Here is a 135,000-nt window from a genome sequence, read left to right as displayed (position 1 = left end):
GCGAAGTTTGTGTTGTCCTCCGTGAAATGTGCAGCGCGCGCGTCGTGCATCCACGCACCGGCAGTGTTTTTTTCACGCAGCTGACGTTGTGCAAATCTGGCATTGAAATCGCGAAGACGGTGGATGTTTTCCTCTGATGTGCTGCAGAGCCCTGCGCGCCTGATTCCCCGCTGACTCAAACACACGTGCATATAACATGCTGTATGTTAAACGCTCTGCAACGCACCCCCGTCCCAAGGAAGGCTGAACAGAGCAAGTACCCCAGACCTGCAATCCAGATGGAAATAACAGCGTTTCCTCGGCATCGCGGCAACAACACTCCAGCCTAACTAACCACAACAGCGCAGCGATACAAAATGGCCTCACCCCCCCTTATTTAATATTCTCGGAGGAGGGGTTTATGTAAATATTGGGCCTGGTGATGTCAGCAAAACCTGGAGGAATGTGTGTAGTCGCCTACTGGCCGTTTGCTGTAGTCCTTAGAAACTGATTTCTTTAAAAGCAAATATCTCCCTTTGCTTTAAACTTTGAACGTTGTAACTTTGCAGATGTTGTTTATGCTCAAGCAGCAACATTACACGCTAGCTAAAGTTATAATAGTGAAATCGTGGTTTACCACCCCGTTAAAATGCATTCTACTTGAATATCAAGTATATTTTTAATAATATTTAATATTACGTCTTTTTCACCTGTGAATTCTTTGAGGTCATCACACACTCTCACACTAAATAAAATAAAATGTTACAAAACATTTCCTATCTCTGGGTAAATATTTAAAGCGTTGAGTTGCAATAACAGTGTAATGATGCTTCCTCACAGCTCAACAACACAATCAACATCTTCTACACAACTGTGACATCACTACAATCATCTGAACTTTCACACCTGAAGTGTGTTGAGAGGTGTGTGTCTTTTGACTCGCTGGTGGCTCTCATGGACACACACACACACACACACCTCTACGATACTGACACATTGTAAATGTCACTTCAGCTCGGCATTACAGTTTTTCTCAGTCGATTTGACACATTTCTCCAAACAGTGAACTCAGTGATCTGAACACTTTGTAATGGTCCTCATGTCAGCGTTATGTCTGTTCTGTTTGTTCTTCTGTTTGATTTAGTTTCATTGTCATTTTCCAGTTTGTCACCTCCACTACATTTCCCATGATCCTCCTGGCTCCACCTGCACACACTCCTCAATCACACACACCTGCCATCCTTCACCTTCATCAGCTCCACTTCAGCTTTCAGTTCCTGTCAGTTCTCGGTCTGGTGTTGTGTGTGTATCGTTCACACTGTTGCGTTTAATCCTGTTTATACACGTCTTTCGTTTGTTTTACTCAAGTAAACGTCTTTATTTAAACCTCATCATCCTCGTCTTCATCCTTTGTGGGAAGTTCTGTGACGCCTGAAGAGATTGTAAGTTTTAATTCATTTCACACAAATTACAAATCATGTGAACCGTTTTCTCAAAACACTAAACACACAATTCTAAGATGTTTTCATAATCGTTCATACATCCAACCAAAACTTTAATATATCAGGACAAAACAATCACAGCTCTTTTTATTGTCTTTACACAAATCACAAACATTTAAGCACCATTTGTCCAAACACAACAAACAAAACTCTGGAATTTGTCATAATATCAAATGCACATGGTTTGTTTTCAATGAGCCCCAAACTGATATCTGCTTTATTAATAATACTCACAACACAAGAAATGCAGTTTTCACAAATGTTTATGCATTTATCACAATTGCATTATATAATAGGTCCGTTCAGAATCCATGTTTCATTCATTCAGTCGTTTTTTTTTTCATATTGAATGTAGACAAATGAGAAAACAGCGTTTTTTATTTTTTCAGAAAAACAAGATTTCGGTTTGATTTTTCGTAAAGAGGTAGAAAAATGAATAAACAGTTTGAATATTCGATTTCTACACGTGGGTGGGAATTATACGCCCCTTTCTGCTGATTGGTCAGCCGGTTCATCATCGGTTCTTCCTCAGTTCCGCACATAGAATGTAAAAACATATGGACGTAGTGTCCGTGACGTCACCCAAAGGATTCTGAAGAGCAGTTTTGAAGCCTAAAGTATGGACGAGCTGGCCGTCACCATCTTGGCAGCACGTCACTCCCGGATAACAGAAAATGGGCAAAGAGGCGGGACGTGGGTGGAGCTGAGGTGACGCGATGACTAACAGACATAAATAAATGGCTATCCACCTGTCACTCAAAGTGGCCATGCCCTTAATTATGCAGAACTTTAAGGCTTTATATAATGTAAACGAATGAGTTATAAATTAATTCACCTCCCTCACAGTCGTCATGAAGGGCAAAATTAGCCGTATAGACCAAAACCACAATTTGTACCAGACATGTAAACGGTTCTTCTGCTGTAAAGTTGGGCATTTTAACATGAGCTCAATGAGATTCTGCTCCTTCTGTCTCTAGTGGCCAGTCGATGAATTGCAGTTTAAGTCACTTCCGTATTGGCTTCAAGAGAAACTGCGGGAAGTCGCCGCTTGGTTCAGCACAGCAGAATAATAGTCCTGTGCTGCTACAGCTGTACGGATTCTTAGCGCTTTTATTGCAACTACATTTTCATATTTTTATCATCAAACAACAAGACTAACGAATGGCTCGACAAAACCCATACCGGGGCAGAATTCGTTTTCAGGCAGATGCAAAGATATTTAATAGTGACTAGAAATGAGCATGAAAAGTAAATGTATATTTTTTTTAAACCTGACCTCTGAGAATGTTTTCTCTATTAACGAAATGTTCTCACCTTTTTTACCACTCACCTGTTTGCATCCCTGCATTTATCAACTGACAGGTAATAACGTTAAGCCTGATACTGTAATGAGTACTGTAACATCCAGAGGACGCCAATAGATCATTATGGCTGAGTGAAAAGGTTTGTAGATCTCTCTCAAATACTGATAAAAACAGCTCAAGTTTGGGTATATATTTACAAATATTTGGTTGTAAAAAAAAAAAGATTTTACAGTTTTTCGCAATCGATTTGACACATTTCTCCAAATGAATGTAGTTGCTCTCAAACAATCAACACAGCAAACTAAACACACTCTTAAGTTAGCGGAACAGTTCAGTATTCACTGCATAATGAGGCACTGCAGTTTATTAATGCATTTATCAAAAATAAATACTGACGTCAAAACTACAAATGTGTTCTCTGTTGATTTAATAACACATTCAGCTGTAGATGCACAAATACATGTTTATTGTGTTATTCAAAGTTATTTAATGATGAGTTTAGTTGTATAACGGTGAATTTTCACCCAATAAATAAATGAATAATGTACTGAAATCATTGAATCAATGAACTTTATAGATCCTGCCTCTGATTTACATCTGGTCAAAGAATCATCAACATCACCGCATATATTGTCACGATCATGCATCCTGGGGGGAAAAGCCATGAATGCTGGATCCATCCGTGCCTCAACTTCTCCACAGGCCTCTTCCATCACTTGAGGAAGACTCAGTACAGCGTGCGTCTCCCTCAGACTACAAACGAAGCTCTGTCGCACCAGATAACACGTCACAGCGTCTTACGTCTGCAGCGTCACTGTGACCTCGTGAACGCGGATTCCAAGATAACCGGAAGAGAAGACAATGCTTCTTAAAGTCTTAGTTTTTGTTATTTTTGGACCAAAATGTATTGTCGACGCTTCAAAAGAGTCTAACTAACCAAATGATGTCACATATGGACTACTTTGATGATGTTTTCATTACCTTTCTAGACGTGGACAGCAAAGTGTGCACAGACTTACATTCAAAGGACTGAAAGCCCTCGGACTAAATCTAAAATATCTTAAACTGTGTTCCGAGGATCAACGGAGGTCTTACGGGTGTGGAACAACATTGGGGTGAGTCATTAATGGAAGAAATTTCATTTTTGGGTGAACTAACCCTTTAACAGACCAGCGAATGAAAGCAAGTTATAAGGTTGTTTGGCGAAGGCCCCGTCCGTATCTCACATCCAGAGGGGAACGGACTCTGCATTTCCTGCCCTAAGATGAAGGCAGGGGCACAGCTGACCCCTCTGGGAGGTGTGGGCAGGGACCATCCTGGTGGTGGTGGGGAGGATGGAGGTGAATGTCGATTCAGCGGTTTGGATCGCAAAAGCCACATGATTTCATCAGTTTGGCGGTTTGACATGCGATCCGAATCATGATTCGACTCATTGATTCGACTCACTGATTCATAACGCTTCGAAGCTTCATGATGCAGTGTTTTGAAATCGGTGATGACTATAAAAGTCGTTATTTAGGGTTTTTTTGCGCACAAAAACTATTCTCGTCGCTTTATAAAGTTATTGTAGAACCTGCACTGTAGTGAGATGGACTTTGTAACGACGTCTTTAGTACCTTTTATGGGTCTTGAGAGTGTACAGTGCATTGTGCCAAGTAAGTCATTATTAACAGAATTTTCAGTTTTTGGGTGAACTAAAACCCTCAGTCAGAAACAGACTTCATGAGGGTGGCCTGAGGACCCATCGTCCTCTAGTAGGCCCTGTGCGCATTGCCCAGCACCGTTGAGCTTGATTGGCATTTGCCATTGCCATTGAGCACAGGGCCTACTAGAGGACGTTGGGCCCTCAGGCCACCCTCATGAAGTCTGTTTCTGATTGTTTGGTCAGAGACATTCACACCAGTGGCCTGCTGGAGGTCATTTTGTAGGGCTCTGGCAGTGCTCATCCTGTTCCCCCTTGCACAAAGGAGCAGATACTGGTCCTGCTGATGGGTTAAGGACCTTCTACGGCCCTGTCCAGCTCTCCTAGAGTACCTGCCTGTCTCCTGGAATCTCCTCCATGCTCATGAGACTGTGCTGGGAGACACAGCAAACCTTCTGGCAATGGCACACATTGATGTGCCATCCTGGAGGAGTTGGACGGCCTGTGCAACCTCTGTAGAGTCCAGGTATCGCCTCATGCTACCAGTAGTGACACTGACCCTAGCCAAATGCAAAACTGGTGAAAAACAGTCAGAAAAGATGAGTAGGGAAAAAAATGCCAGTGGCCTCTACCTGAAAAAACATTCCTGTTTTTGGGTCTTTTCATTGTTGCCCATCTAGTGAATCTGTATGTAATTTCATTAACACCAAAGTAGCTGAAACTGTAGCTGATTAACAACCCCCTCTGCTACTTAACTGACCAGATGAATATCCCACAAGTTTAACTGACTTGATTCTATTCTCTGATTAAAAAGTGTTCCTTTTAATTTTTTTGAGCAGTGTATAATGGAAACTTTTTATGTAAAATCCACTTTTTAAAAAGATCTACATTTCTCATTTTTATTCATGATGATAATGTGAACATGTGCTTTGGTTTAGTGGAGGATTGCTGCCATCTACAGGAAAACAAACACTTTTAAAATTAAAATAATACTATTTTTACCTACAGCCAGCCCACTATGACTTGATTTGACATGTCTAAAAATCATTATTATAACAATAAAAACGACTTCTGATAGGAAAGCTTGAAACATCACTGAATTCAACCTGAGACCCAAGTAGACTTAGTAAGACCCAAGTAAGATTAGACAACTTTGTCTGATAAATGTTGAAACCAAATCTCTCCAGATGTGTCAGTGTGTTCGCATCGCTCTCTTCTTGCTGCGGACATGGCGCACAGACAAGAATATCGTACAGATCTGACACCTGCATTCCTTAACGGTGTCAGAGCCCCTTCCAATGGGTATGTTTAGGGAAGGGATTGGGTTACGTGTTCAAAACGTGTCTAAATACTGTAAATAAAAAAATTATAATTGTAAATAAAATTATGTTGGCTGATTAAATCGAGAATCACACTCCATGTCATAATGGCAAAAATCATAGTTTCATGATGATAACCAACATGCCCAACGCGTCTGTATACTGTCGTTGACTTACATAGGCATCACTTCCGTGGACCCATCACAGAATTTTCGGCAATTCCGTGAAACTGCCACGGATTTTGAGTTAAGGGACCCGTGTTCATTTCACGGAATTCTGTGAGATCAGGTTGGCGAGTGGGTGAGTAATTTTTACACCCTTAGCTCTTGGTGAGTATCCCCCTCGGTTGAAATTGTGCACCTCAATATGACCGAAAGGGCACTTTACTATTATCAATTTAAAGGGGCAGAGGCTCAAGTACAGTGAGGAAAATAAGTATTTGAACACCCTGCTATTTTGCAAGTTCTCCCACTTAGAAATCATGGAGGGGTCTGAAATTGTCATCGTAGGTGCATGTCCACTGTGAGAGACATAATCAAAAAAAGAAAATCCAGAAATCACAATGTATGATTTTTTTTTTTACAATTTATTTGTATGATACAGCTGCAAATAAGTATTTGAACACCTGTCTATCAGCTAGAATTCTGACCCTCAAATAAATGTTAGTCTGCCTTTAAAATGTCCACCTCCACTCCATTTATTATCCTAAATTAGATGCACCTGTTTTAGGTCGTTAGCTGCATAAAGACACCTGTCCACACCATACAATCAGTAAGAATCCAACTACTAACATGGCCAAGACCAAAGAGCTGTCCAAAGACACTAGAGACAAAATTGTACACCTCCACAAGGCTGGAAAGGGCTACGGGGAAAGTGCCAAGCAGCTTGGTGAAAAAAGGTCCACTGTTGGAGCAATCATTAGAAAATGGAAGAAGCTAAACATGACTGTCAATCTCCCTCGGACTGGGGCTCCATGCAAGATCTCACCTCGTGGGGTCTCAATGATCCTAAGAAAGGTGAGAAATCAGCCCAGAACTACACGGGAGGAGCTGGTCAATGACCTGAAAAGAGCTGGGACCACCGTTTCCAAGGTTACTGTTGGTAATACACTAAGACGTCATGGTTTGAAATCATGCATGGCACGGAAGGTTCCCCTGCTTAAACCAGCACATGTCCAGACCCGTCTTAAGTTTGCCAATGACCATTTGGATGATCCAGAGGAGTCATGGGAGAAAGTCATGTGGTCAGATGAGACCAAAATAGAACTTTTTGGTCATAATTCCACTAAACGTGTTTGGAGGAAGAAGAATGATGAGTACCATCCCAAGAACACCATCCCTACTGTGAAGCTTTGGGGGTGTTTTTCTGCACATGGGACAGGGCGACTGCACTGTATTAAGGAGAGGATGACCGGGGCCATGTATTGCGAGATTTTGGGGAACAACCTCCTTCCCTCAGTTAGAGCATTGAAGATGGGTCGAGGCTGGGTCTTCCAACATGACAATGACCCGAAGCACACAGCCAGGATAACCCAGGAATGGCTTTGTAAGAAGAATATCAAGGTTCTGGCGTGGCCTAGCCAGTCTCCAGACCTGAACCCAATAGAGAATCTTTGGAGGGAGCTCAAACTCCGTGTTTCTCAGCGACAGGCCAGAAACCTGACTGATCTAGAGAAGGTCTGTGTGGAGGAGTGGGCCAAAATCCCTCCTGCAGTGCGTGCAAACCTGGTGAAAAACTACAGGAAACGTTTGACCTCTGTAATTGCAAACAAAGGCTACTGTACCAAATATTAACATTGATTTTCTCAGGTGTTCAAATACTTATTTTGCAGCTGTATCATACAAATAAATAGTTAAAAAATCATACATTGTGATTTCTGGATTTTTTTTTTTAGATTATGTATCTAAACATGATTTCTAAGTGGGAGAACTTGCAAAATAGCAGGGTGTTCAAATACTTATTTTCCTCTATGTATGTGGCCAGGGGAAGGCTAAGCCCTTACCAGACTTACAACAAATGCTCCGCCTATATTTGCTCATTCCAAGACATCTGTTTCATCTAAACATTTGTCTTTGACTCCAGAAAAGATTGAAGTTGTCAACAAAGTTCAGTCCTCTCATGTTGCATGTTTTTTTTGTGCTTCTTTTAAAAATTCAAATAGAAATCTGTAGCATGGAAACGGTATTCTGTATACTGTGGCTCTTTCAGCAGATAATGCACCGCCACAAAGCACAAATGGTTCAGGAATGGTTTGAGGAGTTGATTTGGCTTCCAAATTCCCCAGATCTCAATCCAATCGAGCATCTGTGGGATGTGCTGAACAAACAAGTCTGATCCATGGCGGTCCCACAACGCAGCTTACAGGACTTAAAGGATCTGCTGCTAACATCTGGGTGCCACATACCACAGCACACCTTCAGGGGTCTAGTGGAGTCCATGCCTCGACGGGTCAGGGCTGTTTTGGCAGCAAAAGCGGAACCAACACAATATTAGGACATAATGTTAAAAAAAGACAGATTCAAAGCAATATTACAGTCTGTTGCTATAGAAATCTTTTCTATAACCTGCATTTTTTACAATAAAGTACAAAGGCAAATGCCAATAAAAGATTTTTTACATTGCATGCTGTCTTAAATGATTTATTGTAATAAATGTTTTCAATTTTGTGAATGATAATTTTGTTTTTTGTAAGTATATTCCAGCTATTAATGTTTAAGAATAAAGCTTCTGAGTTATTTTATTTATCATTAGTTATTACAAGGGATAAAGTGGCATCTTTTTATCTAAAACAATGAACACTTTAAGAAAAGAATGAGCAAAAATTTTAATTTTTATTACAGCAAAACCTTCAGAGCTCCATTAATGCACACACAGACATGTCTGTGTATGTCTCAGACACACACACACACACACACACACACACACACACACGTGTTACAGTCTGTCTACAAAGGACTCAAACGGCGTCAAAAGCAGAACGCACTGGATGCGCGCCAGTAAACGTTAAAAAGTCGCAGCCCCGTTCTAGTTCTGACACACTACAGATAACCGGACAAATGGATGTGAAACTTCTCAACATGTAAATCTTTAACGTAACTTCTTCCTCAAGAAGACCTCAACGCCCCCACCCCCGTTTCGAAAATAGGCAACTGCTTCCAGCGGCGGCGCTCCCAATGTAAACAGACGCCCCCGATGAGAAACGCTTTACCGGAGAGTCTCATTTTAGAGCAGGACTGGACTCGGAAGGACAGACTCACTTTGTTGAGAAGCACCCACGGAGTGATTTTTGACAGAAGCACGATCAAACATTCCCTGGTTATGATAAAGATGGAGCAGCATGAAAACAGCCAGTCTCCCGATGTCTGCCAGTCTTCACCAGAGCAAGATCTGACGGATATAAACCAGGGTGAGTTGATTATCTACACATACAAAGAATCAAATCTGTTCATTGTTGATCATGGCTAATGAAAAGCTACATGCGTGACATGATTTATTCATAAAACGCATTAATTTCTTCGTTCCATTGACTTCCATTCATACACATGGGAAAGCGGGATATTTCGCTGTATTATAATCAAAGTCACCAGAAGGCAAGCCTGCAACCTTTAGCCAAAAAAGTGTAACGACGGCTAATGCTAACGCTCGGCTGTGTTGATACACAGGGAAGGAGACCAGAGGCCGTTTTGGTTTACACCCAAACGTGAAGCGAATCTTTTCAAAGTTCGCAAAAAAAGAAACAAACAAATGCTAATTATGTGTGTTTCCATCGAGTTGTTTGAGCGGACGACGGTGGTATTGGTAACCTAGTAACCAACAGTAAACACAACTCCCTCAGCTTAATCTTAACGTGAAAAACGCTTAACGTTGCTTTAGAAAGTCTTATTAAAGACCAAATTCGCTAAACACCAAACTAATAAAGCATACTATGTACAGATAAGCAGATGAGTCCATAATATGAACGCAACGTGTTTAATTAACGTACACGTTAAGCGTTTTCCTCCCATAGAAAACCAAGAAAACTCTTATAATGGGGCTTAATGGACGTTATACATTATTAATAAAACACACATGCATGTTTAGTGATTTGCAAAAACCAAATATGTACACTTTGACAAATGCTTTTTTTTTTTTTTTTGAAAAACAATTTTTAAAGAAAAAAAAAATGTATAGTGTGAAGCCGGATAAGAAAATATAAGGGATCACTAACTTTATCAAATCTTTCACTGTTTTTTTGTTTTGTTTATTTTTACTGAACTGTACCGTACATGTGTATACAGTAGCAAAAAAATAAGAAAAAAACGAATATAATATACAATTAATATACAAATAGCATGAGAGAGATTTATCTTCATTGTTAGACACTTATTTTCATATTATTTAATATGAAATTATGAATAAAATATTTTTTTCCCATGACTTGTTGGACATTTTCAATAAATACGAGACAAACTATGCTCTCATTCATTTAAAGGTCCCATGACATGAAATTTTCATTTTATGAGGTATTTCAACATTAATATGAGTTCCCCTAGCCTGAATATTGTCCCCAAGTGGATAGAAATGTTGATCGGTGTAAACCGAGTTCTGGCTGTCTTTCTCTGCCTTTGAGAAAATGACAGCCCAGACGAGCTGATCTTGAAGTCTCCTGTGTTGACGTCCAAACAGGAACGGTTACCTCCCTTTCCTCCACCCAGAGAATCTGGCACGCCCAAGCAAACGCTCAAGGGGTCATGGCTTGTGAACCAGTGAACGCTGGCAGTTTCTCAGTGTTTGGATGTACAAATGAAAACAGAAGTCTTTTTTCAGTTCCTTCTGATCTGTGATCAGTGATTTCTTATGTGTAGCTAATTATTTATTATTCGTGCACACGCAGCGGCTTCTCTCTCTCCCGACAGAACGGTGTCTTCGTGTTTTACGTGTTTTCTATCTTGTGAGTCAGTGTTTTTGTACGTCCTCGTCGCATCTATCTGTTCTAAAATGTGCATACAGTCATGAGTTTCTGCTCAACATCAGCAGACTCACATCTCTTTAGAGATAAACCTCACACACGCCGAAGCTTGGGCTGCACTGACCGGTCGGCCTCCAACATCCCTGACCCCCAGTACTGCATCTGGCCCACAGCGGAGGCGCCAAACGCGGCGCGAGATTAAGCAGAAGGGGGGTAAGCGTGAGCATATCCGGGCTAGCCAGATATCCCCACAATAAACTGGATTACACTCGATTACTGCTGTTGTGTCTTTGTTTGCACTGTGTACTCAATGCGCGTCACTGACATTTTTCATAGTATAGGAACATATCTAAAAAATAATGCTATAATCAACACTTACTCGTAACTCGTTCATCTCGACAGCTGTAATGGTACATTGCATTTGTTACAAAGTTGGTAATAATGATGAAGACAGACTCGGTGTGACTGGGACTCGTGTTTATTCAGAACTCTCAAATACAAACACAATAAACTCGCACTGACAGCGCTCTCACAACTCAGTAGTTACTATAAATAACTTTGTTAGCAATCGCTCCGTCTCTGGTACATTAGTGATGTCCGGTTCGCGAACAGATCATTCTTTTGAACCGGTTCTTTTTAGTGAACCGAATCAGTTCACCAAATCGGACTGAATCGTTCTAAAGGGTTCGCGTCTCCAGTCAGCGCTGATCCATAATTTACTAAAGTTACTAACTTTCTGACATGAGTGACAGCCCCTCCGACTAGAAATAAACTAATAACCTGAAGTATATGCTGTAACTAGAACACTTCACTGAACTGAGACATGCTGAGAACTGATGAGAAGTGAACTCCGGTCCATCCGTCTCTCTGGCAGCAGCTCGTGCGTCGTAGACCTCGTTAAACCACGCCTCCTCCGCTCATTTCAAATGCAAAGATGTCAGCCAATCACAACAGTGGGCGTTTTTACTCACAGCAGACACGCCTCTTGAAACAGGGCAGTCAGCCACAGGGCAAACATCAGTTTAGAAAAAAAGCCTTTTATTTCTAAATTATGACATTTTATGATGTAAAAATCATACTAACAATATAAGTACACCTCAGGAAGCATTATAAAATAATATAAAAATGCCATGCCATGGGACCTTTAAAACTGCTGTAAATGATACCATTTTAAGATGAGTGATGATTATATCTCCCCTTCAGCAACACTCAACTGAGGTTCTTTTATGTGTCACACCAGATGACTTTGTCACACTAAAGGACAGAAATGGTAGTTATTGCATTAAAGAAAGTGAGGGGTATTACATTAAAGTATTTTTATTTAACTTTGAATGTGTCAAAGAAAAAATAATTTAATTTTGATACGAACAATATTTTTTTTTAATCAACAAAATGAACGGTGACTCCTTGACAGAGCAAATATCTTTGAAACTTTAATACCCCAAAATCTTTTTTTTTAAATGTAATTAATTTGTTGGTTGATGATTTAACAAAATGAAATGTTATTTCTTCTTTAACAATGTTTTTAAAAATCAAAATGTTTTAAGTATATGGCTGACATATGACATAGTTTCAATTCTATTTGCTTTGCGTCGTTCTCTTAGGATCTCCTCCCTTCTGCGTGTACCTCTGTTAATTTTTTCTGTCTCAAAAACAAAGACTATCACATTTTATACTTATTTTCATGACTCCTTAACAGTAAAACAAATTCACAGGTGTGTGTGACAGTACAGGTGTGTGACAGTTAGGGATGGGTCGCGATTTTCGAATATTCGATTAGTTATTTAATTATAGAATATCGAATAGTATGTGCGATTATCGTCCAAAAAAAATCCCTATGTTGTCGGTGCTGATGTGGTGCTGACGCATTCATGTAACCAGAGGCGCTGCCAGTAACGCTCCTAAAGCTGCCAGTCAGCTCTTAGGGTGTTTTATACTGGACACGATTGCTGCGGTCCGAGTCTGATTGTTCCCTCCGCCTCCGCACGCAGTGTTGGTCTGGTTTCACACTCAACTTGAACCCTGGTGCGTTTGCGTTCATCTTACGTCATCACAAACGTGCACGGGCGTGATAGAAAACAGAATGCGGGTCAATATATTGGGCTTTTTTCAATTAATTTGGTGCTATTATGTGCAGCTGAGTAAACGACACTTGGGTTTACCGTATGTGTGTCGCTTGAAAGCGGCTTTGCTGCTTGCAAACAGACTCTTTTGAGGAGACGGTGAATTGCCATTAACCCTCAGAGCCCGACGGCATCGCCCACGACGTCACACGGCACCTCCGATAAATATCTATATTATTTCATGAAACTTTTATCGATTTTCTTACCGTTTTTTCCAGCAGAAAGCTAACGAGCTAGCCATCACGGGGGTGTCTTTGGTGTCTTTGTAGCCTTTACAGAAGGTTTTCTATCCAGTCTGGAACATGTGCATCTTTTTGGAGTTGTTCAGCAATAAATCAAAATGCTTACATCCAAGATATATCCACTTGATGTCCATAATTTATAAATTTTCCGTCATTTTTGCCGCTAGCGCGATGCTAGCTGCCATTTTGGATGAGGGTTTGACCAATGACAGGCAGATCCGTCATCCACGTTGGTGTGCGTCATTACGCATCAACCACAGCTCTGTTATTGTGGAGAGAGAGAGACGCACGGCTAGTGTTGAGGAGATAGAGAGAGAGACGCGCTGCAGTTTTGTGGAGAAAGTTTGAGGAAAAAGTTTGAGAAGAAAGTTTGTGGAGAAGTTCCTGATAGGAACTGTTTTGAGGCTTGGCACCAGTAAATATCCAAAATCCAAAGAGACCAAAAGCGCCTGGACTTTTTTTGGAAAAATGTAAATAGTTTTGGTTCTGTATAAGTTATCATGTTTATTCCTGAGTTCCAGGACTCCAAAGACTTGAACAAACTGTTTTCCAGAGGAAATATGCTTAGCTTTTATTTATTTGTGTGTGTTTTCAATAAATATTTGAGTGATTCAATTTCCGTTTTATGTTTTCAATTGTCTTTATGGTCCCATAACTTATTTTACATTCAGGTAACATCAATGCAACACAAATATACTGACAGTGCAACTTGTCTTGAAAAAAAAAGAGGTGTGTCAATTGTCTGTGCACAACAGGGTTGATGTTTTACAAGCTTTTTTAGTAAATAACACCAGGCGGAAGATTAATTGTAAAAATACCCTTAGGTCTTAAAGGGTTAATTTGCTGCCCTGATTGCACTCTATGCGCTAATACACTGCAGGCTCGCTCTCGCGATCGTATCTCAGCTAAATCATCAACACTATCATCTCTTACGTGTATGTTATTGAACTAATGACATTGTAATCGGCTAAAACGCATGCGCTGGTTACTTTCTTCCACAACAAGTGCGCACCCGAGTGTTGTTTGCACATTCACGTGAATCACGGCTCAGCTCCGAGAGCAACCGAACTCCGGTTGTGTGTTCTCGGGTTCGGTACCTCAGTGCACACCAAGCTCTGTAGGTAAGCTTTCACATTAGCAATTTTTCATGCTAACCGTCCCCATTCCGAACTAAAATGCCAGAGTTAAAACGCCCTGAGACAACAGAAGAATAACGTCTCACGCGCACGCTGTAGACTTGTGGCATTTATCAGGTAACTTGGGGCGATGTCACATTACAGTCATATGTTTCAGCATGTTACAATAATATGGCTTGAGTTGATATAGCCTATTCCCTAATGAATTAAACAGTTTGTTATCATACAGATTGAGAGTGTGAATGGTCTCTCTCCCTCTCTCTCTGTTTATGTGTGTAACCTATACATGCGTACATGCGTGCATGCGGGGGAGGAGTTGCGATTTTCGAATAAAAATCGAATAATTCCCAGCGATCTTCGAATATCATTTTTGCTTGAAATGCCCATCCCTAGTGACAGTAGAGGTGAGTGACAGAAGAGGTGTGTGACAGTACAGGTGTGTGACAGTTCAGATGTGTGACAGTACAGGTGTGTGACAGTTCAGGTGTGTGACAGTACAGGTGAGTGACAGAAGAGGTGTGTGACAGTTCAGGTGGGTGACAGTACAGGTGTGTGACAGTACAGGTGTGTGACAGTACAGGTGTGTGACAGTACAGGTGAGTGACAGTTCAGGTGAGTGACAGTTCAGGTGTGTGACAGTACAGGTGAGTGACAGAAGAGGTGTGTGACAGTACAGGTGAGTGACAGTACAGGTGAGTGACAGAAGAGGTGTGTGACAGAAGAGGTGTGTGACAGAAGAGGTGTGTGACAGTACAGGTGTGTGACAGTTCAGGTGTGTGACAGTACAGGTGTGTGACAGTTCAGGTGTGTACAGTACAGGTGAGTGACAGAAGAGGTGTGTGACAGTTCAGGTGGGTGACAGTACAGGTGTGTGACAGTACAGGTGTGTGACAGTACAGGTGAGTGACAGTACAGGTGAGTGACAGTACAGGTGTGTGACAGTTCAGGTGAGTGACAGTACAGGTGTGTGACAGTACAGGTGTGTGACAGTAGAGGTGAGTGACAGTTCAGGTGTGTGACAGTACAGGTGTGTGACAGTTCAGGTGAGTGACAGTACAGGTGTGTGACAGTACAGGTGTGTGACAGTAGAGGTGAGTGACAGTTCAGGTGTGTGACAGTACAGGTGTGTGACAGTTCAGGTGTGTGACAGTTCAGGTGAGTGACAGTACAGGTGTGTGACAGTACAGGTGTGTGACAGTAGAGGTGAGTGACAGTTCAGGTGAGTGACAGTACAGGTGTGTGACAGTACAGGTGTGTGACAGTACAGGTGTGTGACAGTTCAGGTGTGTGACAGTACAGGTGAGTGACAGTTCAGGTGTGTGACAGTTCAGGTGAGTGACAGTACAGGTGTGTGACAGTACAGGTGTGTGACAGTAGAGGTGAGTGACAGTTCAGGTGTGTGACAGTACAGGTGTGTGACAGTTCAGGTGAGTGAAAGTACAGGTGTGTGACAGTTCAGGTGAGTGACAGTTCAGGTGAGTGACAGTACAGGTGAGTGACAGTACATGTGTGTTACAGTACAGGTGTGTGACAGTACAGGTGTGTGACAGTTCAGGTGAGTGAAAGTACAGGTGTGTGACAGTACAGGTGTGTGACAGTTCAGGTGAGTGACAGTTCAGGTGAGTGACAGTACATGTGTGTTACAGTACAGGTGTGTGACAGTACAGGTGTGTGACAGTTCAGGTGAGTGAAAGTACAGGTGTGTGACAGTTCAGGTGAGTGAAAGTACAGGTGAGTGACAGTTCAGGTGAGTGACAGTACAGGTGTGTGACAGTACAGGTGAGTGACAGTACATGTGTGTTACAGTACAGGTGTGTGACAGTACAGGTGTGTGACAGTTCAGGTGAGTGAAAGTACAGGTGTGTGACAGTTCAGGTGAGTGAAAGTACAGGTGTGTGACAGTACAGGTGAGTGAAAGTACAGGTGTGTGACAGTACAGGTGAGTGACAGTTCAGGTGAGTGACAGTACAGGTGTGTGACAGTACAGGTGAGTGACAGTCAGTGTTGGGCACGTTACTTAAAAAAAGTAATTAGTTATAGTTACTAGTTACTTCTTACAAATAGTAACTGAGTTAGTAACTGAGTTACATCATTATAAAAGTAACTAATTACCAGGGAAAGTAATTACTGCGTTACTTTTTTTTTTCTCTCCAAATGTTCAAATATGTCAAATAACTTGGATGCCCCCAATATTAGATATGTTAAATGAATTGGACACTAAATAGAATAAATTATTATTATAAAACATTGTACATTAATGTACACTATTGTAATGTTACTGTGGGACAATGTGAGAGACACCTATCAAATTCAATGCATTATTGTAAATATTATCAGTAGGCCTACTATAGTGTAAATATTGTGTAAATATTATCAGTACTATACTTTCCTTTGGTAGTGGAGCTCGTTATCACCTGGGTTTTTAGCCACTAATTTTGTGGCATATGATGATGTGAGGCGCTTCAGAATCACTTGCCACCGGCGTGGAGAGACTCTTTCTTCCTGGGCATAAGTTGCACGTTACTTAAATATTCTTACCTTTCACCTCAACGACGGAAAAGTAGCGCTTATACTTCCAATTTGCGAACGCTACCTTTGAAGTCGTTGGACCATCGCTGAATGTGCATATGCGTGTGCGTCATAGGTGTGTGTGTGTGTGTGTGTGTGTGTGTGTGTGTGTGTGTGTGAACCAAAGACCGTGAAAAAAAATAGGTGTGAACTCAACCTATCAACTTCAACCTTGTCTCCCACCCACCAATCATCATCAGTTATGTGTACCACCGCACCCACCCCCAACACGCATGGCTAGTGCACGCGCACACACACACAAGTTGCAGGTCCGACTGACAGAGAGCCTGTTCGGATGAAAAGCGCTTCAGTGAGCTCAATTATAGTAACGCGACTAACGCCGCATTTTTTTCCCTCAGTAACGCTAACGGCGTTGTAACGGGAGAAACAGTAATTCGTTTGATTACTCGTTACTGAAACAAATAATTCCGTTAGTAACGCCGTTTATCTGTAACGCCGTTATTCCCATCACTGGTGACAGTACAGGTGTGTGACAGTAGAGGTGATTGACAGAAGAGGTGTGTGACAGTACAGGTGTGTGACAGTACAGGTGAGTGACAGTACTGGTGTGTGACAGTTCAAGTGAGTGACAGTACAGGTGAGTGATAGTACTGGTGTTTGACAGTGTGTGACAGTTCAGGTGAGTGACAGTACAGGTGTGTGACAGTTCAGGTGAGTGACAGTTCAGGTGAGTGACAGTACAGGTGAGTGACAGTACAGGTGGGTGACAGTTCAGGTGAGTGACAGTACAGGTGTGTGACAGTTCAGGTGAGTGACAGTACAGGTGTGTGACAGTACAGGTGTGTGATTACAGGTGAGTGACAGTACAGGTGTGTGACAGTTCAGGTGAGTGACAGTACAGGTGTGTGACAGTTCAGGTGAGTGACAGTACAGGTGTGTGACAGTACAGGTGTGTGATTACAGGTGAGTGACAGTACAGGTGTGTGACAGTACAGGTGTGTGACAGTAAAAAGTGAAATATTTGAACAATTCTGAGACAAAAACTTACCATGTGCACATGTCATGGGCTTCTCAGGGGGCTTCAGTAAAATTACCTTGAAAGGGGTCTTTTAACTAATTAAACTTGTCAGTGGAATTGACCGTTCGCAAAGACCCGCCCCCTTTAGTTACTGTTGCTATGTCCGACAAGCCGTGTCGCTCTCACACCACACGTTCTCATGTAGAGAAAATACATGGCGGAGCAAAGAGGACACTGACAACACGCTGACAGACAGGACAGAGCAAGTTACTTTTGATATGAAACAAAGTCTAAACTTTGAAATTGTCATTTTTTTAAAGACATTTAAAGAATAAATAGCGTTTTGTGGCTCTTTAATGTGTGGTGATTGCTGTAGCGCCTCAGTTAAAGCTGCTCGTGAACCGATCATCTCTTCTTTCTAGTTCATTGATAAACATGAATGAACACTAAAAGAAATGTTGTTTCAACCGCGGAAAGACGTCAGTACACACCGTTTTTCCAAGTTCAAATCAACCAAAGTTAATCTACTAACTCTCCTGACTGCTTGTCGGACAAAACGGCAGATTCGGCGATGTGATTGGTCAGATCGCCTGTCAATCAAACTTGCAGCGAAGGGTAAATTGGCCGTTTTAAAATCAGGAGATGGTGTCACCGGAGGACACGTTTTCAGTGACAAAATGTACCAAGATCCTATGATTTTAGAAATGTATGGATGCAAAAAAATGATTGCCATTTACTAAAATAGACACTTGTAAAATCATGCATGAGCTGTTTATTAAAATGTTTAATTCATAAAAGTTTTTATAAAAATTTCTTAAACCATGCTTGAGACAGTCACACCATAGGACAATTTTGAGATTTGGCTCAAAAATGTAATGTATCTAATAACAAAGCCGTTTTTATAACAACAGGTCCATGTAAGACAAAGAAATGTTTAAAGGGTTAGTTCACCCAAAAATGAAATTTCTTCCATTAATGACTCACCTCAATGTTGTTCCACACCCGTAAGACCTCCGTTCATCCTCGGAACACAGTTTAAGATATTTAAGATTTAGTCCGAGGGCTTTCAGTCCTGTGAATGTAGGTGTATGCACACTTTGCTGTCCACGTCCAGAAAGGTAATGAAAACATCATCAAAGTAGTCCATATGTGACATCATTTGGTTAGTTAGACTCTTTTGAAGCGTCGACAATACATTTTGACCCAAAAATAACAAAAACGAAGACCTTATTGTCTTCTCTTCCGGTTTAGTTTGAATCCGCGTTCATGACGCCACAGTGATGCTGCTGACGTAAGACGCTGTGACGTGTTATCTGGTGCGATAGCAGATACCAGATAACACGTCACAGCGTCTTACGTCAGCAGCGTCACTGTGGCGTCGTGAACGCGGATTCAAACTAAATCTAAAATATCTTAAACTGTGTTCCGAGGATGAACGGAGGTCTTACGGGTGTGGAACAACATTGGGGTGAGTCATTAATGGAAGAAATTTCATTTTTGGGTGAACTAACCCTTTAAACATTTATTGCTTTTTAAATGATGACAATACTAATTATAGTACAATGATATAGCGACACGATGGCGTATGTATGGTGCATATTTACATTATAATTGTCTCAATGTCGTTAATGTACTGATTTCACCCTGTGCTGCAAAATGTCTACCTTTTCAATTATAGTTTAACTGCTTGAATAAAGCCTAAACATAGGCCTATAGGGGGAAAAACTCACTTCAGCTCGACACTATTGCTGAAAATAGCATAGAGTATAGCGTAACGACGAAAAACTCAATGAAATTGGGAAAAACCACTGATTCTGAGGGACAAAATACAGAATTAGCTGTGTGGATGAAGATGAGTGGATAGGGAGGGATAGGGCTGTGCGATATTGAAGAAAAATGCGATATGCGATATCCTTGTTAAATAATGCGATATTCGATTTGCAATATTGCGTTAAGTGTGTAAAATCTATTTAAATTATATTTTAAAAAATGTATTTAAAAACTGAGAACATTTATTTAACATTTGTGTTTTACATTCTTTCTGGGATAAAAAAGCATTGGCAGTTCGAGTGTGTAACAAAACACGGAAAAAAGAATGGTTTGTGCGCACATTTAATTGTGTGTGTCAGAGAGCAGACAGCGCGAGACTGCAAGGAGTTGTTTTTTGCAAGTTATTGTGTTTAATAACTCTTTTTAACGTCAAGCAAGTCACATAAGTAACAGTCGTGTGCCCAGTCTATTCTCTGTTATATGCATTGACCTAACATACAATTTTCACAATGTTGAAGTAGCCTATTAAAATCATTCAGATATTGCGTGTCCTTGCGATATGCATATTGCGATATGTACATTTGCGATATTTCGATAATTTCGATATATTGTGCAGCCCTAGGGAGGGACAACATCCCAGGTAGAAAGGTGAAGAGTTACAAGGTTAAATTACTTTAGTTATTCCAGGGAAAACCCTACCAACTTGTACCAAGGCTAATTTTTTACTTTGCTTGCATTTGACTCGTGCTGTGTGACTGTAATGCTGCTGCTGCCACCTTGTGACAGATTTACACTTTGAACGAGGTATTCTGTCATCTATGACAGTAGCTCATTGGAAAAGGATGGAAAATGCCCTTCATTTTGTTTGCTCTAATAAATGCTGCTGCCTGCCAGCTGCAATAATTACCAAATAAAATGTTAAATAATAATAATAAAACGTTCCATATATTTTTTTCTATATTGTCATAAATATCATTGCAAATATTCTAGAAATATTGTGATATAATTGAGGCTATACCGCCCACCCTTATTTCACACACATTTTCATTATTAACAATTCAATAATCCATATTCACCTTTCAAATTTCGGGAACGGCAGGAATATCAGTAGAGTGCCAATGAATGATCTCCATCTGCTGTTAGTCGGCTCACCAGCAGGTGGTGCAAGCGGCTGTTGACGAAGACTAGATCAACAGGCAGAGAGACTTGTTCATTTAATTCACAGAAATCGCAAGCGATCGGCATATGTGACTAATATCAGGGCCAGTAGAAGCACATTTGTGAGGTCAGGCACTGATGTTGGACGAGAAGGCCTGGCTCGGAGTCTCCGCTCTAATTCATCCCAAAGGTGTTCTATCGGGTTGAGGTCAGGACTCTGTGCAGGCCAGTGAAGTTCCTCCACACCAAACTCGCTCATCCATGTCTTTATGGATCAGTCATGTTGGAACAGGAAGGGGTCATCCCCAAACTGTTCCCACAAAGTTGGGAGCATGAAATTATCCAAAATGTCTTGGTATGCTGAAGCATTAAAAGTTCCTTTCACTGGAACTAAGGGGCCAAGCCCATCCCCTGAAAAACAACCCCACACCACAATCCCCCACCACCAAACTTTACACTTGGCACAATGCAGTCAGGCAAGTCCTGTTCTCCTGGCAACCGCCAAACCCAGACTCGTCCATGGGATTGCCAGACAGAGAAGTGTGATTGGTCACTCTGAGAACACGTCTCCACTGCTCTAGAGTCCAGTGGTGGCGTGCTTTACCCCACTGCATCCAACGCTTTGCATTGCACTTGGTGATGTAAGGCTTGGATGAGCTGCTCGGCCATGGAAACCCAGTCCATGAAGCTCTACACACTGTTCTTGAGCTCATCTGAAGGCCACAGGAAGGTTAGAGGTCTGTAGCTATTGACTCTGCAGAAAGTTGGTGACTTCTGCGCACTGTGACCCTCAGCATGCGCTGACCCCGCTCTGTGATTTTACGTGGTCTACCACTTCAGTGCTGTTGTTCCCAATTGCTTCCACTTTGTTATAACACCACTAACAGTTGAGTGTAGAATATTTAGTAGTGAGTAAATGTCATGAATGGACTTATTGCACAGGTGGCAACCGATCACAGTACCACGCTTGAGTTCTCTGAGATCCTGAGAGCGGCCCATTCTTTCACACATGTTTGTAGAAGCGTCTGCATGCCTAGTGCTTGATTTATACACCTGTGGCCATGAAGTTATTAAACACCTGAATTCAATGATTTTGAGGGGTCCTAATACTTTTGGCAATATAGTGTATATATTGGCCCTAAAAATCAGTCATCACATATACTTACCACTTGCTCCATTTCTGTAAATCTGTTTTTGTGAATGAAATGAACGAGTCTCTCTGCCTGTTGATCTGGTCTTCGTCAACAGCCGCTTGCACCACCTGCTGGTGAGCCAACTAACAGCAGATGGAGATCATTCATTGGCACTCTGCTGATATTCCTGCAGTTCCAATCTCTATGATAAGTGGTCTAAATATGTTTTTTTTTATAAATATAAACAAATCAGGCATAAACTTAGGCATAACAGGTGAAGTGAGTAACACTGATTATCTCTTCATCACGGCTCCTGTTAGTGGGTGGGATATATTAGGCAGCAAGTGAACATTTTGTCCTCAAAGTTGATGTGTTAGAAGCAGGAAAAATGGGCAAGCGTAAGGATTTGAGCGAGTTTGACAAGGGCCAGATTGTGATGGCTAGACGACTGGGTCAGAGCATCTCCAAAACTGCAGCTCTTGTGGGGTGTTCCCGGTCTGCAGTGGTGTCTCTATCAAAAGTGCTCCAAGGAAGGAACAGTGGAGAACCGGCGACAGGGTCATGACTCATTGATGCACGTGGGGAGCGAAGGCAGATGACCTATTTCACCTTTAATACAATGCAATCTTTTTTTGTTTAAAAAAAAATCATCATTCATTTTCTTTCATAGAAAACCTATGTTATCTTAAGAAACGAGACGAACGATTGACCAATCAAAATGAGTATTTTAGAGCAGTGGTTCTCAAACCTGTCCTGGGGACCCCTCACCACTGTACATTTTGTTTGTCTCCCTCATCAGACACACAGGGTGTGTCTCAATCAGCTCCCTAGTTCAGTAGTCAGGGCACTGATCAGGACATAAGTCAATGGGCTGACTCCCTCATCAGTGCCCTGACTAGTGAACTAGGGAGCTGATTGAGAAGCACCCACACAATTCAAGTCTTGCAGTCTCTACTAATGAGCTGATGATTTGAATCAGGTGTGTTAGATTAGGGAGACACGCAAAATGCAATGGTGAGGAGTCCCCAGGACAGGTTTGAGAACCACTGTTTTAGAGGGCTGCATAATTAAATTGAAACCACACGTTAGTTTATAGGTATTTGTGTACTTGTGACGATCCTTAGTTCTAGTCTGATTTGGTAAAAAGATCGGAATCATTCAAAATAATGATTTCTTCACAAACCATAGGAACTTTATTTACTTTACTTTAATTTTAAATACATCAGATGTGGAGGAAAAGAAGCCTATGCAACTTGGACATTGATATTTAAATGTTAATTTGTTTCTTTAACATATACACTCTAAAAAATGGTGTTATATAGCACCTAAAAGTGGTGCTTTGGCTCATAATCATAGGCGAACCACTTTAAGTGATGAATAGCACCAAATCTTGGTGCTTCAGTGGTTCTTCAGCGGTTCTTTGGGATGACTGAGGTGCTATATAGCACCACTAACATATACAGAACCTGTTAAGATATGGTGCTATATAACACCAAAAGTGGTTCCCCTATGATTACAAGCCAAGAACCACTTTTAGTGCCATATAGCACCTTTTCTTTTAGAGTGTACTGATTTGCTTCATCACTCGGTCTCCTCCACCAATTGGCTGGTGTGTGGTGGGCGTTCTGGCGCAATATGGCTGCCGTCGCATCATCCAGGTGGATGCTACACATTGGTGGTGGTTGATGAGATTCCCCCCTTCCATGTAAATCTCACCTGTATTGTCCTTCAATTGATTTTTGACATTGATCTTTTAATGTTCATTTTAGATTGGAAGGAACTAAAAGAAGATTCCGGCTCTTGCCACCTTAAGCCGCACATGACTGGAGAGAAGCCTTTCGCCTGCACTCAGTGTGAGAAGAGTTTCACAACGAAACAAAGCCTTGACATTCACATGAGAAATCACACCGGAGAGAAGCCTTTTATCTGCCCTGAGTGTGGAAAGTGTTTCGCAATCAAACAAAACCTTGTGAGTCACATAAGAACTCACACCGGAGAGAAGCCTTTCACCTGTCCTGAGTGTGGGAAGAGTTTCACAGGAAAACAAAGCCTTGAGGGTCACATAGGAATTCACACTGGACAGAAGCCTTTCGCCTGCTCTCAGTGTGGGAAGGGTTTCACAGCGAAACAAGGCCTTGAGAGACACATGATAATTCACACTGGAGAGAAGCCTTTCACCTGCCCTCAGTGTGAGAAGAGTTTCACAGGGAAACAAAGCCTTGAGAGACACATAAAAATTCACACCGGAGAGAAGCCTTTCACCTGCTCTCACTGTGGAAAGGGTTTCATAATCAAACAAAGCCTTGATAGTCACATGAGAATTCACACCGGAGAGAAACCTTTTGCCTGCTCTCACTGTGATAAGGTTTTCAGAAGCAGACCAAACCTTGAGAATCACTTGAGAACTCACACTGGAGAGAAGCCGTTTGCCTGCTCTCAGTGTGAAAAGAAATTTGTGCAACAAAGTCAACTTAAAATTCACATGAGAATTCACACCGGAGAGAAGCCTTTCACCTGTCCTGAGTGTGGAAAGGGTTTCACAGTGAAAAAAAGCCTCGAGAATCACATGACGAGTCACACCGGAGAGAAGCCTTTCACCTGCATTCATTGTGGAAAGAGTTTCGTAGAGAAAAAAAGCCTTGAGAATCACGTGAGAATTCACACCGGAGAGAGGCCTTTCAAGTGCTCTCAGTGTGAAAAGAGTTTCAGAAAACAAGATAATCTTAAAAATCACATGAGAATTCACACTGGAAAGAAGCCTTTCAAGTGCTCTCAGTGTGGAAAGGGTTTCGCCGTGAAAAAAAGCCTTGAGAATCACATGACAATTCACACGGAAAAGAAGCCTGTCGGATGAGTTTTTCAAAGCAATACTGTTTAAAAAGGCCCCAAAAACCATGTGCGAGACAAAAACGATTTATAAATATAACAAATACTTTAAGACTGTAATACTTTTACTTCTTTGAGAAATTGTTTTATTCTGTTGATACTACTTTTGACAAATGTCTTTAACCAATGTTGAGAAATAACATTTACGCTTCATTAATTTGTGCAAGCCAGAACTGTAACTGATTAAAAGAATAGCGATTTTCTCTGTGTTTTCTTTTTAAAGGACTGTTTCCTTCGTTTCTGTCTTCAGTTTACTTCCTATTTTTGAGTTCACGTCCATGGTTCATTATTTCCTTTTCCTGTTTCTAGTTTAATTGATTACCCTATGAATGTATAGTCATCTTTTTCAGTTGTTATAGGCCATTTCATTGGTATTTCCCCTCCAGTTTTGGATAATCTTCTTGTTTTGTATTAAAAGCTGTAAATAAATCAAAACTCTCCTTGCCCTCTCCTTCCACTCCACAACCAATCCGTTACAGAATGACTGACCTGAGATGGAAAATTTCCCATGGAAGATTTCAGAAGCTGTTCTCAGCAGATTTTGGGAATTATTGCTTAACAGTTTACAGATAGAACTGCAAGGTAACATTAGCCTGGTCTTACCAGACTCTCATACATTTCATTTGTACAGAGAGTCTGGGCACTTTCCATTGACAAGCGTTGACTTCCTTGAAGGCGGGAACTCTGTTGAAGTTTAAAACTATTGGATCTGCCATAACCAATCGCTAACGTTTGGTCGTGACGTATGTCATGCGCCGTTCGCCTCTGTTTCTCACATGGAAATCCGTAAAAATAACTGTGCAGATTGTGCACGCCACCTCGGTGATAAAACCTAAAACTTGTGCATTTGAATTGTGATTTATTCACAGTTTTGTGATCGGGAACGCGCTGCTCACGTGGTCCGTAATATGATGGTATGCTGTAAATAAAATGTCATATGCTTGGTATGATAAGAATAAATGCTGCCGTAAATAACAGCCCAATTCAAATGTTAATGTGCTTTTCTTCTTTTTATTTTTTGAGCCATGAAGAAATATATTGCTCTTGTAAATACTTGCCAGCATTTAAAGAAATACAAGTCTAGAAATGCATCCAAATTACAGCGCAACCGCACGGTGCTCTGCAGGGGTCAAAAAGGATATAAACAGTTAATTTTGAAGTTATATATCCTTGAAAACTCAGAGATGTGGATTCGGACGGCAATTAAATGACCACACGACCTTGGTGTTTGTCTAAAACAGTAGGTAATTCGGCCATGGATTTTTACGCGGGTGGTGGGAGACGGACGGCAATAAAATCACTGACTAGCCCCTGTAAATGATGACAATACCTTCCGACCCCACGAGAAACAATTACCGTTCGAATAGGGCTTCAGACAACTCCTTCACCACTAACGGAGCGAGCTGGAAAGGTTTTAACTTCTGGATATTCAGCAGCGGTGCCACAACGGAATGAATGGCTTCGCTCGCATCTTTCTCCGCCGCCATTACTGATATACAACTCAAACTAGCGCACAACATCAACGTCATCGTTCTCAGCCACTCCCTCTGTTCGCTGATTGGAGCGGTAAAAATTTGTTCGGAGAAAACCTAGGAATATACCGCAGTCCCAGACAGAGTACTGATGAAAATTGAGCGGAAGTATGTAGGAGGGCGGAGCCAAATGCAATATATTTCTTACGTTTGTCGAGTGACTGTCACTTGTGAGTATTTATCAGCTTTTTGAATGCTAATCATACACCAAAAAAAGGAAAACTGCAGCTAAACACCGGCTAGCCCCCTAGGGAAACAGGAAGAGGCGGTCAAGACATCAGTTTGGCATCTGGAGAGGTTTGGAGACAGCACTCAGGGTTTCTCTGTTCCATCCCTTCAGAGCGATTCCCCCCTCCCTGCTGTGTGGAAAAGAAGGAATTTAAATGTAACACGTGTTTGTGTGGACAGTTCAAAGTCCAATGTGTGTGGGAATATGGCCCATGTTCTTCAAGTGCCCCCCAAATAGTTGTCTCCACCTATGAGTTTTGTTCTGAGGGAGGAAAGACAAAAGTTCACAAGCATCCCATCAGAAATAAAGTGTTCACTTATCAGGGCACAGCATACGCATATATGAAAATTCCCATCGGCCTTTCTCTAGCTCTGAGGGTATTCAGCAAATGTGTGGAAGGGGCTCTGACACCATTAAGGACTGCAGGGGTCAGAGTTTTATGTTATCTGTACGATCTGCTCGACTGCGGGCCGTGTCCACAGCAAGCAGAGAGCGACTCAGACACACACATCCGGAGAGATTAGGTTTCAAAGTATATGTGAATATATTACATTTCTGTATTGGTTGAGTCTATAGCAGCCCATAGAACTGATTGCAGAAAGTTATGAAATTTGATACACTATTAGAGGACGGTCCCAACATTTACTACAGCAAATTTGGTGTCTCTTGATAAAACTTTCTAGCACCACCACTTGTCCAAAGGTTTCAATCATGTTTACGCTAACAATGTTTGAAATCATAAGGGTTAAAAACAACAATTTTTCCTCGGATTCCTCAGCTGAATATGATTCCAAATTCTCCAATTTTCATGATCATCATCTTTGTAACCGTTTCATGATCTACAGCCAAATAGAGATGGATTTGGTGAGAACTAAACAAATATTTAATTACTACATTAGTAATTTGACATCAGAAGTGGAAAATGTACATTTACACACTTACTGACCAGCAAATGCAACTTTCGGATGCAATCTTTTTTTTCCCAGCTCAACTGTCACAGAATGGAACGCACAGGATTGTGGGATATCAAAGGCAGCGAAGGATAAATCTATGCTGCCTTCAAAAATCCATCAGATGAAGGTATCACAGGAGACAGGAAGTGAAGCTAACACTAGATTCAGATGTGCCTTGGTGCCTTCCTGCCTTGAAATGTGTCCTCCGAAGGCAGCATTTTCCAGGTTTCGGACGCAGCCTATATCTCCGCAACGCTCATCACAAGCATGCTGCATAGCGGCATCTACTGCTCTGGATCCGAACAGTTTGGCCAAAATAATAAAACTCTTGTCTTGTTAGATTCAGGGCAGCATGGTGAGTTGATTGATATCCAATTTTACCATATCAAAAATTTGCCATTTTACATTTTGTAGCAAAATGCAGTATTTTTTTGGAAAGCATCATTACAAAACTCGGTATGGGTCATCAGCATGATGCCCTGAAGGAGCCTGAGGAGTTTAGAGACCGTTATAGACATGTATATGTATGAGTACATTAAAAATGACCCATGCATGGCTTTGATTGCATTTGTTTTTACCATCAAAGATTTGACATTTTGAACCACAAGGTGGCGAAATCAACTATTCACATGCTCATAACTTTTGATGCGGTCAACTAATTTTCATGCGAGTCATTCATCTCCTTAGATTCCTGAATCCTATAAAATTACGATTAATTACAATAAAGTATTTTACTTCTGGCTTCCTTCTTTGTGCTTGGCCCCTTAATGGCTGCTTGCAGCTATATTTTTTTATTATTTTTTAACTACGTTGATTTCGAGTTTACATTACTTTCACATCACTGACAATCAGCAGACACTGTGTTCCTTTCGACCCGCCATCTTGAGTTAGATTCCAATCCGAAGGGAGTGAACAAGTTCAGTTCAAAGGGCACTGCGAACGGCGTAGGGATATATAAATAAATACCGTTTTGACGCACTTAATGTGCTATAACAGTTAAAACCAGAGCCGTTGAAAAGTTTTGCTCTGCCGCTGGCTTATGCAGGATAGACAACAGCTTCACTATACTATTTGCTAGACTGAGTAAACCCAGCCTTATCTATTTGCAGCCATTTTTGGTAAACAGTACAGCAGTGTGCATCGATTATTACGTCAACCACATTTACAGTAGGCCTATCATTTTATTATGGAGAGTGATGGAGATGCAACATTGTTAACATTAATGTTTATGTTTTTCTTGTATATGTCGCACTCAGGTATTCCTTACTAATTGGTCAAACTCATACTCATTAGTGGTGAAATGTGACCATACACCTTAACTATTTTTCAGTTAAATTAATTTTCTATATTTTAGTTAAATAATATTTATTGAATTTGAGATATTTTTCAACTAAATACTATTATATATATTATATTATTATAAATACTATTTTTCAGGCGGTCGATCCTTTTCCTATTTAGCATCTAAACTCTGGAACAGTCTACCTAGCTTTGTTCGGGAAGCAGACACACACTGTCAGTTTAAACACATCTCTTTACTATGGCATACACATAAAACATTTTTAATTTATATTTTTCAAATCAATTAACTGATCGTGAGGCTGCATTAACTAGGTAAACTGGAACCGGGAACACTTCCCATAACACCTGATGTACTCGATGCAAAGAATGGCATCTATGCTAATGTTAGTCTCTCTGTTTATCCCGAGGTTTACTGCAGTCAGCCGTATCCGGACTATCCAGTTCATAGAGTGGACCAATGTATTCCTGAAGTGTCTGCAGAGACCATTTCAACTAGACTCCCCCCTGAAATTGCCTCATCGACACGGCATCCTCAATAAACCCGTCTCTGGCGTGATGACTCCGATCTTTTGAATATTCCTATTTAATAATTGTTCAATCGACACAACATCCTCAATAAACCCGTCTCTGGCGTGATGACTCCGATCTTTCGAATATTCCTATTTAATAATTGTTCAATCGACACAACATCCTCAATAAACCCGTCTCCGGCGTGATGACTCTGATCTTTCGAATATTCCTATTTAATAATTGTTCAATCGACACAACATCCTCAATAAACCCGTTTCAGGCGTGATGACTCTGATCTTTCGAATATTCCTATTTAATAATTGTTCAATCGACACAACATCCTCAATAAACCCGTCTCAGGCGTGATGACTCCGATCTTTCGAATATTCCTATTTAATAATTGTTCAATCGACACAACATCCTCAATAAACCCGTCTCCGGCGTGATGACTCTGATCTTTCGAATATTCCTATTTAATAATTGTTCAATCGACGCAACATCCTCAATAAACCCGTCTCCGGCGTGATGACTCTGATCTTTCGAATATTCCTATTTAATAATTGTTCAATTGACACGACATCCTCATTAAACCCGTCTCCGTCGTGATGACTCCGATCTTTCGAATATTCCTATTTAATAATTGTTCAATCGACACAACATCCTCAATAAACCCGTCTCTGGCGTGATGACTCTGATCTTTCGAATATTCCTATTTAATAATTGTTCAATCGACACAACATCCTCAATAAACCCGTCTCAGGCGTGATGACTCTGATCTTTCGAATATTCCTATTTAATAATTGTTCAATCGACACAACATCCTCAATAAACCCGTCTCAGGCGTGATGACTCTGATCTTTCGAATATTCCTATTTAATAATTGTTCAATCGACACAACATCCTCAATAAACCCGTCTCCGGCGTGATGACTCCGATCTTTCGAATATTCCTATTTAATAATTGTTCAATCGACACAACATCCTCAATAAACCCGTCTCCGGCGTGATGACTCTGATCTTTCGAATATTCCTATTTAATAATTGTTCAATCGACACAACATCCTCAATAAACCCGTCTCTGGCGTGATGACTCCGATCTTTCGAATATTCCTATTTAATAATTGTTCAATCGACACAACATCCTCAATAAACCCGTCTCTGGCGTGATGACTCCGATCTTTCGAATATTCCTATTTAATAATTGTTCAATCGACACAACATCCTCAATAAACCCGTCTCCGGCGTGATGACTCTGATCTTTCGAATATTCCTATTTAATAATTGTTCAATCGACACAACATCCTCAATAAACCCGTCTCCGGCGTGATGACTCTGATCTTTCGAATATTCCTATTTAATAATTGTTCAATCGACACAACATCCTCAATAAACCCGTCTCCGGCGTGATGACTCCGATCTTTCGAATATTCCTATTTAATAATTGTTCAATCGACACAACATCCTCAATAAACCCGTCTCCGGCGTGATGACTGATCTTTCGAATATTCCTATTTAATAATTGTTCAATCGACACAACATCCTCAATAAACCCGTTTCAGGCGTGATGACTCTGATCTTTCGAATATTCCTATTTAATAATTGTTCAATCGACACAACATCCTCAATAAACCCGTCTCCGGCGTGATGACTCCGATCTTTCGAATATTCCTATTTAATAATTGTTCAATCGACACAACATCCTCAATAAACCCGTCTCCGGCGTGATGACTCCGATCTTTCGAATATTCCTATTTAATAATTGTTCAATCGACACAACATCCTCAATAAACCCGTCTCCGGCGTGATGACTCTGATCTTTCGAATATTCCTATTTAATAATTGTTCAATCGACACAACATCCTCAATAAACCCGTCTCCGGCGTGATGACTCCGATCTTTCGAATATTCCTATTTAATAATTGTTTAATCGACACGACATCCTCATTAAACCCGTCTCCGTCGTGATGACTCCGATCTTTCGAATATTCCTATTTAATAATTGTTTAATCGACACGACATCCTCATTAAACCCGTCTCAGACGTGATGACTCTGATCTTTCGAATATTCATATTTAAAGGGTAACTTCAGTGATTTAGCATTTAGCTTTGTATTTAAACTGGGTCATTTATGCAGTAGAAATGTGAAATTATTTTTGAATTTGGTGCCTTCTAGACTGAGAAAAGACAGAAAATGTATTTTTGTCTCATGTGGATGAAAGACAACAACTCCCAGAATGCACTTGCTCGTCGTTTTGATCTTCATAGTAATACAATCATTTCGTTCAGTTAGAGATTAAACACTACAATTAAAAACTGAACGTGTCTTTTCAATAAAGTGTGAGTGAGCCGAATGAAAGTCACGGCACAGACGCAGCAGTGTCAGATTTAATTCGAGCTGAGCAGAGCGGAGGTAACGTTAAGCGCCAGTCTGGCACGTTTTCAGATCGCATACGGAAGCTAAACTATCACAGGAATTAAATGAAAAGTTTAAACACTCACTTTAATCTGCACCGCGCTCTGTTATTATGATTGTCCATGCGGCCGTCTGTGTCTTACGTCCTGTGAGTGAGATCTCTCCCCTGTGGGCGGGTTGATAACATGCAGAACAGCTCCTTCTAGTGGCTGTAGTCTTTAGCCTCTGGCCAAAAAATCCTCAGATGACGCAAAATTATGATATTTGCGTCATCTGAGGAATTTTTCCAGAATTAAAATGCGTAATTCTCTCGTCTCAGGGGGATATGAGGGGGGGAAAGTACCATAATTTGAATATACTACCAGGTTTCTACTGATGCAAAGCCTAATGCTAAATCACTGAAGTTACCCTTTAATAATTGTTCAATCAACACAACATTCTCAATAAACCCGTATTGGATGACTCCGATCTTTCAAATATTACTATTTAATAATTGTTTAATCGATACGACATCCTCAATAAACCCGTCTCCGGCATGATATCTCTGATCTTTCGAATATTCCTATTTAATAATTGTTTAATCGACACGACATCCTCAATAAACCCGTCTCCAGCGTGATTACTTGTATTGATCTAATATGATTTCTGGCCTGTTGTGTTTCCAGAATCATAATCATACACTGTTTGTTAATTGGCCAGAGGAGACCCCGACTGAGCCTGGTTTCTCCCAAGGTTTACTTTTCTCCATTATACCCCTGATGGAGTTTTGGTTCCTTGCCACTGTCGCCTTTGGCTTGGCTTGCTCAGTTGGTGAAACAAAATTTTCAACTAAATATCCAAATAAATGTAATTGCTAAACTAAATTAACTACATCAACTAAATTACTGATCTGCCCACATTGTCACTGTATGATAATTGAAATGAGCTGATGACATAACTTTTTTCTCCAGAGCGGCTGTGCAGCTGAATCAAATCCTTTTTTCCCCCCTCTAAACACTGTGAAGCTGCTTTGAAACAATCTGCATTGTAAAAAGTGCTATATAAATAAAGCTGACTTGACTTGAAAATGTGCTATTAACACCTAGTTGAAAACACACATCTTAAAATAAGCATCCTGAGGACGATTTCAAATTACTGTGTACAGGATTTTCCAAACTGAAAGGAACTTGTAGTTTTATAATTCAACATAAGTTAGTAAATACAGTATATAAAGCACTGTTGGGCTGTCAACACATTACATCAAATGTTTAACATCATTCAATTTAGTTAAGGCAGTCACCACGCACGCATTCATTCATCTATTTTAATACTGCCCTCACGAAAATGAATCATGGTTTTACTACAAAAAACATGGTTATTGTAGTTTAACTATGGCATTTGTAGTAAAACTGTAATACAAATGGTAATCAATCCACGAGTAAAACATGGTTAGTTGGTTACAAAATTTTTACTATAATAAAACCATGGTTAATTATCAAAAGGGTGTTTATTTTTAAACAGGTATGAAATATGATCATATGGGGGGCAATGAGCTCATATCTGGCACTAGATGTTGGTGTGTGAAGGGTGTTATTGCCGCCCCCACTAGTTCCCCCACGCTATTGGATCAGAGAACTGTCAATCTGACGATTCCTATATGCAATTGGATCAGAGTACTGTCAATTACTGTCAAAGAAGTTTGCATATACCGTTTGTGTTTGGAGCGCTCATCAACACCATTAAATCAAGAGCTCAGGCAAGGTAATGCTTTTTAAACCACACAATAAAGCTAAATTCAAACTAAAGGCCAATTTAAAAAAAACAGGTGCAGTAAAAAGTGCACAAATCTGTGTTTTGTTAGGGCAGTATTTGTGGCAGTTGAGAAATCAACACTGAAATGGGCAGATAGCATTGCTCTGTGTGTATGTTAGAGGCAAAATATAACGGCACACACACTTCAGCATTTCATGATGAAGTGTTGTATTTTGACTCTATAAAGCTTTCTTCTCTTATTTGCTCCTCCAAAGGTTTTTGCGTCAATGCATTGTTAAAAGAATTTGTGTGTTTTATAATTGTTTCATATAAAACTTTAAAGGCACATTTAAAAAGGGTATAATACAATGTGCTACATTAATACATCCTTTATTAAATCACTTTGTCGAATTTAACACATCTTTGCGGATGGTGTTGAATGCTGAATTGATTCATTCAGTTCTAATAGTAATGCAAGTCGCCATATTCAAAGGGGAAGTTCAAGCATCAATGAGTAACAAAAACTGCATCAGTATTTAATTGTATTACTTTAATGTGAAATGTAATATTACCTATATATATATATATATATATATATATACACACACACACAAAGGCATCTGGCTACACAATGGTAATACTGGTATTCATTTTAATCCTTATTAACAAATATATACAAATATAGTTTGGTATGTATGTATGTATTTATTAATTAATACCAAAACAACATCAACAAAAAATGTTGCAAATAGCAGGGCAGGAAATTGGTCAGAGCCAGCCCTGCATGAACTGGATCTCCATGTTTAATGTATCAATCAGCAGTGTGTTGTTCTAATAAATTTAGTGTTTTGAACCACTGATTCATGATTTTAATGTGTTCAAAAACAAGTGTCTTTATTATTATTATTTTTTCATTCTCGATGCTTCTTCTTGCAGATTTTATTTTGTTATTTACGAATCAGAAATTACGGGAAAGCTACATTCCAATGTTTAAATAAACATTGATAAAAAGTTATAAATGAGCTCTTCTCTTCAAATTTAGGGGTTAAGCATGTATGTACATTCACTTCAAATAATTTTAATTTATATTGTTTTGTATCATTGTGACAAGTTGACAAAGGGGACACAATAGCACATTTCTTTCTTGTTTTTCATTCTATGGATTTTTTTTTTTTATGCAAAGAAAGTCAGAATTGTGAGAGAAAAATTTGCAATTACCTTTTTTTTTTATTCTGTGGCGGAAACAAGCTTCCATGCAATCTTAAAGGGTTAGTTCACCCAAAAATGAAAATTCTGTCATTAATTACTCACCCTCATGTCGTTCGACACCCGTAGGACCTCCGTTCATCTTCAGAACACAAATGAAGATATTTTAGTTGAATCAGCAGTTTGGATCGCCAAATTTCAGCAGTTTGGCGGTTTGACACGCGATCCGAATCATGATTCGACTCACTGATTCATAACGCTTCGAAGCTTCATGATGCCTTGTTTTGAAATCGTCATCACTATATAAGTCGTTATTTAGGGGTTTTTTGCGCACAAAAACTATTCTCGCCGATTCATAAAGTTATTTTAGAACCACTGTAGTGAGATGGACTTTGTAACGACGTCTTTAGTACCTTTTAAGGGTCTTGAGAGTGAACCGTGCCATTGTGCCAATGGAGGCCTTTCAGAGCCATCAGATTTCAACTAAAATATCTTCATTTCTGTTCCGAAGATGAACGGAGGTCTGACGGGTGTCGAACGACATGAGGGTAAGTCATTAATGACAGAATTTTCATTTTTGGGTGAACTAACCCTTTAAAGAACATCTATTGCCATAACTTCATAGAGAAGCTCATACAAATTATTCAGAGGAACGAGACAACACAAAATCTTCTTAAAACACGAGTTTGAGTTTATTAAATTTTGACCAAATTGTTTGTCAAAACATAACCATACAATGTAAGAATTTATACAGTGCATCATGAAAGTATTCACAGCGCTTCACATTTTATGTTACAGCCTTATTCCAAAATTGATTAAATTCATTATTTTCCATTATATTCAAAATTCTACAAACTATTCCCCATAATGACAATGTGAAAGAAGTTTGTTTGAAATCTTTGCAAATGTATTAAAAAAATTCATTTAAAAAAAAAAGAGAAACCATGAGAAACAAAATTCTCTGCTCTGATGAAACAAAGATTGAACTCTTTGGTCTGAATGGCAAGCGTCATGTCTGGAGGAAACCAGGCACCGCTCATCACCTGGCCAATACCATCGCTACAGTGAAGCATGGTGGTGGCAGCATCATGCTGTGGGGATGTTTTTCAGCGGCAGGAACTGGGAGAATGGTCAGGATCGAGGGACAGATGAATGCAGCAATGTACAGAGACACCCTTGATGAAAACCTGCTCCAGAACGCTCTGGATCTCAGACTGGGGTGAAGGTTCATCTTCCAACAGGACAACAACCCTAAGCACACAGCCAAGATAACAAAGGAGTGGCTAGGGGACAACTCTGTGAATGTCCTTGAGTGGCCCAGCCAGAGCCCAGACTTAAACCTGATTGAACATCTCTGGAGAGATCTGAAAATGGCTGTGCACTGACGCTCACCATCCAACCTGATGGAGCTTGAGAGGTCCTGCAAAGAAGAATGGGAGACACTGCCCAAAAATAGGTGTGCCAAGCTTGTAGCATCATACTCAAAGACTTGAGGCTGTAATTGGTGCCAAATGTGCTTCAACAAAGTATTGAGAAAATGCTGTGAATACTTGTTTTTAAATAAATTTGCAAAGATTTCAAACAAACTTCTTTCACGATGTCATTATGGGGTATTGTTTGTAGAACTGAGGAAAATAATGATTTAATCCATTTTGGAATAAGGCTGTAACAACAAAATGTGGACAAAGTTAAGAGCTGTGAATACTTTCCGGATTTGCACTGTAGTCTTAACCCTAATATCAAAACTACTATAGCATCTGATAAACAAGTACACCGAATTGCCAGACACAGAACACTTTCACTTTTACTGAGCAATTCCATATTAGACCACATAGAGAAGCTACGGTGGCCTGCACCGGACAAATATGTTGTCGGCTGAGACAGCAGAGAGTAGCTAGAACTCTGTAGTGCAGTTTGTCCATTTAGGGCTACTGTAGAAACATGGCGCCACAAAATGCTGACTTCACTGTAATGCTGCGTTCACACCAAATGCGTATAGAGTGTCAAATTCGCATGTAGTTAGACGTTTGAACATTTTGAAGCTAATTGGACACGCGTATAAATCACTGTAGTCTTAACCCTAATTACAAAACTACTAAAGCATCTGATAAACACAGAACACATTCACTTTTGCTGAGCAATTCCATATTATGAGAGGAATTGCCTGTTAAATCATACATAGAAACATCTGGTGTAATTTTTCACATTGTTCAGTGATTTCAATACAAAAGTCCTCAGTTTCTCAATGCATTACGACTGAATAGCTAAAGCAAGTTGTTTGAATTATGACTATCATTGTTTCACAAATACCTCAAATGTGCACAATGAAAGTAGTTCACACAAAACGACAATGTAACCTCTACAAATGGTTTGTTTTTGATTCACCAAAATGAACAAACTCAGTCATTCATTTTGAGATTTTTCCTAATTGATCAAATTAATGCACTCAGTCAGATTTAGAGCTGCATATGAATGGCTGTGTTTTATGCCTCTAAACACAATAGATTTGGTTTGGAGAAAACTATGGACAATGCATTGCATTGATACACGAAGAGGGAATGTACATCCACCCCTTTCAATGGCCCTGTCCCAAATGGCACACTTCATGTGCACTTTCGGTCTTGTGGACTTACAATGACCGCTGCGTGTGTATGTCCGATAAGTCCACGAGACCGCAGGGTGTCCCATTTGTCATTTTAGGTCTCAGAAGGGTGCTCACGAGCGCCCCCTTTGAGGTCGATATGCGGCCTCGATGCGCACTTCTGCCGAGCCCGCATTGGTGCGGGTTACACAGCGGACTTCTTCCCGGCAGTCAAATCAGCATTACGTCATGAAAGTGCGGACTCAGAGGAAGACCGTGAGGGTTTAGGGTGCCATTTGGGACAGGACCAATTACTTTGGCGCTGCCAAAGTGTGCTTAGTCACATGATCAAACCTCACAACTAATTTCAGCAAATTTCCCACTTAGATGAAATCACTCTATGGAAACCAATTCCAGCTTTTGCTTAATCTGAATGTCCTGTGAATGTATTACTTGTGACTGATGCAGGCAGCTCTGGGCAACACTTTTTCTTGTGGCTCTTTAGATGAGACATTTGAATGAAACTCCTCCCACATGAAGCGCACTTATACGGCTTCTCCCTAGTATGAACTCTCTCGTGTGTTCTCAGGTTTCCTGACTGAGCAAAACACTTTCTACAGTGTGAGCACTTGTACGGTTTCTCTCCAGTATGGACTCTCTCATGTTCTGTCAAGGTTTTTGGGTAAACAAAATGCTTCCCACAGTGTGAGCACTCGTACAGTTTCTCTCTGGTATGAACTTTCTGGTGTGAATTTAAGGCACTGGTTGAAGTGTAGCTCTTCCCACAATAAGAGCATACATAAGGTCTCACACCAGTGTGTATGCGCTCATGCTTTTTTAATAAGTACGGTTCTAAAAAACTCATTTCACAAAAGAAACAAGCGTGAGGTTTCACACCAGCGTGAACTTTAAGGTGTGTTTTTAAATGTGCCGCCAAAACAAATGTTTTATCGCACTGTTCGCAGCTGAACGACTTGACTCCCGAGTGAGAGCGCAGGTGGTTGTGGAGAGTGCTTTTGAAACTGAAACTCTTTCCACACTGAGAGCACGTGAACGGCTTTTCTCCCGTGTGAATTCTCATGTGCGCACTCAGTTGGTTTTGATATATGAAACTCTTTCCGCACTCAGCGCAGGTGAACAGCTTTTCTCCAGTGTGAAATCTCATGTGCCTAACTAAGTTTTCTCTATGAACGAAAGTCTTTCCACACTGAGTGCACGTGAGCAGGTTTTCCACAGTGTGAACTCGCATGTGTCTCTTAAGGTCTGGTTTGTAAGCGAAACTCTTTCCGCACTGAGCGCATGCGAACGGTTTCACTCCAGTGTGAATCATCAGGTGTCTGTTTAGGGATGGTTTACATGCGTAACTCTTTCCACACTCGGTGCAGGTGAAAGATCCTTTGACTTGAGATTCTGCAGCTTGGTGTTGTGTGAAATCCTCTTCAGTCTTTAAAACGACTGTATTTCCATCTCCGTCATTGAATTGATGAGGTTTGTTTCCATACACGTCCATCAAGTCTGAAATCAACAAATTAAATGCACAAATGTGAGAGAAAAAATAGAGAAATATAGCTGAGCTGAAAGTATTTTAGATGTCAGTTTTCATCTTAAAAGGTGCACTGTGTACATTTTTGCGCTAAGGTTGAGAAATACAACTGTCCACTGCTCACCCCTCCCTTTCGAAGCACCCTTTTCCACCAGCATGAACCGGGTGCTAGTTCAGAGCTAGTGCCGGTTTGTAGTTGGTTCGACTGACGAGCCTTCTAAGAACTGGTTTGCCTTTCCACATGCTAGAGAGCCACAACAGAGCCAGGTCTTACATCACGGTATGCGTCTCATCTTTCTCAGCAACGCTAGCGAGTCAGCGGGAAACACAAACACACCATGCTTGTTCGAGATGCATCGGCGCTGCGCAGATCGATCCACGCATGATATCAAAATACCGCATGAGTGAATCAAAAGCATAAGGAGTCGTCTGCTCTCGCTGGACTTTGATGATCTCGAACAAGCCTTCCATTAACAACGGCGAACGCTGCGTTACCATTGATGCACATGGCTTTACGATCCTACATTGGCATCAAAACACAGTGAATCCAACGCATTCGTGCAGCTCGCCGTAATTTGTATAGACGGAGATTACAATAGAGCAGCTTCTATTAGCTCGATTATTAGCTGCTATTTCAAAAATGGTGGTCACAAGTTTGTGTTTGTCTTGTTAGTCACGGTAACCCCGCCCCTGACACAAGCGGTTCTTACTTCTAGAACCACTGCTACTTAAGAACCACTTTTCCTGGTTCAGAGCTGGTGCTTTGTTACCCCTTTTCCACCAAGGCAGTGCTGGTGCTGGTTCGGAGCCAGAGCATAGTTTCAAATCGGTTCTATGTCTTTCCACACCCAAAGCACCAGCTCTGAACCAGGAAAAGTGGTTCTTAAAGGGTTAGTTCACCCAAAAATGAAAATTCTGTCATTAATTACTTACCCTCATGTCGTTCGACACCCGTCAGACCTCCGTTCATCTTCGGAACACAAATTAAGATATTTTAGTTGAAATCTGATGGCTCTGAAAGGCCTCCATTGGCACAATGGCACGGTTCACTCTCAAGACCCTTAAAAGGTACTAAAGACGTCGTTACAAAGTCCATCTCACTACAGTGGTTCTACAATAACTTTATGGAGTGACGAGAATAGTTTTTGTGCTAAAAAAACCCCTAAATAACGACTTATATAGTGATGACGATTTCAAAACACTGCATCATGAAGCTTCGAAGCGTTATGAATCAGTGAGTCGATTCAGCAGTTTGGATCGCCAAATTTCAGCAGTTTGGCGGCTTGACACGCGATCCGAATCATGATTCGGCTCACTGATTCATAACGCTTCGAAGCTTCATGAGGCCGTGTTTTGAAATCGTCATCACTATATAAGTCGTTATTTAGGGTTTTTTTTGCGCACAAAAACTATTCTCGCCGATTCATAAAGTTATTGTAGAACCACTGTAGTGAGATGGACTTTGTAACGACGTCTTTAGTACCTTTTAAGGGTCTTGAGAGTGAACCGTGCATTGTGCCAATGGATTGTGCCGAAGATGAACGGAGGTCTTACGGATGTCGAACGACATGAGGGTAAGTAATTAATGACAGAATTGTCATTTTTGGGTGAACTAACCCTTTAAGTAGCACCAAAACATTGCTGGTCTAGAAGTAAGAACCGCTTGCATCAGGGGCTGGGGGCGGGGTTACCGTGACCAACAAGACGAACATAAACTTGAGATCCGCCATTTTTGTAACAGCAGCTAATCGAGCTAATAGCTGCTGCTCGTTTGTAATCTCCGTCTATGCAAATCACGGCGAACTGCAAGCCTGGTGTGTTTGTGATTCCCGCTGCCTCGCTAACATTGCTGAGAAAGATGAGACGTATACAGTGATGTAAGACTGGCTTTGTGGTGGCTCTCTAGCATGTGGAAGGGCAAACTGGTTCTTATAAGGCTCGTCAGTCGAACCAACTCCAAACTGGCACTAGCACTAGTTTTGAAGTAGCACCCGGTTCATTCTGGTGGAAAAGGGGTATGGGTGTCGAAAGACAAAGAACCGATTTGAAACTAGGCTCTGGCTCCGAACCAGCACTTCAATACCCCTTTTCCACCAGCATGAACCGGGTGCTAGTTCAGAGCTAGTGCCGGTTCGGAGTTGGTTCAACTGACAAGCCTTCTAAGAACCGGTTTGCTTTTCCACATGCTAGAGAGCCACAACAGAGCCATGTCTTACGTCACTGTATACGTCTCATCTTTCTCAGCAACGCTAGTGAGGCAGCGGGAAACACAAACACACCATGCTTGTTCGAGATGCATCATATGACATCAAAGTACTGCAAGAGCGATTCAAAAGCAGAGTCGCAGAGTCCTGCACGGTACCCGACAGGTGTCCCGCGAATATTGCTGAAACGGGTGAAAAACCATCCTAACTGTGTCGGATAAGGGTGTGGGTCGGACAAGGGAGAAACACGGGTCTAAACACGGGTTTAAAACAGTCACGTGCAAACAAAAATATATATAAAAATATATGCATGTATATTGTAGACTTGTTACTAAAAAATATATGCATATTTTTAGGAACACATCTACAAAAATATGCCTTGCCTGTATTTCAAGTTGATAAAATAATTTCAAATCCATATCAGTTTATTTGTGCCCACGCGCTCGCCCTCCCAGAAGAATCACAACCGCGCAATCTGCCTGCACTGCAGTCGTCAAGATGGATCATGAGGAGTTTAACAAAAGATAGCCGCAAATGTGGAACTTCATCGCTGAGGAAGCATGCAGATAACTGTGGTAACAAACCAAGCACAAGCAGTTCTATCGAACAGTATTAAAAAGGGGACAGAACTGAAGGTGCCTCATAGAGATGATAAGGATACATAACCATGTTCTTCATGATGTAAGTTAGCCTTTTGACAGCTTCGGCTGAAGTTATCCTTGTGTTAATGGTCGTGTAATAACTTCTGTATGCTGACAATAAAAAAAATTGTAAGTGTGTCTATAATGTGATATGCTAAACTGATTTTATTTCGGGTGCGGGTCGGGTGTCGGTTCTATTTTAAGCGGGTCGGGTCCGAAGAACTGATTTGATACAAGGCTCTGGCTCCGAACCAGCACTAGCACTACCTTTGTGGAAAAAGGGTAATAGAGAAGCTACGGTGGCCGACACAGGACAAATATGTTGTCTTCTGAGAAAGCAGAGAGTGACTAGCTTAGTTCAGGGCTACTATAGAAACATGACGGCACAAAATGGCGACTTCATTGTAAGGTTACCCGTGGTGTATGTAGATAAAAAATGGCTTATTATAAGGTAATAAAAACATAACAGTTCATTATGTAAGGTCTTTATACACCACCGAAAACATAGTTATGTATATAATATTGTATTTTTGTCACTAGATCCTCATAAATACTACACACTGCACCTTTAAAGTTCCTCAGCAGTCATTAAAAAAGGAAAACACTGACCTGTTTGTTCCTCTTCATCTTTTATTCTGCAGGGTTCTTCCTCAAACTCCATCTTTACAATAGTATGTCAGTAGTTTCTCCTGTGGGAAGATGGGAATATTCCACAGCATTTAAACTCATGATCATGATCATCACTCTTCCAATTATCCAGTTGCACATATTTTGCTCAAATAGTCGTTTAGAAACAATTTAACAGAGTTTTGACTAACTTCAACTGCTAATCTTCTAGGGATGTGACGATACATTGTATATCGAGATATCGCGATATAAAAATGTGACGATATATATATCATTGATGTAAACGAAATCATTTGCGAAATAGAGTTTTATCCAAGGCTCAGCTTACTGCATTTATAAGGTATAATTCACTTAAATTCTGTCATCATGTACTCACCCTCATGTCGTTTCAAACCTATACGATTTTCATTTAACTTTAAAACACAAATTAAGATATTTTTGTAGAAACCAGAGAAAGATTTCTGTTCCATCATTTAAAGTCCATTTCTCTCAAACTTAAAAGATCCAAAAAATGTCATAAAGGCATCGTAAAAATAATCAATCGAGTGGTCTAATTCAAGTCTTCTGAAGAGACACAATGGCTTTATATGGTGAACAGATTTACAGCGACGCACATACTGTAGTAAACACATACATTCAAATGTGACGTGAGGTGACGCGCGGAAACAACATGAGGGTGAGTAAATGCAGACCTAACCATTTACAGTTTGGGAATAGTCATTCTGACACACTTTCTTGCGATTAGAACTGTGATGGATTGCAGTGATCATCTGAAGCGCACACGCCGCCGGAATGACACTCCTCAAAAAGTGGAAACGCAAACCTTTAAATCACCATATCACATTTAGTTTTAGTAGTATGATTATTCAAAACGTTTAAGATGGTTTATGCTTATATGTATAGTGCATTAATAACGGGAGAGGCAGAACATAGCGAGAGTGTATGGAGTTTCAGTGCCATTACTACATTAAACTACTATATATAATGTTGTAGTAATGCAATGGGGAAATATTTGTGTGTCCTGATAATAATACAATAACAATATTATTGAAATAATAATAAAAAATAATAAAAATAAAAAATTCTTCATTTTAAAATATCGCCATAAATATCGTATCGTGAGTTTAGTATCGTGATAGTATCATATTGTGACAGGAGTGTATCGTTACACCCCTATTATCTTCACAAACTCAGGCTGAATTGCCCCCTAAACCCTCAATCAGTATTCCCTACTTTAGTCCACTAATCAGGGCTCCAGACTGCGACCAAATGGTCGCATTTTGCGACTAAAATTTGAGAGTGTGCGACTGAATTTTACATCCAGTCGCACATGTGCGACCAGTAAATTTGCCCGCTGTCGGTACTGGAGAAATTAAGAAAATACACTTACTATTTATAATTGATAGATGTTATATCTGGCAAATTCTATCTTTGCCAGCCGTTTCTATATGAGATCATATTGTTGGGGTAACAGCTAAGGACCCAGGACCAGTAGTGAAAAATGAAGACCAGGAGTCAGGAGTCAGATTAATTAAAGAAAATTTACTGAAGAATAGTTTGCAGTTTCATCAGCAGAAGCCAGCTTCAAGAGGAGTTCGTAGGCCGCGCTCCCTCTAACAGTCTCCCCGCCTCCGTCTAACGTACATACAATTTTCTGAACAGTTATACTGTTTTCAAGGTCTAGACACGTCATTATTGCCATGTGGAATGATTCTGATTGGTTCTAACAACATGCACTGTAAGCAACTTTCCACACATAGACAGATAGGAGCATATATCTCTAAAAATGCGTAGACTTGATGTCGCCCAGGCCCAGATTAGTCCCCAGTGACCTCGGAGGTCATAGAAAAGACGACTCCAAGTCTAGAATCGTCTGCCGAAAGGACCATCTCCAATACTGGATCAGCACAAATCATACAACGCACACACACAATACTCCAGAGAATACCAGTTTCCATCAAGGTCGGGACATCTTAACTAACTATCAACAAAGCTGAATCTGCAAAACATGCTGATACTACATTTAGTACAGAAGTGACTTTATTCTATTCTATAAAGAAAGAAAAGTATATCAGAGAGGTACATTTCTGTTACATTTTGAGTCCCCAAAAGAGTCACATAGCTGTAACATAGATGACCCCGGGGGTCGCTTTAGGAAGACATACAGTTAACACATGCTGAGCTCTTCTCACTTCAAACACCAAGGACATTTGCCTGTCAGCACATCTTGACACAGACATCAGAGCTGGATTCAAAAGCACAGAGCAACTAAAACACTACAATATTCAAAATCACTCCTTGAATATAGAGAACTGATTTATCAAATGTAGGACACTGTTATAACTTGATTATCATTCATTCTTATTTTAATATTGAACATAAAATCATTCTTGAAGGATATTTGTCTGATGAAGAGACAAGTGATGTTTGGCTTGACCCTTGACCCTTCAATATTAAACCATTTGTCCGCAATGCATTTTTGCTATTCGCAATCCAGAAGAGAGAGAGCGAGCGAGCGAGCACTCACGTGGAGCTACAGCGAACACAACACGTCAGTCAACTTAATGTGTGACGATGGCCAAGAGAACTACACAAAAGTTTAGTCTGCTTAAACTTTAGGGATGTGCTGTGATATTAATCTAATTTTATTTTCGATTTCGGGGGTAAAACTATGAGGTAAAACTATTCCTATAGCCGTGTCCCGTCGAGCGTGACATCCTTCCCTTTACAGCTGCGCTGTCATTTCTCCCTAAACCTAAACTTAACGTCAGAATCAGTGATTGTTGTAATGTAAACTGCAGTCTCCACTGTTGCTAAACTGTTGCAAAAGTGTTTGATAATTAAATAGAGCTATTAAATGCACAATAATCCGCGCAAGAGACGCTGTTTCCAACTTCAAGGCGGCTTATGTGTGTGTGCTGCGAAATGGACCGATTTGCACTTTATATTTTAGGCTTCGTGTGCGCGTTTAAACCATCAAATACACAACAAATAGCCTGTGTCAAAATGACCGGATTGGAGAGTAGTTACTTTAACAGTTTATATCTTAAATGGGCGTAAATAGTTTGGAGAAATAGGAGAATTTGATATTATTAGTTCGGTCTTAAAGGGGCAGCGTCTAATAAACCTGCTGACGATTGAGCCATTAATTCGAATCGAACAAAAGGCAAATATTCACATCTCTTGAATGAATAACTTTAGCTTTTATAAGCATTAATCTATCAATTTATACAGTGAAAACTATGCAGTGTTATTTTACATTTCATTACTTTATTAGATTTATTTGTAGGTTTGTTCTTTCTAAGTAATATTAATGTTAGCAGACCTTCTGAATGCCTGCACACTGGTCCATTTACAAATAGATGTTTTATATTTTTGTTCAAACATTGCTGTTTCTTTTGCTATAGATATTTTACTTTTCAGATTATAAAGCCATGTTAATTATGTTCTTAATTGTTTTTGTTTGTTTTTTTCATTAAAAAATATATCCAGTATAATAAAAAGAACCGATAAGAATACCCTTAAAGCAGATCGATAAGCAGTATCAGTAAGAGTAGTAATACCGTTAAAACCTTAACGATACCCATCCCTATTAGAAATACAGTGGAAATTAGTAGATTTGGTTAGCATGTTGATTTACGGTGTGCGCCCCTAAATTTTCTGGTTGTGCCCGTAAATTTTTTATTTGGGGGCCACTGTGCTCCTAATGAAAAAAGTTAGTCTGGAACCCTGCTAATACAGTTTACATTTACATTTATGCATTTGGCAGACACTTTTATCCAAAGCGACTTACATTGCATTCAAGGTACATATTTTTACATTTTGTAAATTCTTGCTTTCCCTGGGAATCGAACCCATGACCTTGGCGTTGCTAGCGCCATGCTCTACTGTTTGAGCTATAGTTCAGTTCAGTTCAGTTGAAGGAGTGAATGAAAACAAGTGAGCGAATGTGGGATTGAATGAGTGCGCTCAATAACATCCACTATGGTTTCGGACACCACTACAAATGGCTGTCCCCTCAAATAGTGCCCTATTAAAGAATATAGAGGGCCCAGTAATGAGCGTAATTCTTCTTCTTCTTGTGATGTTTATTGGCGGTTGGCAAACCAGCTTATGTTGCATTACTGCCACCTACTGAACTGTAGTGTGGAGCATCAATGATTAGGGGCCAAAAACAACAACAACAAAAAAACACTATAATTCTTATATAATTTCCGGTTTCTTTTAAATAATTTATCAGAGCTTTTTTATCAGAGATGTTTATTCCTTTGCTGTTTACGCAATAAATACTCTGAAGTCATGTTATTTGCCCTTCTTCATTTAATTTTGTTTCCAGTATCATTTGTTCATTATTATATGCTCTACTACAGTGTATAATAACATGCTCTACGGTTTCATACAATCTGCAGTGCCTACACAATCCATGCTTCTTAAAGGGTTAGTTCACCCAAATATGAAAATTCTGACATTAATTACTTACCCTCATGTCGTTCGACACCCGTCAGACCTCCGTTCATCTTCGGAACAGAAATGAAGATATTTTAGCTGAAATCGGATGGCTCGGAAAGGCCTCCATTGGCACAATGCACTTTACACTCTCAAGACCTATAAATGGTACTAAAGACGTCGTTACAATCCATCTCACTACAGTGCAGGTTCTACAATAACTTTATAAAGCGGCGAGAATAGTTTTTGTGCGAAAAAAAAACGAAATAACGACTTATATAGTGATGACCGATTTCAAAATAATGCATCATGAAGCTTCGAAGCGTTATGAATCAGTGAGTCGATTCAGCGGTTTGGATCGCCAAAGTCACGTATTTCAGCAGTTTGACACGCGATCCGAATCATGATTCGACTCACTGATTCATAACGCTTCGAAGCTTCATAATGCATTGTTTTGAAATCGGTCATCACTACATAAGTCGTTATTTAGGTTTTTATTGCGCACAAAAAATATTCTTGCTGCTTTATAAAGTTATTTTAGAACCACTGTAGTGAGATGGATTGTAACGTCTTTAGTACCTTTTATAGGTCTTGGGAGTGTAAAGTGCATTGTGCCAATGGAGGCCTTTCTGAGCGATCGGATTTCAGCTAAAATATCTTAATTTGTGTTCTGAAGATGAACGGAGGTCTTACGGGTGTCGAACGAGGGTAAGTAATATATGACAGAATTTTCATTTTTGGGTGAACTAACCCTTTAATTTTATATAGATTACCATTGAATGTCTAATTCTAATTATTGTTATTACTGAATCTTCTCGTGTTTAATCCAGTTTCATTCCCTTTGGATACAATATAGATGTCTGCCCATCTCTTTATCCCAAATGTTTTGCCATGATTTTATTAAAGCTTCCTTAATAATTGTTTCTGGTTCTGTTTTGCTGATGCTTATGTCCATTTCTATATTCTCCATGTTCAATGAGCTTATAGCAAACATATCAGAGAGAGAGAGAGAGAGAGAGAGAGAGAGAGAGAGAGAGAGAGAGAGAGAGAGAGAGAGAGAGAGAGAGAGAGAGAGAGAGAGAGAGAGAGAGAGAGAGAGAGAGAGAGAGAGAGAGAGAGAGAGAGAGAGAGAGAGAGAGAGAGAGAGGCCCAATTGGATCCCATTAAAATCCTGTAGAAATTATCCTGCAGGATATTTATGTATTGTCTTATTAAGACAATTCCCACAGAATCTTATAGGAATCAGATAAAAGAATCTTATAGGACAAGACATAAATATCATATAAGACAATTCCTAACGAAATCCTATAGGAACGGTTCCAAAATATGATGAATCCTGTAAATTACAGGTTATGTATGTACTGCATTATTTCAAGAATAAGATATTGTCTGCAAGATTGGCCAGCAACAATGACGAGCGTAATTCGATTAATTTCTAAGTGATTCACTAAACGAACTGACTCGTTTGGATTCAGATTTTCCCTAATAAATAATGAAGTGAACACTCACGTCTGAAAAACACCACAGATTTAGAGCAGATTATTCCTCTTCATGTTTATGCTCCATCCCCTCGCTCGCTTCTCTTCGTCTCCCCGGATGTACGTCATTGCTTACGGTGCACAAGCGCCCTCTGTCTTTACAAATCGGGTCCTCCGTGGAAATCGAGTCTCCATAAACTATCAGTTAAAGGGATAGTTCACCCAAAAATGAAAAATAGCCCATGATTTACTCCTAGGTGTAGATGACATTCTTCTTCCAGACGAATACAATTGGAGTTATATTAAAAATGTCCTGGCTCTTCCCAGCATTAATGAGAGTGAATGTAGGGTTAATTTTGAAGTCTATAAAAGTGCATCTATCCATAATATAACTGCTCCACACGGCTCTGGGGGGTTAATAAAGGCCTTCTGAAGCAAAGTGGCGCATTTGAAGATTATATTTAAAACTTTATAGACTAAAATAACTAACTTCCGGCGGTCAGCGGTACACAAGTCGACTTGCGCAATAAAAGAGTAATTTTCCACTTTTAGTCCATTTTTGATTGGACTAACCCTTTAACGATTGTCCTAAGTGCATACAAACGATATTAATTTAAAGTAGCTATTTGTAGCTTACTATTAGTGCATAATAGAACCAATTAGTGCTCGAAAAAATTTTAGTTAATAAATAATAATACCCATTAAGTAAAAAAGACATGAAATAGTTTTATTTATACGCTAACTAAAATATTTGACGCTTAATTTAACACGATTACATTGAAGATAATTGTGCACACATGTAGGGTAAGTGAAAATGGGTGTAAAAACTGAGCTATCGGGGTGTGTATGCTACATAAACGAACTAATCCCGACATTAATGATCATTATAACGTAGTTAAAACAGCATTTATCGTGATTTTGTAGGAAGAGAGTACTTATTAAAAGTAATTTGAGCCAATGGGATCACTTAGGGTCTTGATTTGTCACCACCATATTAAACTATCTAACCTAGATTAGGCCTAGTAGTTATTACCTTGGTTTATATTGGGGTAATCCAAGCTATTTTCCCCCAAATATTAGGGTACAACTATATAGCATCAGTATTTAAAATGGTTTGCAGCCATGTTAATTCAGTTGTGCTATACTTACATTGAGCACCTCAGTATCCCCTTAGACACGATAAAAATGACAGTTTACCAACATTTAATTGTAAATATTTTATAAACAGACATTGTGTATTCCAAAACATTACAATATTGTAGGTAGCTGTAAGCATAAACACAGGACTGATATTACCCTGAGCCATAAATTACATCTGAAATGCGGGTTAAAACCCTGTTTCTTCTGTTCAGCATTCTGCTTTAACGTTTATTGTTTTAATAAATCTCTCAGTGTCTTCGTTCATTCTACGTCACAAATGATTCTTGTTGGATCAGATCAGCCTAGCAGTTGTCTTTCACTGTTGTAAAATATAGCTTTTATTTTTTATTTTCCTTGACAACATTAGCTTTTTTTATGCAATAAAACCAAACCTAGATTAGGCATATTGTTGTTGATTCCTGCTGAGCGATGCACACGTCTGATTGTAAATACTGACAATATTTTAATGTACATTCCATTTTTTTTGTTATTGTAAATTCACTCCTCAGTGTGATTTTACATGATTAGTTTCCTCTTTTTTTGTATCACATTACTCAATTATATTATTGGGTAACTAGCTAGTTAAATAGTCCATCCTCAACCCAATCAAAAGCCACAATGTTATCCCAACATCATATTTTATCATCTTGTTCAAAACCACTTAATATAAAACTTAATTTCAGCATTTACGACATCAATCTAATGGAGGAAAATCACATTTTTAGTGTAGAAGATCAGCTTGTAACTTAATCTGAGTCTTCCCCATTCCTGTGTTCCAATAGCGCCCAGGTGGATTTGCCAGTCTGTGATTGGTTCCCGCAAAAGTGTAACAGAAGCAGTAGAAATGAATGTACAGGTTTCCAGACTGAGTTGCCGGGCGAAATCAAATCGCTGGCAGATCAGGCTGGGTTTAGAACATCAGATGAAGTGAGAAAAATCTTTAATGCTCAATATGCTCTCTCACACTTTTACGGATGATCTGTTAAAACACACACAAACAAACAAAAAGCATAGAAACAGCCTACATAAAAGATCGTTTTAGTATATTTATGTCAGGAAAATCCACAGTTTGAAGCCATTTGCGCAGGTGAAGGGAAGAGTTTCTCTTGCCCAATCAGCATTCAGTGTGCAGCTTACCTGAGCAGGTGCGTGATCACGTGTGTGAGGAGCAGCTGTTGAACATCTGTATATCCGCAGTCCATTCCGCGCGTCACACTCCAGTCCAGTTAGTGGCTGATGCATTATTAAGAGTCACAATTCCAAACGAAGAATGTTCTGGCTCTGCGTCACATGGCTCACATGAATGGAGTTCATTGATGATTCTGTTTGCGAGGCAGCGGCTCCGTTCACATGTGCTTTATGACACTGTAGAACATGATGTTACTTTTCCTGGGGATACATAATGGGATTAATACGACTTGTTTTCCTCTGTTACATTTCTTTGAGCATAACCAATGTTCAGTGCGGTAAGCAAAGCAAATATTTATTTTGAATATATTTATTTTTATTATATGGCTACAGGGGTGCTGGCGCTTGGATTTGAATAAAGTTAGTGTTAAACTAAGTTTACGCTGGTTAAAAGTGAACGCATGTGGTGTGACAGGGAGCGTCATTTTGACGGCAGATGTGAGAGAATAATTTCTTTTGCATATTAGTTTAGTTTTGTACATTTTAGTTCTTGCTTGTCAGTGATGCAATCTGGCATGCTGTAAAGTGTCGGTTCATTGTCTGTCCCGGGACTAATATGCATTATATGGGTGACATGGGAATTCCAAAAACTCGGTGACATTTGCAAGACATGTTTCCCCGTGAGTCATTTCAGCTTGTGGAAGTGATCGCCCACTATTCATTGATTAAAAATTGTGAATCTAAAGTTTCACAGAAATGCATTTGCATTGTCCCCGGTTTGTGCAGTTTTGTATTAAGAAAGCTGGAAGTATAAATGGACAGAGGCTAGAACCGCTTCTGGACACAAGAACCTTATTCAGAACCCTCACGTGTACTTGCATTTGTTCTATTTTTATTATTAATAACATTAGACAGAAGGTTATTTATTTATTTTATTTTATTTTACATTTGACAGGTTGACTAGGGGTTTTCAAACTGGGGGAAGTGTAAAAGCAATGAGAAAAACATAAAAAAGTAAAACTCAGATTTAACTAACCAAATAAATATGCCTATTAGATTAAATAAAAAAAAGATTTTAATAATTAACTAATTTGATTAAAATAAAACCATACAATTTGATATAAATAACTAATAAATACATCTGATTAAAATATAAATGAAAATAATAAAAAATAGAAGTTGATTTAAATGAATAAAATTGATTCAAATACATAAAATTTTATTTGTGTTATTTGATTTAAATAAAGAATAAATCTTACAGTACAGTAGTGAGAAGGGAAAAATGCAATGATAGTAGCAACTAAATATTTCCCAAACAACATTTTACACATTATAATAATAATTGTGTCTGAAAATATATGTAATATATATACATGAAAATATACAGTTGCATTGTCCATTTTAGGATGAGGGGGTCCATGGCGTCTAAAAGATTGCAAACCTCTGGACCAGATGTACATTTTCTGTTCACATTTGGTGTGTCAGTCTGTTTCCACACTATTCTTGTCTTGCACTTTCTTTCTTCAGAGAAACACCTTCTCCAGTATGTTTACACCGCTCTCACCAAACCTGCTGGATCCTCCGGTCCAGAGTTCAGTGCAGTGGGTCTGTATGATGACAGACGGATCTCTCACTACAGTAATGAAGAACGAACATGGAAAAGAGACGGTCTGAATGCAGAGATCTGTAGAGACACTGAAGAACCAGATGAATCTAAAGACTGGTTTATACATCTGCTTTATTCTCTGGCAAACTGCACAAGCTCTGAATGTAAAGGTGAGTCTGTTGGGTTTAGAATATTTGAAAATAGCATATTTTCTTAGCGATATATGCTGTTTACACTAAAAATTGAGTGAAAATAGCAATATATTCTTTTTTACCAGGCATGTAAAAGTAGTAGTTCTTTGCAATATGTGTAAATAGTAATTACATGCTATTTATACTTTTTTTTTTTTGGACAGATACATACAATGTGCAACAGGATGCATTAATACAGAGTGGCCCTCCCTATACCCATAATCCTACCTAATAAATACTTTTATTATATTTACTAAACAGTACTTTGGCACCTTATTTCCAATTTTAGAAAATTTTCTTCATTTGTGATGTGATGGGAAAAGGGAGAAGAGCAAACTTGGCAAAAGGTGGATTCGAACCCGGCAGAGGTGGACAGTAACGAAGTACATTTACTTGAGTACTGTACTTAAGTACACTTTTTGAGTATCTGTACTTTACTGAAGTATCATTTTTTAGGGAAACTTTTACTTTAACTTCACTACTTTTGAAAGACAAATATTGTACTTTTTACTCCACTACATTTCTATAAAGGTCCTCGAAGTCAAAAGTCGTTTCTCTAGCAGCTTTGCAAGTCAGTGGATGAATTTTTTTCTTCTTTAAAAGTTTTTTTTTTTTTTTGCAAAATGTAAATGTCTGGGAGAAAGAGAAGCATTGACATTTGGATGAATCTAAAAAAGCATGATGAAAGAGCTCAGTTCAGACTGTTTTTTGTGCCTCTGAGATGCACGAGTACTGAATACAGCTTTCTTTTGTCTTTTTTTCACACTTAAACAGACCAATACACACAAAATGTCAAAATTTTCATTTTTGAAAGTATTCACGTAAACAAAGTTTATTATGTCTTAAGTGAAGGTAAACAGAATATCGGATGTGTATCAGTGTGTAGGATTTGTGCATTCTGCCTTAAAGTGACAGCAGCTTTGTAAAAAGCTTTGTAACTTTTAAGTATTTAAATTAGTTCAAGGTGTCGTATGGAGCATCACTGACTGGCTTAACCCACCATGGCATAGCGTGCATTTATACAACAATGCAACAATAATAAAACAATGCATTGACATAAAAAAGGAAATTTACTTTTGATACTTAAGTACTTTTAAAAGCAAGTACTTCTGTACTTTTACTTAAGTAAAAATAGTTTTTAACAACTTTCACTTGTAACAGAGTAATATTTGACCAGTAGTACTTTTACTTTCACTCAAGTAATGGAGTTGAGTAATTTGTCCACCTCTGGAACCCGGGTCGATCGCGTCAAAACTAGGTTTCATGAATCTTACGCTCTACTGACTACATCACTGAAAACATTGAAACACGTCTTTTTTTAGCCTTGTGTGGCCCAACCAGACATTGCTGGACGGGGCTAGTGTAAATACACACATTCTTTTTATAGAATCAATTCTTATTCTATGAGTTATTTATTTAAGGGTACATAACACTGCCAATCTCATGTTAATCTTGAGAAAATATAGAGTAGTATTGATCCTTCATATCTCAGAAGAGTCTTTAGTTTTATCAGATTTATAAAAGACAGATACATGTGCCAATTCTCTCTGAAAACAGCCAAGCTTGTGAAGGTGTGCAGTGGGCGGAGCTAAAGAGTCTCGACGCACAGACACACACGCAATACATCATGGCATTATCCCTGGATAACTTTCGATTCACTATATGTTCATGTTGTTCACATTATATGCACTTTTTTGCCAACAAAACACACACATTTGATGCAGTTTGACTCACCGCCAGCGGTTTCCACTCATGAAAGGGAACAAACAAACACACTTGCAGAACTCCGTTGCTGCTCCGGAGAAACAAACTGCATCCACTGTTTCCTTAATGCTGGGTTATTTGGGAAGCTGAACAAGGTGATCTTTCCCTCACAACCAGAAACACAAAATGCCAGCACAGCCGGCGGCTCCCATAACCGAACGAAGCTCGTTGATGGGCGTGCTCTTGCTTTCTCTCTGGGGGGTGCGTTTACCAAAAGCATTGTTAGCCAACTATGGTCGCAAGTTCTGTCGTTATCAACATAGTTCAACCAGTCCGAGTCGGTTTGAAACCATCGTTCCAACGAACATTCGCAAACAGCAATGCAAACTTGCGTGGTTGGAACGACAACTCTCAATCTGTGGTTAGAAGCAGAGTTTCTTGTTTGCATAATATGTGGACTTAATAAATCCTTATCTTGAGCAAAATAAGCAAGCTGACATTCAGTACAATCTTTATCTTTTATTTAGAATACATACAAATGTCATTTACGTCTTTTAGTTTGTCAAGAGATTTAAAGCACTGGTTTTAAAGAGTGTGCATGTGCATACGTGCTCTAGTTCGTAAGGACGAGCCAATGATTGAATCTGGAAATAAAGCAAAATAACTGAGAAAAATAAGAATTAGTCCTCAGATGTCATGTTCATAGTTTATAGCAAAAAATTTGAGCATTAATTCAAACTTAAACCGATTCATTAAAAGCAGTTATTACTCCCCGACCTGCGTGACATTATTAACCAACGTGGTTGAACGACAGATTTGCGACAATACGGTTTCGGGAAACAGTCATCAGTAGCTAGTTGATTTTTTTCAACGATGCATCGTACTATGGTGGTTCAGCAGTGAGTTACGTCGTTGTACGGGAAACGCACTCCGGGTTGATGTGTGCACACCATAGGCCGTAAAAAAATATGGACGACGCAACTTTATTGGCTTCCGCTGACGAGAGTCGAAGCTTTCGGAGGCCCGCACACGGCGCTGACATCTTGCGCAGATTTGGGACCGAGTCTGCGCAGTAGCGATCTCGGGACCGGAGTCTGCGCGGTAGACAGCAGGAAGTAGAGGCGCGATTATCAAAAACCTGCCAACACTCTCACAGATGCAGAACAATTCATTATGTTGGGGTGAAATAAACAGTTATGGAATGTAGAAATTAAAACTAAAGCTCCAATCTCCTCCCAAAAAAAAAAAAAAAAGTCTGTTAGTGCCTTAGTGACGACTTCACTCAGAATCCCCCCCCCCCCCCCCCCCTAAAAATATTGGTTGTTTTGTTTGTCAAAATTGTTATATTATATTTTTAGGCCTCCATACGCTACAGAGGAGAATCGGCTGTGAGGTGGATGCTGCGATGAATGTGAATGTGTTTGATGAGTACAGATATGATGGAGAGGATTTTATTGCCTTTAATTCTGACACAATGCAGTGGATGGAGAGAAATCCAAAGGCAAAAGAAACAAAAATGAAGTGGGATACTGACAGATTTCGTAATCTGTATCTCCAGTCAAACCTCAAGACCTGCGTGAACTGCATCTCTACATGTAATGATTCAGTACAGAGTATGTGTTGTTCTTCAGTTTTTCATGTCTTTATTGTGTTCAGAATCCAGTGTCTTGAGTTGTGGCAATATTCTTTACTCTATGGTTCTTATTGCAGACGCACCAGATGTTTACATGTTTGCATCTGAAGCTCCTCATGACCGAAGCGAGCTGAATCTGACCTGTCTGGCCACTGGCTTCTACCCCAAACACATAGAGATGAAGATCACATTGAACGGCATTGAACTCAAACCCTTCAGCTCTACTGGAGTCAGACCGAATGACGACGAGACCTTTCAGATGAGGATCAGTGTGGAGATTCACAGAGATGAGAAAAAGGGTTATGAGTGTCACGTTCTACATAGCAGTCAGACACAGACACTTATAACATCATGGGGTAAATATGATAGAATTTATCATTTTTGGCCTGCTCACATGTATTTGTGATTGCAGCTCAGTCAGATGTTTTGTCATTGCATGTTGTCATGAATTTGTAAAAATGTTAATGATTTTTGTTGTTACGCAGATGAAAAACACACTAATGAAGAATCTAGAAGGCATGATTTGGCAGCAGCTGCGGCTGTGTTTGCACTGGTAGTTTTGAGGGTGTGTTTATGGTGTATCTGCACAGGAACGGCACAGTTAAATAGTAAGTTCAAAATGTTTAAAACTATTTAAAGTAATAGCTCACCTGCATGACTTTCTTTCTTCTCCAGGACTGAATTATATTTTTGTCTATGCAATTGCAGTCAATGGGGTGCAAAATAATAACATTGGACTCCATTGACATTCATTGTGTGGACTAAAGAAAAAAACATTCTTCAAGATATCCGAATGTCCCAACAAGTATTCCTTTGATACATGTTTAATGCTACATTTGCAATGCGGAGAAACTGCTCTTAAATTCAGTGCCATAAAAGCTTATGAATTGTGAAACATAAAACAATAATTATGAAATCAGCTTGAGCTCAGCTTAAAGGGTTAGTTCACCCAAAAATGAAAATAATGTCATTTATTCCTCACCCTCATGCCGTTCCACAACCGAAAGACCTCCATTCATCTTCAGAACACAAATGAAGATATTTGTGTTGAAATCTGAAGGCTCAGTGAGGCCTCCATAGGGAGCAAAGCAATTTAAACTCTCAAGATCCATTAATGTACTAAAAACATATTTAAATCAGTCCATGTGAGTACAGTGGTTCAATATCAGTGTTGGTAATGTATTACAATATTGCGTTACTCGCTTAAAAAGTAACTAATTGAGTTACTTAGTTACTTTTTAAGAAAAGTAATGTGTTACGTTACTTTTTCTCACCTGGACTGGGCTTGTTTTTGTTTTTTTATAACAAAAAAGTTATATTTTTGTAGACCTCTTCATACCAAAATTGAAATAATAAGCCCTAGGCTGAGGTAACTTTATGAATCGGCGACAATAGTTTTTGTGCGCAAAAAAACCCTAAATAACGACTTACATAGTGATGACGATTACAAAACAAGGCATCATGAAGCTTCGAAGCGTTATGAATCAGTGAGCCGAATGATGATTCGGATCGCGTGTCAAACCGCCAAACTGCTGAAATTTGGCGATTCAAACCGCTGATTCGGAAGGTAGATTATGCATAACATTTTTTGTTTTATTTAACATTTAATTATTGGAGGTTTGCATAGTATTCTGATTTTGCATTTGACTGATTTTATTCATTTTGAGGAGTACAGAATCTTTATTGTGCAAGTGAGATGAATAAATGCTCACATGTAGTCTAGAACTACAATAACCATCATGTTTACACACAATGCCTCTGCACTTATTTTCCTCAACATGGGGGCAGGAGAGCTGTCAGTCAAATTAATGTGAAAAAGTAACTCAGATATTTTGTTGTAAATTTGAAAAGTAATGCGTTACTTTACTAGTTACTTGGAAAAAGTAATATTATTACGTAACTCAAGTTACTTGTAATGCGTTACCCACAACACTGTTCAATATTAATATTATAAAGCGACGAGAATATTTTTAGTGCGCCAAAAAAACTAAATAACGACTTATATAGTGATAACCGATTTCAAAAAGCTTCGGAGTGCATCAAATCAACGAGTCGAATCATGATTCGGATCGCGTGTCAAACCGCCAAACTGCTGAAATCACGTGACCACTGAATCGACTCGCTGATTCGATACGCTCCGAAGCTTCATGCACCAGTGTTTTGAAATCGGTTATCACTATATAAGTCGCTATTTAGTTTTTTTTGGCGCGCCAAAAATATTCATGTTGTCACGTTGGTTATGTTGACGAAAGTTAGCCTATTATCAGGTGCTGTGTAATATCATTGTGCAGCTGCACTCATGGTACAGCACAAAGTTCCTTGATTATTACGCAGAAATGAGAGTATAGTTCCTAGCCACATCAGTCTAGAAAATCACAACTTTTCATTTCCCGTCGGTCTTAGTACACGATGTAACTACAGAAAAGTCAAGTTTTAAATAGGAAAAATATCGAAAGTCTTTGGTCATTTTTGAGCGAGATGCTAACGCTCTAATCAGATTCAATGATCTATGCTAAAAGTGCTACTGCCAGACCCGGAGATCGGCTGAATGGATTCGAAAACGGTAAAACTCAACTGTTTAACTCTAGGGGAGTGTTCCTTTAATGCTAAAGCTTTCTAATGTATTGTATTTTATAATCTCTAGGCCAGATGAACTATAATGGCTCTAGCAGACGAGAGAACGTCATCTCAGGGTCACCAGAACCGAAGCCCGTTGAACGAAGCTGGTTTCAGTGGCTACTCGGGTAAGTTTGGGCCTCGTTTCAGCAAACTCAGCTCAAAAAAGTGGGTCTCTTTTTAGTGGTGTTCATCAAAATTAGATACTTTAAATCCAAGAAGGTATTCATGTGTTTTGTTTTTTTTACAGGCTAAATAATTTCTGCACATGCAGTACTGTGAAGCCAAAAGAGGTCCTTCCTACATTCATGAGGTTCTTTCAGGAAAACTCGTCTCAGGGTTTCAAAATTACTATTTCATTTCACCACTCTGATCAGGGTAAATAATTTGTAAACTTTAGCGATCAATATAGATTAATTAATACATTTTTTTATATGGAGCCGGTTACACCAGCTGCTTATTGCACAAGTGCATTAAACTAAATACAAAAGCCTCTGACCAGGACCATATATGATGTGTCTGTTTGCATGCATTTACATTTTAAGAAAGAGTGTGTATAACTGAGGGGTCATAACACACCATTTCTGCCAATCTCATGTTAATCTTGAGTACCTATAGAGTAGTATCGTTTCCTTCATATGCTGTGATCAGGGGCGATTGTAGGATTTTCATTTTCAACTTTAGTTTAGGGTCCAATTCTCACTATTAACTAGTAGCTTATTAGTATGCATATTAGGATATTGGCTGTTTATTATTTGTTTATTAAGAAAAATTAGCATACTCTGATTGGTTTTCTCAAATATTTTGACACTGACGAGCGGTGACAGACCAATGAGGCTCAGATCAACGCACACATGCTTCTGACGTGCGCTCTGTTTGATGCCGCTGCGGATTGAAGAACACGCTGATTAACGCAGATTAAAAAACAGGACGAAGCCTCCCGCCAGTTTCATATGTTTGAAAGGTTAATCACACATTTTTTAGGGAGGCTGGACAGAATTTTGAACTGAAGGCCCCCTAAAAAGGGCCTAGTGACAGCCATGGCTGTGATTGGTCTACTCTGCTCTGATTGGTCAGATGGCCCAGTATGTTGTGATTGGTCTACTCTGCTCTGATTGGTCAGATGGCCCAGTATGTTGTGATTGGTCTACTCTGCTCTGATTGGTCAGATGGCCCAGTTTGTTATGATTGGTCTTACAATGCATGTAGGAAACCATGCGCCCATTACCATATCTGAATCTCAGCTGCTAATCTTCCTCAGCACTTGATTCACAGTAGCTATACTTCCATTCAAAGTTGCGAATGTAACTTTTGCGCAAAATTGCAATATCGCATAAAACATTTGCGAATAAAGCACCGTTTCCATCCAGTGAGTCGAAGAGAACATAATCGTCACTTCCTGATAAACTACCGCTGAAAAATAACTAAGAAACATAGGAGAAGCCATCATGTATAATCATTTTCGTATATATTAAATAATTTGCGTTTCAGAGAAACTCGTGCGTCTCAATAAACGTGTTGTCATGCTTTCAGAGGCAGATGCTGCTGTTTGGGAACACATGTAAGACAGTTCTAGGAGGGAAATATACCGAGCATCTTTGACAACAGACTTCTGAATGACCAAAACAGCATTTCAGATGCTTTGTGGACAAGATTTTTCTGCTGGTTAGTACAGTTATGCTGTTACATCGCGAAAGTCACTTTTTTTTAATGCGTATCAAGGAATTTATTCGGTAAATGCATTTACATCGTAGTTTATGCGCATGTTTTCGTATCACATAGAGAATGTATCCGACTCAAACGAGCGCATACGTATTTTATGCGCATTTTTAGAATTTATTCGCATCTTGGCGTTTCCATTCAGCATTTTTTGACACGATATCCTAAAATGCGCATAAAAATAGGTGGATGGAAACATAGGTAGTCATACGAACAGTAATGATGTCGTTAGTTTTTTCCGTATCAATTTAGCGCGACTCCTCATGCTTTGGAAGTGAAGCTAAATGGATTTGCTGAAAACAGCGTCTTTTTGATGTGCCAACAACACAAACCAAACTCTTCCAGTCTCATCTACAGTGTTTGTGTCTATCAAAGTAGACGTTGTTCTCTGGCAGCCAATGAAGACCATGAATTTTGTTACATAATTGTTACGTATTTTTGTAACAGGAATTGCTGACAACTTGTCTTTTAGGAGACAATAACTTTATTTATTGTGCACTTTGATCTTTGAAACTTTGCAGAGCTTCATTTCAGCTCTATTACACACAGCATTAAAAGTAATATCCCATAATAGGGGCATTTTAACATGCACCATTTTCATCTTTTCTGAGGAAAACTCATAGGTCACATGAATCACCAAACTATAATATATTTAAGATTAGGAACGTTGAACATGTCAATGAATAAGCTAACCAAGATATGTAATCATTTGTGTCATTGTGTGTACTGTACCGAAAGCACTGTATACGTTCATGGATACTTGTACTGTTGCAAATATATATGGACGTGTGTTTTGAGGTATTAACGTTAATGATTTGAATGAAAATCGGTTATTAATATTCTTGAGAAATCCTTACAATATTTAGGTAGCAAAGACTGAACTATATTTCATCTTTACAGTCATATTACATTTTGTTACATGCTGCTTTTTCATACAATAGCTTCAGGACTTCAGATTCACTGGACTGTACATTTTCATTACATATTGAATGCATTCATTTCATTTGCATTTATCTTTGCTGTTGGGTTTTTCATGACAGGTGCTCTCATTGATAATTGTTAAAGTGTTAAATGTTTTTGTCTTTTATATTGTCTTACGCTGTCTGTTTAGTGTTTATTTTTCATCTTTGTTTTGTACTATGGTCTTTATATGCCACGAAGCTGCAACTTGTTTGCAAAGTTATTTTTAATACCAATAAACCTCTTTAAATCTGAAACCTTTAAATCTGTCAGTGTGTTTTTACTGGTGAGGTTTGCTGTATTATTTGAGGAAACAGTCTTATAAAATAAGTTGTTCAATAAATGAATTCAGAGTTAGCACTACATTCATGCTAACCATGTGCTCGAGGGTTGATATTAGATGTAGGCCCTAATACAAGTTAGGCATTACATGGTTAAATAGCATTCTTCGCTGTTAACAAATTTTTGCACATTAAATAATTGTAAAGGAGCTTATTTATAAAGAATGAAGCACATCAGCCGTCACTCTCTCTCTCTCGTCAAAACTAATATTTTAATTATCAATGTAGATTTTTATTTGCATTTGCAGGTGTCAGTATTGGACCCTGTACTCCACTATCAAAGCTAAACCTGTCGGCTAGGCTGTGGTGTCTACAAGATAACAGAAGCGAGCACATTACAAATCTTTTTGTAAATCTTACCAATAAATCAGTTATTTGCATATTATCAACATGATAAACAAACAAGAAAAAAAACTTTCTTGTTATATAGTTACTAGTTCACACACACACACACACACACACACACACACACACACACACACACACACACACACATACACACACACACACACACACACATTAATATATATAGGCTATGCATACAAACACACACCCTCTCATACATGCATAAATATAATACAACTAAACTGACTTTTTATTTTATATAATGATATAGTAGGCTATTATTAAACGGTGGTCCAAACGCAGGAAAACAAATAAATGCAATAATGTATGAGGCTAAGTGGATTAAAAGATAAAATATTGCGAATACTTAAGAAATACAGTCCACTCTCTTCACAGAGGTGGAGACATACAGCTAGGAAGTTGGTTGTTCGCAACCCATCATTAAACCAAAAGAAGAAGAGGAACCACCATAGTTGCCAAGTCCGCGTATAACACGCGACTTTGGGCTTCTTTTTTTGGCAAGTCGCGTTAAGAAATCACGAGTCGCGGGTTGCGGTTTTTTGGGCTTATTTAAAAAATGTGGTTGCTTGTTAGGAAAATATAATAAGCAACTTCGTTTCTTTACATTTATGGTCGCTGTTTTGTCCAATACATTGACTGACACTGTCTTCTCACAGCTAATAGGCATTCAGTGCAACGATACAAGTGCTGTAATAATCCGTCCTCAAATATCCCGCTTCCTTCTCCCCTTCATTGAAGAAAAATTACATTCAACGTGCAGGTATGTGACGTTATAAATGCACGTAATGATAGTTAGTAGACTTAAATAGACGTATACATTTTTACAAACAATACCACCAGCAGTGTACAGAGATGGAGAGGAAACAGGGAGGAGAGGCACCTATAATTTAATTAAACAAATATTTTTGTAATGTATTTAAAATTACAGGCTATTATAAAAAAACAAGTCTACTAATAATAACAGTAGGTATGGTTCGAATTTATTTTATTTTAAATATGTGGCTATATTGCAGCGCTCCCTTAGTGCTTGTGTCCCAATGTACTATCCATCCTAAATAGTGTGACATTAGTAATTTTCAGTAGCCTACTATTTAGGGCAGATAGTGTGCACAATGAGACGCAGGGCTTGTCTTTTTCACGGTTTGCAGTGTGTGTGTTCACATTACTGCCCCTAATATGTGTGCACTAACTCCGACTATGGGTTACCATAATTGGCCTCCATGTCACTTTTTCTCTTTTTCCATCTCCAAACCTCTTCTGTTCACATCTGATCAGAGGATATTGTGTCCTTTATTGCAATTTGATGATTTTTGTAAAATCACATCTGTTTTTGCTTTTCACACTCTGAGAGGTTTCAGTTTCATATGTTGCTCATTTATTGATAAAAAAAATAATTAATTAAATAATATAATAATATTGGGCTTGTTTTGGGCTTGTTTTTGAAGCTGCGGTTGCTTATTTGTCTCGCGAGAGTTGGCAACACTGGGAACCACGTTGAAGCTCACCGCGTGCTCTAATGGCAACATGAGATCGCCTTCTCTTTCCTTTAAAAAAACGAAATGCTTTCGTTTGGCTTTCGTTCTTTACATTGCATTGCCACCTGTTCTGTGCGGTAAGTAACCAAAATACAGATGCGATTTTGCTTGTGAAATTTCATAAATTTGTGGTTTGTCTCGGAGAGTAATTTGTTCATTTTGTGTTGACCGCGCATGCGCATTAAGACAGAGCTAGAACATTTAATATGCAAATGCATTGTTGAAACCTTGCCCTCTTTGGCTTGCTGTTAATGCTATTAAACTGAATGTACGAGGCAAACCGTCTATGGCAAGCCGTTTCGACTTTTATTTATTCACAGGATATGAATTCTTGCAGCACCACGGTTTCAGAACCACATCCTCAGAACCGGCAGTGAGCGGCGCTACCCTCAGGCCTACACTTGCGGTCTTTGCACTTGTCTACTTGCATGATGCATTTCCTGTATTTGGCCTGGAGACCTGGGGCACGTTCAACGCTCAAACCGGTGCGCAACGTTTTGCTACGGTTTCCGGTTGAACGTCATGTTTATGGAGTGAATTTTGTGCCATAATTAAACAAACGAATCCAACATTTTGCAACCAAACACAATCTGCTTTGCAAAGGAAAACTCGACTCGCAAACAAACAGAAAGCGATTTGCAAATACAAAGGTCAGTTTGAGCGAAAACGCAGAGGAGTAACAAATATATGTACTGTGTTTTGCTAATAATAAATGAGTGAGTAAATGACATCATATTTCACAAATAAATACAAACGATCCTACAAATTGCATGTACCCTTTGAACAAATACCAAATCTAGGCCATACAAATACCTGTCAATTACAATCTCTCAGCTTAATTTTCTCACAAATGCAGTTTGCACAGATTTTCTCACAAATGCAGTTCGCACAGATTTTCTCACAAATGCAGTTCGCACAGATTTTCTCACAAATGCAGTTCGCACAGATTTTCTCACAAATGCAATTCGCACAGATTTTCTCACAAATGCAGTTCGCACAGATTTTCTCACAAATGCAGTTTGCGCAGATTTTCTCACAAATGCAGTTGAGCAACGTCCTCTTCCAAAACAGCAGATTTCAGGCATGTAATAATTAATTCATCTCAAAATTGAGTTTGATACACAATAGTGATCTCGCAATACAGTACACCCTCAATACTTGGAACAAATCCAAAATAGTTCAAATGGTAGGCTATCGTTTTTAATTATTACTTTTAACACAGTTCATTTAAGTGCTAAATTTGATATTGCATCAGATGTGAACTTATAGGCTGGGCTTCCCCTGGGAAATGGTGACAGCAGAAAATAAATATTCATAATTCTGATTATAATATAGCCTACTCTGCTTAAAATATATTTTATTTTTAATTTATTAAAAATATTTAATAAAAAATGAAAGCTCAAATGTGTGCCCTTCAGGATTTACCATATTTGATGTGACATTAAAATCTCTCATACAAAACTAATCTGTCTAAAATTTAATCCACAATACATTGTTGCATTTTAGTATTGCAATATATTGTGATACGATACACCCTTACATTATTTTGAATGTTTGAATCATATGTACAAATTACATAAATAATTTTCTTTTTTATATCCCGTTACGCTACAGTGGATAAATGGTATGGAGGATGGTGTCAGGGTTTCTGAAACTGAGGACCCAGATGCAGAGTGAACAACGAAGACTTTAATAACAAGACTCTAGACAGGGCACAACAAGGAAGTGACAAGGTGTGAGTTTAAACAGCAGGGCAGGGGACAGACACCACGATGACAGGCAGGGAGGATGACCACTGAGACCAGTCCAGGGAGACCATGAACTTGAGGATGGCTTGGGAAGTTGGGAGGCAACACCAGGCAGATGGTGGGAAAACCCATGCAGGAACACCAGGAACCTGAGACTTGATGTCCTCTCCCAGAATCAGCTCCAGTCTTGACTTCCAGGGATATAGAGATAGTGGCCAAGGGAGACTCAGGACACAGGGCAGGAACCAACACAAGACACACACGACAAGACAACAAGAGATAAACAAGAGCAAAAATAAAACCTAAGAATAGGGAAACTGCAACTAACTATCAGAAATCTAAAAAGAAAACAAAATATAAATAATTCAAAATAAACTATAACAAACAAGGGGAGCTAAATAAATACTAGAAATAAAAGACTGGAACTAGAAACAAAGAACAAAAACAAAATTGCAACCTTGCAGGAAACTAGAGAAAGAAAAATAAGACCACTAAACTAGAGAGAAACAAAATCAAAGCTAGAGAAAAGCAAAAAATAAAGCCAGGGAAAAACAAAGCAAAGAACTATAACTTGGCAAGATATCAACAGCAATAACAAGGACAAGTTAAGCCAGACAATGAATGCACACAAACGCAAAGAACCAGCAAGGACATGAGGGAAAGTAGCACAATATAAAGGGACCAGAGCACATGAGGATCAGGTGAGCACAATTAGTGAAATGAGGACTAGACAAGGGGGCGTGGTAAAGGGAAACAAGGAGGCAGGACAAGAGGAACACACAAACAAAGACACAGCCATGTGCTCAAGCACAAGACAAACAAAGAAACACTAAACAAGGACAAAACAGACAAGACTGTCAGGGCAGGATCCTGACAGATGGATGCATTTTAAATGAGAAAAAACTAGTCCTAGCTAATTTACTATGTAACTAATTTTGCACTGATACCATATTACATATAAACAATATTATCTTTAAATTATTATGATTTTTTTTTTTTTAAATTGAAATAGGGTTGGCATAGTGAAAATCTCAAAAAGATTAATAATAGATACAGTAAGACAGAAACTGAGCTGTTCACCGCTCATTTTCGTCAGCTGAAAACATGTTTCAGGGCTTATTGGGCTAGCGTAAATTGACCCAAAGTGCCATCTGCTGTTTTGCAAGAGGAAGTTACTCAACTGCATTTGTGAGAAAATCTGTGCGAACTGCATTTGTGAGAAAATCTGCGTGACCTGCATTTGTGAGAAAATCTGCGCGAACTGCATTTGTGAGAAAATCTGCGCGAACTGCATTTATGAGAAAATTAAGCTGAGAGATTGTAATAGACAGGTATTTGTATGGACTAGATTTGGTATTTGTTCAAAGGTTACATGGAACTTGGATGGTTTGTATTTATTTGTGAAATATTATGTACGTTCACTCATTTATTATTTGCAAAACACAGTACATATATTTGTTACACCTTTGCATTTTCGCTAAAACTGACCTTTGTATTTGCAAATCGCTTTCTGTTTGTTTGTCGAGTGAGTCGAGTTTTCCTTTGCAAAGCAGATCGTGTTTGTTTGCTAAATGCTGGATTTGTTTGTTTAATTATGGCACAGAATTCACTCCATACATGTTTCCTGGAAACGGTGCGCACCGGTGTGCAACGGGTTTGAGATGCGTTTTTTCTCGTTTGGTGGGTGTGTCAAATATGTCAGTCCAATCAGCAGCAACATGTATATAAACCACGCGGTATTAAAGAGATAGCTCACACAATGGGTCCAAGTGAAGATGTTTACAAATGTGTCCGCTGCAGCTCAGTATACACAACAATTGAAGATATTAGAAGACATGATTGTCGTAAGATATATATATATATATTCAACATGATGATGTATTTATTTATATATTTAGCTTCATTGCAAGGCAAGTTTATTTATATACCAAATTTCATATATGGTAATTGCTTGATATAAAGTGAGAAAGAAAATACAAGCTATTAAAAAAGTAAGAACTAGAAATAAAATGATTTAAATTAGAATTGATTACCAGGAGATTAAAAAGTTAAATAAATGTGATTGGGGTGTTGTCATTTATTCTGGATGGCAAGGGAAGTGATTGCATGTATTTTGCAGTATTAAACACGTTTATATCGATTTTATCAGGCTCCGAAAATTCCTCAAAAAGAACACAAAGAATGGCCTTCTCGGCTGCCATAGTTACAACTCTTGCGTCAACAGAACAGGGTGTTCAACGCAGCACCGTTTCCGTTTAAAAAACGTTTTGCAACGTTTTGTCGGGGCTGAACGCAGCCCTGTATAGAACTTTTCATTACCCAATGGGACACACTTATAAGTGTTGCAAAATGTTGCAAAAACATCTTATGATTTCAGGGCACGCGAGTTCCCGAACATAATGCATGATGGGCTTAGCCGAATCGGTATTCAAGACTGTGTGGGTTTAGTCAAAAGTTGCGTCCTAAATGACACACTATACACTATGTACTTATACACTATGTACTCAACCCTGTAGTGTATGAACTTTAGGTTATTTTGTCATTCAACATCAGAGTCTGTGAGCCAAGTATGTGTGTAAGGAAATATTGTTTCAAAATCATGATTAAAATCAAAATCGCAATATTGATCCAAAAAATTAATAGATGTTTTCTATTTGCTGTTTCTGTGTGGAGTCAAAAGGGTCTAACTCTGTGCCACCGCATAACTATAGATGTGTTAAAAAATAATGAGAATTTACGTATGTACATATATATCCGAGTCCTGATCGGGAGGTAACGTCCGATTCCGATCGAGTTTGAAACCACGTGATCGGATCTGGACATCCCTAGTTGTAACTCTTGATCACTTTGGTGTGTCAGTAACATCCTTCTTGTCTTGTGTTTATTTTCCTTCAGAGAAACACCTTCTCCAGTATGTTTACACCGCTCTCACCAAACCTGCTGGATTCTCCGGTCCAGAGTTCAGTGCAGTGGGTCTGTATGATGACAGACGGATCTCTCACTACAGTAATGAAGAACAAACCTGGAAAAGAGATGGTCTGAATGCAGAGATCTGTAGAGACATTGAAGAACCACATGTTTCTAAAGGCCCCATTATAAATCTGTTGTATACTCTGGCAAACTGCACAAGATCCAAATGTGACGGCGAGTCTGTTGGGTTTTTCAATGACATTCATATATTTTGAAGTGTTATAATAAGTTCATATATTTTGAAGTGTTATAATAAGTTCTTATGTTGTGATTTTTTTTTTTTTTTTAAATGTAGGCCTCCATACGCTACAGAGGAGAATCGGCTGTGAAGTGGATGCTGTGATGAATGTGAATGCGTTTGATGAGTACAGATATGATGGAGAGGATTTTATTGCCTTTAATTTTACAACCACACAGTGGATGGAGAGAAATCCAAAGGCAAAAGAAACAAAAATGAAGTGGAACAATGACAGATTTCGAAATCGGTATCTCCAGTCAAGCCTCAAGACCTGCGTGAACTGCATCTCCACATGTAATGATTCAGTACAGAGTATGTGTTGTTCTTCAGTTTTTCATGTCTTTATTGTGTTCAGAATTCAGTGTCAATATTGTGGCAATATTCTTTACTCTATGGTTCTTATTGCAGATGCACCAGATGTTCACATGTTTGCATCTGAAGCTCCTCATGACCGAAGCGAGCTGAATCTGACCTGTCTGGCCACTGGCTTCTACCCCAAACACATAGAGATGAAGATCACATTGAACGGCATTGAACTCAAACCCTTCAGCTCTACTGGAGTCAGACCGAATGACGACGAGACCTTTCAGATGAGGATCAGTGTGGAGATCCACAGAGATGAGAAAAAGGGTTATGAGTGTCACATCTCTCATAGCAGTCAGACACAGCCAAATATAACATCATGGGGTAAATGTTATCATCTGTAGTGAGTGTGCAAAATTGTTGTAGCTGTCTAGTTGGTCAGTTTTTGTTGTCTTTTTTTTTTTTAACCAATTTGTGGTGGCCACTCAAATTGGTTGAGACAGTTTTTAGTCAGTGCATGTTACTATGAATTCATAGTTTAGTTAAGATATTTGTAATATGTTTAGTTTTATTTCTTTTTTCCTGCAGATGGAACATGCAATCGTTGCAGTGAAGAATCTAGAGGGCACGTTTGTGCTCTAGTTGCAGTTGGTTTATTTTCCATTGCAGTTCTGTATGTCTTGTCAAAAATCTATGAAAGGAGAAGCATAAATGGTAAGTTCAATTTATTTAAAGGAATACTTTTCCCAAAATCGAAAATGGTCATAAGTTCATAAGTTAAAGGATTAGTTAACTTTTAAATAAACTTTTGCAGATAATTTACTCACCCCCATGTCATCCAAGATGTCCATGTCTTTCTTTCTGCAGTCGAAAAGAAATTAAGATTTTTGATGAAAACAGTCCAGGGTTTTTCTCCATATAATGGACTTCATTGGGCTCCAAACGGTTCAAGGTCCAAATGACAGTTTCAGTGCAGCTTCAAAGGGCTTCAAACGATACCAGACGATGAATAAGGGTCTTATCTAGCGAAACGATCAGTTTCTGCGAGAAACCGAGTAGTATTTATGCTATTATTTTACTTCTTATCAGACGAACGTGATCATCTCTGAGCTCCGCCATAACTTCCGCTAAGTGAGGTCAAAATACGATCGTGGTCATAGATGTATACGTAGATGCCTCATTAGCGCCTGCACGGATCAATAAAATGAGGCATCTACGATCGATATATATATGACCATGCTCGTATTTTGACCTCACTTAGCGGAAGTTATGGTGGAGCTCAGAGATGATCACGTTCATCTGATAAGAGGTAAAATAATAGCATAAATACTGCTCGGTTTCTCGCAGAAAAGTCTCGTCTCACTAGATAAGACCCTTATTCATCGTCTGGTATCGTTTAAAGCCCTTTGAAGCTGCACTGAAACTGTCATTTGGACCTTGAACCCTTTGGAGCCCATTGAAGTCCATTATATGGAGAAAAATCCTGGAATGTTTTCATCAAAAATCTTAATTTCTTTTCGACTGCAAAAAGAAAGATATGGACATCTTGGATGACATGGGGGTGAGTAAATTATCAGCAAAAGTTTATTTAAAAGTGAACTAATCCTTTAACACCCTTATGTTGTTCCAAACCTGTGCTGTTCAACCAGTGAACACAAAAATAGAATTTTTTGAACAATCTTCACATACTGTTAATTAATGGTAAAGTTTTCAGATAATGTATTGTATCATCTTTAGGCCAGAACTGTAATGGCTCTATACCAGAAGTGAGAGTCTACTTACCACAGCTCCAGAATGCAACTGATTCAACTGAGAATCATCAATCAGATTCACTGACCAGGTATCACCATTTCAGTTTGTTTTAATTGTTGTGTTTCTCAAGAGACTGCATGTACAAATTAGCTTTATAGCTAACTCTTGCACAGTTACTTTGCTGTGCACGATCCCTGTTAAATAAATAGGGGATTTTAACACTTGCATGTTTAGTTTTATTTCTGTTTTCCTGCAGATGGAACATGCAATCGTTGCAGTGAAGAATTAAAGCTACCTGATTGGATGACTTTTCTACATATACCAGATTTAAAGCTGTGGCTGGGTAAAATAAGTTTTGAGTTTGATATAGACTCTATAAATAAGAGGCTGATTGCTACAATGTCTGCAACTTAGCCTAATTGTGGTGTAAATGGCCACATTACAGTCTATTAGAGATGTGCGGATAAGACAAGCTGACGCGCAAACTGCCACAAATTAAACCTAAATGTTCAGCGTCTCAACCTGAAGCTTGTCTTCGTTAAAAAAATAGCAAGATTAATTACACCAGTGCTGATGCCGCTCTCTCTCGCATTGATCTTTGATCTAGAAATGAGCTGAAAATCCGCTCATCACTACAGTCTATGCAGTACTGTTGTCAAAAATATCGATATATTGATGAATATATGAAACGATACCAATACTCATTTCCTGAAGTATTAATACACAATACCAGCTGAGCATTGTCACTTTTACTCTCTCCCTTCTCTCTTGTCACACGGCACACCACAAATGACTGTTGGTGAATAGAAAGATAGCGTGTGCACTACCTCAAGACCTAATTTTTGTTCATGAAAAAAATATACCTCATTATACCTCAATATACCTCGCTATTTTAGAAATTCCAGTAGTGTGACAACACTACTATGCATTGCTGATATGATGATAATATTGACATTTACATGCATTTAGACAGACTTGTTAGCAGCTCTTCAGCACAAAATCTAAACGTTGCACTTTTTTTTGGTCAATCTGTGTCATTACATATACTACGGGTCTGTTGAATGCTTGAATCTGATTGGTTGACGAACGTTCTAAGGTGTGCCAAGTAGTTCAAGGCAGGTCTTGACCGCAGTACAGTTCCATATCACTTCGCCAAATGATTTCAGTTGTTTCAAAAGTCCTTACTGCCGACAACAGCAAAAGAACCAAAAGCCACAGCGATACTGACCAATACCTGCATTAGTCTGCTATCAGTGGCTCAAGCCTCCGTTACAAGCTCTAAAATGACGTTTTGGAATTGGCAACGGAGGCTTGGGTTTAGATGTGTTTTAAGGCAAAACCTGACAAATGTCTTGAAATAAATCATCTGAACAATGTTTTGAGGTGTGGTAACCGTAGTATTGCGGAATAATTGACTCTGGGCCATTAAATTATTGAAAAATAATGCACACCCAAGGTGTAACGGCCACTCCGCAAAATCATTCGATGGCCCTTCGTCAATTATTCCTTGCATGCCAAATTTCAAAAATGTTATTTTTTTATAGTTCGTTGTATCAGTATTTATTTATTGTTCCTTATTCCTTTTAGATAGAGTTGCTTCACATTTTTTTGTAGACGCATGTAAACATCAAAATCATCGTATCAAAGTCTGAGGTAAAACAAGAGATGTGTCTTATAGGGAGATGAGAGGGTCTGTATCTCATACCATTGGAGAAAGCGTGACGGCTAACTTAGATCACAGCCTATCGTGTAATGGCAGTGATGTCAGTTCTCACCTTACTAAGTTTTATGACAATCGGTATGTTAATGAGTTTCTTGTGGATTATGGCGCTGGTCTTGTAAATGTTGTATATTTGATGTTATATCTATAGTAAAGATATAGTAGAACTGACTTGTATGTGCTTTGCTGCTGAAAAAAACTGCATTAACTGTTAACCTTTTTTGGCCAATGGTTGCAGGCTTGTCGTTTAGTGGCTTTGTAAAAAAATATTTAGTTTGTATAGTGTTTAAATTAGCTTTAACCCTCTATGGTATGCAATATGATTTCAATGAGGACTTTTCTTTTTTTTTTTAAATAGGACACTATAAAATTTGCTTAAAATAGGACACTATAACAATAGCAATAAAATGTTTCATAATTGTTTTATTTTTTTATATTTTAAAAGTTTGTTGCCTCAAGGCAACATTGTACCACAACGGACAAATTTAAACATTTGACATTTTCATGTAGAAAAAAGAAATATATTAATGAAAACATCGATTTCTTTAACCAGACACCTGAACAAACACATTTATCCAGTTTATAATGTATTACAAATTTCATATTAATAAAAAGTAACATTTCAAATTCAGCTGTTGTTCTCACGCAACATTGTACAATCGTGGAACACAAGTATTGCCAAACCATAACATCAAGTTATCATGTCAAGTTATCATATCAAAATATTGTGTCAAGTTATCATATCCATCTTCATCCTCATCTCCATCTTCGATCTCTCCCTGTCTGATGGACACTATGACCTCATCCTCACCCTCAGCGGTTGTGTTTTATACCTTTTTTAAGTGCTATAGAAAACGTGCAGATCATAATATATGCAGTTATAGTATGTGAATTACTAATCTTATACGTGCATTACAAAATCATGCAAAAATGCAAATACATTTTGAGAATTTTAACTCTTTTCCCTACAAATATACTATATTTGTATCCAATCTAGTGTGTCTGGTATGGCCTTATGCGATTCCATTATGGTACTTTTTGTTATTAACTCTAAAATATTTGATGATATATAATGTAAAGTTCTTGAAAATACTTCTTTACTTACCAGTGAAGGTGACTCATATTTTTTGTGGATGATTAACTGGACGGAAACTAGTGAAAAATGCACTTTTCATTGGAGAAAATATGGAGCCATGTGACCTGTGCACGTGCTGAAACAGGACACAAAATGGACCCCTGTGGGTCATGTGACCAATTTTTTGCACTTTCATTGATTAGTATTTGAGTTCTTCTTCCCTAAAATAGGGTTGACCAATAAATTGGTGTTTCATTGCATTAAAAATAAACTAAAATAGACTATGTTGCCTGGAGGCAACACCGTACCATAGAGGGTTAATTACATTTAGCTTTAATTACTTTTGTTTAGTTACTCACTACTAGTTACTAAACACCTATTGTGTGGTTTGTGCCACATTTTAAGCACCATGGTTGGGGCAACCCTACCATGATGTGACCCTGGTCTTGGTCCTGGAGGATCCCATTGCACATTTTTATTTCTGGGTACTTCAGGACCAGGGTTGGGAAACACTGATTTAAACTACTATTGTACTTTAAGATTTATGTTTTTGCTTTTGTTATTAAGTGTAAAAAAATATATTTTTACTTTTTTTAAATGTTACTACGAGCAATGCAATTGTGCTGAAAAGCTTATGCATTGTCTTTTATATTGTTTTTATGCAGAAAGTGTGTGTTTTAGTGTACGTTCATCTTTCTTTTGTATGTTTTTTATGCTGTAAAGCTGCTACTACTTTAATAATGCAATTTGAGAATTGTGTATTTTAATAAAATTTATTTTTATGCCTATAAAGCATTAATCTGTCTGATTTTTGCGGTAACTCCTGCTTTACAGTTGTTCTATGTTTAGTAAATCCTGGGATGAACTGAATTGAATGTGTGCCCGACATCAAAAACCCTTCTACCTGAACACTATCTATAATATTACTGTATGTTTTGTCTGATGAGATCTGGTGAATGGGCTTGTCAGAAATAAAACAATGTGTAAATTAATTAACTTTTTAATCCAAAGTGTTTTAACTTTGTGATACTTCCACAGCCTGTAGGGGTCGACATTTAGCCTACATTACATGTTGAACAAAATCCTTTCGAAAGGAACATGTGGGTGAAATCAGCTAAATTGAGACATCAAATGAAGTGATAAAACCCATTTAATGCTCATTAATAATGACCACTCTATATCTTACATCTCTCTTCAGTGAACATTTAGAAAATCCACCTGCAAATGAAACAAACATGAGGTAACGTAGTAGCAAAGGTTGCTCCAAAAACCACATTAAGCATAACATGTTTTTTCTATCAGGGACAATATCTTATTTGATGTTAATTCTGAGTTTTTGGTGTTTAGGCCTATATTTGATTGTTTCTTAAAATAATTATACAGTGGTGATAATGTGTTCCACTTAAAATAAATAAAAACAAATGTAAAAATATTAAAATAGTAAGGTCTAAACACAAGCACACACAAAATCTGAGAGTATAACGCTTTTGCATATTAGTAGGCCTACCTATACACCTGACTTTTTTGGGGGGAAGAAAGTCGCTATCCGCGCAGGTGACGTGAAGACTTTCTCTTGACCAATCAGCGTTCAGTGTGGAGGACAACAGGAGCTTCTACCTGAGCAGGCACATGATCACCTGTGTGAGGAGCTCAGAAGCTCGAGTGTGTGTGCGTGTGTGTGTGTGTGTGTGTGTGTGTGTGTGTGTGAGAGGACAGTCGGTCACCACAGTAGGTTTCAGAGCAAAACACGGATTATGGAGGCTAGAGGTGTTTTGTTTCTCTGTGTCGCCTGCCTCAGTCTGTGTACAGGAGCGCGTGGCGATAAAAAGGACATTTTCGCGAGAGTGGTGGATCTGCTGTCTCCAGGTGAAGAGTCCCTCACAGAAGATGCGCTTTTGTCGGTGTTTGAGCGGCTGGAGGACCGCGTGCACTGCTCCGGTGTGCCCTGTGGAAAGGTAAGAGGGATTTGAGCAACTTTTTGGGACTGGGACATCGATGTCCAGCTGAGAGAATCGGGTAAATGGCGTTTAAAGGGATGTCAACATACACTACCGCTCACAAGTTTGAGAACAGTAATATTTAAATGTTTTGAAAGAACTCTGTTCTGCTCACCAAGACTGCATTTATTTGATCCAAAATACCGCAAAAACTGTAATATTGTGAAATATTTTTACAATTTAAAATAACTTTTTTCTATTTGAATATTTTTTTAAAATGTAATTTATTCCTGTGATCAAAGCTGAATTTTCAGCTTCTTTACTACAGTCTTCAGTGTCACATGATCCCTCAGAAATCATTCTGATATGATGATTTGCTGCTTAAGAAACATTTATTATTATTAGGGGTTCAAGCACGAAGTGCTGAAACCCTATTGTAATTGTATTGATTTTTATTATTATTATTATTATTATTATTATTCTCCGCTAAAACGCATCGTGCAGCCCAAACCGTAGAAGCTGGAGCTTTGAAACTTTGTCAGATGGTAGTACAAAAATCGAGGAGAGGTTATCAAATTATGAGCCAGATTGGCCTATAGGTGGCGCTATAGCAATCAATTGCGCAAAACTGCTCATAACTCCTAAAGCGTATGTCGTAGACTCAAGTGTCTTATATCATTGGAAAGCTGAATACCTGACGTAAAAAATGTATATCTCCGATTTCATTTCCGCCATTATAGATTTTCCGCCATTTTGAATTTTGTCAAAAAACTACTTTTGCGAACTAGTCCCTGGATTTTTGCCCGATCGGAACCAAACCAGTGCAGAAATGTTCTCTGGAGTATGAATATCAATAATTATCAAAAAAAAGTTGAAATTTCTATTCACGATCGCTAAGGGGCGGAAAACGAACGTTGTGGGAGGAGCCTATTTTACTAAAATGGCTATAACTCAAGAACAAAATGAGATATCTTTACCAAACTTTGTACAAATGTGTATGGACTGAGTCTTGGGTCACGGTAAAAGAATCGCGACGATTGAACTCTTGGTGGCGCTATAACACAAAAAAAACATGAAAATGGCTATAACGACCCGACCGCTAGTCCGATTGACTTGAAAATTGGTATGCAGTGTCTTGGTCCAAGGTACCATATATGTCTATGAGGACATTGGCGTATCTCAAAAAACATGGCTGCTATTGGCCAATGAAGTTTGAGCACCTCTAAGACAAGGTTAACGGAGGCTGATCGGAATGAAACTCGGTGGGCATGTTTGACTCATGGACTTAGAGGTCTGTAAGAATTTTGAAAGAAATCGGCCACTAGTTGGCGCTAACGAGTTTTTTGGCTCTGTAATCACGTGGTGTTGCACACATCAACCAAATATACACATCATATGATAGGGCTCCTCATACTGAACAACTTTTCCTCTAAAAGCATTGCTGTCAATCAAATCGTTCATTAAATATTTGCGATTATGTTTAAAACCTACTTTTGCGAACTAGTCTCTGCATTTTTGCCTGATCGGAAACAAACCAGTCTAGGACAATTCTCTGGACTCTCTAGATCAATAATTATCAAAAAAAAGTTGAACTTTTGCATTTGAATGCCTATAACAGGGTCATTTAGAAGAGGGGCGTAGCAAAATACACTCAAAAGCATATAAATCCTAAAGGAAAACTCAAAACTTCACGAAAATTATTATGTATATGTAACATAACATGCTGAAAAAGCATGCAAAGTTTCATGGAGATCGGACCATAGGTGGCGCTATAACTGTTAAAAAGCTTTGAAAACCATGTATTCCTATGGTGAAATGCCTGTATTGGCTGTAAATGGTATTCTCCATCTCTGTAATCAGGTGGGGTTAAAAACATCCACATAATATGCATAAATTATGATAGATCTCCTCATACTGAACAACTTTGCCTCAAGAACCAATACTGTCAATCAAATCGTTATTTAAACATTCACAATTATGTTAATAACCTACTTTTGCAAACTAGTCATAGATTTTTCAACCTGATCAGAACCAACCCAGGGCAGTACAATTCTCTGGACTCTTTAGAGCAATAATTATTTTTTAAAAAAGTTAAACTTTTGCATCTGAATGGCTATAACTGGGTTATTTCAAGATGTGGCCTTGACCAAGTGTCCCCAAATGCCTATATCTATTCAATGAATGCTCAGATATTCTTAAAAACAAGTCAGAACATGTGTACTATGCCTCTAAACAAGCATGAAAATTTTCAGACAGATAGGACCATATTTGCCTCTATAACAGTTAAAAAGCTGAAAATTATGAAAATCATGGTATATTAAGCCAATAAGTGGTCGTTTGCTGCCCCCCGCTGTTCATTTTATTGTACTACACTCTAATATTGATATACAAGTCATTTTCAGCTTTAAATAAATCACTATTTTAACATTTGCTATCACATTTAGTTAAAATGAATCTATTAAGTATTACTATTGACAATTGTCACATTGAGAAATGTGAATCTTGAAGGAGACTTGCAGGAAACATTTTGTTTACTGCAACATCATAAAGTTCAAATGTCTGTAACTACAACAAAATGTGTGTGTGTAGTCCTATGTTTCTGAATACATTTTTAAAAATCTGATTAATAGTTACAAAGAGCTATGTGAAATGATTATAGACCATAGCATTAAAAAAGTGTGTGTGTGTCTGGCCTTGACCAAGTGTCCCCAAATGCCTATATCTATTCAATGAATGCTCAGATATTCTTAAAAACAAGTCAGAACATGTGTAATATGCCTCCAAACAAGCATGACAATTTTCAGACAGATAGGACAATATTTGCCTCTATAACAGTTAAAAAGGTGAAAATGACAGAGTTCATATGAAAATAATGACCAATATGTGGTCTTTTGCTGCCCCCCGCTGTTCATTTTATTGTACTACACTCTAATATTGATCTATGGTTATAGATACATGGTTAATCATAGTAAATAATACTAGAACGTGGTGCATTTCACAAAAAAATGTGACATGCTCATAGACCATTAAAAGATATTTTCACAATAACATATCTCAAAAATATTGTGTGTGTGTGTGTGTGTGTGTGTGTGTGTGTGTAACCATGCATAATGGAACAACTGGTTTGAAGCCTGTTTCAGAGCCTATTTTACTAAAAGGGCTATAACTCAGGAACGAAATGAGATATCTTCACCAAACTTGGTACACTTGTGTATGGGATGAGTCTTTGGTCAAGGTAAAAAGAATTGTGAGGATTGAACACTTGGTGGCGCTATAACATAAAAAAACATGAAAAGGGCTATAACCACCCGACTGCCAGTCCGATTGACTTGAAAGTTGGTATGCAGTGTCTTGGTCCAAGGTACCACGCATGTCTATAAAGGAAATTGGCGTAGCTCAAAAAACATGGCCGCCATTGGCCAATGAAATGTGAGCACTTATTAGACAAGGTTAACAGAGGCCGATCGGAACAAAAGTTGGCGAGCATGTTTGACTCAGGGTCCTAGAGGTCTGTAATAATTTTTTAAGAATTTGGCCACTAGTAGGCGCCAATTAGTTTTATGGCTCTGTAATCACGTGATGTTTCACATATTCTCACAATATTGATATAATTTGATAGATCTCCTCATACTGAACAACTTTGTCTCTAGAAACATTGCTGTCAATCAAATCGTTCATTAAATATTTGTGATTATGTTAAAAAACCTACTTTTGCAAATAAGTCCCTGTTTTTTTGCCCGATCGGAACCAAACCAGTCTAGGACAATTCTCTGGACTCTCTAGATCAATAATTATCAAAAAAAGTTGAACTTTTGCATTTGGATGGCTATAACAGGGTCATTTCGAAAAGAGGCGTGGCAAAAAACACTCAAAAGCCTATAAATTCTAAGGGAAAGCTCAAAACTTCACGAAAATTGGTGGGCACATGTAACATTAGATCCTTAACAAGCATTAAACGTTTTATAGAGATCGGACCATAGGTGGCGCTATAACTGTTAAAAACCTTTTAAAACCATGTTTCCTATGGTAAATTGCCTGTAAATTGACTTTTCCATCTATTATTTCAGTGTTTAAAATCTTGCTAAATAAAATGTAATGTCTTTTGATGCTTGTGTGCTTAAAGGCCTTAAAGGCTTGAACCCCGCTAAATGCTGCTCGCAGCTTTAATTATTATTATTATTATTATTATCAATGTTGAAAACAGTGTTTTTCAGGATTATTTATAGAATAGAAAGTTCAAAAGAACAGAATTTGTCTGAAATCTAAAGTTTTTGCAGCATTATAAACGTCTACTGTTACTTGATCAATTGAATGCATCCTTGCTGAATAAATGTATTAATTTTAAGTTCTCCCCCCCCCCCAAAAAAAAAAAATCTTCCCGACCCAAAACTTTGAACGGTAGTACAATGTTAGAAAAGCTTTCTATTTCAGATAAATACTGTTCTTTTGAACTTCCTATTCATCAAAGAAAATTTTTTTTTTTTGCATAACTGCTCTGCCAACATTGATAATAACCATAAATGTTTCTTGAGCATCAAATCATCATATTAGAATGATTTCTGAAGGATCATGTGACACTGAAGACTGGAGTAATGATGATAAGTTCCTCTTTGATCACTGGAATAAATTACACTTTACTATATATATTCACATAGAAACAGCAAATATTCATACAGTGACATACAGTCGTGAATGTCTTCAGGGATTTTGGGGGGGGGGGGGGGGGGGGATTTATGTTTGGTCAAAAGTTTTCCAAATATTAATAATACTTTTTAAAACGGTATTATTACATTTAAAAGAAAATAATAACATTTTTTTAAAAATACTTCTTATACTAACATTTCTTTTCCAAGAATTTCAGACTTATTTATATTTTTTCTTTAGAGTCTCCAGACAGTTACACCAACTCTTCTTTTTTTTTTGTAAGAAAAAACGAACACTGTATGTATGACATAATGATTGATGTTATCTGTGTTATAGATCACAAGGAAACATCTCATGCTATATGTCAAGAACTGGTCATATATTACCCTAAAATGCAAATACATTTTGGTCACACTTTAGATTAGGGTCCAATTCTCACTATTAACTAACTATTAACTATGACTTTTGCCTCAATAAACCCCTAATTACTGCTTACTAATAGTTAGTAAGGTTGTAAAGTTCAGGTGTTGGGTAGGATTAAGGGATGTAAAATATGGTCATGCAGAATAAGGCATTAATATGTGCTTTATTAATACTAATAAACAACCAGTAAAATGCATGCTAATAAGCAAGCGGTATATAATGAGAATTGAACCCTAAACTAAAGTGTTACCTAAAAAAACTTATTCTTAAATCATTAAGATAAAATGTTAGTTGTCATGAAAAATATGTCACAATGCAATCTATGTAACATGACAGAGATCACCCTCACCCTAGGTGTGTATGACATTCTTCTTTCAGACGAATACAATCTGAGTTAAATTAAAAAATGTCCTGGCTCTTCCCAGCTTTATAATGGGAGTGAATGGCAGCCCAAAATTTGAAGCCCAAAAAAATTCATCCATCCATTATAAAAGAAATCCGATTGTATTTGTCTGAAAGAAGAATGTCATATACACCTATAGAGGACTTGAGGGTAAGTAAATCATGGGCTAATTTTCATTTTTGGGTGAACTATCCCTTTAAAGGCAAAATGAAACTGCAGTACTGCACACAAACTGTAACCTTTATATCTCTCACTCTCTCTCTAGTGTGTGTCTGTTGAACATCTGCAGCAGCTGTTGAGTAACTACAGCAGTTCTCAGGAGCTCCAGATGGAGGATTTCTTCACGCTGGCTCCTGCGTTCTGTCTGTTCCTGAGCGCTCCTCTGGAGACCTGCAGGGCCGTACGGGACGGCCGCTGGGCCGCAGAGACACACCACTTCATCCAAACCCTCTCAGACCTCAACGACACCAGCCGTCCTCCTCACCAGCGGATCCCAGAATATGAGGGTTTGGAGAAGCTGCTTGATGAGATGGAACAACACTATCAGCCTGACACAAATGAGGTCAGTAACTGCTTTAGGATTACAATAAAAAGTAGTAATCATTCAGTATCATAGTATTTAACATGGTCTTGACACACATCTGTCATTTTTCTGTCCACATCTTTAGTCCTGTCTCTCTCTGAATGACATCCTGGACGAGAGTGGCGATCATCACGTAGAGCTGGACGCCGTGTTGGGAAGCGTCCTCTATCACGTCCTGCATGGAGACTGTATCAGAGCTCATGTCCTTCCTCAGCAGGGATATTTTCTGGATTACATCTTCAGCCATTTTGGCTCTGATAACCTCACGCTTCATGGTATGACTGACTGATAATCCTGATGATGTTACACTAACCTAAAAATGTGGGAACATTTGGTTTTATTGAGGTAAAACAAATATTATTTAATGTGATTGCATTAAGTGGAATAAATATCACAACAATGAAAGTTATTTTAAGACCATTGTTATAGTAGTATAATTAATATACTATTATAGTTTTATCAATAGAAGTTTTTTTTGTTCCTGGTGATTTTTATTTAGTTAAGGTTTTAGTCATTTTTCTATAAAGCTTTTATTCATTTTTATTTCAGTACTTCAAGGTAAACCAGTGATATTTTAGTATCTTTGAGATACTATTATATATATTTTTTATTATTATTTTTGAAATAGATGTTTATTTTCCATTTTTATTTTCATTTCAGTTAAAGTTTTAGTAATTTTGTTGTGTTTTATCACTTTTATATATTTTTTTAAAAATATGTGTACATTTTATTATTTTTTATTTCAGTTTTAGTTATTTTAGTGCATCAAGTTAAACTAAATGAAAATGAAATTTTTTGTCTTAGTAACTAGCTGAAATAAAATATTTAAAAAAGATCCTATTCTAAGTAGAAACATATTTTTTATATTTTAAGTTTCAGTTATAATAAAAACATGAAAATAAGAAATGTTTCCTTTGCTGAATTAAAAATAAGTTAAAGTTTTTTTTCCAAGTTTTTAAATTTGATTTCAGTTGATGTTTATTTTATATCAAGTGACAAATATATAATAATATAATATAATATAATATAATTAATTATAATTATAGCAAAAACATTAATAATTAACTTAAAAAGGTGGCTGCAGAATAAGTATCTTTTAATACATATTAATGTTTTTTATTTTTATTCCAAAGTACTTTTATGCATATATGTACAATATTTAGTTTAAATCTGAACGTTGAACTTACTAACTCCCTGTGCAAATGCATTGATGAAATGAACAACTGTATGTGCCAAAACTTTCTTTAGACAAAACTGAACTCATTGCATTTGGAAACCAAGATGAAATCGTCAAGGTGAACGCATACCTTGACATTAGGGGTCAAAAAGGAGCTGAGCCTTTAAGGCGAAGCTCTCGATTTACCGGTCGATCTACGTTCCTACTCTCACCTATGGTCATGAGCTGTGGGACATGACCGAAAGGTCAGGATCCCTGATACAGTTGGCCGAAATGAGCTTACTCTGCAGGGTGGTTAGGCAAGGCAAGGCAAGTTTATTTGTATAGCACATTTCATACACAGTGGCAATTCAAAGTGCTTTACACAGAAATGAAGTTAAAATAGTCATAAGTGAATAAAATAAAAATAAAAATATATATATCTACAAGGTCCTTCCTCTTACCACCAAGGCTATACAGATCTATCCGTCAGAGCAGATCTAAACGGATCGTCCTCGCGCCGGAGGGATTTCGATTTATCGCTCCCCCGTCTCTCAACCTCTTCCACCCAGACAGCCTTAACAAAATAAAAAATATTAAAAAAAATAAAAAGTATAATTAAAAATAAAAATAAAACGGTTAAATTGAACCCATAATGAAAGTGCAAGCAGTTCGGACAAAGCACAGAGCTCATTCAGTAAATGCATAAGATAAGGTGCAATCAGTCGGACGTACAGTGGCACAGCTCATTCAGTAAATGCACAGCTAAACAGATGTGTTTTGAGTCTGGATTTGAAAGTGGCTACTGTCGGAGCACATCTGATCTGTTCAGGAAGCTGTTTCCAGCTACGGCTGGCATAATAGCTAAAAGCAGACTCTCCTTGCTTTGAGTGAACCCTTGTATTTCTAATTGGCTTGATCCTGATGATCTGAGTGATCTGTTGGGTTTGTACTTTATCAGCATATCTGCAATGTATTTAGGTCCTAGGTCATTGAGTGATTTATGGTGAGACCCTGGGGAAGACCTAGGACACGCTGGAGGGATTATGTGTCCCGGCTGGCCTGGGAATGCCTCGGTGTTCCCCCGGAAGAGCTTGAGGAAGAGTCTAGTGACAGGGAAGTCTTCTCTGCTTAGACTGTGGCCCCGTATAAGCGGAAGATGATGGATGGGTTGATGGAGCATACTATCATCTCAAAAATATGGGAAGAATTAGATGCTTTGTTTCCAGCCAAGACTTTGAGAAACTTGTTCATGCTTTCCTCTAGACTGGGTAAACCCAGCACGATCTGCCGGCGATTTGATGTCACCCTGCAGCTCAGGCTGGAAACCTCTACATTCATTTATCCTGCTTCTGTTACACTTTTGCGGGAACCAATCACAGACTGGCTTATCCACCTGGCGCTATTGGCGGGTTTAACACGAAGTGTTAGCAAACAAATCGCTCGAGTGGGCGTAAATGCCACTCATTTTCATGTTTTTTTTTTGCACAACCTGCAAAAATCGCTTGATGCCATTGTTGCTACTCCAAACCCCTGATCAATGCAACAAACCAACACAAACCAAACTTGTCTGGAGTTTGCGTCACTCTGCAAAGTACGTCACCCTAGGTTTGATTGGTTGAAGGACTATCCAATTGCGTACTGAGTCATTTGAATTATGCCCGTTGATCACGCCTCTTGTGCAGTAGAAAATACAGAGCAGACTCCTCAGACCAATGTTCAATCTTGAAAGATTGAGCTTGGTCTGGTGATAGCCAGACAAGATTTCATGACCAGCAGGGTGGACTATTGTAATGGTCTCCTCACTCGCCCTCCCAAAAAGACCATTCGACAGCTGCAGCTCATACAGAATGCTGAGCAGAACCAGACAAAATGACCATATCACACCAGTCCTCAGGTCACTGCACGGGCTTCCAGTTACATTCATAATAGATTTTAAAGTCCAGTTGTTTATAAACCCGTCAACAATGGCCTAGGACCTCAATACATTTCAGATATGCTGATTGAATATAAACAGATCACTCAGATCATCAGGATCAAGTTAGAAATACCAAGGGTTCACTCAAAGCAAGGAGAGTCTGCTATTATGCCAGCCGCAGCTGAACCAGCTTGCAGAAGAGATCAGATGTGCTCCAACCGTAGCCACTTTCAAAACCAGACTCAAAACATTTACTGAATGAGCACTGTACCTTAATGTAAGAATTAAATTACATTTGGGGGGGTGTGATCCATGATGGTTGAACTCTGTGGTGACTAATGTGGAAAACATTAGTCAGATTCCTGGATTAAGTGATCCATTGCGAACCCGAGGTTAACCCGTAGGTCGAGGAGCAAAGTAAACAAGAGCCTTATATAGGTGTGAAAACATCAATCATCGGGAAATGTGCAAGGAAATGAATTTATTCTTTTAAAGGTCCCGTTTTTCCTGTTTTTTTGAAGCTTTTATTGTGTTTACAGTGTGCAATATAACATGTGTTCATGTTTCGCGTGTAAAAAAACACAGTATTTTTCACACAATTTACTTACCTGTATACCCCTGTTTTCACTGTCCTCAAAACAGCTTGAAAGATTTCCATTCTATGAAGTCCCTCCTTCAGAAATACGTAACGAGTTCTGATTGTGCCAGCGGTTCCCGTGTTGTGATTCGACAGCAGCTCAGCGCACGTTGCCCGGAAAGGTCACGCCTCTTACCATAACGGGGAGATGCATGCGCTCAAAGTACAGCGTCCCTGGCCAAAGAAAGGTGATTCGACTCCGGGATGAAAATAACAGCGTCTCGACGACATGGCGACAAGCTCACTCTACAAACGCAACCGAACGCAACACTTCCTTTTCTCCACGTGGGAGAGCAACAAGACCACGCCCCCTTTTTTGCGTATTCTTGTGGCCGGAGGTTAGTCAACAAACTGTTCTACTGACGTCATTAAAGCAGGATGTACAGGGATGTAGTCCAAACCGGCCGTTCGCTGTAGGCTTTGAAAGGGAACTTCTATTAAATAAAATATCTCGCTTGGCATTGAACTTTGAGCGTTATAATTTTACAGGTATTATGATTTATTTATGCTCTAACTGCAACATTACACACTAACTAAAGTTTGAAAAATGGGATCACGAAGAACAGGACCTTTAATTATTTTTATAAATATTTTACTGAATGAGCACTGTGCCACTGTACGTCCGACTGATTCTGTATTTTATTTTTGCATCCTCCTTTTTTTTCTACTGTTTTAATACACACTCACCTAAAGGATTATTAGGAACACCTGTTCACTTTCTCATTAATGCAATTATCTAATCAACCAATCACATGGCAGTTGCTTCAATGCATTTAGGGGTGTGGTCCTGGTCAAGACAATCTCCTGAACTCCAAACTGAATGTCAGAATGGGAAAGAAAGGTGATTTAAGCAATTTTGAGGGTGGCATGGTTGTTGGTGCCAGACGGGCCGATCTGAGTATTTCACAATCTGCTCAGTTACTGGGATTTTCACGCACAACCATTTCTAGGGTTTACAAAGAATGGTGTGAAAAGGGAAAAACATCCAGTATGTGACAGTCCTGTGGGCGAAAATGCCTTGTTGATGCTAGAGGTCAGAGGAGAATGGGCCGACTGATTCAAGCTGATAGAAGAGCAACTTTGACTGAAATAACCACTCGTTACAACCGAGGTATGCAGCAAAGCATTTGTGAAGCCACAACACGCACAACCTTGAGGCGGATGGGCTACAACAGCAGAAGACCCCACCGGGTACCACTCATCTCCACTACAAATAGGAAAAAGAGACTACAATTTGCACGAGCTCACCAAATTTGGACAGTTGAAGACTGGAAAAATGTTGCCTGGTCTGATGAGTCTCGATTTCTGTTGAGACATTCAGATGGTAGAGTCAGAATTTGGCGTAAACAGAATGAGAACATGGATCCATCATGCCTTGTTACCACTGTGCTGGTGGTAGTGGTGTAATGGTTTTGGGGATGTTTTCTTGGCACACCTTAGGCCCCTTAGTGCCAATTGGGCATCATTTAAATGCCATCGTTTGAATGCCTACCTGAGCATTGTTTCTGACCATGTCCATCCCTTTATGACCACCATGTACCCATCCTCTGATGGCTACTTCCAGCAGGATAATGCACCATGTCACAAAGCTCGAATCATTTCGAATTGGTTTCTTGAACATGACAATGAGTTCACTGAACTAAAATGCCCCCCACAGTCACCAGATCTCAACCCAATAGAGCATCTTTGGGATGTGGTGGAACAGGAGCTTCGTGCCCTGGATGTGCATCCCACAAATCTCCATCAACTGCAAGATGCTATCCTATCAATATGGGCCAACATTTCTAAAGAATGCTTTCAGCACCTTGTTGAATCAACGCCACGTAGAATTAAAGGGTTAGTTCACCCCAAAATGAAAATTCTGTCATTAATTACTTACCCTCATGTCGTTCGACACCCGTCAGACCTCCGTTCATCTTCAGAACACAAATTAAGATATTTTAGTTGAAATCTGATGGCTCTGAAAGGCCTCCATTGGCACAATGCACGGTTCACTCTCAAGACCCTTAAAAGGTACTAAAGACGTCGTTACAAAGTCCATCTCACTACAATGGTTGTACAATAACTTTATGGAGTGACGAGAATAGTTTTTGTGCGCAAAAAAACCTCAGCTATTTCAAAACACGGCATCATGAAGCTTCGAAGCATCGTGAATCAGTGAGTCGAATCATGATTCGGATTGCGTGTCAAACCGCCAAACTGCTGAAATTTGGCGATCCAAACTACTGAATCGACTCACTGATTCATAACGCTTCGAAGCTTCATGATGCCGTGTTTTGAAATCATCATCACTATATAAGTCGTTATTTAGGGTTTTTTTGAGCACAAAAACTATTCTCGTCACTCCATAAAGTTATTGTAGAACCACTGTAGTGAGATGGACTTTGTAACGACGTCTTTAGTACCTTTTAAGGGTCTTGAGAGTGAACCGTGCATTGTGCCAATCGAGGCCTTTCAGAGCCATCAGATTTCAACTAAAATATCTTCATTTGTGTTCCGAATATGAACGGAGGTCTTACGGGTGTCGAACGACATGAGGGTAAGTAATTAATGACAGAATGTTCATTTTTGGGTGAACTAACCATTTAAGGCAGTTCTGAAGGCGAAAGGGGGTCAAACACAGTATTAGTATGGTGTTCCTAATAATCCTTTAGGTGAGTGTATATGACCCTGGACCACAAAACCAGTCATAAGGGTCAATAAAAATAAAAAAAATTAAAAGAACCTTTCCATTGATGTACGGTTTTTTGGACAATATTTGACAAAGATAAAACTATTTGAAAATCTGGAATCTGAGGGTGCAAAAAAGTCTCAATATTGAGAAAATCGTCTTTAAAGTTGTCCAAATTAAGTTCTTAGCAATGCATATCACTAATAATAATGCTTTTTTTTTTATGTATATTTACGTTAGGAAATTTACAAACTATCTTCATGGAACATTACTTTAATATTCTAATGATTTTTGGCATAAAAGAAAAATCTATAATTTTGACATATAAATGTATTGTTGGCTATTGCCACAAATATACTCGTGCGAATATGAGCGGTTTTGTGGTCCAGGGTAACATATTTTATATAATTTTTATTCTCACCTTTTATTTTTCTTGTTTTATTTCTTTTGGTTATTTTAATTCCATGTGAAGCACTTTTAATTACCACTTTTGTGTATGAAATGTGCAATATAAATAAACTTGCCTTGCATCTATTTTTAATGATGCCACTGTTACACAGATTTTGAGGAGCTTCTGAAGACGCTAAATCTGGGTGGAGGAGAACACGATCACGATGATGCCCACCTTGATGCCGAGCCCCATCAGGAGGATGCCCACCTTGATGCCGAGCCCCATCAGGAGGATGCCCACCTTGATGCCGAGCCCCATCAGGAGGATGCCCATAATGACAGCAGCTGGGATACGGTAAGACACAGCAGTGTTTGTGTGAGGCATCATGGGAAATCTTTGCTGTATGCTGTAGGACTCTGATCATTTAGATTTTCATGATTCAGTTAAACAAGACATTATGAGGCCCGTAGCATGACATATTAACATGAATAATTGATGTTTAGCTCTCTTGATGGATGTTATGAAAGACAGTGCAATCTGAGACCATGCAATCTGTCCGTAATGATAACCAGATTGAAAATAAGCCAGTCAATGGATTTAAATAGTTTGAGTGAAAACTGAAAGACACAACATTTGAAACCATGCATATAAAATGCTCAAATATTATAATTTTTTTAAATCTCACTCCATGCCATCTAAATAGTAATTTGACATCCATGCGACTAATAAATAAGGGACTAGTACTCACTAGAGTGATGTAAAGAGCACCATGTGTCAAAATTGTATTGATTCATGGCCCTTATAAAAATACCACACACACCTACCTCCCACCCCTCCCACCGGACTGTTACTCCTGTTATGGACTCCTGTTATGGACTCCTGTTATGGACTCCTGTTATGGACTCCTGTTATGGACTCCTGTTATAGACTCCTGTTTCGGAAACCTGTTTCGGAAACCTGTTTCGGAAACCTGTTTTGGCCATCTGTCTATCATCCCCCCCCCCCATTCAAAGGAATTTATGAAGTGAAAATGTTTGAAAACGACCAAAGAATATTTAAAAAATGATGTGCTTTACATTTTTAAAATGGCATACATTGTTACTTATACTGTAATGTAACGTCATTGATCAAAACATTAGTATCAGTGAGGCCATAAATTAATGCAAATTTGACACAAGGTGCCCTTTACATCACTCTAGTGAGTACTAGTCCCTGATTTATTAGTTGCATGGATATCAAATGACTATTTAGATGGCATGGAGTGAGATTTAAAATTAAAATTAAAATTATATTTGTGCATTTTATATGCATGGTTTCAAATGTCTTTCTGTTTTGACTCAAACTATTTAAATCCATTTAATGGCATACATAATCTTTAATGTTTTATTTTAAGGAAAACCTTTCTTCAAATGTATGTAAATAAAAACATTCCCCTGATCTTATATATGTCACTATTATTCCAACACAACGTCTCCCATTTTAAAAGTTTAAAGCACATCGTCATTTTCAAACATTTTCACTTCAAAAACACACAAAGTCCCAAACAGTCATAAATTCCTTTGAATGGTGGGATAGTGGGGGGAGGATGATAAACAGGTTTCTGAAAAAGGTGTCCAAAATGGGTGTCCAATCCAGGGAGGAGGGAGGTGTGTGGTATTTTTCTGAGGGCCATAAATCAATCAAATTTTGACACATGGTGCCCTTTACATCAATCTCTCTCACTAATGCTTGCGTGCTTATCATAGCAATGAAAGTTACTGAGGCCAAATAATGTATTCATAATATATGCATACAAAAATGTGCATGTCTCCAAATTGTTTCTGGTTGTTTTGCCTGCAGACGTGTTTCAGCGCTGAAGACCTGTTGAGGATCCACCAGCTGAACTCGTCATCATCGCTGACCAGAGATCAGTTCACGCTGCTCAGTCCCGCTCTGATTCAGCAGATCCTCAGTGGAGGCTGTTCTGAGATCAGTTTCACACACGTGACCCCTGACTCTCTGAGCACCGCTGAGAGTGAGTGACCTCTGCTTACACCACCAGATCAGCACTCAACTGAGTTGCATAGCATAATCAATCAGGCTTTGATTTACAATATAAAGTACAGAAATATACTCTAAACAATATTAACAAACCTTAGTGCTTAAGCTTCCGTCAAATGTATTTGCCATTCAGCTGAATGTTTCATTATTCAGGTGGCTGCTATTATGTCAGTTTAACTAACTTTAATCTTTAAAGGGGTCATGAATTGAGAAATCAACTTTTCATTCAGCCTTTGATATATAAAAGTTCATCTTGATATAAGAATATCCTGTAAGTTTCAGAGCTGAAAACATCCTTGTTAGTCAAAGAAAAGCTTTCTATTGACACCAGGCCCAGAAAAAACTCTCGATCTCAGAATATGCCACACCTTGACGTCATCGTGTGGTGAAATGTTTCAACAGAAAAAGAACAATGCCTGATTCTGTAGCCCCGACCATCGTTAGCACTACTGAACAATAAACATGCCGAAGATGGCAAGATATTGCGCTGTGCCTGGTTGTGGAACAATAGAAACAATCCTGGTCCAATAACACAGTCGCTGCATAAGCTTCCTTCGGATTCTAATATTGGGAATGTGTGGTTGAACTTTATTTTTAATGAATATCCAGCTCACGTGGGGAAGACATTGCACGTCTTTTCCTTCATTTCACAGCGGATTCGTTTGTAAACAAGAGACTGGATTTGCAGACAGGATGAGATTACATGAATGAATGAAGTAACACACTTATGTGAGTGAATTATTATTATTATTTTATATGTTATAGTATTGCATTGTTACAGATCGTTTGATATCTATTGATTATGTGTACATATCTATTTACCATGATGTCACAGGGCTCGCAAAGCCCAACGTCCCGGGGCTATGTGTTCTCCAGACGGGCTACCAATACGTATCATCTTAGTGAAATAACATTCCTTTCTTGATGTGCATTGTTCACTCTCTTGACTTGATATTTGAAGGAAAAATACAATTGCGAAAGTTTTGATCATACTGTCTGCAATGCACTTGGCGTGTGTATGTGTGTGTGTGTGTGTGTTTGTGTGATGCACCGTTTGCGGTTATATCCACCAATCGGGCGGGCCAATATAAAAATAACATTTCAATTAATCGCGGGTGTATGAGAGATAATGAGAGATGAGAGATAAATGTGTTTGTTTGATAAAGACATTTTGCGAGTCCTAGCTGTGGGACGAATCATTCCGGTTGCCGTTTCTCCACACACTTTCAAAACAATGCCTCACGTGTTCTCACAGGGGAGCTGAAGCTCATTAAATATGCAAAGCTTATCCAATCATAGCAATTGGCGTTTACTTCCAAGTCTTACGTGCGGCACACCCATAAAAACCGTGAGAGGCTCAAAACCAGGGCAGAAAATAGCCTATTACTTACTCATTATGATGTTTTTGAATGTAAAAACCACGCGAACGTCATAAGTTGACCTCAGACAACAGTATGAAAAAATTTGTTTTTTTCTTTGAATAGTTTTTCCGCAGTTGAATGCTATGAGCTATTGTAATGAATTATGTAAGCAAAAACGTATAAAGCAAATTTGATGGCAGTGACAAACATCAAAATAGTCCTGGTTGACCAATATGGGTTTTCCAATGGCCGATGTCATACCAATATACAACCCCAAATCAGAAAAAGTTGGGACAGTATGGAAAACGCAAAAAAAAAAAAAAGAAGTGATTTCTAAATTTACTTTGACTTGTATTTCATTGCAGACAATATGAACACAAAATATTTCATGTTTTGTCTGGTCAACTTCATGTCATTTGTATATATGCATCCTTTCCTGTCATTCAGACCTGCAACACATTTAAAAAAAAGTTGGGCCCGAACTCCAGGCATGCTTCGTCAACCGAAAATCCCTGCAGGTCCCCTACCCTCTTGATGGAGGCCAATGCCTCCAGTCGTGGGAGGCAAACAGATCTACCTGTGTGTCGCCGAACTGTTCCCAAATCAGCTGGACCGTCTGGGGATGGAGTCTCCATTCTCCAGGAAGTGGCTGAGACCGCGAGAGCTCATCGGCTGCACGGTTCAGTTCTCCCGGGATATGGACAGCACGAAGGGACCTCAGATGCTTCTGACTCCATAGAACGAGATGGTGGGCGAGTTGAGACATACGGCGGGAGCAACGCTCGGAAGCAGTGCAGGGCGAACCGTACTGCCAGCAACTTGAGGCAATTGACATGCAGGCAGCGCTGGGATCCTGTCCAGGAGCCCGCGGCTGCTTGTCCATTGCACATGGCACCCCAACACGTGGCGGAGGCATCTGTTGACACAACAACATGCCTGGAAACTCGTTCTAAGGGCACACCAGCCTGTAGAAAGCTGAGGTTCGACTACGGGGTGAGCATCTGAAGGCAGGCCTGAGTTACTAGGACCCGGAGCGTGCCAGACTGCAATGCCCATCTCGGGACTCGATCGCGAAGCCAATGCTGAAGCGGTCTCATATGAAGCAATCTGAGCGGCGTCACCGCGGCTGTAGATGTCATATGCCCCAGGAGCCTCTGAAACCGTTTCAGTGGAACCGCACTCTTGCTCTCGATTGAGTGAGGCAAGTCAGCAGAGACTGCGCGCACTCGCTCGTAAGCTGCGCGCACATGGCGACCGAGTCGATATCCATACCGAGAAAAGAGATCCTCTGCACGGGGCAAAGTTTGCTATTCTCCCAGTTTGACCCGAAGGCCCAGACGGGCTAAGTGCTGGAGCACTAGGTCTGTGTTCGCACACCTGCTCTTGAGAGTGACTCATTGTGAGCCAGTCGTCGAGGTAATTCAGGATGTGAACCCAGTGCTGCCTGAGGGCGCAAGGGCTGCCTTGACAATCTTCAGGAAGACGCAAGGGTACTGATATGCCCGCCCCTCGAAGCAAACCGTAGGAACGGTCTGTGTTGAGGTAGGATGAACACAGAAGTAGGTGTCCTTCAGGTCGACCGCTGCAAACCAAGCTACTGGACACTACCGATCCCTTCATAGGCTTCCGTTCAGGATGTTGGCAGCGAACGCCTTCTCGAATGCGTTCGCTGCCAACATCCTGAACGGAAGCCTATGAAGGGATCGGTTCAAGACGGGCAGATCCAGGATTGGCCAACCCACCGGTTTTCTATGGTACAATGAAGTAAGGGCTGAGGAAGCCGGACTTCATTTCAGCTGGAGGGACAGGCTCGATCGCACCCTTTGCCAGTAGGGTGGCAACCTCCGCACGCATTACTGGGGCATTAGGCCCCATCATGGTGGGCGGACTCCCCAGAAGCAGGGAGGAGCCTGCGTGAACTGAATCGCGTAGCCGAGCCTGATGGTCTTCGCGACCCAGCGGACAGTCCCGGAGCTGTAGCCAGGCTCCGAGGAACTGACCAGCGGGGTCACTCGAACCACAGACGTACCCCGGGTGGGGCAGCAAGGCAGCGTGACTGGCCCAGACGTGGGAGGCGTATCGTTCCGCTGTGGGGGCACAGTCAACAGCTACGTCCTGGCAGAGGAGACCAGGGAAGGACGCACTTTCCACTGGGGTCTGCTTTGAGAGGAGGCTGGCGAGAGAGAGGGACAAGAGCGGCACGGCCCGGAGGCGGCGCACACTGCCATCACCGGTCTCTGGGTCCTCAGAGACAGGGACATGAGTTCTTTCCAAGCGCTGCTAGCCCGGGGGCCAGCAGCGGAAGGATTTTCCCCCGGCCCTCCACCGGGGTAAGGAGAGGCCCTGCTACCATTCCCTGGAAAGAATGGTAGCAGGCAACAGAGTGCGCAACAGAGTGTTCAACAGTAGGGGGACCCCAGTGTACCCTTGGCCGTGGCCCCATCGCGGGCAGAGAAGGCGGAGGAGGCCACCGAACGGTCACGGGAAACACAGGGACTTCCAGGGCCGCGTGATCCGCGTCATCCACCTCGGGAGCAAAAGGCTTTGGGGCGGGGCCGGACAGCTGTCAGGTGCTGCCCCCAAAAACCAATCACGCAACAACGCGCGCTCGTGACAGGGCGGAGTTCCACACCAGCCCGAGGCTCGCGGCTGCCCGAGATAACATGGCTGTCAACTCTAGGTCGGATCCAGCAGCGCTGGCACACCAGAAGGCGGAGCACAGCCTAATCGTCAACCCCAAAGGACTCTAGCCCACCTTGAGATGCGGCGATCGACATCTCGCTGCTATCTGGAGTGTGAGCGGAACGAACGGGGCATCAGAGATGGTCCCGCCGCTTCAGTCCAGCACTCGCGGGAAACGATGTGCGAGAGGGGGGCGTGACCCGAGGAATGATCATCGGGGTTCTTAATACCACGGCACCGCCCTTAGGCGGATAGAGCTTTTTCAACAGAAAAAGCTCTATCTCCCTAAGTTTTTAGATGAGAGCGAAGGATGGTTAAAAGAGCCCTGTCTGAGCCCTTGTACCAAAAACAATCGTTTCAGTTTTGCCATCATTAAGTTGAAGAAAGTTATCTGATGATCATTCCTTAATGTCCCTGATGCATTCCAACAAAGGTACTTACATACTAAGTATCATCAGCATAAAAATGAAATGTATAGGGGCAGAAGATGAGGAGAACTTACCTAACTCTTTAGAAAAAGAGCTGTCTTTTAAGGTATGAACTAAACCACCTAAACTGTTTAGATGATGATAATAATAACACTGATAAAAATCAGAGAAGTTTATTGACTGAGAATGATTTCTGAAGGATCATGTGACGCTGAAGACTGGAGTAATGATGTTGAAAATGTCTCTTTGATCACTGGAATAAATTACATTTTACAATATATTACAATAGAAAACATGTATTTTAAATTGTAAAAATATTAAACTGTTTTTACTGTATTTTTGATCAAATAAATGCATACTTGTTGAACTGAATAAACATTAAAAAAATCTTACAGAGCACAACATTTTGAACAGTAGTGTCCAACTTAATTGTGAAAAACGTATTAAAAAACGATACGTTTGTCCAAAAGTGTAGATTTTCTATTAAATGAAACAGTGATAGTGAATGTTTAGACGATCACTTACAGTACATTCAGTTTCTGTATCAGAAACATGACACATCACACACAATGATACATGACCGGTTGCTTTTCTGGTTCTACTACAGTTCTGTGTTGGAATCTTATTGTTGGCATCTCAGTCTCTCGACCTCAAAAGAACAAGGACAACCAGAAATATTCCCGAATGCTGCGACTTATTATTTTAGTTCCTGGAGAAGAACAAAACTGGCAGTGTTTTCTGGTCACAAAACCGGATTCCATCTGAATGTTTACAAAAACCAGTATGGCACACCTGTAAATAACACAGACAAAAGTGTAATCACTCAATGCGCCCTTTGTGCCCAGGATATGGATATGCCACCCTCGCCAACATCATCATCTGTCTGATGTCCATGTTTGGGATCGTGCTGCTGCTGTTCTCCAGGTGCACGCAAGTGTTCCAGATGTGCATCCAGTTCTGCATCAGCCTTGCTGTCGGATCCCTCACGGGCGACGCTCTTCTGCATTTGCTTCCCTCGGTAGGCAGATTCAACAATGTCTGACTAGGATGGAGTTTGTTTGTTGTTCTCATTGTTTTGTGACTGTAGGTTTTAGGTCTTCATGCACATAAAGATGGTCACGGTCATGAGGAGGAGAACCTCGACTATGTTTACAAACTCCTGGTGGTCGTTGGCGGGATCTATGTCTTCTATCTGATGGAAGCCATATTCTCCATCATCACTCGACACGGTCATAATCATGATGGAGTGAGTGACTGAGTCCACAGCCTTAGAAGAAAAGGTTCTATATAGAAGCTTAAAGGGTTCTGTACAGCAAACAAGCTAAAAAACACAAAAACAAGTTTTTATATGCTGTCGACACAAAAAAAACGAGCGTTTAAGGAGACAAAAGTGGAGACGGGCAAGCAGGAAGAATCGGTACATTTTGAGATCCTGACACTCGGTATGCCAACGTGTGCAGTAAACATTTTGTCACTGTTAAGTCAAATATCCAAATGTCAGGTTTATATATTATATTTCCTGTAGCTGATTACGTTCCCCTCCAGTGGGCGTAGTTCTCAGTGTAATATAACATGTCGTGCTCTGTCTCAATTGCCTGTATCCACTTTTGTGTCCTTAAATGCTTGTTTTTTGGGTCGAAAGCTTATAAAAAGTTCTGGGTTTTCTTTAGCTTGTTTGCTGTACACCTGGTCACATATCAGCTTTTAGACATTGTTCTGTTTTTTGTTATAAGTCAGAAATGACAAGGAGAGGCTTCACGCAATATAAAGTCAATGGAGACGGTTTGATTGCCCCACCACCAGTGTGGGCATGGTTTTTAGTTTATGACGCGTGTTGCTATGTCTCTATAGCCCGATTAGCCTTGGCAAATGCTATTTGCACTAACTCCACCCACTGACATCTGGTTGGGCCAGATAAAAGGACAGAAGACACAAGGTTGTGTACAGCAGCAGTAGTGTAGGGGTAAAGCGCGTGGCAGAAAGTTTTGACGCAAATCATCCAAGGTTAGAATCCGCCTTTTGCCAAACTCGCTCTAATCCCTTTTCCCATCACAGGTCAGACCGGAAAGGCATTTGTTTTCAATAAAAATGAAGAAAATGTTTCGAAAAGTGGAAATAAATGTGTTTTTATCGTGTTTATCGATTAGGGCTAGGTTTATCAAGGGCTTTATTGTCCCAAGGCGGCATTCATTTAATCATTTTAATAACTCTGTTATTTCATGCTGTTTAATGCACAACCAAATTGAAAACTTTAAAATTTGTCCAAGTGGGAGGATATAAATAATGAATAAAAGAGGGCCCAAGACTGAGCCTTGGGGAACACCAGTGGTAACAATGGACAATAAAAACATTGGCAGCCAATCAGAATCCATCCTGCTTCAAAAAGCTCAAGCCTTTAAAGTGACAGAAGCCAAAACTGCAGCTTGCTGTAGTAAACAATGATATCGTCCACTGGTGTGGATGTTATTATAGCTATCATTATATTTTTCTTTTCTTTGTATTGACTGGAAAATGTTAGTAAGGTGGCCGCCTCATGAACTGACTTGCCTTAAAGGGTCTCTGTTGTCTTGTTGTAGGAGTCTGACCTTCATCCCTGCGATCACAGCAAAGTTCTGCAGATGTTCCAGAACAAGAGACGCAACAACAACTCCACCTCGCAGGACGAGCTGGTGAGACGTGGGCCAAATAAACCAAGACGTTATTATGTTACAGTTCACTACACAGACACTACAGAACTAGCTTTCCCTGAGGAGATCAGGTGAAATCATATTTCACAAACCCAGACAGTAAACATGAGGTCGTTTTGGGATTTACAGGTTTTATTACAATCAGGAATGTTGGCGTTCATTGGTGGCGTTTTTGATTGTTTGATTAATGAATGGATACCCAGACAGCAACATGGTGTCAGCCCGGATCCGGCCCACATCTGCTATGCCTTGAATCCACATGCACCAGATGGGCCAACACTGTGTTGCTGTCTATTTAACTAATTTTATAGATTAGCTATCTTACCATTTATTAAAAATTACAACATTTTTCAGCTCTCTTAAAAGACAATATCCTGTCTGGACAGGAACATCTGTGCTTGTGGTGTATAATTTTTTCCACAGCTTTATGCTTTATTTTGACCATCAAATGCAGTTGATCAGTGCAGAAATATCACAGTCGTCCTCTGTAATCGTCAGTTAATACTGTCAGGTGTCATTGATTTTAGGTGGACGAGCAAAACAAGGAGAAGTCCTTCCAGGAGCCGTTCAGCAGCACACGAGGTCAGTCAATGCCATCAGCGCTCGGTGTTAAACACGCCAGGGCCGTAAATACACCACAGTTAAAGTCAATCACAGGTTTGTGTTCTAGCATGACACACATTTAAGGGAGTAAAGTGACCTCTACCAGCTCCATCCTATGAGGTCACTTGAAAAAAACAAACGTGTCTGCTGCCATATAGAGTACTCTTTTCATGAAGATTTATAGTTACACATTAGTTTAAAAGTTTAGATTCAGTACGATTTTTTTAAATGTTTTTGAAAAGTCTCTTCTGATCTCAAAGGCTGCATTTATTTGATTGAAAAAATACAGTGAAAACAGTAATATTGTGAATTTTTTTCTATTTGAATATATTTTAAAATGTAATTTATTCCTGTGATTCATTAAATTGATCAAAAGTGACAGTAAAGATATTTATAATGTTACAAAAGATTATATTTTAAATAAATGCTGCTCTTCTGAACTTTCTATTCGTCAAAGAATCCTGAAAAAATGTATCATGGTTTCCACAGAAATATGAAGTAGCGCAACTGTTTTCAACATTGATAATAATCATAAATGTTTCTTGAGCTCAAATCATCATATTAGAATGATTTCTGAAGGATCATGTGACACTGAAGACTGGAGGAATGATGCTGAAAATTCTATTTTTTTGAAAGATGTCTTTTCTGATCTCAAAGGCTGCATTTATTTGATCAAAAACAGTGAAATTATGAAATAGTACAATATGCTGTTTTTAAAACTTTCTATTCATCAAAGAATTCGGGAACAAAATGTAGCATGGTTTACACTAAAATCTGAAGCAGCACAACTGTTTTCAACATTGTGATAATCATGAATGTTTCTTAAGCAGCAAATCATCATATTAGAATGATTTCTGAAGGATCAGGTGACACTGAAGACTGGAGGAATGATGATAAATTCAGCTTTGATCACAGGAATAAATTACATTATACTATATATTCACATAGAAAACAGCTATTTTAAACTGTGAAAATATGTTTACCATATTTTTGATAAATATTGTTTTAAATAAATGCAGCCTTGGTGAGCAGAAGAGACTCTGTCAAAAACATTTGACCAGTATTGAACATGTTTGTCATGTCCCTCAGAGAAGCGTCTGCTGCCGTATATGATCACCATTGGCGACGGCATCCATAACTTCACGGACGGTTTGGCCATTGGCGCTGCGTTCTCCGTGTCGTGGCGCTCAGGACTGGCGACATCACTGGCCGTCCTGTGCCACGAGCTTCCACACGAGTTAGGTGAGCCGTCTCAGTTAATCTAGCTACAGAAAATGCATTGAAAACAACTAGAAAAGTTTATCAAGACAGACTTTGAATGTTGTGTGAATGTTGTTTGAAGGTTACAGAAACATGTAGTTTGAATACTAAGGCTTTGGGCACACTCTTGAAATAACTCTTGTACACAATGTGCAGTAACATTACTGATTAATCCAGACCACAAAGAGAAAACAAATGACACTTTCACTCTTCCTGAAGTGGATGAAGGAATGTCCAACATAAACACTAGACATTATTGACATGTCCTGAAAGCGCAGTCAATCGTGTTTTTCTGTTTTCCTGCACACGTTTTCTTTCAGGAACATGAAATCATTTATAGTTACGACAAAAATGTCCGTAACAAAAAATGATTTCAACCTGGTTTCATGTTAAATCAGCATAAGCAGATTTTGTGAACCTCTCAACTTGAAAAGTGAAAAGGAGCATCACATCAAAATCATAAGATAAAAAATAAAAATCATATTTAGTAAACACAGCCTGTATTTATTCATAATTACATTTAAATACTGAAAAATATTTTAAGTTATAAATCATTTATATTTATTTACATTATTATTATACATTTTTTTTATATATATATATATACAACCCCAAATCATAAAAAGTTGGGACAGTATTGAAAACGCAAATAAAAAAAAAAGAAGTGATTTCTAAATTTACTTTGACTTGTATTTCATTGCAGACAATTTGAACACAAAATATTTCATGTTTTTTTCTGGTCAACTTCATGTCATTTGTAAATATGCATCCTTTCCTGTCATTCAGACCTGAAACACATTTCAAAAAAAGTTGGGACAGGAGCAATTTATGGCTATTAATGAGGTAAAATGGTTAAATAATGATGTGATTTGAAACAGGTGATGTCAACAGGTGATTGTAATTATGATTTGGTACAAAAGCAGCATCCAAGAAAGGTCTAATCCTTTAGGAGCAAAGATGGGCCGAGGATCGCCAGTTTGCCAACAAATACGTGAGAAAATTATTGAAATGTTTAAAAACAATGTTCCTCAAAGAAAGATAGGAAGAGATTTGGATATTTCACATTCAACAGTGAATAACATAATTAAAAGATTCAAGGAATCTGGAGGAATTTCAGTGCGTAAAGGACAAGTTCGCAAGCCTAAGCTGAACAGCCGTGATCTCCGATCCCTCAGGTGGCACTGCATCAAGAATCGTCATTCATCTATTAGCGATATCACCACATGGGCTCAGGACTACTTTGGCAAACCTTTGTCAAGTACCACAATACGTAGTTACATCCACAAATGCCAGTTAAAACTGTACTGTGCCAAAAGGAAGCCCTATGTTAACAGTGTCCAGAAGCGCCATCGACTTCTCTGGGCTCGGAGGCATCTGGGATGGACCATCACACAGTGGAAACGTGTACTGTGGTCAGATGAATCAGTATTTCAGGTATTTTTTGGGAGGAATGGACCAAAGAAGAAAAGGATCATCCAGACTGTTACCAGCAACAAGTCCAAAAGCCAGGGTCTGTCATGGTATGGGGTTGTGTCAGTGCCCTTGGCAAAGGTAACTTGCACTTCTGTGAAGGCACCATTAATGCTGAAAAGTACATAGAGATTTCGGAGCATAATATGCTGCCTTCAAGAAGACATCTTTTCCAGGGACGTCCATGCATATTTCAACAAGACAATGCAAAACCACATTCTGCACACATTACAAAGTCCTGGCTGCGGAGGAAGAGGGTACGGGTACTTGACTGGCCTGTCTGCAGTCCCGAGCTGTCTCCAATAGAGAATGTGTGGCACATTTTGAAGCGCAAAATGCGACAACGAAGACCCCGTACTGTTGCCCACCTTAAGACTTGTTTGCAGGAAGAATGGGACAAAATTACACCTGAAACACTTCATCACTTAGTGTCTTCAGTCCCTAAACGTCTTTTAAGTGTTGTGAAAAGGAATGGCAACATTACAAAGTGGTAAATGCTTTACTGTCCCAACTTTTTTTGAAATGTGTTGCAGGTCTGAATGACAGGAAAGGATGCATATATACAAATGACATGAAGTTGACCAGACAAAACATGAAATATTTTTTGTTCATATTGTCTGCAATGAAATACAAGTCACTTCTTAGTAATAATAGAAATCACTTCTTTTTCTTTTTTTTGCGTTTTCCATACTGTCCTAACTTTTTCTGATTTGGGGTTGTGTGTGTATATATATATAATTTGTTAATAATATTATACAATAGATAGATGGATGGATGTATAGATGGATGATAGATGTATGGATGGATGTATAGATGGATGGATGTATAGATGGATGGATGATAGATGGATGGATGTATAGATGGATGGATGTATAGATGGATGGATGATAGATGGATGGATGATAGATGGATGTATAGATAGATGGCTGGACGGATGTATAGATGGATGGATGGATGGATGTAAAGATGGATGGATGGATGTATAGATAGATGGATAGACGGATGTATAGATGGATGGATGTATAGATAGATGGATGGATGATAGATGGATGGGTGTATAGATAGATAGATAGATGAGAGATAGATAGATAGATAGATAGATAGATAGATAGATAGATAGATAGATGGATGGATGGATGGATGGATGGATGGATGGATGGATGGATGGATGGATGGATGGATGGATGGATGGATGGATGGATGGATGGATGGATGGATGGATGGATGGATGGATGGATGGATGGATGGATGGATGGATGGATGGATGGATGGATGGATGATGATAGATGGATGGATGATGATGGATGATAGATAGATGATGATGATGGATGTATGTATAGATAGATGGATGGATGGATGGATGGATGATGTATAGATGGATGGATGGATGATGTATAGATGGATGGATGATGATAGATGGATGATGATGGATGTATAGATAGATGGATGGATGGATGGATGGATGGATGGATGATGATTGATGGATGGATGATTGATAGATAGATGATGATGATGGATGTATGTATAGATAGATGGATGGATGGATGGATGATGTATAGATGGATGGATGGATGGATGGATGATGTATAGATGGATGGATGGATGATGATAGATGGATGATGATGGATGTATAGATAGATGGATGGATGGATGTATAGATAGATGGATGGATGGATGTAGAGATAGATGGATGGATGGATGGATGATGATAGATGGATGGATGGTGATGGATGTATAGATGGATGGATGGATGGATGTAAAGATGGATGGATGGATGTATAGATAGATGGATAGACGGATGTATAGATGGATGGATGTATAGATAGATGGATGGATGATAGATGGATGGGTGTATAGATAGATAGATGAGAGATAGATAGATAGATAGATAGATAGATAGATAGATAGATAGATAGATAGATAGATAGATAGATAGATAGATAGATAGATGGATGGATGGATGGATGGATGGATGGATGGATGATGATAGATGGATGGATGATGATGGATGATAGATAGATGATGATGATGGATGTATGTATAGATAGATGGATGGATGGATGGATGATGTATAGATGGATGGATGATGTATAGATGGATGGATGGATGATGATGGATGTATAGATAGATGGATGGATGGATGGATGGATGGATGATGATAGATGGATGGATGGTGATGGATGTATAGATAGATGGATGATGATGTATGTATAGATAGATGGATGGATGGATGGATGGATGATGTATAGATGGATGGATGGATGATGATAGATGGATGATGATGGATGTATAGATAGATGGATGGACGGATGTATAGATAGATGGATGGATGTATAGATAGATGGATGGATGGATGTATAGATAGATGGATGGATGGATGATGATAGATGGATGGATAGATGATGATAGATAGATGGATGGATGGATGATGATGGATGGATGTATAGATGGATGGATGATAGATGGATGGATGGATGTATAGATGAATGGATGATGATAGATGTATAGATAGATAGATAGATGGATGGATGGATGATGTATAGATGGATGATAGATAAGAAAGAAAGAATATAAAATGTTCTCTCTGATGATGATGATGGCAGGTGATTTTGCGATCCTGCTTCACTGCGGTCTGTCGGTGAAGCGTGCTCTGCTGCTGAACGTGTGCAGCGCTCTCACCTCCTTCATCGGCCTGTACATCGCTCTGTCCATCTCCACACAAACCGTCGCTGAGGAGTGGATCTCTGCCGTCGCCGCCGGCCTCTTCCTGTACATCGCCCTCGTCGACATGGTGCGTTCTCAAACCAGCAGAAATCAACTAAATCCAACATATTTTGAGCACAATAAAAATGACACGCTATATGGGCTTATGCTAAAAGCAGCAAATATCAGAGTCAATGGTTTTGAATTGCAGTTTCTCATGCAAAACATAAACATCTAAAACATGTGTCATGAGATGATCATAAAAACCCGTCTTCATTTCTGTTTTATTGTCGTGTAGCTTCCCTCCATGCTTCATGTGGACAGTAAACGGCCGTGGCTGATTTTCCTCCTGCAGAATCTGGGACTGATGACCGGATGGGGGATCTTATTACTCCTGTCTTTATATGAAGAGCAGATCGGAATCTGAAATATGATGGCGCTTTGTGCTTGTGCGTTATCATATTCCCTTCCTCAAGCATGTCTGTGTGATCGTCACTTCAAAAAAGTGGAAATATGTGCAATTTTAAGTGCTGCCATGTTTTAATATGGGAACTTTTTATTTTAAAACATATTTTATTGTATTTTTTTAAAACCACACATTTTCTTCAGGAAATAGCTAATTACAATTTAACATTTGAAACAAATAAATCAGCTGTGTGTCGATTTATTTACAGTAGTCAAGTTAACTTTAGATGTGTTATTTGGCTTTTGTGCTTCAGTATAAATCTTTACAAGCTAATTTATTTAGTTCATTTATTTTATGTTTTTTCTGTAACGATGGGTTAAAATGATGGGTTTTGAACTGGTTTACAAAATATTCCACTTGATATATGGAAGTGATTTAACCATAAAATTATGCTAATATAGGAAGTATGAATTGTTTACAGTGTAGCGATAAACTATTGTTGAAGCCCTTGTGTAAGTCTGAGAATAATCAGTCTCTGTGCTTTCAAATGTTATGTAAAGCCTCTATTCATCATCATGGATATGTGTGTATGTCAGTGTGTTATTAGTCATGAGCTGTGGTGAAGCCAGTGATTTTGTCCTCGTGTCAAAGCTGAAATGCTGAGGTTTCGTTGAGTCTGACCTGTGTGACTCATCAGAAGTGTTCATTAGACAATGATCCTCGTAAAAAATGAAGGAAAATGACAGGTGTCTCTGAAATGTAACACACACACACAATGTAAAAGTGCAATGACTGCAAACCTAAATATCACTTAAAATAATTGGATGGTATTTAGGAAAGCTGAGCATGCAGTGAGACATTACTCATTCAAATGCTCCAGGCCCCGAAATTATTAACCAAGGTGACAAAAATACCCTCGTCTAACACTGACTTCATAATACTTTCTAATAAAAGAAATGAACTCGACTCTTTGAAATTATTTTTTTTCTAATCATATAACACTTCTTTACTGATCAATTTCAGTGAGTAAATAACAGAACGACACGATTCTATGAATTATTATAAAGCATTGAAGAGATTGTGTTGTGAAACAGGTGAGTTCGAACCAGTAGAGCTGGCATTGCGTGTGCAACACACGTAACTGACACACACACACACACTTTATTTCCTCATTCTCACTTTTCCGGGAATTTTTTCTTTTTCTTTTCAGAAGCAGTCCATTTTACTGCCAATGCATTTTTGGCGATTTTTTTTTATTATACAAAGACAGATGTTAAGCATGCTTTAAAAAAATGCAATAAAAACCATGCTACATAAATATAAACCCTGCTATCAGGCATAACATTATGACCACTGACAGATGAAGTGAATAACACTGATTATCTCTTCATCACGGCTCCTGTTAGTGGGTGGGATATACACTCACCTAAAGGATTATTAGGAACACATAAGCCGCGTTTCCACCGCAGGAACTTTACCCCGGAACCAGGAACTTTGGGGGGGAACTCGGTGTGTTTCGACCGCAGGAACCAGGGTCTAAATGAAGTTCCGGGTAAATATTTCCCCCTCCAAACGGCCCTGCTTGCGAGGTGGGACTTTTCAAAAGTTCGCGAACTTTCGGGGGTGGGACTTGGGCGCTGAACATGCTGATTGGTTGAGCTCTCGCAGCTATTTTTTTTTTCCACCGCCATATTTTCAAGTCTTTTGCGAGGTGGGTTCCGTGGGTTTTGCGTTCAGTAAATATTTTTTTTGCAACAATGGAGTTCAACAAAAAATTCGACCGATGGACCGACGACGAGGTTCAGGCTTTATTGAGCATATAAGCGGAGGAGGACATCCAGCGGGAACTGGAAACGGCGACCCGTAATGAAAAGGTATACCTGTCCTGAAGATATCGACTCGGTTCCAGTCACACTGGAAAACAGTGCAGAGAGAAGTTGAAGAAATTAAGACAAGATTACAAGAAATTAAAGGATCATAACAACCGGAGCGGTTCCGACCGGCGTATCAACAAGTGTTATGACCGCCTGGACGCGTTGCTGGAACACAGACCGTCCTTTTCTAGGGCAGCGGTAACGAAAGACTCGGCTAGTGCGTTGTTGGAAACCATCCAGGAATCCGAGTGGGTTGAAGGTAAATATATCATCTTGGTATCATCTATTAAACTCGTTGCAATGTTTAAACACGTTGCAGTAACTTTTTTCAACGTGCTTTTCCAGGTGTAACGAGTGGCCCTGATGAATCGCAGGCAACGGAGACCAGCGTGTTTTCCCCCGCGGTCACCAGTACGTTATAAAGCTGACAAAAATGTGTATATATTTAAAAACTGATGTGTAATCCTTAATGGTTTTGTTGTTTTTAATTGTAAACTTAAATTGCCCATGATAAAATTTGCACACTGGGCATTGTTCAAGCTGGCCAAACAATTGTTCATTATTTGTAGTGAAAACACTTTAAATAATTAATTGATGGTTTCTATTGTTTCATGGTTGCCTTGTGTATTAATTTCCATGTGTTTCTGTGCAATTTTTCTACTTAGAGAAAAGGAAAAGGGACTGTGACTTTTTTGATGCACTGAGGGACATGGAGGATGCTAACCGGGCCGTCCTGCAGCATGGACAAGAACAGCCTGACCAATATATTCAGCTGTTACTGGAGAGCCAGGCCGAGGAGAGATGAGGAGGCAAGAGCTGGCATTCCACCAGTCAGAAGCGGAAGAAAGCAGAGGGACTTTCAGACCGGGTTTCTGTCTGTTCTTGGACAGTTTGTCCAGTCGTTCAAGAAGTAGCCACAATGACCAGCCGCTTGAATGAAGCATTTGCTCTACCACACTTGTACTTTATATATTGTACGTGTTGGCACAGCTCTTGGACAGGTTACTGAAAAATACACTTTTTTTTATATTGTTGTTTTCACATTTTATATTTTCATTTTATTGTTCTAGTAATTTATTTGTCTTTGCACACTTTTATTTTAATTTTGTAAGAACTAATCTGTCTAAAATAAAGTAAAATGTCACTGTGTCTTTAATTTCCACATTCTAACTATATAACCACATTCTAATTGTATTCATATAGTGTAGGAAGCAAATAAAAGGGCTGCTGCTCGCAAGTCTTTCTGAATATGCACATAAACATATCTAGAAAACCCAAATATTATTTTTTTTAATGTATAACTATGTGAATGTAGTATAATAACTTATAACCACAACTTAAGTGAAGCCGTAAGTGTGGTCCTGCTTCATTTCAAATTTGAGGAAGAAGTCTCTAAAATTATGCATTTAATGAAGCATATTGTAATACTAGTCATGTGAATTTTTTTTTTTGTGAATGTTAAGAGATGTTATTGTGATAAAAAATAAAATACTTGCAGTCTAGTACCTAATCTTTCAACTGCTTAATTCAGTCTATTGTTTTCATTCAATTAACTTTTCACACATCTGTCATGACTGAAACCTCATTATCCTTTTATAGAAAATGTTTTGTTTTGGAATTGAGCTATTACAACCAAGCCTGTAGTGCTTCAGTCAGAAATTGAAGCTTTCGGGCCTCGATCGCCCCCCGGTGGCCGGTCCCAGTATAGCTCCTAAACCCCGCCTCTCCATGTATTAGAATGGGCGCGAGACACACTAAACAATTTAATTACACTTCAAATAATTGTTTCCTAAAGATGGTTTCTGTCATTTTAGGCAGTTTTTATTACAATAATTTCATTTCAAGTGTTCGTTTTTTAAATAAGTTTAGTTTTAGTGAGTTATTTGATGCTATAAAAATGAGGGGTGTGACGTCATGATTGACAGCTGAGATTGACGGCTTCTCTGAATGAACTTGTCACTGAGGCACTAACGGACTTTTTTCTGGATTTTTGGGAGGAGATTGGAGCTTTAGCTTTAATTTATACACTTCCATAACTGTTTATTTCACACCAACATAATGAATTGTTCTGCATCTGCGAGAGTGTGGGCGGGCTTTTGATAATCGCGCCTCTACTTCCTGTTCTCTACTGCGCAGACTCGGTCCCAAGATGTCAGCGCCGTGAGCGGGCCTATGAAAGCTTCAACTTTGGTCAGCGGAAGTCAATGAAGTCGCGTCGTCCATATTTTTTTACGGTCTATGATTACAACACATTCAGATTTTGGATTGCCCATCATCCCATTTTGCATTAAAATGGTCAAACCAGGTGAAAGTGCACGTTTAAATAAACAGTGTTGGTAATGTGTGTGCAAAAGCAGCGCTGCTTGCATCACCTACACTTGTTATTGTTGCAGACAGTATCGCGCAAAAGTGATTACTGTCCGTCGGTAACTGGGAGAAGCAGTCGCGCGCATTCCCACGTCACCGGACTAATTTGCCTAATCTCCCCGGTACTTTAGACCGCGGTGGAAACGCAGATTGTAGCAGGTCTGGGGGAGAAAAAGTTCCTGGGAAAAAAGTTCCTGGTACAAATAGTTCCGGGTAATTTCGGTGGAAACGCGGCTATACTAATACTGTGTTTGACCCCCTTTCGCCTTCAGAACTGCCTTAATTCTACGTGGCGTTGATTCAACAAGGTGCTGAAAGCATTCTTTAGAAATGTTGGCCCATATTGATAGGAGAGCATCTTGCAGTTGATGGAGATTTGTGGGATGCACATCCAGGGCACGAAGCTCCCGTTCCACCACATCCCAAAGATGCTCTATTGGGTTGAGATCTGGTGACTGTGGGGGCCATTTTAGTACAGTGAACTCATTGTCATGTTCAAGAAACCAATCTGAAATTATTCGAGCTTTGTGACATGGTCCATTATCCTGCTGGAAGTAGCCATCAGAGGATGGGTATATGGTGGTCATAAAGGGATGGACATGGTCAGAAACAATGCTTAGGTAGGCCGTGGAATTTAAACGATGCCCAATTGGCACTAAGGGGCCTAAAGTATGCCAAGAAAACATCCCCCACACCATTACACCACCACCACCAGCCTGCACAGTGGTAACAAGGCATGATGGATCCATGTTCTCTTTCTGTTTACGCCAAAGAAAGAAATCGAGACTCATCAGACCAGGCAACATTTTTCCAGTCTTCAACTGTCCAATTTTGGTGAGCTCGTGCAAATTGTAGCCTCTTTTCCTATTTGTAGTGGAGATGAGTGGTACCCGGTGGGGTCTTCTGCTGTTGTAGCCCATCCTCTTCTATCAGCTTGAATCAGTCGGCCCATTCTCCTCTGACCTCCAGCATCAACAAGGCATTTTCACCCAGAGGACTGTCACATACTGGATGTTTTTCCCTTTTCACACCATTCTTTGTAAACCCTAGAAATGGTTGTGCGTGAAAATCCCAGTAACTGAGCAGATTGTGAAATACTCGACCGGCCCGTCTGGCACCAACAACCATGCCACCCTCAAAATTGCTTAAATCACCTTTCTTTCCCATTCTGACATTCAGTTTGGAGTTCAGGAGATTGTCTTGACCAGGACCACACCCCTAAATGCATTGAAGCAACTGCCATGTGATCGGTTGATTAGATAATTGCATTAATGAGAAATTGAACAGGTGTTCCTAATAATTCTTTAGGTGAGTGTGTATATACACTGATCATGCATAAAATTATGACTGGTGAAGTGAGTAACGCTGATCATCTCTTCATCGTGGCACCTGTTAGTGGGTGGGATATATTAGGCAGGAAGTGAACATTTTGTCCTCAGAGTTGATGCGTTAGAAACAGAAAAAATGGGCAAGGGTAAGGACTTGAGCGAGTTTGACAAGGGCCAGATTGTGATGGCTAGACGACTGGGTCAGAGCATCACCAAAACTGCGGCATAGCCGCTGACCAGTCAGGGTGCCCATGCTGACCCCTGTCCACCACTGAAAGCACCAACAGTGGCACGAGAGCATCAGAACTGGACCACGGAGCAATGGAAGAAGGTGGCCTGATCTGATGAATCATGTTTTCTTTTACATCACATCCAATCGAGCATCTGTGGGATATGCTGAACAAACAAGTCCAATCCATGGAGGCCCCACCACGCAGATTACAGGACTTAAAGGATCTGCTGCTAACATCTTGGTGCCAGATACCACAGCACACCTTCAGGGGTCTAGTGGAGTCCATGCCTCGACGGGTCAGGGCTGTTTTGGCAGCAAAAGGGGGACCAACACAATATTAGGAAGTCAATTAGGATGTGTTATTGTTATGCCTGATCGGTGTGAAATCAATGTTAAGTGGTCTCTTAATTTTTTCCAGAGCTGTACACGCACACACACACACACACACGGTTCCTTATTATTATGCAATTGACTCATGAGTATGATTTCAGTACAAGAAGCATTGAGATTGTAGTTTTTCAAAGAAATGTGTGTTTGTTTTATTGCTCATATCTTTTGAGATAACTGGTATAGATCTCAGACAGGTTTGGTCAATAGTTTTCCAGGTCTTGGGTAAATGGAAACCCAACTTAAAGAGGTGATCCACATTATTACTCAAGTCACAGTTCTCAAGTGATATGAGGAGGAAGATCTTTCTGAAGATGAAAAGCATGAAATGATGCAATGTTATGCAAAAGGCTTGAAAACAACTGATATTGTGTGAAAATCATTGGAGATTATCGAACTATCATAAGATTTGTGAGTGATTTACAGCACAAGAGAACTGAAAGAAGAATGTCATCTACACCTAGGATGGCTTGAGGGCTAATATTCATTTTTGGGTGAGCTATCCCTTTAATAAGCCTTTATCTGACCAAGTTCTCTTGTGCCTTTCACATAACATTTCACCATTTCATGCCTTTCATCTTCAGAAAGATCTTCCTCCTCATATCACTTGAGAACTGTGACTTGAGTAATAATGTGGATCACCTCTTTTGTTTTCACCGTCTCCATTTACCCAAGACCTGGAAAACTATTGACCAAACCTGTCTGAGATCGATACCAGTTATCTCAAAAGATATGAGCAATAAAACAAACACACATTTCTTTGAAAAACTACAATCTCAATGCTTATTGTACTGAAATCATACTCATATGTCACTTGCATAACTATTTGGAACATATGTATATGTGCAACTGCTGATTTGTAAAAATAAAAAAATTCCTGCACACTTTATTTTTTTTTGTGTGTTTATATTTATATGTAATGGGTGTAACTAAAGTCAATTTGACCGTTCGCAAAGACCCGCCCCCTTTAGTTACTGTTGCTATGTCCGACAAGCCGTGGCGCTCTCACACCACACACACACTCACGTAGAGAAAATACATGGCGGAGCAAAGAGGACACTGACAACACGCTGACAGACAGGACAGAGCGAGTTACTTTTGATATGAAACAAAGTCTCAACTTTGAAATTGTCTTTTTTAAAATAAATTTAAACAATAAATAGCGTTTTGTGGCTCTTTAATGTGTCGTGATCGCTGTAGCGCCTCGTGAACCGATCATCTCTTCCTTCTAGTTCATTGATAAACATGAATGAACACTAAAAGAAATGTTGTTTCAACCGCGGAAAGACGTCAGTACACACCGTTTTTCAAGTTCAAGTCCACCGACGTTAATCTACTAACTCTCCTGACTGCTTGTCGGACAAAACGGTAGATTTGGCGATGTGATTGGTCAGATCGCCTGTCAATCAAAAGTGCGGCGAAGGGTGAATAAAACATATGGCGGCACATGTGTCTGTAAATAATTAAATAAATATTAATACGCTGATATCTGTTCAATGTCTGGGAATGTTTTAGCCTGGATGCCAGCCGAACTTAGCCCCGCCCACAACATTTGAGGTTGGGAAGTTCGGTTTGGACTTGGGCCCTGTCCCAAATGGCACCCTAAACCCTCATGGTCTTCCTCGGAGTCTGCACTTTCACGACGTAATGTTGCTGTGACTGTCGGGAAGATGTCCGCTGCGTAGCTCGCACCAGTGAAGCTCGGCAGAAGTGCGCATCGAGGGCGCATCAGTGTTAATTTCGTTGACGAATAATTTTCGTCAACGACCTTTTTTCACTGACGAAAACGACACGATAACTAAATAAAAACTAGTGTTGGATGACTAAAACTATGACGAAAACTTGCTGTCATTTTCGTCAACAAATAAAAACGAGACGAAAATGTTAGGGGACCCTTGGAAGAGATCCAGTCAGAACTGATGTCCTGTGTAACAGATGCGCACATTTGATTTGAACTGATTTTTGAACCGCTGGAGAACACGGCGCTGTTGTGCGTTCTCCAGGCTCACACATCCCCAATCCAGCGCTCCAGAGCAGATCACAAACAATGAATAACACACATGTATGCCACAATGACAATGTTTACTTTATGATGATTATATAGTAATATGTTTTAGACGGTTGTAACAATTCATATTTTAACTCCTAAACTTGAATGAGCAGCTGCAACTGCAACAGAGGCGCAGCAGACATTTCAAAATAAGGGTCCCGGTGTATTTCGAGCTTGTTTATAATTTAAAAGTAAAACATTATATATTCGTATTTGGTTACACAATAAAATGTATTTCATTTAATTCCCATTTAATTCATAGTCAGGAAAGACCAGTATTTGACACATATTCAATAAAGTATCAGGGTTAATAGTTCACTAAAACCATTATAAAAAATCATTACTTGAAATTAAATAAATGTTAACTGAAATTAAAAATAAATAAATAAACAAACTTATTTGAAGCTTTAGCTTTACCTGATATGGCCTACTAACTAAAAGAAATACAAAGTTATAAAAACTATATAGATGTTTTTTTTAAAAACTAACAAAAAAGTGAATTGAGCTATCTTTCGTGTATTTTTAATGTCAAAAACAAAATGATGTCAAAATTAAATGGAGCTTAAATGCTTCATGTATTACAATTTAACTAAACTCATTAGATTTTAGGAGACTAAATCTACAGTAGATTTAGTCAACTAAAATCTTATGATATTTAGTCGACTAAAACTAGACTAAAACTAAAAACAATTCAGGTGACTAAAATATGACTAAAACTAAATGGCATTTTAGTCAAAAGACTATGACTAAAACTAAATCAAAATTTGCTGTCAAAATTAACACTGGGGCGCATGTCGACCTCAAAAGGGGCACTCGCGAGCACCCTTCTGAGACCTAAAATGACAAATGGGACACCCTGCGGTCTCGTGGACTTAACGGACACGCATCTATGCTCAAACCAGAGCTGTTCGGACCAATGAAATTGTCAGGGCGGGCTTTATATGATGATGGACAGATGATCAACAGAAACATAATCATCACGTCACCAAATGAGAACGACGACGTTGATGTTGTGCGCTAGTTTGATGACATACATCACGAGTCACGACCAAACGTTAGCGATTGGTCATGGCAGATCCAGAGTGGCTCTGGGCAGATCCAATAGTTTTAAACTTCAACAGAGTTCCCGTCTTCAAGGAAAGCTTGTCAATGGAGAGTGGCCAGACTCTATGTACAAATTAAATGTACAAGAGTCTGGTAGGACCAGAGCATGACGACGTCAGGTTAGGAATGTTTAGTATAAATGTGTCAACTGACTAGAATGAATCTGGGCAGAAAACAGCACATCAGCGCTCCCTACAGGACAGACTGAGCAAACACAACTGCCCAGCTCACACATCTCATCCAGATCACTCAGATTCACTAGAAAACTTCTTTATTGTGTATAAAGTCATCAAACACCAACACGTGAACATTTAAAAATAATGACAAACAGCACAAATAAATAAATTGCGATTGTAGTTTGAGTTTCCCACAGATGATCATGTGATCAGGGCGTCATGTTACCTCGTTCTAATGATCTCCTGAGTGGCTAAACGAATGATCTCATTGAAATCAAACTGAATGTATTTCCTCCAGTATCTGCGGTCGCGTCCGTACACCTGCGCTGGATAACACGGACTTCCTGCAGGAGGAGACAAGCACATGCGGAATTACTCTCAACTATTGACGACACATCTTGATATCTTCTGGGATATATCTGGTTATTAAAAGTCTTCACACCCGTGTTTGTCTTTGTGATGAAAAAAGAGAGACAAAAATCATATCAGAACTTGTATTCTTTTAACGATTAATCGTGCAGACTTGAATGACACACTCCATAATGTCAGCTTCCATATCGTTAAAACAACAATTACGATGTTATCGTAGATGTCACTCTAAATAATGCTGGGTTGTTTTTTTTAACCCAAAATGCTGGGTTGAGACTGTTGGGTAATTTTTGTTGGTTTATTTGATCACATTTTAATCACCATTGGGTAGTTTCAAATTTCCAGTTGTTGGGTTAAACCTGCTGGGTCGCAACGCTTGGTTGAGAATTACCGTTTTATTTAAGAAAACTGTCATATGATTGTCTAGTTTTACAGTAATGCACGGGAGAAATTATAAGAATAATCTAGCAAGAATAACCCAGAATAGCAAATCCATTAATGGTAAAAATTGACTACATCTTGGGTTTTCTCAACAGCCCAGCCAATTTAATTTGGCTCAATTTAACCCAGCATGTGTTCTGTCCAATATTTACCCAGTGCTGGGTTGCCAATTGGGTTGTTTTTAACCCAGCCATTTTTAGAGTGTACATATCACACACTCCTAATGGAGAAAAATATCTGAAGAAAAACACACCGATGCCGTGGAATATTCTGGCCACGGCTCGACCGGAGAACTTCTCATCGCTGCGACTGGACAGGAAACCTCTGATGTCCGCACAGATCTGACCCTCCCAGTCCCTCATCTGAGGACGAAACACATCATCACACCAGATTCAAACCAGCATCCACACGCGAGGGTTCAGAGATATAAACATCTGCTCAAGAGTCACACCTTGCATTTGTTGAGCTCTTCCTCCTCATCCTCCTCTTCCTGATAGTGTTTGCTCAGGTCCAGGTTTCTCCTCTTGTCAAAGTAATCGCGCAGCAGCCCTTTGAGATCCTGACTCCGGCTCTCCTCCAGATCATCCATACACAGACTGCAGTTACGGTACGCAACACTGCACACACACACACACACACAGTCCCTCAAGTCAAATGTCAGTGCATGTAAAAGACCAATCACATTTCAGTATGCGAATCTTGCAATGACTTTTGAATGCTAAATATTCTATCAGTGAAAGTATTAAAATAGTGGCACTTTAAAACATTGCTATGATTTCAGCCGGATAGATGATTACATTTACATTTATGCATGTAGCAGATGCTTTTATCCAAAGCGACTCACAATAAAGAAACATAAGTGATCGGATGAGTGATGGCGAGTGTGTGTGTGTCTGACCTGCGGAAGGCTTTGAAGCAGGTTTTGAGCTGGTAGAGCTGCGTCCTCTCCTGCGCCATCACCCTCCCGTGCAGAAACGCTCCGACCGTGTCCAGCTCATCCGCCGTCAGGTCGCCATACGAGCGGAAGTAGAAGGACAGCGCTGAGAACTCCACGAGGACGCCGCTCCGGCCTGTGCCTCCATACGAACCTGAGGAGAAGAAGAACACAACAGAACAAGAGATTAGAACACAACTCCACACAATAAACCTGAGTAAAATAGAACAGAAACAAACACAACAGAACAGAAAAGAACAGAGTACAACATAATAGAATAGAGTAAAATAGAATAGAATAATAGAATAGAGTAAAAAAGAATAGAATAATAGAATAGAGTAAAATAGACTAATAGAATAGAGTAAAAAAGAATAGAATAAAAGAATAGAGTAAAAAAAATAGAATAATAGAATAGAGTAAAATAGAATAATAGAATAGAGTTAAAAAGAATAGAATAATAGAAAAGAGTAAAAAATAGAATAGAATAATAGAATAGAGTAAAAAAGAATAGAATAAAAGAATAGAGTAAAATAGAATAGAATAATAGAATAGAGTAAAATAGAATAATAGAATAGAGTAAAATAGAATAGAATAATAGAAAAGAGTAAAAAATAGAATAGAATAATAGAAGAGCAAAAAATAGAATAGAATAATAGAATAGAGTAAAATAGAATAGAATAATAGAAAAGAGTAAAAAATAGAATAGAATAATAGAATAGAGTAAAAAATAGAATAGAATAATAGAATAGAGTAAAAAATTGAATAGAATAATAGAAAAGAGTAAAAAATAGAATAGAATAATATAATAGAGTAAAATAGAATAGAATAATAGAAAAGAGTAAAAAATAGAATAGAATAATAGAAAAGAGTAAAAAATAGAATAGAATAATAGAATAGAGTAAAATATAGAATAGAATAATAGAAAAGAGTAAAAAATAGAATAGAATAATAGAATAGAGTAAAATATAGAATAGAATAATAGAAAAGAGTAAAAAATAGAATAGAATAATAGAAAAGAGTAAAAAATAGAATAGAATAATAGAATAGAGTAAAATATAGAATAGAATAATAGAATAGAATAAAATAAAATACAACAAAAGCACACAACATAATAGAATAGAGTAAAAAATAGAATAGAAAAATAGAATAAAATAATAGAATAGAGTAAAAAATAAAATAGATTAATAGAATAGAGTAAAATAAAAAATAAAATAAAATACAACAAAAGCACACAACATAATAGAATAGAGTAAAAATAGAATAGAAAAATAGAATAAAATAGTAGAATAGAGTAAAAAATTAAATAGAATAGAGTAAAATAAAATACAACAAAAGCACACAAATAATAGAATAGAGTAAACAATAGAATAGAATAATAGAAGAGTAAAAACAGAATAGAGTAAAAAATAGAATAGAATAGAGTAAAATAAAATACAACAAAAGCACACAACATAATAGAATAGAGCAAACAATAGAATAGAAAAATAGAATAAAATAATAGAATAGAGTAAAAAATAAAATAGAATAATAGAATAGAGTAAAATAAAATACAATAAAAGCACACAACATAATAGAATAGAGTAACAAATAGAATAGAATAATACAAGTAAAAAAAATAGAATGGAAAAGGGCAACATAATAGAATGGAAAAGAACAGATCAGATCAGAGTAAAATAAAATAGAACAGAAATGCACACAACATAGAACAGAACAGAACAGAAAACAACATAATAAAAGAGAAGAGAATAGTTCAAGGTTCATGGATTCGCCCTTGCTGAGGTTTGAAACCTACAAACTCAAAAGTTTCCAGACCACATCTTTAATTAATAATTTCTTAATCTTCTAATCAAATCTTTATTACTGCCATAATATAATAATAATAATAATTCTGTCCAGAAATGCCCACTTGGACAAGAGGAAATCCTTTGACTGACATGTAAAGTGTCCAGTCCCATTGTTTTGTGTGTTTTTTTCATGACAATTAGGGGAAGGTACATTGATTTTATCATAGAGGTCATATCCAATCAGAATGAAGCTAGTTGTTTTAAGGAAGCTTGTTGACTTTGGCGTGTCACATGCCTCTCCTCTCACCTGAGCCCCACTGCAGCTGTCTCATCCCTCTCTTCACCAGCGGAAGCTGCCAGCCCATAGTGTCCGCCAGCTCCACCACGTCAAACTCCAGAGTGTCACATGACTCCACACGCTCCCCCGCCATGCGTTTCCGCGCCAGCGTCACAGCGATCGGAGGACACCTAGCGACACACACAGTTACCACACACACCACTGAAGAGCTCTTGGAAATCAAAAACACACACTGTGTGTGACGTACAGTTTGGTGAGTTTGCGGAGTTGTTGTGGACCACCGTAACACTGCAGCTTGCAGACGGAGAGCGTCGGGTGGAGAAGCTCCACCCACTGCTGAGGATGAAGCTCCAGGTAACACAACAGAGTCTCCAGACCTAAACACACACACACAAATAATGAGCCAAATAGAGCTTAACCAAAGACAAGGCATATTTAAAAGAATCCTAGGGTTTTTTAATGAAATTTTTGGCAAGATCAGGATAAAATATCTTGGAATAACTGGATAAATATTTTAATCAATGAGACGACATGCAATTCCGAGATGGAGATCTAAAAAACACAGGAGGGCGAGTAAATGATTTTTGGGTGATCGATCCCTTCAAATATGTCATCAGATCTACTGTATTAAAGCACTTCATCTCATGTTTGTCTAAGTCTTCTCACTCTCTTCCGTGATGTCGAGGGCCTCCACGGTCTCCTGCATGGGAATGGCTCTCTCATGTGTGTGACATGCTCGCTGTACACACTCGTCACTCAATTTCATCCCGCCATCGCTCTCCTCCGGCTGCTCCTCCGCCGTCTGTGTTGGTTTGTTGTGCTCATGTGGAGTGTGTGTCTGTGGCGGTTGTTGCTCTGTGGGAGTCACTGTCTCGCTCGGCTGATGGTGTGAATCAGTGTCCTCACAAACCTCCATCTCCAGTAACTCACTGTCAGACACTTCTGCAGCCTACAAGGAGAGACGTTCAGACCTCAACACAACTCACACACACACACACACACACATATATATATATATTTGTAATTACTCAAGTCTCACCTGTGCCAAATCTAGCTGCTTCTGCTGAATCTGTCTGCATTTACACGGAGGAAAAACCTTCTGCACCAGTTTCTTCACTGTATAATAATCCACCGTGTCCGAGAAGATGTGCCTGCGCAGCTCGTGCAAATCTGCACCCTACATGCAATACACAAATAATAGAAAAAAACTAATTCAGTTATTGCAGTGTTGTTATTGGTAACTAAAATTAAAACTATAAAGCTACTAAAAATACATTATGTTAATTGAAATAAATCTGAAAAAAATATATATATAAATATTAATGAAAAACAAACTTAAATAAAATTTAAACCTGAAAAAAATGGGACCAAAATAACAAAAAAATTAAATTATATATATATACAGTGTGTTAACCAAGCCTGCAGCACTCTGAAGCCTCCGCGCCTCGATCGCCCCCTGGTGGTTGGTCCCAGTATAGCTGATAAACCCCACCTCTCCATGTATTACAATTAGGCATGTGCCGGTATCACATTTTCATGTTGCGATTAATTGCTGAAGCTTTTATCACGGTATACGGTATTATCACAATATTGAAATTTGTCGCACAAAAAGTGTTGTCATACTATAACAGGTTTAATAACTTTCTTATAACAAAAGAACCAAACATTTAAATACAATAAAGCAATACACACAAATGTATAAAGTAAACAAATATTTAAAACAGATTAAAGTGCAAAAGAATGATAAAGAACAATAGGTAACACTTTACAATAATGTCTCACCAGTTAATGCATTAACATTAACAAAGAATGAATAACTACATTTTTACAGTTATTATTCTTTGATAATGTTAGTTAAAAAAGCAACTGTTAGTTAGTTAGCGCAGGTCCATTAAATAATACAGTTACAACTTTTGATATTAATAATGTGTTATTAAATGCTGAAATTTACATTTAACTAAGATTAATACACGTTTTAGAAGTATTTTTCATTGTCAGTTTGTTAATGAATGAACTAATGTTAAATAATAGAGCCTTATTGTAAAGTGTGTGACTGAATAACAATCAGAACATATTCAAACAATATCTAGGGCATGTAATTTAGTCCAGATTAAAATATAAAATGTTTAAGTTTGAAAATGAATAGCCTTAAGTCTTGAAGTATTTAGGGGAAACGGCTGCATTTCTGCTGTTCCGTCAGCGCCCTCTGCTGTCAGAGAGTGAATGTGCACTTCAGCGTGTCTCTTTCACGCGCTCAGCCATGTGCTCATGCACGTTCAATTTGTTTACATCAGTGCGCGGTCCTCTTTTACATATTGTTCATTTTAGACGGTTGATGGGTAAAGTATTCTTAAATTACATTCTAAAAATCTGAATAATTATTATATAATTATAATAATTATATAAATATTGCGGTATATCGTATTACCGTTTACCAGCACATGTCTAATTACAATGGACGCGAGACAAACTAAACAATTAAATTCCACTTCAAATAACTGTTTCCTAAAGATGGTTTCTGTCATTTTAGGCAGTTATCATCACGATGATTTCATTTCAAGTGTTTGTTTTTAAAAGAGTTGAGTTTCAGTGAGTTATTTGATACTAAAAAAAAACGGGGGGGTGTGACGTGAACTTCTCTGAGTGAAGTTGTCACTGAGGCACTAACAGACTTTTTTCGGGATTTTTGGGAGGAGATTGGAGCTTTAGCTTTCATTTCTACATTTTCATAACTGTTTATTTCCCACCAACATAATGAATTGTTCTGCATCTGTGAGAGTGTGGGCGGGCTTTTGATAACCGCGCCTCTACTTCCTGTTCTCTACTGCGCAACTCCGGTACCGAGATCGCTACTGCGCAGACTTGGTCCCAAATCTGCACAAGATGTCAGAGCCGTGTGCGGGCCTCCGAAAGCTTCGACTCTCGTCAGCGGAAGTCAATGAAGTCGCATCGTCCATATTTTTTTTCCGTCTATGGTGTTAACTGAATAGAAAAGGTTCCTCATGAGGTTAAAACCAGCACAATCTAATAAAACATGCTTCAGGGATAAAGGATTTTGACACAAAGAACATTTTGTTGGCTCTTCTAATATCCTGGAATGGCCTATTTGGCAACGGGTATAAATCATCTGTTGCCATCGATTTGAAAAATGATAGAAACGTCTTCTCCCAACACTGGGACTGATTTCATGGACTTTGTTCATGGAGTGTAGATCCAACTCTGTTTGCCATTTGCTATTTATAAAGCAATGTATTATAGGTTTTCGATCCCTAGCAGCTATTGTGCAATTTCTGAGATCTGCTGATAATTCCTCTTTTGTGGCAGTGTCTTACTATATTAGTATGTAACATTAAAATAGTTGCTACTGTGAAATCATGAATGAAAGTACAACTCATTCACAGACCTCTGGGTCTAGAAACAGGTGGCAGTGCGCCGGGTGTCCGTCACGTCCCGCTCGGCCAATCTCCTGCACGTAGCTCTCGAAGCTCTTGGGCATGTTGTAGTGGATGATCCCACGCACGTCCGATTTGTCCAACCCCATCCCGAAGGCCACGGTGGCCACCACCACACGCAGCTCCCCGCACATGAAGTTATTCTGCACGCGCCGCCTCTCCGACGCAGACATCCCGGCGTGGTACGCTTCCGCGATCCACTTCAGCGGCTTACGGATCTTCTTCCTAGCTGAATTGAGGGGAAGAAATTACATAAATACCTCAAAATAAAGCAAACAAGCTGGAGTGTTATGCACGGCAGTGATGTATTTTACCCAGAGCTTTCTTCTTCTTCCCCACAGGGTTGTCCTCCTCATCCTCTCGTGCTGGTTTGGACGACTCTCTCAACATCACTCCCTGCAGGCAGGTGCGCAGCAGTGCAGAGATACGGGACGTCTCCTCTCGTCTGGTGCAGTACACGATCACCGACTCTAGAGCGCCAAAGCGTTCGCCCTTCAGCAGAGACACCAGAGCCTGTAGGAGACAACATTGAGACATTCTGGATTTACTGCATGAAAAATGCATAGGAAGATGCATCAAATGCCTCAAACCAAGTTCAAAATATTGTACCACGATGATCCATTTTTTATAAAGATGTTTAATCTTAAGGCAGCAATAAACAAAAGAAGTGCCAGTAATACAAAGCTTCAGTCATCGTTCTCGATTGGAGCAACACAAGACTAAACGCACTTGATCTTTGTCTCTGTCCATGGACACGGACAGCTGGAGGTTGTGAGGGACAGCGGCAGAGCGGACAGCGATTCCGTCCTGGTCGCTGATGTCCAGGTGTCGGGCGATGTCCAGCGCTGTGGACAGAGTGGCCGTGGCGGTGAGACCCAACAGACAGCGCACACCCAACCGATCCCTGAGCACCTACGCAACACAAACACACATTTATTTTGGACTGATCGAATGCAGAATAGGGTTGGGTATCGTTTGATTTTTAACAATTCCGATTCTGCTTATCGATTACGATTCTTATCGATTCCTAATTTAGATTCCAATAGGATAAAAAAAAAGAAACCTTAGATATCATTCACATTTATTATTAAGCTATTATTGCAAAACATTTAATTGTGGCTGAATACCAGGAACTTTTGCCTATGGTATAAAAATATCCATAGTCTAATATAAATTTCAAGCATTATTAAAGACAAGTAAACACTCAGTAATTAAAAAAAAGAACAAATAAACAAGTTAGTAATAAATACAATTGAACAAAGATAGGATTGAAATAAACATTTTCAGGTAGGTACAGAAACTGTAATCAAATGTAAAATAACAAATAATATAGGCTTTACATAACAAATATAGTTAAAAGTTATCCTGTCTAGAACAGCAAGTGAATTTTATAGTCTTTTGTTGTTTGATTAACGTTATCATAGAGACGGCATCAAGAAAATCTGCCGTCAGCGACATAACCGACTGTGTTTATGAGAGGATTTTGAAATTTTTGTGTATATTTGTCCATTCGCGTGTGCAAAAAGACGGTTAATTATCGCACACAATTCATTCACTATAAGAAGCCGTTCTGTGCGCACGTGTGTGTGTGTGTGTGTGTGTGTGTGTGTGTGTGTGTGTGTGTGTGTGTGTGTGTGTGTGTGTGTGTGTGTGTGTGTGTGTGTGTGTGTGTGTGTGTGTGTGTGTGTGTGTGCAGCGTGTGTGTGTGTCTGCAGTAGAGCTGCAACTAACGATTATTTTTTCTGTCGACTAATCTAACGATTATTTTTTCGATTAGTCAACTAATCTAGCGATTATTTTCCAGATTAATCTGATGATTTTTTTTTTTTGATTATTGTATTTCAAAGAGGGTAGTGAATTTGTATATTATTTTAACATGAAATCAATGAATGATGACAATATGAATTGTATTTCAGGAAGGGTAGTGTACTTATGCCATTTTTTTATGAAATATATGAACACAAGAAGCATTTTAAACATCATGTATAATGATACAATTCATCATAAAATGTATACAGAATAGGAAAAGTTGTTTACTATAATAGTTGAGTTTGATTTACTTATTGATTTGTGTCAATAGTAAACGAAAATGCACTTGTATTTATCTGCAAAAGTTTCACATACAGGAGCTTTCAGCATAGTGTTAATGTATAACTAGTCGTCTATTTTGAAGATATACATGTGCATAAACAACGACTAAAGCTGCCAGAAGTTTTTGCCCAAACTTCAAAGACACATTTAAATTATTAAAACTAGAGGCATATCTTAACTTTAATGTTACTTTAATCATGTAAACTACCTATATACAGCATGTTATTATGCATATGTGTTTGGGACAGAGGGGAACCAGGTCGCATTTGCAGCAGATATATGCAGCCCATAATAAATAAAAGCTCGAGACGTACTGGGGTCGGAGAAGAACACCGAATGGACAATATTCGTCTGTATTTGCAATACACACACCACATTTCAACTGCGCGAGACGAACACTGGCAGTGTGAAAGCCCAATGGGCGTGCGCGGCTCCCGCTCTCCACTCGCACAGCTTCTGCTCAGCCACCGCGCGCAGTGTGAAACCGGCATTACAGAGCGAACAAAGCAGTTTTATTCGGCTTCTGTTTAAAGTACTCCCACACTTTTGAATGTCGCGGTCTGGCTTTATATGATAAATGATCATTTTCACTATGCACGGGAGCAGAAGCCGCCATTATTCTAGATCTTCTGTTCTATTCTAGAACGTAAATAATGTGACGCCAACGCATCAGCGCATTTCACGTATGTCGACGTATTTTCGTAGTCGCGTCGTTGCAGCTCTAGTCTGCAGCACAGGAAATAGCATGCGCATTTGTGTGTGTGTGTGTGCAGCGGTTAAAAACCACAATAAAATTTAACCGATAAGCGGAATCGAAATGCACGTTTTCTTATCGCATCACCGGTTCTGGGCAATTTGGAACCGGTTCTAAAATGGTACCGGTTCTCGATACACATCCCTAATGCAGAAAAATCCAATGCATTTGAGAGACTCACCTTGCACAGTCTCAGGTAACAGGGTCGGAAGTTGTGTGACCATTCAGACACGCAGTGAGCCTCGTCGATACAGGCGAAGGCCACCGGGGGAAGCTGGTCTGCAGGTGGGAGACATCCTGACCCTGAGTGACCTCCACCAACCAGCGCTTCAGGAGACAACAGCAGGACATGCACCTGACCGGCCTTCACCTACACACACAATAACATATGTCAACTTAGACACACACTCCCATGAGTCTCACACCTTTTCCTGAGTAGTCAAGATGCATCAAGATGTGAACATTTTGATCCAAATGTTTTGATGTGTGACACTGTTAGAGGTCAGATTAGGACCAGTGTTGTTATAGCTAAAGGGTTATTTCACCCACTGTCATTAATTACTCAACCTCATGTTGTTCCAAACCCCTAAGACTTAAGACATCCAAAGATAAACGAAAGTCTTGCGGGTCTGGAACGACATGAGGGTGAGTAATTAATGACAGAATTGTAATTTTTGGGTGAATTATACCTTTAACTAAAAGTGATTTATCGCTTTATACTTCATTACTGTATTACAAGACATGCTACATATCATTTGAAGAGTACTTCATATTCTTTGTACCTTCTCAATGGCCGCCTCTCTCTGTTTCTGAGACATGTTGGAGTGGATACAGGCAGCTTTCAGTTTCGATGGGAGTCCAGAAAGCTTCACAAACAATGTAAAAAAGAAACAAAATACTTGAAACGGCTGCTCTACTTTCCACGAGATGTTTTAAGCTAAATGCTCTTAATAATTTTCACCTACACAATATATCTAATGAACGCGAGCAAGAATTTCCTGCATTATAATCACAAAATATGCTGGAATCATTAAGTTACAGCAATACTGTGCCTCATTTCATTTGCAAAGTCACATGTACCTGATCGTCCATCAGAGACACCAGAGGAGACACCACCAGCGTGATGCACTTTGACCTCTGGGCGTACAGGTAGGCAGGAAGTTGGTAGCACAGGGACTTGCCCATTCCAGTGGACAGAACCACCAGTGTGGACAGACCTAAACGAAAACAAAACCGATGGATTAGAGCACCAGCTTCATTCAGCGATTGTGCACACTTCAGATTCAAACAGCAAAACATGTGGTTTGAAAATGAGTTTATGAAATTAATTTGTCTCAATGAATGCATCTTTTTTAACAGTAAAATCCATGTTTTGAAGTATCAACAGCTAAAATATGCAGAAAATCCTATCAAATGTGATTTGAAATGAAAATGTCAGGTTTATAGAAATCTGTTTCTGTCACATCGCAATTCAAGTAGTTTTATTCATCATTTAGAAGAGAAAATATATATATTTTTTATTTACCCAGTATTATTAATATTTTTTCCCATATCATTCAATATCGATATTCAAGCATATCATTAATTTCAAATGTTTATTAGACCTCAACAATAAATGTAATCAACACCTGTGTGTTTACAAGTAAACTCCACATTATAAGCTACCTTTTAATTTAGGGACCTACGAAGTGTGCTTTTTTTCTCCCCTAGATGTATGCAATCAAATATTTTTTTCCCGCAAGCATTTTCTGTTTTATTTTATCTGGATTCTGTGTGTTTTATGATTTATTATTATAAATGTAGAATGAAAAAATGTATGTCTGAGGAAATTAATTCATAAAACTTTTATTTTGTATTTCAATATTATCAAATGAAAGTATAAATCATTTAATACAATTGCATTTTTATTTTTGTCAAATAAGGAGCAGAACTTAGTACAATGTATAAATAATAATAATAATAATAATAATATTATTATTATTATTATTATTATTAAGATAATTTTAATGTTTTCATTATCATTATTTTACATTTAAAATCATAACTTCTTAAACTTTTATTTTGGCTGTTGTTTTGAGTGTGCATTTGGCCATGGCTTTTATCAAATTAAATTGTGAAATGCTGGAGAAGTGAACTCTCTGGAGAAGAAGTTCATGTGTTCATGTCCTCATACATTAAAGGATTAGTTCACTTTTAAATAAACTTTTGCTGAATTTACTCACCCCCATGTCATCCAAGATGTCCATGTCTTTCTTTCTGCAGTCGAAAAGAAATTAAGGTTTTGGATGAAAACATAGTTTTTTCTCCATATAATGGACTTCAGTGGGCTCCAAACAGTTCAAGGTTCAAATGACTTGAATGTTTCAGTGCAGCTTCAAAGGGCTTTAAACGATACCAGACGATGAATAAGGGTCTTATCTAGCGAAACGATCAGTTTCTGCGAGAAACCGAGCAGTATTTAAGCTATTATTTTACCTCTTATCAGACGAACGCGATCATCTCTGAGCTCAGCCATAACTTCCGGAAAGTGAGGTCAAATTAGATCGTGGTTATAGATATATCGATAGTAGATGCTTCATTCTACTGATCCGTGCAGTCGCTAATGAGGCATCTACGTATACATCTATGACCACAATCTAATTTGACCTCACTTTCCGGAAGTTATGGCGGAGCTCAGAGATGATCACGTTCGTCTGTTAAGAGGTAAAATTATAGCATAAATACTGCTCGGTTTCTCGCAGAAACTGATCGTTTCGCTAGATAAGACCCTTATTCATCGTCTGGTATCGTTTAAAGCCCTTTGAAGCTGCACTGAAACTGTCATTTGGACCTTGAACCGTTTGGAGCCCATTGAAGTCCATTATATGGAGAAAAACCCTGGACTGTTTTCATCCAAAACCTTAATTTCTTTTCGACTGCAGAAAGAAAAACATGGACACCTTGGATGACATGGGGGTGAGTAAATTATCAGCAAAAGTTTATTTAAAAGTGAACTAATCCTTTAAGGTGCATTTTGGTCGATCGGATCACAAGTTGATGATGCTGAATACAGCTGTAAACAGGGTTTTGAGCTTGTCCACTTTCAACCACTTCCAGATATATTCGGAAACACATTTGACCGGATTGATACAGAAAAAGGAGACTTTATAGCCATATCTAAATCTGATCATGCATGCTATCAAATATCAAAAATGACTCAAAAGTTTATTATTGATAGTGTTTTTCTCGACATGACACTCCACTGTCCCATAAAAATAAAAAAGCCACAAAAAAAGACATAATGAAATGCAGTAATGCCTCAAGCTTTCTCCCACCTGACAGGATTCTCATGATGGCCGTCTCCTGGCCAGGCCTGAAGGACTTGTAACCAAAGTCTCGGAGCGCTTCGTACACCTCTGGAGGGACATCTGTGGAAAATCACAGGAGAGGAAAGAGAATACATAGGTGACATCTGCACAGAATAAAGCTCTAACGGCCCTATAATGTGACGTACCTTGAACTTTGCCATCATCATTTGGTGTGTAGAGCGGCTCCATAGGTGGAGGAGGTGCAGGCCGCTCATAATCTGGTCTGATGATGTTGAGCAGTACCTCCGCCTGTTGCTCCTCCGTTTCCTTCTCAGAAGAGTCCCCGCCCACAATGGGAGGAACCACTGTGGTAAGAACGCAAAACATTGGTTGCAATGATGTTGCTTGGGTGTTTAAATATTTTTGCACATTGCTATGCAGTTGATATGGTGTTCTGGATGGTTGCTAGTAGGGCAGCACGATATTGGAAAAAACTGACATTGCAATATTTCGTTTTTCTGCTATGCTTTACTCTGAAACATACAGAGCATAAATTAAAAGTAAATCGCAGCCTTCGCGCCTTAAGACGCATTGCGATAAATCGTGCTAGGATGTTTTGTGACAACTGACTACTGGAAGTATGGCATCTGACCCTGTGTGTGAACATGTGACCCATGCAGACCCACCAATAGGCTCGGATCGCAGTGTTCCTGTCGCCCGAGCAACTTCCTCCAGAGTGGGCAGCTCAAACTCTTCCTCCTCTACTGGGGTGTCCTGCTGTTCTGCAGAACTCACGACAGGAGCTGCAACACAAACATGATATCATTAACATAATCGCATAATCATGAGAGCAGAGTCATGTGACCTGCACAGCCTCTCACCTTTTCCTCGACAGTCTCGAGCCCAGTGACCCGTACCGCCACACTTGTAACAAGTGTCGCCTTGATGATTGAAGCCCCCGAACCGCCCCCTGCCTCTCCCGAATCCGCCCCCAAACCGCTCGCCCTTCAGCTGGAACTTCTGCATGTACATCTGCAATCATAAAACATTGACAAAAGCACATAATATGAACTACACAATGGAAAAAACTATGTATAAACAGTGAGCGTTTTTTTTTACTATTTAAATTATAAAAATGACATTGATAAATACTACTATTGCAATAATACTACTGTACTGTTAAATAAAAAATAAAATAAGTATTTAATAATAATTCACAAAAAACTGTAAAATTACAATAGCCTACTAATATGTATGGCTGCATTAATTTTTCTGCATTTAAGGAACACTCCACCGTTTTTAGAAATAGGGCTTATTCAACATCTTTCCTACATTTAGATATGTGGGCAAATGCATTTTTGTCTCAGTGCATGCATTGTTTTAATTTGGCAGGGTCGCCGCTAGCTTAGCTTAGCATAATGAATCCTATGTTGCCAGCTAGCATGTCCCAAGTAAAACTTAGTGCATCGCCTGCGCTTCCCCATAATATAGTCCCAAGTTAATATCTGCCTAGGAAATCGCCTAGTCTTAATCTGCATCGCTATTTGTACTCGTTGTAAATACGCAGGCCACAAGAAGTAATTAGGTGGGTTTTTTTTTTTATCACTTTTACTCGGGACATGCTAGCTGGCAACATAGGATTCATTATGCTAAGCTAGCGGCGACCCTGCCAAACTAAAACAATGCATGCACTGAAACAAAAATGCATTTGCCCACATATATAAATGTAGGAAAGATGTTAAATAAGCCCTATTTCTAAAAATGGTGGAGTGTTCCTTTAATGCATTGCTTTTATTTATTTATTATTTTGACGGAAAAACGACAAAATACCTTAAGCATATTTTTTGTTACAAAAAATATTGGCAAAATATTAGAAGCAATTCAAATAACAATTTTAATAACATGATTCGCGTGTTTCCTTCGGATTTACGCAATTCACGTGGGTCATAATTCTGGACTGAAAATCCGTATAAATACACAAAAAATCACATCCCTAATTGTCTTTTAGGAATTATCTATTAGGAATGATAATAATTCCTAAAATAATCTTTTAGGAATTATTTCAGCAAAAATGTGAAAAATCTGACGTATAAAGAAAGACAATTCTCAAAAAATTGCATGAAAACTCAAGATGCATCAAATCTGTCAACAACAATGCCACACTAAGGGTTTAGAGCTATGATGGAGGGAAAAGACTATATGCTATATGTAGCTATATGCTGTGTACAAATGGCAGCTCAAATGTATTAAACCAATCTGTATTTGAGTTTCACTGTAGAAGGTAAATCATATGACAACTATTCATTTAGAGAAGATCTTAGATGTTAGATGGAAAATGTTACCAACTGACCTGTTTCCTCAATGCAGCCCCTCTCAAAGCATATCCTTTGACATGGGACTTCTTCTTCAAATTGATTTTCACAAAGTTCCCATCTGTGTTTTTGGTAGGCCTGGTTCAAGATGAAAATAATAAATCAATAAAACATAAAAATACGTGACAGCTATTGGCATGTTAATGCTACCCACTTGACCCTGGCGGTGTTCCTCATCTTGTACGCGGCGGCTCTGGCCTCCTCCTCATCCACCTCTCCCAGCAGATTCTCCTGAGGAATTGCTTGTTTCTGGGGTTTATTTTTCTCTGAGCTGGTAGCATCCTCCTCCTCTTCCTCATTGACTTTTCCTTTCCTTTTCCTTCCTTTTTGGGGCTGACCCTCCCCTTTACCCTCTCCTTTCTTAGTTCTCCGTCTCTTTTTCACTCCGCCTTCCTGCGCCTCAGATTCATCCACGTCATCGTCACCCTCCCTTTGTCTTTTTCGACCTTTTGTTTTTTTGCCACCTTCGGCTTGTGTTTTTTCACCCGAGTCTTGATCTTTTCTAGCCCTGGGTTTGCGTTTCTTAGTTTTTGCAGGAGATTTGGGCTCATCTGAACACGTCTCACCGTCTCCAGTGAGAGCTACAGTGTCTTTTTTATATACCTGTTCACCATGAGGCCCCGGGGAGCCCAATTTTGCATCCAGCACCACATTGTCCCTTATTGAAGACGCTACTAGACCTTTCTGTGCTCCGTCCTCTGGCAAGAAAGATTTACTCTTCTCCAATGAAACCTTTGGAGATGTTTGACCCTGATTTGACACAGTTTCGCTTCTAAAAGTAGGTGATAATAAACGCTCCTCAGTTTTGGTCAGCTCTGAATTCCCTGCAACAGGTTTCTGATGTTCCTCCACCTCATCGAAGACCTGGCAGCGTGCAAGCCATCCACTGTCCACGGAGGAAATCCTCTTGGTTATGGACTGCCTGAGGAACTGGAGCCTCTCCACGCTCTTGTGTGCGGAGCCCACAGCTGGAGAAGACCAGGATTTGGAGGGGGTCACAGAAGGGAAGGGATCCGATGGCTCATCCTCAAACTTCGCGCTGGCCGTCTGTACAGAAGGAGCGCTGGGGTCTGGACGCGTGTTGGCTGACTTTGGTGTGTGAGTCTCAACATCTGTCTGTGTTGCGCTGGAGTTTGGAGTGTCCTGCAGTGGTTTGGTTGGCGTCCGGCGAGGGGTTGTAGCTTTTTTCAGAGAAAATGAGCGTTCCTGGAATTTAGCATACATGACAAGAGATTAAAAGGACAGATATTCTGCTGCCTATTTATCCAATTACATTTATTAATTGTTTCTATCAGATTCAAAGTACCATTATTTGTTCAAAACAGCCATTAATGTCATCTAGATTGTGAAATGCAAGAAGTACAATACAGTAATGATGCTTTTACAACATCCTAATCAGAGTAAATGTGTCAGAATGTGTTTACCAATATAACAAATTGCAGATTTTTATTGTTCTGTCTTTTTATAAAATTATACCCTTTTAAATGAGTTACAGTCACTGATTAAGATTATTTGTAATGGCATTTTTACTGTATTTTACAGCTTGAGTTAAACTTTTTCAATCTAAATGATAAAAAAATACAAAAATTTCACAATACATCAAATCATAATCAGTGTACAACATGTTTTTTTTTCTATATATTTACCCAAATAGGCTGAAATAAACAGCAACTACTATATACTTTTTTTTAAATGAAAACACCTAAAAACTTTTAGTAAAAAATGTAGAAAAAAATATTTTAATAACCTTTTTAATAATTACAAATTTAAATAAATTATAGTAAACTATATCTTTTTTAAATAAAGAGATCTGTTTCCACTGATTAAAATTAATTTTATGTATCAAATATGATCAGAATCAGTGATAATCAGTGGACAACATGTTTTATAATATATTTACCAATATAATGATATGCCGTAATAAAGAACAACTATACACCATTTCTAAAAACATCTAAAAAAAAGATGTCTTTTATTGACCTTTTCAATAATTACAAATGTAAATAAATTATATTATATCTTTCTTTTTAAATAAAGAGATCTGTTTCCACAAATTAATATTAATTTTATATATCAAATATTGTCAAAATCAGTCATAATCAGTGGACAACATGTTTTATAATATATTTACCAATATAATAATAGGCCGTAATAAACAACAACTATACACAATTTTTTATGAAACATCTAAAACATTTAGTAAAAATTTCCTTTTTAATGACCTTTTTAATACCATAATTAAAATTTTAAATAAATTATATTATATCTTTTTTTAAATAAAGAGATCAGTTTCCACTGATTAATATACATTTTATATATATCAAATATTGACAAAATCAGTAATTTTCTTAATATATTTACCCACATAACAAAAAGCCGTAATAAATAACAACAGCTATATATTATTTTATTACAAAAACATCTAAAAACATTTAGTAAAAAATGAAGAAAAAAACTGTTTTTTAATAACCTTTTTAATATTTACAAATTTAAATAAATTATATTATATATATTTTTTTTAAATAAAGAGATTTTCCACTGATTCATTTTAATTGTATTATTTGATTATTTATTACTTCATTATTTATTACATGACAACAGCAGCTGTTTGGAACAAATACTGGTACCCTGACTGAAAAAATAATAAACATCACATTGTCAAAAGACAAAAAAAAAAAAACATTGAGATATAGTTTAAGTAGTATCAGAGCTCATGATACAGCATAAGTAATATTCACCTTTGTTACAGCTCCAAGATTGTTCTTCAGCTTCATGCCAAAGTACTGAGCCGAAGCTATCAGCGTCTCTTTATCATCTGATGAGAGCTTCGGCACCGCGGCCGGCTGATTCTTTCGGTTGAGGTGAGACCCCCAGCATCCAGATCCCTGAAAACAGTGAATGTAGACATTTACTGGACCGGTTATGATCTTCAGAAACTATAAAAGCGGCTGATGAATGTTCAAATGAAGAAGGTTTGTCTTCTCACGGTTGTGGATGAGCGACTCTCTGGGGGTTTTGTTGGATCTTCCTGCTCTGAGCTCTTTGTTTCCTTTGCTTCTTTAAGAGAACGATATTCTTTATAAAGTTCTGCAAACACAAGAACATACAGGTGAAAAACAAAACAAACTAAGTATGAAAGCTTAACATGAACAACGTTAACACAACAAAATAATCTTACGTCTCGTCTCCTCTGGAGCTTTATCAATGTCATCCTTCAAAACAAAAGATATGTTAGTACATAAGTAATTAAGCTGTCAGTCAATGATATAATATATATATATAATATATAATATATATATATATATATATATATATATATATATATATATATATATATATATATATATATCAGTAAACAACACAAGAAAAACACAAAACAACATAATATCAAAAAAACATAAGACATAGCCGAACAAAATAAAACACAAGACAAGAAAACCAGATTGCATAACATAAAACAACACTACAGGATACCTTATTGGGCTTTCTGTTGTTTGTTTGGAAGAAAGATTGTTCCCATTTCTTCAGGAGGATTTTTACATCATTGTATCGATCCATTTGTTCACTTTATCCGTGAAAACGAATATAAACACAGACTCATTCAACACTTTTGACTTTATAATTCCTTCATAGAACACATAATGTCTTTCAAACTCGCTATAAAAGTACCATGTCAGTTATAGAGACATATTTATCTTATATAAAAGACAATATTTATCTTAAGTTATATAAAAGAGAACTTATGCTTGTTTCTCACTCACTGAACTGAGACTTTCCACTGAACGCGCCAAATGTCAAACCTGTGTTGAAAACAATAGATGACTTCCGCCTCTTCCCGGTTATGTCATAATAAAAGTCCTCAACAAAATCGTATCATAGACCGCAGAAGGCATGGTTAATTTTATTAACTTTTTAAAATACAATTACAAATTCAGTTTTTCTTACATATAAATATGAATGTCAAAAAAGAAACATAATTTATCTGAAAACACAGAATGTTTGGTAACAAGTATATATTATTATAGCAGTAATGTGGTGATGTCAGACGATAATACCATGGTATTTTGATATATTCCATGGTATTTAAATTCAAGTTTCAACGTGTGCATGTCAACAATCAGCATACTGTGGTACCCAAATAAACACATAGCCTACAAAGTTCTAGTGCTGTCAAAAATATTAACCATGATTAATCACATCTAACATATTAGTTTGTTTTACATAATGTGTGTGTGTGTGTGTGTGTGTGTGTGTGTGTGTGTGTGTGTGTGTGTGTGTGTGTGTGTGTGTGTGTGTGTGTGTGTGTGTGTGTGTGTGTGTGTGTGTGTGTGTGTGTGTGTGTGTGTGTGTCTTTGCATATATAGGCTACAAACACATATACACAGATCAGGCATAACATTATGATATAATAATTTATAAAAAATGAAGGTACACTATTGTGGTGGTCCCCCTTTTGCTGCCAAAACAGCCCGTTGAGGCATGGATTAAACTAGACCCATTAAGGTGTGCTGTGGTATCTGGCACCAACATTTCCTGTAAGTTGTGACTTGTGAGGTGGGGCCTCCATGGATGGGACTTGTTTGTTCAGCACATCCCACAGATGCTCGATTGGATTGAGATCTGGGGAATTTGGAGGCCAAGTCAACACCTCAAACTCTTTGTTGTGCTCCTCAAACCATTCCTGAACCATTTTTGCTGAAAGAGCCACAGCCACCAGGGAATACCTTTTCCATGAAAGGGTGTACATGGTCTGCAACAATGCGTATGGTACGTGTCAAAGCAACATCCACATGGATGGCAGGACTCAAGGTTTCCCAGCAGAACATTGCCCAAAGCATCACTGCCTCCGCCGGCTTGCCTTCTTCCCATAGTGCACCTGGTGCCATGTGTTCCCCAGGTAAGCCACGCACACACACTCGGCCATCCACGTGATGTAAAAAACACATAGACCAGGCCACCTTCTTCAATTGCTCTGTGGTCCAGTTCTGATGCTCACGTGCCACTGTTAGTGCTTTCGGTGGTGGACAGGGGTCAGCATGGGAACCCTGACTGGCCTACGGCTATGCCGCCCCATACACACAGGCAAATAATATATGTATTTATAATGTAAACACAAACTGTTATGTTAGATGCGATTAATCGTGATGAATCAAGTTAAGCACATATCCAAAATAAACATGAATAATGAATCATTATAACTGAACAATTATGAACAGAGTGTCTTCAGTCTGAATTAAATATACTGTGATTAAATGTCCTTTTTTCCTTCATAACAGGCCACATGGTAGCTTCTGCCCATGGACATCACTCGCACAATCTCATTTGAACCCTGTGGCCATAAACAAACACAAATCAATATTTCAAATCATGATCACTGCTGTATATGAGATCAAATATGATGACCATACAAATGACACATGATATTTGCAAAATAATAATCATAAAATACCTCAGTGGGAAGTATTAACTGTTTACATACAGCACAGGTCTGGGCTAAAAACCTGTACAAGAAATACAAACACACATATATAAATATTACCACAAAATATATGAATAAGATAATGGAGGAATGTTCATGTCTTATAATTGGGGTTACTTTTTTAGCCATAAATGATTAAAATATTTAATAAAACTATGGGAAATTTGATTTGGACATAATGATTAAATCTTTCAATTTAATCATGATAATCTTTCATGAATTAATAATTAGATTAAATATTCATTGTCTGTGCAGAATTGTCTTACTGTAAGTGTCCATGTCAGCATATTGTTCACCTGTGGTAGTCTTTCACACAATATATCTTGTTTTGTGTGTCAACACTGAACGGCTGTCCCTCCAGCATCTCATTACAGACGACACAGCGGAAACAGTCGGGATGGAAGGACTTTCCCAAAGCCTGGAGAACCTACAGGGGTCGGAGGTCATCTTAGTGCATTTTGTTTTAGATTAGATTCATTAAATACACTCAAAGTGACCTTCAGACTGACCATATCTGTGATTAAATATCCACAGGACGTGCAAACCTCTGCAAAGTGCTTGACGCTGGAATACTAGAAAAGAAAAAAGCATTAAAAGCACTCTTGCACTCTAAATTGAGAGCAAGAAAAAGTTAATAAACAAGACCAGACCACAGACCAAATAATCCTCCTCACAGAACACCTGCCCTGAAAAGTCATAAAACTGCTTTCCTTTTAGTTTCTGGCCTGTTTTAAAGAGAAAAGAAACATATATATGATCTTGAGTTTATTTCATTTTCTGGTAAAAGTATTGTGTCCGCCTGAGTAACTTTACGCTCTCATGTAAAAGTATTGTGTCCGCCTGAGTAACTTTACGCTCTCTTGTAAAAGTATTGTGTTCGCCTGAGAAACTTCACACTCTCTTGTAAACATATTGTGTTCGCCTGAGAAACTTTACGCTCTCTTGTAAACATATTGTGTTCGCCTGAGAAACTTTACGCTCTCTTGTAA

General features: G+C 38.9%; 6 protein-coding genes across 7 annotated transcripts; 4 read left to right on the top strand and 2 right to left on the bottom strand.

The window, feature by feature from the left end:
* The first annotated feature begins 8,720 nt into the window (after positions 1-8,720).
* LOC307134282 (uncharacterized protein) lies at positions 8,721-25,111 on the top strand. Its single transcript, XM_079829894.1, has 2 exons — positions 8,721-9,152; positions 23,573-25,111. The coding sequence occupies exons 1-2, from the start codon at positions 8,939-8,941 to the stop codon at positions 24,655-24,657; spliced, it is 1,299 nt and encodes a 432-aa protein (XP_079686020.1). The 5' UTR covers positions 8,721-8,938; the 3' UTR covers positions 24,658-25,111.
* A 10,128-nt stretch (positions 25,112-35,239) lies between these two features.
* On the bottom strand, positions 35,240-48,200 carry LOC307133548 (uncharacterized protein). Its single transcript, XM_079828630.1, has 3 exons — positions 48,116-48,200; positions 42,143-42,222; positions 35,240-38,660 (listed from the first exon to the last, which is right to left on the bottom strand). Exons 2-3 carry the CDS (start codon positions 42,192-42,194, stop codon positions 37,570-37,572), a joined length of 1,143 nt encoding a protein of 380 aa, XP_079684756.1. The 5' UTR covers positions 42,195-42,222; positions 48,116-48,200; the 3' UTR covers positions 35,240-37,569.
* Positions 48,201-51,770: 3,570 nt separating this feature from the next.
* On the top strand, positions 51,771-61,035 carry LOC307133504 (zinc-alpha-2-glycoprotein-like; the record flags this gene model as incomplete). Its single annotated transcript, XM_079828587.1, has 7 exons — positions 51,771-51,828; positions 51,880-52,128; positions 55,212-55,466; positions 55,564-55,842; positions 55,972-56,094; positions 58,131-58,230; positions 58,353-61,035. 7 exons carry the CDS (start codon positions 51,771-51,773, stop codon positions 58,486-58,488), a joined length of 1,200 nt encoding a protein of 399 aa, XP_079684713.1. The 3' UTR covers positions 58,489-61,035.
* Positions 61,036-64,840: 3,805 nt separating this feature from the next.
* Positions 64,841-70,315, top strand: LOC307133503 (zinc-alpha-2-glycoprotein-like; the record flags this gene model as incomplete). The annotated part of the gene is made up of 7 exons (XM_079828586.1): positions 64,841-64,889; positions 67,667-67,915; positions 68,037-68,291; positions 68,388-68,666; positions 68,871-68,996; positions 70,020-70,122; positions 70,291-70,315. The coding sequence occupies 7 exons, from the start codon at positions 64,841-64,843 to the stop codon at positions 70,313-70,315; spliced, it is 1,086 nt and encodes a 361-aa protein (XP_079684712.1).
* Positions 70,316-74,425: 4,110 nt separating this feature from the next.
* Positions 74,426-104,197, top strand: LOC307133983 (zinc transporter ZIP4-like). Of its 2 annotated transcripts, XM_079829401.1 has the most exons (12): positions 74,426-74,784; positions 80,502-80,798; positions 80,905-81,094; positions 87,762-87,946; positions 89,432-89,606; positions 94,949-95,121; positions 95,191-95,349; positions 96,680-96,772; positions 97,318-97,372; positions 98,483-98,635; positions 102,727-102,914; positions 103,125-104,197. In XM_079829401.1, the coding sequence occupies exons 1-12, from the start codon at positions 74,584-74,586 to the stop codon at positions 103,251-103,253; spliced, it is 1,998 nt and encodes a 665-aa protein (XP_079685527.1). In that variant the 5' UTR covers positions 74,426-74,583; the 3' UTR covers positions 103,254-104,197. The 2 variants fall into 2 exon arrangements, with proteins under 2 accessions (XP_079685527.1, XP_079685528.1); XM_079829402.1 differs by lacking the exons at positions 87,762-87,946; positions 89,432-89,606 and having other exon boundaries at positions 74,471-74,784.
* An 8,633-nt stretch (positions 104,198-112,830) lies between these two features.
* On the bottom strand, positions 112,831-132,364 carry recql4 (RecQ helicase-like 4). Its single transcript, XM_079828921.1, has 24 exons — positions 132,007-132,364; positions 131,711-131,744; positions 131,519-131,619; positions 131,271-131,417; positions 128,687-129,738; positions 128,511-128,610; positions 127,042-127,192; positions 126,847-126,963; positions 126,367-126,525; positions 126,188-126,280; positions 123,954-124,090; positions 123,656-123,739; positions 123,055-123,243; positions 120,758-120,940; positions 120,343-120,541; positions 119,980-120,257; positions 117,616-117,753; positions 117,243-117,525; positions 116,824-116,953; positions 116,586-116,746; positions 114,459-114,648; positions 114,012-114,177; positions 113,814-113,922; positions 112,831-113,094 (listed from the first exon to the last, which is right to left on the bottom strand). Exons 1-24 carry the CDS (start codon positions 132,088-132,090, stop codon positions 112,973-112,975), a joined length of 4,407 nt encoding a protein of 1,468 aa, XP_079685047.1. The 5' UTR covers positions 132,091-132,364; the 3' UTR covers positions 112,831-112,972.
* Positions 132,365-135,000: the final 2,636 nt, after the last annotated feature.

Source organism: Gobio gobio (assembly GCF_949357685.1).
Source record: "Gobio gobio genome assembly, chromosome: 11".
NCBI lineage: Eukaryota > Metazoa > Chordata > Actinopteri > Cypriniformes > Gobionidae > Gobio > Gobio gobio.
The sequence above is the reverse complement of the archived record's forward strand: the minus strand, read 5'-3'. Positions and strand labels throughout refer to the sequence as shown.

Excerpts from the sequence above, each read along its gene's own strand:
- LOC307134282 (XM_079829894.1), top strand. The coding sequence starts at position 8,939 with ATGAGAAACGCTTTACCGGAGAGTCTCATTTTAGAGCAGGACTGGACT. Across the intron at positions 9,153-23,572 it reads TCTGACGGATATAAACCAGG|ATTGGAAGGAACTAAAAGAA; the intron begins GTGAGTTGATTA and ends TGTTCATTTTAG.
- LOC307133548 (XM_079828630.1), bottom strand. The coding sequence starts at position 42,194 with ATGGAGTTTGAGGAAGAACCCTGCAGAATAAAAGATGAAGAGGAACAA. Across the intron at positions 38,661-42,142 it reads AGATGAAGAGGAACAAACAG|ACTTGATGGACGTGTATGGA; the intron begins GTCAGTGTTTTC and ends TGTTGATTTCAG.
- recql4 (XM_079828921.1), bottom strand. The coding sequence starts at position 132,090 with ATGGATCGATACAATGATGTAAAAATCCTCCTGAAGAAATGGGAACAA. Across the intron at positions 120,542-120,757 it reads TGGACAGAGACAAAGATCAA|GCTCTGGTGTCTCTGCTGAA; the intron begins GTGCGTTTAGTC and ends TGTCTCCTACAG. Across the intron at positions 114,649-116,585 it reads ACAGCTGCAGTGGGGCTCAG|GTTCGTATGGAGGCACAGGC; the intron begins GTGAGAGGAGAG and ends TCTTCTCCTCAG.
- LOC307133983 (XM_079829401.1), top strand. The coding sequence starts at position 74,584 with ATGGAGGCTAGAGGTGTTTTGTTTCTCTGTGTCGCCTGCCTCAGTCTG. Across the intron at positions 95,122-95,190 it reads TTCTGCATTTGCTTCCCTCG|GTTTTAGGTCTTCATGCACA; the intron begins GTAGGCAGATTC and ends TTGTGACTGTAG. Across the intron at positions 102,915-103,124 it reads ACATCGCCCTCGTCGACATG|CTTCCCTCCATGCTTCATGT; the intron begins GTGCGTTCTCAA and ends ATTGTCGTGTAG.